Raw genomic sequence first — 144,179 nt, forward strand, 5'->3', positions numbered from 1 at the left:
ACTTTGCAATACGTTAAATCTCTTGAAAACGCAAACAACATCAACTCTTTGGTTTATATATTACTTATATGCTTAGATTTGCTAAATTTAGAAATAATTATTTAAAAAGGAAAGAAAACTCCACATCTAATAATCAAAAACTACAAAATTTAAAAAAATGCTTAGGCGAGTTTGACCAAGAAGATTCTAATAGCCTCTATTTGGGGACACTTATTACATGCCAGTATTATACTAAGTGTTGTATAGAATTTAACTCACATAAACTTGATAAATTTGATGAATTTATGAGTAACATATGTTCTATTAAAAGTAGTTTAAATGATAAAACTTACCAGCTCCCATAGTTTGGTGATGTCATTGACTTGATGATGTCAACAAGGGCCCTTTCACTTACCAACTTTCTGATGCTATCCTCTCCGCGTCCATGACCTCGTCTTTTTAGGTTGCAAGTTGGCCAGTTCTGGGTTTCACATGACCATATATAATGAAAGCAGACTTCCAGCATCTCTTTTGATTAGAAAGGAAATGTTTCTGTCTCTGATTTCTTCCCTCGGGCCCCATTGGCCAGGATGAGGTCACGGTTTCAGGCCCTAACTGTGCACGCAGCTGAGATCACCAGGAGCTGTAATTTTCAGCTGCAGTGATTGGGGGTGGGCTATGGGCAAGGAAGGAGGAGGGAAGAAAGGGTAACTCTCAGGTAGGAAGCAGATGGCAGCATTCACAGGTGTAATCATTATCCTCATTTTACAAAGGAGAAAACTGAAGCTGGTAGAGGTTAACTAATTTGCCAGCAATTACTCATGTAGGGCACATGGCACTGGAATGCAGACCCAACCTTGTAGAAATCCAAACACTTTATTTTTTTTTTCTTTGAGACAGAGTCTCAAGCTGTCACTCTGTGTAGAGTACTGTAATGTCATAGCTTACAGCAACCTCCATCTCTTGGGCTTAAACGATTTTCTTGCCTCAGCCTCCCAAGTAGGTGGGACTACAAGTGCCTGCCACAACTCCTGGCTATTTTTGTTGTTATTGTTGTTGTTGCAGTTGTCATTGTTGTTTTATCTGGCCTGAGCTGGGTTCGAACCTGTCAGCCTTGATGTATGTGGCCAGCACCCTAACCACTGTGCTATGGGTACCGCTAGAATTCCAAACACTTCAAAAAGGCTTAGACTTCCAAGTCAAATGGACTCAGGTTTATGCTGAGACATAACTTGGTCTCAGCTCTGCCTCTTTTCATTGGTTACTTTGTTTCCTCCTTTGAAAAAGAAATTACTTCACTACCTATTTCACTGGAATATGATATAGGTTAAATGGGTAATGTGTTTGCACAGATATAAAGTGCTAAGCACAGCTCCTGGCTGGGGATGCACATATGGGTACTAAAGGGCAGAGTCATATCTTGATATGTTTGCATTGCTAGTAATAATGATTTAAAAGCTTAAAACCTGCATTTCTCTAACAATTAGGGATGATGAGCATTTTTTCATATGTTTGTTAGCCATTCATCTGTCTTCTTTAGAGAAGGTTCTGTTCATCTGTCTTCCCCACTGATGTGTGGGATTGTTGGCTTTTTTCATGTGGGTTAATTTAAGTTCTCTATAGATCCTTGTTATTAAGCTTTTGTCTGATTCAAAATATGCAAATATTCTTTCCCATTGGGTAGGTTGTCTATTTGCTTTGGTTGTTGTCTTCTTAGCTGTATAGAAGCTTTTCAGTTTAATTAAAGCTCATTTGTTTATTTTAGTTGTTGTTGGAATTGCCATGGCAGTCTTCTTTATGAAGTCTTTCTCCAGGCTGATATCTTCCAGTGTTTTTCCTATGCTTTCTTTGAGGATTTTTATCATTTCATGCCTTCAATTTAAGTCCTTTATCCATCTTGAACCAATTTTTTGTGAGTGGAGAAAGGTGCACATCCGTTTTCAGTCTTTTACATGTGGATATCCAGTTTTCCCAGCACCATTTATTGAATAGGGAGTCTTTCCCCCAGAGTACATTCTTGTTTGGTTTATCGAAGATTAGGTGGTTGTAAGTTGTTGGTTTCATTTCCTGGTTTTCTATTTGATTCCAAATGTCTATGTCTCTATTTTTGTGCCAGTACCATGCTGTCTTGACCACTATGGACTTGTAGTATAGCCTAAAATCTGGTATGGTGATGCCCCCGGCTTTGCTTTTTATTACTAAGAACCGCCTTAAGCTATACGGGGTTTTTTCTGGTTCCATACAAAACACAGAACCATTTTTTTTCCAAGTCTTGAAAATAGGATGTTGGTATTTTAATAGGGATGGCATTGAATCTGTAGATTGCTCTGGGAAGTATAGACATTTTAACAATGTTGATCCTTCCCAGCCATGAGCATGGTATGTTCTTCCATTTGTTAAAGTCCTCTGCTATTTCATTTCTTAGGGTTTATAATTTTCTTTATAGAGGTCCTTCACCTCTTTTGTTAGATATATTCCTAGGTATTTCATTTTCTTTGGGGCTATGGTGAAGGCTGTTGCCTTCACCTCTTGGATGAGTTAGCTTCTCATCTTGGCTGTTGTTGGCATATACAAAGGCAGCTGACATGTGGACATTGATTTTATATTCTGAGACATTACTGTATTTTTTCATGACTTCCATGAATCTTGTGGTTGAGTCTTTGGGGTTCTCTAAGTATAAGATCATGTCATCAGCAAAAAGGGAGAGTTTAACCTCCTCTGCTCCCATTTAGATGCCCTTTATTTTCTTGTCTTGCCTAGTCGTATTGGCTAGAACTTCCAGCACTATGCTGAATAGTAATAGCAACAGAGGACAACCTTATCTGATTCCAGTTCTAAGTGGAAAAGCTTTCAGTTTAACTCCATTCAGTAAACTATTAGCTGTGGGTTTCTCATAGATAGCTTCAATCAATTTAAGAAATGTGCCACCTATGCCTAAACTCTTCAGTATTCTAATTAAAAAGGATGCTTGATTTTATCAAATGCTTTTTCTGCATCTATTGAGAGGTTCATATGGGCTTTGTTTTTGCTTCTGTTGATATGGTGAATAACATTTATGGATTTACTTTACGTATATTAAACCAGCCTTGCATCACTGGGATGAAACCTACTTGATCATGATGTATGACTTTTTTGATGATAAGCTGTAATCTATTGACTCAGATTTTGTTGAGAATTTTTGCATCTATATTCATTAGTGAAATTGGTCTGAATTTCTCCTTTTTAGTTGGGTCTTTTCCTGGTTTTGATATCAGAGTGATGTTTGCTTCATAAAAGATATTGGGGGATGATTCCTCAATTTTGGGGAATAATTTCTGTAATGTAGGAATAAGCTCTTCTTTGAAGGTTTGATAGAATTCTGGTGTGAAGCCATCTGGACCAGGGCATTTTGGGGGGGGAGATTTTTTATTGTTTCTTTGATCTCAGTGCTTGAAATTGGTCTGTTCAGGAGATATACTTCATATAGGCTAAGTCTAGGGAGAGGGTGTGATTCCGAATATTGATCCATTTTGGCGGCGCCTGTGGCTCAACGGAGTATGAGCACCATATGCCAGAGGTGGTGGGTTCAAACCCAGCCCCAGCCAAAAAAAAAAGAGAAAAACTCCAAATATTGATCCATTTCCTTCACAGTGTCAAATTTCTGGGCATAAAGTTTCTGGTAGTGTTCAGAGATGATCTCTTGTATCTCTGTGGCATCCGTTGTTATTTCCCCTTTATCATTTCTGATTGAGGTTACTAGAGATTTTGCTTTTTTATTTCTAGTTAGTCTGGCCAAAGGTTTATCTGTTTTATTTATTTGTTAAAAAAAAACTCCTTGTTTCATTAATTTTCTGAATTATTCTTTTGTTTTCAATTTCATTAATATCTGATTTAATTTTGGATATTTATTTTCTTCTCCTGAGTTTAGACTTAGATTGTTCTTCTTTTTCCAATTCCATAAGATGGCTTGTGAGTTTGTTGATGTGTTCTCTTTCTGTTTTTCGAATGTAGGCTTTTAAAGCTTCTAAATTTTCCTCTCAGGACTGCTTTTGCTGTATCCTACGTTTTGGTAGCTTGTGTTTTCATTGTTGTTATACTCAAGGAAGTTAATGATTTCCTTTTTTATTTCTTCCTACATCCAACTGTCATTCAGCATAAGGTTGTTTAACTTCCATGCCTTTGTGTGAGGTTGAATGTTTTTGTTGGAGTTGAGTTCCACTTTCCGTGCCTTATGGTCTGAGAAGATGGCAAGGTAAAATTTCAATTCTTTTGATTCTGTTGAGGTTTGCTTTGTATCCTAGGATATGATCAATTTTGGAGAATGTTCCATGGGATGATGAGAAGAATGTATATTCTTTATCTTTGGGATGGAGTGTTCTATATAAATTTATCAAACACAGATGTTCTAGGATCTCATTTAAATCTCTTATATCTTTGTTTAATTTGTGTTTAGAGGATCTGTCCAGCTCTGAGAGAGGGGTGTTAAAGTTTCCTGTTATCATCGGTTATAGGATATCATATTGCTCAGATAAAGTAACGTCTGTTTTAAGAATCTGGAAGCATTTAAATTGGTTGCATAAACATTTAGAATTGAAATATCTTCTTGTTGTATTTTTCCCTTGACCAATATGAAGTGACCATCATTGTCTTTTTTTACTTTAGTTGCTTTAAATCCACATGTATCTGAAAATAAGATTGTAACCCCTCTTTTCTTCTGAATTCCATTTACATGAAAACTTGACTTCCAACCCTTAACTCTGAGTTTTAATTTGTCTTTTGATGTGAGGTATGTTTCCTACAGACAGGAAATAGATGACTTGTGTTTTTTAATCCATTCAGCCAATCTATGCCTCTTCAGTGTGGAGTTCAAGCCATTGAATCTCATAAAAGTCAAGCCATTTACTTTTATTGAGATACTTGATAAGTGTGGTACCGTTCTATTTATCTTATTTTGTGAAAGTCCATTGCTTAGTTTTGTCTTTTGTATCATTGTGGACACTAGGTCATGTCCTTTAATTTCTGGGTGTTTACTTTGCTGAAGTAATGCTCATCATTCCTAATTATTAGAGAAATGCAAAATAAAACCACCCTGAGATATCATCTAACCCCAGCGAGAATGGCACATATCACAAAAATCTCGAAACTGCAGATGCTGGCGCGGAGGTGGAGACAAAGGAACACTTTTACACTGCTGGTGGGTTTGCCAACTAATACAATCTTTTTAGAAAGAAGTATGGAGAAACCTCAAAGAACTCAACCTAGACCTACCGTTTGATCCTGCAATCCCATACTGGGCCTCCATCCAAAGGGGAAAAAAAAACCTTTTGTTATAAAGACACTTGTACTAGACTATTTATCACAGTTCAATTTACAATCACCAAAATGTGAAAACAGCCTAAATGCCCCTCAACCCAGGAATGGATTGGCAAGCTGTGGTATATGTATGCCATGGAATACTATTCAGCCATTTAAAAAAATGGAGATTTTGCAGCATTTGTATTAACCTAGATGGAGGTGGAACACATTATTCTTAGTGAAGCATCACAGGAATGGAGAAGCATGAATCCTATGTATTCAACTTTGATATGAGGACAATTAATGACAATTAATGACACAGTGAGGGAGTGGGGGAAGAGGAGAGCAGACAGAGAGAGAAGGAAGGAGGAGGTGGGGAAAAGGAAAAGAAAAAAAAAGAAAGAAAAGAAAATAGAAACTAATTCTCACATAAGTTGGATTTAATTTTGATCAAAGTACATTATTTGAATAATAATTTTTAATTCAACTTGTTAATATGTTGTTTAGGATATTGCATTCTCATGTATAAGTGAAATATGTTTGTAATTTCCCTTCACAATATATTTTTTTCCAATTTTAATATCAGGTATATCCAGATGAAGTAGAATGAATTTGAAGTATTTCTTCTTTTTCTATTGTCCGTAAGATTTGGCATGATCTGTTTTTTGAAATTATCTTCTATTTTTATTTATTAATATTAGTTGTCTATTTTTTGAGACTTTGGAATAATAAAAAAAAATAAAACGTTAAAACCAATATTCAATTGTTAGTTGTAAGTAGGTTAGGAATTGAATAAAGAAAATGATTGCAGATGATGGGCAAAAAGGAACAGAGACAGGAGAGAAGTGGATCAGAGAAACCCAAAGCCTGGTGCAAAATGCACTGCTGAAGGTCTCGCCCATTTAAGAATCTATCGTGCTGAAACTTCACCCCTGCCCCAGCACGACTCCACTGCCAGGTCACTGAGCAGGCAAGGCTGGTCCCCCAGGAGGGGCTGCCCTCTCAGGGAGAGTGAGTTAGGGAATGCAGAATGTTCAAACCTCATTAAAGAGAGCAAGAGTTGCTCCAGACTAGATAAGGAGAAAAATATCTCCTTTTTTCTGTCATCTTGGTATGGTCAGAAGTGTCAGTCTGGGCTTCATTTGTAGCTCAGTGGGTAGGGCACTGGCCACATACACTGAAGCTGGCCCCATACCAGCTAAACAACAATGACAACTGCAACAAAAAAAATAGCCAGGTGTTAAGATGGGCACCTGTAGTCTCAGCTACTTGGGAGGCAGAGGCAAGAGAATCGCCTAAGCCCAAGAGCTGGAGGTTGTTCTGAGCGGTGCTGCCACCGCATTCTACAGAGGGCAACTTAGTGAGACTGTCTCAAAAAAAAAAAAAAAAGAAGCATCAGTCCATCTGAGGCTTCTTGAGTGTTAATTGTCACTCCTGTTATTTGTGTGTGTGGCCTAATTTGGGTTGTCTTTGACATCCTGCTTCTGGAATGTGTTCCCTGTCCCATGTTCTCTTGGTGTTAGAATCATAAATAACTTAGAATGAGAGAAATAAGAAGTGAATTAGTCGGATTAAAGTACCTAGTTCAAGATATAGTTTAGCTAGGGAATGCAAGCCCAGAAAGAATCATGACATCAAGATGTTGGCTTTCCCTATAGATGTATGAAATAAATATACAGCTAGCCCAGGATCTTGGTCTTTGCTGAAGCCTCATAATAAGGAGCAAAGATCCCCTGGCCCATGCTGTTCTTAAAACTTTGAATCTGTGTCTGTTTTTTCATTTTCCTTCATTCTTCCATCTCTGCCAAGCACTGGGAAAGAACCACTGTGAAGTTTGGGGCTGGTTCCCCAACACCTGGCCCTGTTGTCACCATCATCAATCAGCAGCACCATGGTCATTACCCGACTTCACTGAGCATGCCACCCCCTGGGCGAAACTTCCAGGTATTTGTTCAGAGTCCAAGTGCTCCTCTCCCATCTCTGCTAACACCTGGTACATGGGGGTTACTCTGTTACTATAACCACATTCTCACCTGGCTTTTGTCTTTCCCTCACCTGAGTGTTCTTGGAGGGCAGGGATCACGTCCTATCTTTACATCTTCTGCCTCTTGCACAATGTATGGCGCATAAACAGTATGTGCTCAATAAAAGATTTTGAATGAAGGTATAGGTGAGGGTCGGGTTAGCTCTATACTCCTGAAATTGGGAGAAATTAATTCTACTTCTCAAGCTTAGAAAAATTATCCTTTTCTAGGAAAATATTTAATTAAAAATATAAAGATATAGGCTAGGAGCAGGGGCTCATGTCTGTAATAAATCTTAGCATTCAGGGAGGCCGAGGAAGGAGGATACCTTGAGTTCAGGAGTTTGAGGCCAGCCTGAGCAAGAGCAAGACCACCTCTCTACTAAAAATAGGAAAATTAGCTGAGCATTGTGGCAGGTGCTGTAGTCCCAGATATGCGGGAGGCTGAGGAAGAAGGATTGCCTGAACCCAGGAGTTTGAGGTTGTAGTAAGCTAGGTTGATGCCAAGGCACTCTAGCCTAGACAATGGAGTAAGACTCTGTCTCAAAAAAAAAAAAATGTATATATATATATATATATACACACACAGAAATATATAAAAGACAGGCTTAGCATAAAATAGCCCAAGGTAGCCCATCTCTCCAAAAAAGTTCATGTGTACTATAAACTGAAGGTCTTATGAAATTCAGAAATGACATTTTAAAAACTCATCAATAAAACACTTTTTGGAATAAATAGAAAATGCATCCTAGAAATATTTCAAATAAAACCAAATTTAAGAGAAATATTCATTTCTTAAAAGCGATTTCAAGTTCTCAAATTTCCCTGTGTCTGAGGGAAGTAAACATAAAGGTTGGCACAGGATCAGCAGCTGACAGTTGATAACACTCACCCTGAGAGCGTGTAAACACACCACGGGACGCAGATGCCGCTCTGCGTGAAGCCAGTATTTCCGCAGCAGTAAAACTGGGGCAGACACAGCGGCATCATCATCTGCTCATCATCCACGTCACCGCCATAGAATTAGCCTCTTTGTCTTCTTGTTGAATTATAGATGGTTAAAACTTTCTCTGATAGTAGAATTATAACAATAGTGATTTCTTTTTGTTGTTGTTGCTTTGCTTTATGTTTAAAGAAGTGCACAGTCAAGTTACTGGCAAATGTAATAATAAAATTGTCTAGTGATCACTTTCATTTCTAAATATACACATTTAATTTGACTACTGTGATTCTTTTAAATAATTTCTACTAGCCACCATTTTTAAAGCTATTATTTTTATATATCAGCTGTTCATTACTAAAAGCATGATTTCAATAAGAATTCCATTACGAAGGGCAGCTATGTCATAAATAAAATGATGAAAACATTCAGCATTTGTGGGCTGGTCTGATTTTCAATAACACCTTATTTGTTAATTACTAATGCACTGCCTATGTCTGTTATTCGATCACAACTATGTTGTGCAAGCTTATTTTTAAGAATTTCATCATTTAGATTATAAAATAATACTGCTGCTCATGGAAAAGTTAGAAAATAGAAAACACCAAGAAAAAATATAATTGTATAATACAACCCTTGTAGATGGCTAATACTAAAATTTTAGTTTACTGCCTTCTTTTTAAAAAATATTCATAATACATGCACATTCAACTTTTAAAAACAAATACAAACTATATTCAATATATTTTTTACTTAAAATTATAACTGGAATTTTTACGTCAATAAATATGTATGGAAAGAAAAATTTTGAAGCACTGAAAAGGCACTTCAAGATAAGGCTTGCCATAATTTAATCGAGCATCCACAGATGTGTATTTACATCATTTCTAATTTTTATTATAAAAAACACTATAATAAAAGCTTATATACAGAAGGAAAAACAAAATCTCAACAAAAAGTTAATAAAGTGGGATGGGGGAGGCTGGGTGGAGGGAGGGTGATTGGTGGGATTACACCTACGGTGCATTTTATGAGAGTACATGTGAAACTTAGTAAATGTAGAATATAAATGTCTTAACACAATAAGAAAATGCCAGGAAGGCTATGTTAACCAGTGTGATGAAAATATGTCAAATTGTATATAAAACCAGCACATTGTACCCTATGACTGTATTAATGTACACAGCTATGATTTAATTAAAAAAAAAAGTTAATAAAGTAACCAGGATCTGTCTTTCCCAAAAGTCCCCAGTTGTGAGGTAGTCTGTCTTACCCGCTCTCTATGCCAGCCCTGTAGCAGAGCATTAACCAACGCCAGGATTTCCCCGGCGGCTGAAATCAGGGAAGAGCTGCCCCAGCTCCCCGTCCTTGCTTGCCAGCAATGGAGAAGCTTCCACAGCGCACACTTACACTGACCAGTCAATGAATGGCTGGGACGCCTCCAGTTCTTCAGCAGATATAAAACGCAGTGAAACAAAAGACAGTATTGGAGTTGCTGGGTCAGTGATTATAGATCCTTCTGTCCCCTCCCCTTGGGAGCCCCAGCCCCCTGCATTCTCTTCCAGCTGTGTTCCAGTGCCTGGATGCCTCACTCACTAGCCGCCCAGCCACGAGTAGGAGGCCCCATAAGGAAGAGCCCACCTTTACAGAGGTCTTGTCTTCCTTCCTTCCTTTCTTTAAGGTAAAGCGATAGATTTATTCTTACGTGGCAGATGGATTGTTCCTTGGCTTTAAGGCAAACTTATTAGAGGAAAGTAACCCATATGGCCGGAAGCGGAAAAAGTAGGGCAACTGTCAAGATCCGGATCTAACTGCTTAGCTAGCGGCCCAGCAGTCAGCCAAGAAGAACGGGCAAGGTCAGAATGAGACTGACTTCCGAGAATGCCTTACTCCCTGTATCAGGTCCTTTACCTCTATTAATTCACTCACTCTTCAGAAAAACTCTAAAGAAGTTCTGGTGATTTCCATTTTACAAGTCTGCAGCATAGAAAAATTAGATAATTTGTCCAAAGTCACCCAACAAATAAACAATACAACTAAAATTGAACCCAGAACGTGTGGCTTTACAGGCTGCACCCTTGTGAAAACAAGGCGTTCGATGTCGTAGACGCAGTAGTTTTGCCTATAGGATAATCTAATCACACAAAAAAAGAATTTTTGGTAGATCTGTCCCATCCTGGAACTCAGAGATCACGGTGTATGTAGATGTCTATGCTTGTTTCCTTGAGTTAATGTGCCCTACATCACTGCTCTGGGACACAGAACAGCATACAGGTGCATGCTTCCAGGAGCTATTCTTGCAATAAACACCATTCTGACTTACCTTGTGCCCTTCGTTTTTCTTTGTCCCTCTAAAAGCAGTGTTTATTTTAACATAGGTGTTACCTAGTGTGGGCAAGGAAGCAAACAAAGCAAAACCAAGCTGAGCAACCCTCTAAGTGGCCGGGCCACGCACAGTAAACTTGCTCAGAGCCAAATGTTGCAGCCATGCTATTCTCTCCCTAGACATAAACAGGGTGTGCTGGGACAGCATCATTTCCATTTCCAGAGATCAGAGTCTGTGACAGAGAAGTGCTGAGGGATGCTTGTTCAAAAGCCGAAGTGAAGAAGGCAAAATGAAGGAAAGAGTAGATTTTAGAACTGACAGGCCTTAGTTCTATTGATAATAATACAGAATTGTATAACCAGAAAAATGTTAGACATTAGCTATGTTAACACTTTTAAGTCTTCTGGAGAAAAAGAATAAAGACCAGAAAAGTTAGCTGGATGGCAGCAGACACCGTTAGGAGCTCCCCGAGTGGAATTTAGACATAGCTCCCTACTCCCAGTCGCGAGTGATTCAGCATAGGCAAAAAAGACTAAAAAGAGGGCAACCTCACAGGGCTGTTTCTCCTTTTCACTTACAAACAGGTATGGTTTTCTCTCTGTGCTACTGAGCTCTCCTAAGACTCTCCACTACAGGAGAAAGCAGACAGATCCACAGGCAGCAGCGTTTCGGAGCCTAAGCCCCCCTGACTTTGGAGTCAAACCGCTAGACATCTCAGTGATTCTATCAGCACCAGCCTCTGGTCTTGGCTATACTACTCATGGGCAGCTTGAGTCTCCAGCTTCAGTTTCATGAGACTAATATTGGACATAGTAAGGGTAACTTTGTAGGAATCAAGGGAACACTGGAGTTAATGTCAGTTAAGTGTCTGGCACAGTGATAAAAAATGAGATCTGGGCCAGTCACAGTGGCTCACACCACTATGGGGTACTGTGCCCACACTCCCAGCACTGGGGAGGCCGAGGTGGGTGGTTTGCCTGAGCTCATAAGTTCAGGACCAGCCTGAACCAGAGCAAGACATCACCTCTAAAAATAGCCAGGCATTGTGGTGGGTGCCTGTAGTTCCAGCTACTGGGGAGGCTGAGGCAAGAGCCCAGGAATCTGAGGTTGCTGTGAGCTGTGACTGCAGGGCACTCTACCCGGGGCGACAAAGTGAGACTCTGCCTCAAAAAAAAAAAAAAAAAAAAAAAAAAGAGAGAGACCTGTTATTACCAACATATATTTCTCTAATTTATTTATTTATTTTTATTGTTTTATTTTTTTGAGACAGAATCTCACTATGTTGACCTCGGTAGAGTGCTGTGGCATCACAGCTCATAGTAACCTCAAACTTTTTGGGCTTAAGTGATTCTCTTGCCTCAGCCTCCCAAGTAGCTGGAACTATAGGCGCCCACCACAACACCTGGCTATTTTTTTGTTGTAGTTGTCACTGTTGTGTGGCAGGCCCCGGCTGGATTCGAACCTGCCAGCTCAGGTGTATGTGGCTGGCGCCCTAGCTGCTGAGCTACAGCCTCTCTAATTTATTTATCAGTTGACAGTCTTCTTTTTTCTTTCCTCCCTCAAATGATAGCATGTGTAAGAAACTTCTGCAGCACGTAACATGACTACAGGTATGTGACAGTTTAAAAATGAGTATAACCTATTTCAAACATGCAGAAGAGCATGGAAAATAATGTATCACCATGAGTGTATGTATCCATTAACAACAGAGGGCTGTCACGCATGTTCTAAACCTTTACACGAGTGTTATCAGAGTGTCCATGTTCTTCTATAACTTACTGCCCCAGCTTTATGTTTTTGAGACTTACCCATATTCATATATGTAGCTTTAATTCTCAAAATAACCTTTTCAGTTAGGTATTATGATATTTATTTTTAGACTAAGACATGGAGACCCCCAAAGCTGAGCTGTCTTGCTTATGAGTATAATTTATAGAGGACAGAGGTGAGATTCAAGTCCAGGTAGTGTGACTCATAGTAGTGGTGTTGGAGGATATGGGTGGCGGAGGAGGCGCGGGAGGAATCCACCCAGGAAAGAGGTGGAGAGAAATTTATAATAATCTAACCAACTGGAAGTCAGCGGGCTCTGCATTATGACCATGTTAGCAACAATTTTCAGTAATGCAGTGATGAAATTCTTTTCCACTGGGGTGAACCACTCCTTCTGTAATCAGTCTGGACGCTGTCACATCCATAAGTGATGTCTGAGAGCGGCTGTGGTGCAACTCGGGAGGGAGCTGAACTGAACCACAGAGAATGACAGAGCAAAAAGATGGAAAGAACTGCGTCTGTAGGTGGGCGCAGTGGCTCACACCTGTAATCCCAGCACTCTGGGAGGCCGAGGCAGGCGGATTGCCTGAGCTTACAAGTTAGAGACCAGCCTGAGCTACAGCGAGACCTCTTCTCTAAAAACAGCCCAGGTATTGTGGCCGGCGCCTGTAATCCCAGCTACTTGGGAGTCTGAGGCAAGAGAATTGCTTGAGCCCAGGAGTTTGAGGTTATTGTGAGCTATGACACCAGGGCATTCTACCTGGGGCAACACAGTGAGACTGTCTCAAATAAATAAATAAATAATAGAAGAACTGCATTTGTTTTTAATCCTGTTGTTGTTGTAAATACAGGTTGAGCATCCCTAATCTAAAAATCTGAAATCTGAAACACTTCTGCTCCCAGGAATTTGGGATAAGGGATACTCAACCTGTATTGTGGTAAAATATACATAATTGATCAATTTAACCACATTTAAGTTACAACTCAGTAGCATTTAGTATATTCACAATGTGGTGCACCATCACCACTGACCCATGCCCAGAACTCTCTCATCACCCCATAAGGTCTGTTCCATTAAACATTAACTCCCTATCCATCCCTCCTGCCAGCCCCTGGTGGCCTCTGCCCTTTGTCTCTGTGAATTTGCTTCATATTGGTAGAATCACACAATACTCTTCCTAGTGTGTCTGGATTATTTTACTCAGCATAATGGTTATGAGGTTCATCCATGTTGTAACATGTAGCAGAATTTTATTCCTTTTTAAGACTGAATATATTCCCATATGTATAAGAACCTACATTTTCCATGATGACTTTGAACCACCATACTTTGGGGAGATCTCTTATTAATAACTTTATCTCACGGTATAGGCCACATGGCGTGGGAGTACTTAAAATGGAAGCGCCCAGCCTGTGGCAAAATACGCCAGAATTTCCGAGTATGTGTGTGTGTATCTCTATATGTACATATATGTCCACATACAAACACATGACTAGGGCCACACATTACCTTTTTTCATGCTCAGTTTAGCTATTCTGACAACCTCTTGTTTTGTGTTTTTTTTTTGAGACCGAGTCTCACTTTTTTGCCCCCAGTGGAGTGCTGTGGAGTTAAGCCCCCAGCTACCTCAAATACTTGGGATCAAACGATCCTCTGCCTCAGCTTCCCAAGTAGCTGGGACTACAGGTGCCCAACACAATGCCCAGCTATTTTTTAGAGACAGGGTCTGGCTCTTGCTGAGGCTGGTCTTGACGTTGTGAGCTCAAGCAATCCACCCAATTCCCAGAGTGCTAGGAATACAGGCGTGAGCCACCGTGCCTGACTTACAATCCCTTGTTACAACTGTTAATTTCAACATGTACAGTTATTCAGTATCTAACATTTTTCTTTACCATAAAAACAACATTGAACTCCAAATTGGGTGAGACATTGTTCCTGGTGATCTATGGAGGAGAACAAATTGATGCTTCTTTTCAAAACACTTTTCCACAGTCTTCTGGAGTTAGAAATAATCAAGTTTAGTCAAGGATAAAGAATAAAAACATTTATTTAAAAAATACCATCTAGCATCAATTGTCCCAAGTTTGGCAGGCATGAAGGGGGGTGGGCAGTTAATGTTTTATTAGTGTGTAAAGTTTGAGATACAGGGAGCATTATGGCAAAAAAATAAAAAAATGAATACTTATTATTAAAACTAAAAAAGAAAAGTGAGTAGTAAGCTACTGTAGGGACGTTAAGGTTCAGAAAAAATCAAGATGCAATGAAAATAACCTTCTCCTCCAATAAGAACTAGCAGAATAGGAGGGTCGACTGACTTCCACAGTCTTCACAGGAATTTTGGTTCATGACTATGAAGACGTGAATTACAAAAAGATGTGAGTAGACCTCAGTACCAAAGGGTAGAAAGGGAAGAAGGGATAAGAAGAAAAAGAAATTAGCAGAGTATTGTCACCCAAGTGTCCCTATTAAAAAAAGTATTTTTAAAAAACGTCAGTGATTATTTTCTGAGACTTTAAAAGTGTAGTGACAGCATTAGAAATTGATGATACTGTCAATATGCAAATATATCTTTTCATGGTGGGCATGTATCAAAGCCCCCTGCAACCATTATATATCACATTATAAAATTCTAACTGTTTTCTTGTTCCCTTTTCTGGTTCCTAGTTTTTCCATCCTGGGAGAGGACAAAGGCCTTTACAGATCCATCCATCCAACTTTCATTTCACAGATAGAGGAGGGTAAATGGCTTGACCATGGGCATTCTCAGTAGAGAGGCTGGACTCCAACCAGGTCTTGTGATCCCCAAAAGTGTTTTCTCGTTACAATGTGATGTGCCGCACCCCATCTCCAATCTGGCCTTGGTGATGCCCCCTCAGTCTCAGAAAGGCTGGGAGGGGAAGGGGCCTCTCTAGCTTGCTATGAGCATGGGGCCCTAGAAGAGGAGGTGACAAGATACATCTCCTTCTTCTAGCTCAGGTCCTTAAAAACCATCCACAACTCACACAGGCACACACAGAGCCAGGCCATAGGAACACCTAGATGAAAAATATTTCCTGAGTAGAGCATGGTGTGTGAGTAGAACGTTTTAAAGGACATCAGAAGAGAGGTAATTGATTTTAAAGGAGAACATCTGGCCAATTACATGCAATCATACACCTCCTAAACTCTGCAAATCAAGCCCTGATTGCAAATAATGACTAATTCAGAGAGCCTCAGGCCCCAGAGGGCATCTCAACACCACTCCAGGGAGTCCCCAACTCCCACATTATCAAATGAGCTGTGAATCAATGGTGGGAAATGACTCCTAATATGCAAATTTCAGCAGAAAGGGAAACACATTTGACTGGATTCTTTGAAAAGGTCCACCACTCTCACCTCTGTTTCTGACTTTGTGCAGAGGCACTCAACATTCTAAATGTTCTATTCTGGCAGTTCATATTTCTGGGGCATGTTACCCAGAATGCTTTACGGCAACATTCAGGAGAGGAGCCTCACCAGAGCGTGGAGTCAGATCTCCCAGGCCCAATTCTGGGAGAAATTTGTGGGCCGTTTGAGAAAAAATTCAGAGAATGAAAGTGTCACATTTTAAAAATGTCTGCCATACAAGTTTTCGTTCAAGTTCAATACAAGGAATATGAATTGAGAATTCCTTTGCCATATCCATGAACTAAGAAGATCACGACAGAAAAGTTCTTGAAACTCTGATAGTCTCACATGTATTGAAACATCCAAAAGTACCATGATTTTCCTGCAGAGATTTATTTTTCTTGTGCTCTGCAGCTCTCTGTAAGGATAAGGCTCTCTTCCATTTAAACACTTCCTAGGAATTTCTTTCAAGTGAAGATCAACCATTTGGTTTATGAAACAGGATCTAGTCATGAATTATAGGTTTCTTTTCAGGCAATAAATTGTCTCTGTACCGTATTTCTCGACTCTTTCCAAATGGTTTGTTGTGTCTTATACACAGACTCCTGAAAAATTCTCTCTACTTGTGTAGGAAAGCCACGACTTTCTTCCTCTAAGGCATTGATGGTCTGGAGAACGAAGGGGGTCCTGTCCCGGGGAAGGGGGTTGTTCAGGGGCCGCATGGGGATGACAGAGTTATATTTGTGCTGCCTGTTAACGGAGTTCATTAGCGACGTGTAGAACTGAAAGTTACACCAGGTATCTCTTAAAAAGTTTTCCGTCAGCAGTAAGATGGTCCATGCAGACCCATTGACAGCGTCGTCTAAGTTCTGTAAATGCTGTCTGCCACAGGGCATCTCAGCAAAGATTATTCCCGGCTTGATACCAAAGTCATTTTGTAGCAGGTTCTGGACTCTGAGGGCTTCACCTGTGTCGTCTTCGGCATGCAGTATCACAAATTTGAGGAACACCTCTTCTTCAGCTTCGTCTACAGGCGTCCCTTCCACTCTCAAAGCTCCCTCCTGCCTCCCTGTGGGCTGCTCTGTTGCACTGCCACACTCAGCCACATCACACAGGGAGACATCGTCAGGTTTCTTGGCAGCTGACGCAGGGGGTCCATGACTGGTATCCACACTGTGGCTTTTGCTCCAAGAGAGAAAAAGAGGGCAGGAATGTATTTTAGACTTCCCGATACCCATTCTAAATATCCAAGGGAAAGCTTTATTTATTTCTCAGCATTTCTTTTCAATCTAAAAAAAGAAACAATACAGCAGAAGAATATTGTAAATTTAATCAAAACATTAAAAATGCAAACTTTCATTCAACCTAGAAAGCTTAGAAAGATTTTCATATACAGGGCCTAAGAGGTAAATGATAAACAGATCACTGGGAAACTAAACTCCTAATCTTTTTGAGCTGTGAAAAGGAGTTTAGCTGGGAAACTAAACTCCTTAATCTTTTGCAAGGGCTACCACGGGCAGTCAAGAGTCACTTAAACAAGGTCTGGTTCTGTATAACAGGAGACATTTAGAAATTTTAAGTGGTATCATATTAGCACTATAAACTTCCAGGTTAATATTAATTATTTTGGTATTTTACTGAAAAGGTAACATACTATTCTATCCTTATGGAGTTTAAATCCAATTTCTCCATTATCGAATTGTAAAGTAAACTAGAAACAAGACGATCTAAAAAAAAAAATCCCAAATATTTAAACATTAAACATAATTTTTTTTCTATATCAAACACAAATACAAAATAGAACACAGATGCCCAAAAGATGTCTGGCGGTGTCACCTACTGACTCAGCATGAAGAGATTTGATTCTGTTTTTGGATTTCCTTTTGGTTATTTTCCACTTTATTAGCAGTTTCCTTCATTGTTTCCATCATTTCTTTCATTGTTTTCAACATGTGTATTCTAAATTCCCTTTCTGTCATTCCTAACATTTCTTTATAGGTGGAGTCATCTGCAGTAGCTACCTCATGGTCCCTTGGCGGGGTTGTTCTGGACTGGTTCTTCATGTTGCCTGGAGTTTTCTGCTGATTCTTCCTCATGAGTGGTTTCTTTTATCTGTTTCCTTTCCTTTCACTTCCTCTTGCTCTTTAAGTTCTCGTGCCTGTGGACTAAGGGTTACAGGACCAGAAGGGTGAGAAGGATGAAGAGCAAAAAAGGGATGAAAGAAAGGAGGACCGAGTGATAAGAAAAAAAAAGAAAAATAGAGAAAGGAGAGGGGTGGGTAAAAGGAATATTGACACAAAGAAGGGAGGCACAGAAAGAGGGAGACAGAGCAATATAGGTGCACAGTAGGGTACTTTGACACAACCTTAAAAAAAACCCCACCTTCTGGGGATGCCCAGTTGGGTGGTTCCCTTGAGGTCAGCAGCTCTTTGCTAACCTGATCAGACACAGTACCCCACCTCCACCAAGTAGGGAGGAAAGACAAATATGCTATAAATCAAACCAAAACAAGCAAACAGAAAACTTTACAGGATAAAATTGGGTGAAAAACCAAATAATAGCGGTAGAAACACTAGCAAAAATGAAGTTCTAGTTATTGAAAAAGGCAGCAATGGGAAATTATAATTAAACTAGAAAAATTGAGAAAGAAAAAGGATCTGTATGGAAAAGGTTGAAATTAAAAAACAAAACAACCTGCTCGGGAGGCTGAGGCAAGAGAATTGCGTAAGCCCAAGAGTTAGAGGTTGCTGTGAGCCATGTGATGCCACGGCACTCTACCCGAGGGCGGTACAGTGAGACTCTGTCTCTACAAAAAAAAAAAACAAAAAAAAAAACATCAACAACATCAAAATAAACAAAAAAAACCAACCAAACCAAAAACAAACAAACAAACCAAAAAACAAAAAAAACACAACCAAAAACAAAGCAGTATGTATATGTTATTGAATATTGTCTGGGCAACACCTGGTCTTCTGGGGTATGAGATGTTAATCACAGTTCTGATACGACTGGAGGCTGCTGATTTCTCAAACCCCAGCAGGTCGACACCCTAAATCTCTCTTCAGCCCACTTAAAAGGCACTTTGAACTTATAAACTTGCTGAGCAGAAGCTTTCCCAGGAAAGTGCTTGTCGCTGAAATCACTGCTGAAGTGGCTATCCACTTACCCAGTGTGCCAAAACCGGTCTCACTCTGCCCCTGAGGGTTAGGGCTGCAAGGCGGCTCAGACCCCACCCTTAGGCTACTTGGTCGCTGGGTTACCAGCTCCCACCCTATTCTAGCTCTGCGACCCTGAGGGCGGAGCTTGCCGGGGCAGATCGCTCACAATGGCTCCCTGTGACCCACAGCCAAACACTATTAGCTCCGTCTGGTTCAGCAGCTCAGACTGGGGCCCTAGACAATGGCCAAAGTTCTCCGCACTCCCGCTCAGGCTCTCCCTAAGGCAGTTCAACTGAGTGCCAAGTCCAAAGACACCAAAACAGTTCACAGGTAAGGCCTTTCTGGTTTGCAGTCTTGCTGCTGCTGAACTTACAGTTGCGGGCGGGTTTAGATGGATTGAACACACACGACCACTTGCTGTTTTTCCACTGTTTTAGTCCTCCTTTTGGGGTCCAGAAGTCTCTCGCTGACTCCCTGTATCCTCACTGGGGTGATGATAGGCAGATCCCACCAGCCAGAGATGCCTGGAGTCCTATCTCCCCAGATTCATGGTGCCCAAATGCAAGGAACCTGTTACTCGGCCACCATCTTGCTCCACCTCCCCATCAGCATGAAGAGATTTGAAAAGTCAAATGAAATGATGTCTAGGATTCACTGATACAGAGGTTCTTTTGTTTGTCTGGGGTCAGGCACTGCTGTGATAGTGAAGCTGATGGAGAAAAAATAATAAGGATGTGTGAAAAGGGATACCTTTTTCTAACTAATCCTGAAATACTGAAGAAAATACATTTATTTACCTAAGGAAAAGTTAAAATCTTGGTTTGTAAGTGATGTCTAGAAACAGTGACTTGAGATTTTCTCCAATGAAATCAACCATGAATAATACAGGGTAGACTCATTCTTTTCTTTTAAAAAATTCTACATTCAGAGTGGAAGAATTAGATCAAGTATGAAAGAACAGTATGTGAATCTAATTTAAATAATCCTTCAGAAAATGTTTGTACTGTTGATAATAGTAATATCCCCCTAAATAAGAAATTTCAAGGGGGATTCTTTTATGAAAAGACAGAAAACTTACAACAGATAAATATAGGTTCCATGTTGTTAAATATGGTCCACAGGCTATAATCTAGAGCATTTTTTTTTTAAGGTTCTTAGCAGCTTTACTTATTTTATTTATTTATTTATTTTGCAGTTTTTGGCCGGGCCTGGGTTTGAACCCGCCACCTCTGGCATATGGGGCCAGCGCCCTACTCCTTTGAGCCACAGGCACAGCCCATCTAGAGCATTTTTATTTATTGCTTATGTACAAAGACCAGAGTTCAACAAGAAATTATAATTGCACTCATAATAATGTCAGTTGCTTGGTTATATGTGCCTAAATCCAGTTTAGAAGAAATCATTCAACAAACGTGGTAAAAACTGTAATGGGGAGAGGAGAGGGAGAGAGGAGGGGAATGGAGGAGAGGGAAGGGGAACGGAGGGGGGAAAGGAAGAGGAGAGAAGAGGAAAAAACACACAGATTTTCATTTTAATGTATATAAGGAGTGAAAAAGTTTGCAGCTGCCTCTGCCTAGTGAAGAAATTGCTGACCACTGGGTCCCCTTCTTATGTCTACACTTTAGGTTCTGGCTCCATGGTATATTGTGCTAGTTACCAAAAGGTATTGTAGTCCTAAAATACAACATAACATACACCAGAAATAATAAAACCAAATTAACTTGTACTCTCTTCATTGGGTAAGATTCACTACTGACTTTTTTTACTGCATTATACAAAAAGGTTTTGCTCACCAAAGTTGCAGAAAGAAGCTATATTGAACGTGGATATTGAAAAGTCTCACTCTCACCTCCATCGCCATCTATCCTGTTACTTACCCCACAGCCTTTGACTTTAAAAAATGCAAGCAAGGCCATAAAAAAGGTAGCTTATTTTTCTTAGGGGTGAAAGAAAACCATCTAGTTGACAATTAGTACCAAAAAGGTACCATTTAAATTCATTCATTCAACAAATATAGTATCTATTGATCATCTATAAAGTTCTAGGTGTTGAAGTTTTTCTGAATACAAGAGAAAAATATACTTGCCACAATGAAGCTTAAATTCTAGTGGGGGTAGATGGAAAATTAAAAAGGAAGTATGTATATTATGTAGCATATAATAATTATCTATCTATACATACTTATATAGTATACAAGAAGGTATTAAGCGCTATGGAAAAAACAAAGCAGAACAGTTAATACAAACTACTAGATGAAAATTTTGTTTGTTTAAGTTAGCTTATTAGGGAATAAGAAATGACATTTGAATAAAGAGATCAGGGAGGGAGGAAGCAGCCAGTGCACTTGTCTGGAAGAAGCACAATCCGGGCAGAGGATCCCAAGCACACGGCCCGAGACTGGAGACATCTACAGCAGGTGTCGGGGGCGCAATGGGCTCCTGTGAGCACAGGAGAAAAATGAGAAGCCGGAGAAAGGTTTTGATCTGACTAGTTTGCACAGGATGACCCTGGCTGTTCCCCTGAGAAGAGAAGAGAAGCCAGGATGGGAACGGGAGCACCAGTTAGGAGTCTGTTGCAGAAACCCAGTAGAAGCTGGGAGTGCTTAATTAACTTCAAATGCTCATCACTAGTCAGTAGGATGAAGGATGAGAAAGGACCAATGAATGTAGCAATGTTAAAGATTTAACACATTTAAAATTATAGCATTTAATCCTTAATCCTTCCGCCTTAGGGAGCCGCCTTCTTTCTTATCTGAACAGCACCACCTTGTGGCAGATGTGGGTAAAATCATAATTTCTTTTTTTTTGACAGTTTCATTCTGTCCTCATGGCCACCCTCGGTAGAGTGCTATGGAGGCACATCTCACAGCAACCTCCAAATCTTGGGCTTAAGGGAATCTCTTGCCTCAGCCTCCCGAGTAGCTGGGACTACAGGCACTCGCCACAATGCCCGGCTATTCTTTGTTGCAGTTTGGCCGGGGCCAGGTTCAAACCGGCCACCCTCTGTATATGGGGCCAGTGCCCTACCCACTGAGCCACAGGCCCTGCCCTTAATTTTTTCACTTTTCAATTAATAAAAATGTTTACTGTTGATAAGTTTTGTTGGAAACTTACTCTGCACCAAGACAAAAATATGTGTAGATTCTTCTTAGAATTAAGCTCTTATCCTTCTGGTCCTTGGGCAAACTCTCTGTCACTGTCCCTTTCTCCAGGAAAAGAAGAGGCCACTTAACTGTTGAGTACCCCAGATCACAGGATAGTATTTGTGATGAAGACTATGATCCAGTGACATGAGGTACTTTGGGTTTCACTCTTTGGAGAGAAGGTGAGTGCGGTTTTGTTTATATAAGGAATAGTCATGCTATATTGAGTTATAACTATTGTTGTCATCTGAAAGTTTAGGTTTAAAAAGAAAACTTATTACAGTCTTCTTTTAATGTATCTCCTTGTATTTCCTATACCATGAGTACTAAGAACTGTATTTCCCTGATTTCCTTGAAGCTGGGGTTTTAGATGTAATTTAAATCCCACTAATCAGATGTACTTACACGTTTGAGTTAAATATGAAACTATGAAGGAAGGCAGAACATGAGGCACCCATTTTGCTGGTTAAGATCCTAGGAGAGCTGGTGTGATTCAGGAGCTGGCAGCTTCCCAGTTTGGTAGGAGGCTTCCAAGTGTGGCAAAAGGCCCAGATCCAGTAGATAAGTCTGCTATCTGACTTTGAGAGGTGTATGTAGGAATTCAACCCAGAGTGCAGCTCTTTAACTTTTCCTGTAATACTATAAATCTTACAGCACCCTGTAATACCTACCTTTTTGCTTAAACTAGCTAGGGTAGATTCTGTTATCTACAGCTAAACTGTGATTAATACAACATCCAAATACAGGCCAAGGATTACAGCAAGGGTTAGCCATAAAACAAAGCCCATCACTTGTTTCTTTAAATAAAGTTTTATTGGAAGACTGACATGCCCATTTATTAATATTTTATCTGTGGCTAATTTCATACTATAAGGGCAGAGATGAGTAGTAGCAGAAGCCATATGACCCACAAAGCTACAATATTTACTATCTAGCTCTTTACAGAAAAAGTTTGCTGGTCCCTGAACTACGGCATGGGAGTGCCGAGCTGTGCCAAGCTGCCAGGACACAGCTGGACAGATCTGTGCCAGCCAGAAAAGGATCATGCAGACTATTCTTAGACTTTGTAGATGCCAAAAATATTTAAAATCTCAATTAGGGCAACAAATATTTTCAGAAATAGATGTGTAGATTTTTGAATCCATCTTGATCTTAGTTTGAAATAACATCCTTGAGAATCAGCTGGCATTTATTTATTTTCTTCCTTGGGGGGATTGCAGAGAATCCGTAAGGACAGCAAAGGCTATATACAAAGATTAATTATCAAATATTGCCTCTTGATACTTATTTATAGTCAAAGTAAACCACCACCTGCACTTTTCATTCTTAAATATCTGAGCTTGTGCTAGAAAGATTAGAGCTATGGGATCTCTCAAAGTCTAGGACATTGTGGGTTTCCTTGAAGGCACAAATCACAGCTATAATTTGTTAATTACAGGTATGGTTATCTGCTTAGTTTCTCATCTTTCCTGGGTAAATTCTGCTGGAAAAAGGACCAAATCTGTCTTCTTCACTCTGTATCCTCAGAATCCAGCACTGCCAGCATTCGTGACATGTCTTTTGAATGAAACAATTCCAATTGTAAGACGAACACAGTTCTTTAGGGTTAGTGAGGTAGCCAAACAGATAGCTCTTTATCATTCCTATTACATAAATTATTGACTCAGTCAGCATAGGGGTTAGCCAGTTCAAATATAAGCTGTTGGATTTTTAAAATGAACAATTATGTACATTTTTAAAAAAATTATATGAATATAAATACAACACATTCATTATAGATAATTTTTCAAAAAGAAGGGATTACAAAATAGAGAAAAGACTTCACAGAAAATTATAAAATATTAATAAGTTTTTGACAATGCTAAATACATATACCCTGTTTCCCCGAAAATAAGACAGTGTCTTATTTTAAGGTGTGCTCCCAAAGATGCGCTAGGTCTTATTTTCAGGGGACGTCTTATCTTTCCTGTAAGTAGGTCTTATTTTCGGGGATGTCTTATTTTCGGGGAAACAGGGTATTTGTAGATATACACATTGTGCTCGCCGTTTGAAAGATTCAATATAGTAAAACTGTCAGTTCTTTCTAAATTGATCTATAGATTCAATGCAATTCCAATCAAAATCTCAGTAAGACTTTTTAGTTGGGTTTTATAAGTTCAATTCCAAAATTTCTATATAAAGGAAATATAAAGGACAAGGACAATCAATATTCTTGTGAAGAGTAAGATGAGAGGCCTTGCTCTTTTGGAATCAACACTTACTGTAAAGCTGCAGCTTAATAAGGGAGGGTAATACTGGCACAGTGTTAAACCAATAGCTAAAGAAATGTGGTAAAGAGCCCTGAGACCAACCTGAACGTATACAGAAACTTGATTTACAACAAAAGGGGTGCTACAGAGCAGTGGGGAAAAGGCACTCTGTGTAATGTGTTAAGTTGGGACACACAATGGTTGACCAGAGAATGGTCAAACGGGTGTTTGTATTTTGATTTACTCAACTATATATTCTGCTCTGTGCACTTTTGTGTTATATACTTTATTCCTATATAAAAAGACTTTTTCAAGGGGAAGCGATCGTTGCAAGAGCAGTGGCTGTGTGGCCCTCGCCTCCAGCCCAGCAGGCTGAGGGGACAGCCCTGGAGTTGAGATGAAAGAACAATCCCAGCACAAGCTCCCTGGATGCGGCTCTCCACCTGCTGCTGTCCCCAGTGACAGAACTGCTCTTCAAGTTAACAATTCCGACAAACATTTGCTCAAACATTTACTCCCAACACTGCCCAGCCTACATAACCAACCCTGTAGCTGGGGCTTTCTTAACGTGGCCAGGATCTGCCTGCCTGCCTCCAACTTTCATCCTTCACATTCTGAAATGTTCGGCATGTATATCCTATACCTGTTTTGGGACTGTGAAGGGAGAAGCAGAGGAAGCACTTTGAGGCATCTGCCTTTGTCTGGATTAATGTCCTGAAGCCCTTTAGACAAGACCTTTTTATCACCCATCTCAGAAACATAAAAGCGGGACAGGATTTTCAGCAGGTCATTGTAGATACAAAGACAACCAGAAGCCTGGGTTATGATTGCTCCCTGCTTTACCGTCTCCATTCTTGGCTTTCCAGCAATAGCACCCCACTAGAGGAAGACCCTAGCACCGTGTTTGACTAGTAGTAGGAGCTCAGTAAATATAAATTCCCTGATCCAAAATATCTCTGTTTATTTCATCCTTAAGTTATGACACTGTTCACACAGCTACTGTTTGCTTTACTTGTGGGTCCAATGCCTAGTAAGCAATTAGGTCTTGGGAGTCCTAGCCTGGATATACAAAATTTAAAAGCTGTCTTTCAAGTAGTTTTTGGATCATTCATTTTATTGCACCTAATCTCAAAAGTGCATCAAACCTAGCTAAACTGCAGAGCAAAGACTGCCAAATGCACAAACCTTTCCTTTGGAAACATATTTTTGAAGACTCAATTTAAAGATTGCTGATGGCCCTCTTTATATATATCTACATTCTTGTATGCCATAAGGTTTTGCTAGTTGTGTGCTATAAAGATGGGCTCAACTTTAAGAAAACCTAATAAAGAAAAAAATCTAAACCTACAAAAAGAAAAAAAACTTTTTAAAAAATTTGAGTATTGGGTGGCGCCTGTGGCTCAGTGAGTGGGGCGCCGGCCCCATATGCCAAGGGTGGCGGGTTCAAACCCAGCCCCGGCCAAACTGCAACAAAAAAATAGCCGGGCATTGTGGTGGGTGCCTGTAGTCCCAGCTGCTCGGGAGGCTGAGGCAAAAGAATCGCGGAAGCCCAAGAGTTAGAGGTTGCTGTGAGCCGTGTGACGCCACAGCACTCTACCAAGGGCGGTACAGTGAGACTCTGTCTCTACAAAAAGAAAAAAAAAAAAAAATTTTGAGTATCACACTTGGTCCTTTTCTGACACCCAGTCTTTTCAGTCCTGTAACTTCACACATCCCTGAAATATATTCCCTGTACATGATCTTCATAACATTATCTGCTTATCTTCTAAAACCATGCTCAAATTAAAATACATAAGAATATTACATTATGATCCCATTCTGTGTTAAATTACACTGAATATATGTGTGTCTTTACACATGCTTGCTTGCATGCTTGCTTGCACATGCTTGCTGGACCTGTTAGAAAAAAAATATGATAGTGGTTTTTGGCTAAAAGTGCCTTTAGGAAATGATGAAAGAACGAGAGATACAAAGATCAGCAGACAATTAGGAAGTGGTGAAAATCCCGGGTATTAAGGAAGCATCATAAATAACCCTGCAGCCCGGGAGGACTGAGTAACGATTGCACAAACTGGTATAATGGCTGCAGGCATATCATGACTTCAGGAATTTTGCAAAGATAGACAAATTTTATCTCCATCTGACTGTGCCATGAGATCAAAATTCACCCAGTTCAGTCAGTGTTCCTATTTCCAAAAGGTATTCCCTTCTCTAAGTCTGTAGCATCTCTGGCTTTTCACGCTACACTGACATGATCCCAGTGGAGTCTAGGCCACAAGAATGAATACAAGTGACAACAAAACTGGGCTTGGACTAGTTTCTCCCTTTGATGACCTAAACTTGCTTATTAGGTCACGCTCCTAGTGTCTGCCTCATAATAGGTATGAGGACAGATGGACAGATAAATGGACAGATATACCAATCAATCAATCTTTCCTCCTCAGATGTTCCAAGTATCAGTCAATGACAGTAATATTCTATCTACCTACCAAGACAGAAACCTAGAAATTATTCTCATGTTCTTTCCACCATCTCCTATTCAAACTAACCCTTCTAAGCTGGCAAGGTGGCTCACATCTGTAATCCTAGCACTCTGGGAGGCCGAGGTGGGTGGATCACCTGAGCTCACCAGTTCGAGACCTCATCTCTAAAACTAGTCAGGCATTGTGGCAGGCTCCTGTCATCCCAGCTACTTGGGAAGCTGAAGCAAGAGAATCTCTTGAGCCCAGGAGTTTGAGGTTGCTGTGAGCTGTGCCTTTTTCAAACAAAGTTGAAAAAGTGAGACTCTGTGGCAAATAAATAAATAAACACATAAACCCTTCTGACAATACCACCTGACTAAACTTTAAGTCCTGCTAATATTTCTGTCTCTTTTTTTCTAAAATCTTTCCCATTCTCTCCATGTCTCTGCCCACCCTTTAGTTTAAGATCTATATTATTTAAAAAAAAAACTATATTATTCTTCCTTAGATTATTTAAATTCACATAACATCCAACTGGTCTCACTGCCTCCAGTCCAGTCTCTTCCTCTTTATGTGACCTCTAGAAGGATCTTTTTGCATGGAAAACTGATTCTGTTTTTCTCTTACTTAAAGATGTCTTTGGTAATACACCACTTTCCAAAAAAAACATTTTATTAGAGTAACATTCCAGGCCTTCTATGATCCTATCTCTGCTTTTATCTGTAATATCTATTCCTACAACATTACTCTCCATAGCTCCAATGTCCACTAATCCCCCCAAATGTCATATCTTGCTTCCATGTTCCACCTGCTTAAAATACACGTGGATCCTTCCCCACCCATCTATGTGAATAGCTCCTTTTGTTTCCTTTTATCTCTGAGTTGGATTTTTCACTCCTCTACACCCATAATATCCTGTTGAAATCTCTTGCAATGCGTGTCAATCACACAGCACTCTTAACTTGTCTTCCTTGCGAGCCTGGGAGGTAGCTTCTTCCTCCTCCTTCTCCCAGACTTCTTCATCACAATAATGGCACTATCATTTGTCTAGTTATGACCAAAAACCTGCGGTATCCTTGATACCTCCCTCTTCCTCCCCATGGGTCTTCACAGCCCGTAGAAACTGTCAGAATCCAAATGGAGTCACTTGTATAAAAACATGAAGCACAGAGCCCGAGAAGGCCATGAAGGTAGGGCTCTCACACACAAATGCCGGACAATAAGAGCTATCACAAGAGAGTCTGCAAAACCATAACCTTGCACAAAGGCCATCACACAAAAAAGACATCTGCCAGGACATCTGTCCAGCAACTTCCTGTCCAACCTCAAACTGGCACCACCCATGTTATTGATTCTTATAGCCAAGGATAATTATCTCAAAACAATTATGTAATCCTTCTCACTTTTCCTTGATAAACCTGTGTCTTCCTCTATTTCCGAGTGCTCACATAGTTTACTCTGGCACATGTATTGGCAATGCAGTGCCTATTCCCAAAACAAAAGTAACTTTTTAAGGGAGACTGTTATTTAGATTGATGGGGGTTCTTTTCTTTCTTTTCAATTTTTCAAACTGGTGCAGCTTTCTCCTGTCATGGGGATCTATAGAAACATTTTATTGCAAACTTGAAGTATGAGTTATCTGACTATATTTTCTTTCTTTTCTTTTTTTTTTTTGAGATAGAGTCTTACTTTGTCACCATTGGTAGAGTGGCATGGCGTCATAGCTTACAACGATCTCAAACTGTCAGGCTCAAGAGAGTCTCTTGTCTCAACCTCCCAAGTAGCTGGAACTAAAGGCACCCACCATAATACCCAGCTATTTTTAGAGACGAGGTCTCGCTCTTACTGAGCCTGGTCTCAAACCTGTGAGCTCAGGCAATACACATACCTCAGCCTCACAGAGTGCTAGGATTATAGGTGTGAGCCACTGTGCCTGGCCCTGACTACGTTTTCTTATCATAAGAGATCTTGCACATGGTATCACAGGCTTGCCAAAACTCCATTTGAAGTAAACAATCAAAAAGTTCAAAATCTAGGGGATGACAGTATAAACTACGTTGTATTATTCATATGATTGGATCTTCGAAAACCATTAAAATGTTTATGTTATTACTAATTTTAATAACATGAGAAATGTCAAAAATGAAATCTAATAAAATTGAAAAGCAGAGACTATAAAATAGCATATATAGTAAGATCTCAGCTTTATAAAACATAATACAGAGAAAATAGATTAGAAAGAAGCACCATCGTCCCCCATATTGGGGGATTGGTTCTAGGACCCCTGGCATACCAAAATCCATGCATGCTCATGCCCCACAGTAGGCTCGTGGGACTGTCTACACAAAAAGTTGGCCCTCTCTATGCACAAATTTCCAAATCCCATGAATACCATATTTTCAATCTGAATCTGGTTGGAAAACCACATAAGATTAGACTCACACAGTTCAAACCTGTGTTTTTTAAGGGTCAATATATACCAAAAAGGTAACGCTGTTTTCTGTGGATAGCAAATTTATGAGAAAAAATATGTTATATATACATATATACGTACCATACATATATAGTTTTGGTTCACATATACACATACACACAAACGTATATATATATGCACATACACCTTTTTCTACGATAATTATACAATCTGAAAAAATGGTTTCTTAGTAAGTAAAAAGTTATTTTCTAGGTTTCAGATTTTTATTTTTTATTTTTTTGTAGAGACAGAGTCTCACTTTATGGCCCTCGGTAGAGTGCCGTGGCCTCACACAGCTCACAGCAACCTCCAACTCCTGGGCTTAAGCGATTCTCTTGCCTCAGCCTCCCGAGTAGCTGGGACTACAGGCGCCCACCACAACGCCCAGCTATTTTTTGGTTGCAGTTTGGCCGGGGCCGGGTTTGAAACCGTCACCCTCGGTATATGGGGCCGGTGCCTTACTGACTGAGCCACAGGCGCCGCCCGGTTTCAGATTTTTAAAGCCCAAGTTATGTTAACTTGATGTCCAAGCAGTATCTTCCTAATATACAATATGGACACATTCCAAATGAGTTTAGCTCATCTTCAAGATTAACTGTATTTTATCTGTTTTTTATTTAAATACATATTTTCCAAGAGGAAAACCTAAACCTAAACAAACAGGGCTTATCCAATATCCTACATAATTATAATAAACAATTGAGGGTAGACCATTCATCTTCAGAGTACCTAAAGCACATTCTTGAGCAAGCAAATGTTTTCTTTTTTAAAAAATACTTCCATCAGTAGAAAAACAAAAATATATATATACTGATCCTCTCTAGGGCATCTGCTTTTTCATCCTATGGACCCCGTCTCTTTACTCAGTTGCTAGGAAGCCTCAGGTGAATGAATGCTCATTGCCAATAGACAGAGGTTTATGGCAGGAGTTTTGATACCAACTTCACTCCTGGCTTCCCTTTAGCCCTTCCACTCTTCTCTTCTCTGTTCTGTATTCCAAATTTACTTATTTCTGATTTTATTTAATCTTATACCATACATATTTATTAAAGCATCTTAAATCTCAATTCTGAAATGATAATGAGCTTTCTCCTTTTAAAAGAGGGGAGGGTAGCACACATGTTACTGATAACAGACCCAATTCCTTGGGGTTAAAATGGGAAATAAAGATTATAAATTAAACACTCTTTTAGACTGTAACAGCTTTTCATGAGGATGAAACATTATTTTTCATTTCCCTTCCCACATATTTTAAAAAGAGGACTGAATTTATATAAAATCTTACAAAATCTTGACAATTCTGATATAGACTCAGTCACTGCAGAACTTAAAAACTTGCACATTTTCTGAGCAGGCTCCTTCATTTTTCTTCCTCCCACGAAAACTATGTGCTACGGGTACCATTCAAAGTCTCCCAATCAGAGACTGTTGCTACCTATTGAAGCAAAGTATTGCTCCCCACCCATTATTACTATATATCCTTTCCAGTAAACTGGACATTTTTCTTTCATTTTCTGTATTTAAAAACAAAAACTATTATTAAAGGGCTTCTCCAAACCAGGAAGAGATTTTATGGAAACACAGAACTTAAAGGCAAGTTGTCTATCTTATCAAAATGGGGGTAAAGAGAAAGATGGTTGTGCATTTTTAATATTAGAGATCACCAGCAACCCACAATGTTTTAAAGGTGCCTCAAGCTTCATGGAATACTACAGATAGCATTTTGAATCTAACGGCAACCCATCCCACAAGGGGCCAGGAGCAAAAAGGATCTTGTCACAGAGGACAGTAACTCCTGAGACAGCACAAGAGCTGGGAAAGGAGGGAGCACAGTCTGCCAGGGTCCAGCAGAGACCCACTGCAGGCAAAGGGAACAGCAGCAAGCTCAGTGTCATTACCGTGCAGTGGGCTAGAGGGAAGTTAGGACACAGAGCAGAGAAGTAGTCAGGAGCTAGTAATAGATCACAGGGCATTAAAGCCATTGTAAGAGTTTGGTTTTTATGATTCTGATGAGAAACCACCCAGAGGTTTTAAAGGGAAGTGAAAATTCTGATTATATCTAAAAAAATCAGTGCTATCTGGAAAAAGACTAGAAAGGAGGGAGGGCAGAAGCAGGGACTTCACAATCACCTAGGGGAGAGAGGATTGTGGCTTACCTTAGAGAGGTAGGGAAATTTAAGTAGATCTGAGGTATCTTTCTGAGGGAGAGTCAAGGTAATCTGCTGGATGCTCCGATGCAGGATCTGATCTATAAAACAGGAGTCAAGAATGATTTCTTGAAGTTGCAGCCGTGTTGAATGGAGTAAAGTTTACTGAGACAAGGACGGTAAAGCTGATGGGGGGAGTAGAAGGGAGGACTAGATGGGTGTAGTATCAGTAACTCTGTACCTTTGAAATTTAAATGCCTGTCAGACTTACCCGTGGAGATGTTGAGTAAATAGCTGGATATGTGCATCTGGAGCCCAGAAGAGAAGTGAAGCTGGAGAGAAAAAACTGGAAGTCATCAGATTATAGATGTTATTTATAGCCATGGAATGTGGCTTAGGGTAGAAATTGTCTTGGGAGAAAGTATGGCCAGAAAACGAATATGGCAGAGAACTGAGCCCTGTGGCACTGAGAAGCTGGAGACGGCAGGGCCACCTGGAAACCAGGCCGAGGAGAAGGCACGTGAGTGAAGGAGAATTCAGTGAGTCTCAGTGAAGCAGCAGGGCGCCGAGAGGGAGTGCGCCACTGTGCCCGCCGACCTGGACTGTGCAGACGCTGGGTGCACACGATGGTGACAGCGGGGACAAGATGAGAGAGGCAGGAGGAAATAGGACTCAAAGTACAGATTCACAAGCAAATCTTTCAAAGAGGTTTTGTTTTGTTTTATTTTTAATAAAAGAGTAAAGAGTGCCGTGGGACCTAGACGGGGACGTGTGGTCTAGCAGGGATTAAAGACAAGAGATTTAACAGCAGATATTTGTTAAATGAATCAATGTTTAAAATGACATGAGCAAATGACTCAGCAGATGAGGCGCGGAGGACTGAAGGGAATAAACGTGGCTTAGACTTCAAGTCCCCGGAGTAACACTTACTTTGCTTCAGATGTAGGTGAGTCATTATTCTAGACCTGATCATCTATTCTTTGACGTGAATGAGATATAAAATGGAGATGCTTAATTCCTCTTACAACCACACACTAAAGTATTTAAATGTAGAAATCACATTTAAAAGTCTGATTCTTTTTAAGCTTAGTTCTGCGGAAAACTGGAGAGGCCCTAACTAATCAAATACTGAAAACCAGCTCACAGACGCAGTCCAAATGATTTTTGTCCGAATCAGCTTAGCACAAGAAGCCACATTAGAAAACTCAACCCGACCCTTCAGCGGCTCTGCGCCCAGTGAGGCTCCGCAGCGCCCCCCGGTCACTCAGACGCTGGGCTGTTGCTGACGGTTCTGAGGCTTCTTTCAAATGTGGGTTTTCCAAAGGGAAACATTAAAAAGGGGCAGTTGCACGGATTTTCCCATCAGAGGACGGCACAGGAGGCGGTGGCCTCCGCGGCCCTGGAGCCGCCGGCCAGGTGGGCTGGCAGAGCGCACAGTGCTGGGGACCCCCCAGCCGCCCCGCGCCCGCCCCGCGCCCGGTACTCGCCTGAGGGCGGCCGGCCGCGGTCAGCAGGTGCCGTCTGCACTGTCCTCGTCCAAAGAACCAGCCCAGCTCGTGGGCGACTCGGCCGAGGGGCCGAGAGGGGTTGTCGGGTGCGCGGCTGGTCGCGCCCCGGCCCCGCGGCCCTGCCGCCCGCTATCCGACCGCCAGAGTCCGGCCGGGGAGGCGCCGAGCCCGGGGAGCCCGCGGAGATCGCCCAGCGCCGCTGCTCCCGGGGGTCCGCCCCGGGGTGGGGGTCGGGGTCGAGCTCGCGCGGACTCGGTGCGCAGAGCTGGGACACAAGGGCCGCTCTGAGTCAGGACTAACGCCGTGGATCCTTCTCGGTGGAAGGAGGAAGCCGGCCAGGGAGGGCGGAGGAGGGGAAATCGCGAAGGGGAACTGTCACCCAGGCAAGTGCGGCCTCTTCCTGGACTTTTGGTTTTGTTTTCATGTCCCCCTAAAGCCTGACTTGGAGGTTCAGAGAAATCGTAAGAAGAATTTCACGATGTCTGTTCCTGACAGTATAAACAAACACTAGAGGTGCAGCGACTTTCTGGGTCCCCCAGATGGTCTCTTGACTTTTCCTGTCCCTTTGGAGGTCTGAGTACTGCAGCCACCCACACCCCTGGCCAGGGGCGCACAGCTCATCGGCTCCTACCCACCAAAAGCCACCCTGAGATTCTTGTTAGGGTTCATTTTCCACAGTCAAAAGAGACTGGAACTCCATTTTAGGGAGAACCAAAAAGTGAAAGCATCATAGAAGGCTGTAGAGAGCCACAACCATCACACCATTGCTACCTCAGGCTCCAAGCCTAGTCACAGCCTCAGAGCCCAGTTCAGAAACCTTCCCTCTTAATTCTTGGGCAATCCCTACTCCTTGCCAAAGGAAAGGAATCCAAGTTCCCAAACCTCAGAGGGAAGCATGGACAGTGGATTGAGGCTGAAGGACCATACCTGGGTCTCAGAACTTCATTCCCTCAGGTGCCCATCATATAACAGGATGAGTCACTGAAGATGGGCACTGGCAGAGGGTTAACTACTAACTTTCTTTTTCTACTTCAGTGGCATATTAGTATACAGATTTATAATTGTTATAACAAAAGTTTACAGACCCACATAGACACATCTAAAATCAGGCTAGTGATTTTCTTTCTTTTTTTTTTTTTTTGAGACAAGAGTCTCACTATGTCGCCCTGGATAGAGTGCAGCGGCATCAGCTCACAGCAACTTATAACTTAGACTTAAGTGATTCTCCTGCCTCAGCTTCTCAAGTAGCTGGGACTACAGGCACCCACCACAACGCCCAGCTATTTTGTTGTTTTTGTTGTTGCAGTTATCATTGTTGTTTAGCAGGCCCAGGCTGGGTTGGAACCCACCAGCTACAGTGTATGTGGCTGGCACCCTAACCACTGAGCAACAAGCGCTGAGCCATCAGGCTAGATTTTAACACAACCCTCTTTGTTATGGAGATGTATACCCCAAAACCCCACAGACACTTGAAAATGGTTGACATGAACATCATTAAAATGATTAATAGATATATATGTGGTTCATTAAGAAAGTTTTGAGATACATGAAAACTGAAACATAAAATCCAAGCAGACGGAAACAAATGCAGCCCTCCCAGCAACACCAATAAGCTGAGTAGGCTGAAACTTGCATGGGTGAATCAGAAAGGACACTGCCAACTGTGTTTCCTGAAGTGATGGGCCATAACACAGTCTGCCACAGAACTTCCATAGCGCTCCACCTATAGAACACTGTGCCCAATCGCTGCAGAAAAAACTTTCATTTCAACCTCACTGAAATTTACAAAAATAGGTCACTTCAACTATATAAAGCAATTATCAGCACATTTCAAAACCAAATGGAGAATATATTCTCTGATCACAATGCAATTATGTTAGATATCAATAATTAAAAAAAAAAAACTTAAGTATCCATGTCTGGAAATTTAAAATTGTATTTACAAACATTATATATGCATTGAAAAAATAATAATGAAATAAGAAAATCCTTTGAAATTAATGAATAACTAAAATGCCAGATATGGAAATTTGTAGAATGGAGTTGGGAATGGGCAGAATTCTAAGACAATCCCCCAAATCCCTTATTAGCTCCATATCCATACCTTTGTGTGGACAAAACTTATAACATGTTTTTTACTAAGAAAATATGGCAAAAGTAAAGGGATTTTGCAGAGGCTATTAAGGTCTCTATTCAGCTGAATCAAAAGTAAGATTAACCCAGATGACTCTGACCTCATCAGCTGAACTCTTTTAGGGCTTCCCTCCAAGAGACTAATCAGAAGTTCTGCTGCTATAAGAAGACAGTTGAGCACCCTCAAGTAGCTGACAGCCTCCACTCCACAGCTTCAAGGAACCAAATCTTGCCAACAACCTGATGAGTTTAGAGGACACTGCACCCCAGATGAGAATGCAACTCAGCTGACTCTACTGCAGCTTTGTGAGCCCCTCAGGAGAGGACTCAGTTAAGCCATGCCCAGACTCTAGACCCTTAGAAACTTGTGGGAGAATAAAATTGTGCTGTTACAAATGAGTAAATTTGTGATAATTTATCACACAGCATAGAACTAACTCAGAGATACAGTAGCATTTGGATGAAACCTAAAGCTTTAATATCTAAATCAAAATAGGTGAAAATTTGAGCTAACCATCCCCTATAATATGGCAAAATGACAAACTAAACCTAGAAAAGAAAATCATAAAAAGCCAAAATCAAAACAAAAATACAATAAAGAAAAACAACGAAAATATTGGTTCTTTATGAAAAACAACAAATGTGATATACTTCTGGAAAGACTAGTCAAGTATAAAAGAAAGATACAAATAATGTCAGGAATGAAAAGGGCAACATTATTACAGATATGGCATATGTTAAAAGAAAACAGGAATAACATTGTGCTAATAAATTTGAACATGCAAGTGAAATGGAAAGACTTGCAAGAATAGTCAATTTACCTATATTACAAAGAAACAGAATTTGGGTATCTCATTAAGAAGACACCAGGCCTCAAATGCACTTCACCTATGATTTACAATAATCATTTAAGGAGGAAGTAATGTTAATCATATACACAAGCTCTTAACACAGAAAGTCACTTTCCAACTCATTTTATAAGGCTAATACAGCCTTGGCATTAAGCAAAAATTTTAGGACAAAACAAACCTAGCCATTAAAAACAAAGCACATCATAACTAGGTGACTTTACCCCAGGAACAAGAAGGTTGGTTTCAAACAACACGAATCCAATTCATGTAAGTGACCACATTAAGAGCAAAAAGGCAAAAAAAATTATGTTTTTCTCAATAAACACAGAAAGAGCTTCTGACAAAATTCAACATCATTTATGATTATAAAAAAAACTCTTAGCAAACTAAGAGAAGGGAAATGTTATAATAAAAAATACTACAAAACCTTTATAGGATAGCTTGAAAACATTCCCAGAGTGAGCGCAAAACAAGAAAGCCTACATATGACCCCTTCTAGTCAAGACTGCACTAGAGGTCCTCGCAAATGCAAGCAGACAAGGAAAAGAAAGGGTGTGAGGAAGAGAAAGACACACCAGTCACTACTTGTGGGTGACATACTTGTATATACAGAAAGTCCAAACATGTCCACTGGTATTAATAAGAGAATTTAGCAAGATGCTGAACAGAAAAAATTTAAAAATTGTATTTCCACACACCAGCAACAAACAAAAACTAGAATACTTAAAACCATCAAAAATATGAAGAAATGAGAAAACAAGATTCCTTAACAAAATACATGTATGAGTACTTCTATGAAAAAAATAATAAAACTTTATCAAATGATTTAAGGAAGACATTACAATAGAAAGGTAACACATTAGGTAGGTGCCTGTAGCTCAGTGGCTAGGGCGCCAGCCACATATGCCAGAGCTGGTGGGTTCGGATCCAGCCTGGGCCTGCCAACCAACAACAACTACAACCAAAAACTAGCCAGGCGTTATGGCGGGAACCTGTAGTCCCAGCTACTTGGGAATCTGAGGCAAGAGACTTGCTTAAGCCCAAGAGTTTGAGGTTGCTGTGAGCTACGACACCATGGTATAGCTACCAAGGGCAACACAGTGAGACTCTGTCTCAAAAAAAAAAAAAGGTAACACATTAATTCACAAGAAAATGCACTATTATAAAGAGAAACTTGTTTACAGATCAAATATAATCCCAATTAAAACCCTGACAGATTTATTAATATTTTGCTGAAACTGGCTATACTAATTCTAAAATTCGTACAAAAATTTAGAGTACTGACGACAGCCAAAATCGTGAAGAACAAGGTATAAAAACACCTTTTTATCAAATATTTAAGATTTTAAAAGCTGTAGTAATTAAGACAGTATTAGTGTAAGGACAAACTAATCCATGGAATAAGAATAAAACAGCTCGGAAAGCAACTCAAGTAAACATAAGCATTTAATAGATGACAGAAGTGCCATGTTCAATCCACAGAGAAAGATGATTTTTCAAGAAATGGGGAGGAAAAAAGGTTACGTACCTCACCCCTATATAAAATTCAACTTAAGTGGAAGATAAAATTGTATCTATTTTAGAACACAGTGCAGATATTCATGACCTCAGGACAAGGAAGTATTTTTTAAACAAGACACAAAGATAATAACAATAGAGGTGACACTGAATGAAAAGATTGATCTTTTACATTTTCTGGAACGCAGCAGCCAAAGACAGATGGTGGAACATTTTGGTGTCAGCAACATCCAAACACGTACAAGTGCATACCTGCAGAGGCCTTGTAAGCAAAGTGGAGACCTCCAACAGCAAGGAGGAAAACTTCCCTGAGGAAGTCAGTGAAGCCCTATTAAGCTGGTTCAAACAAATGAGGGCAGTTAACGCCAGAATCTCTGGCCATGAACCAAGACATTGCTAAAAAATTCACACAGGAATTCAGGATGGCAGATTTCTAAGTATAACGTGGTTGGCTCGAGGAATTTGAATTGCAACACATGATCTCCCATAAAGTCTTGTGTGGTGAATCCAATGAAGTTCTGGACAAAGTTGTAAAAGAGTTTATTAAAAAGTTCCTAGACTTCGCTGGAGTCTTCGAAGATGACAGTGTTAATGTAGATAGATGAGTGCAGACTCATTTCCAAGGTGATGTTCTGTGCTAGCTCAACTGGAGAGAAACTAAAGCTGTTGGTGTTTGGTAAATCAGCAAAACCAGATATATTCAAGAACCTGAAGTCCAAGACCTCCCCATCACTCAAAGATCAAACAAACATGTATGGATGACTGGTGCCCTATTTTAGGAGTGGGTAAGGTGTATTGACTGAGAAATGAAGAAACAATCTATTTTACTGATAGTAGACAACTGTCCTGGTCATTCTCAAATGTGGTACTCAAATTTCTGCTTCCAAACATGACCTCAAAATCCAACCTCCTGACCAAGTCATCACCAAAACACTTAAAATGCACTACTGAGCCCAGCTTCTGCAGTGGGCCATTATGAAAACACAAACCTGTGGTCTGCCCGTGGAAGAAGCTTCATCTGCTGCATCAGTTAGTGCTTTGGGTGCTGTCCTCTGGGTCAGTCCTGCTTGGAATAAAGTTCGGCCAGAAATGATACTGACATGTTTCAAGAAAGTTGGATGTCACAATCCCAAAGCACAAGGTTTTGGCCCCATCTGACAGTTCATCTCCCATGGCAGAATTTTAAGGAGTAGATTGTGAATGTTTTGTTGTAATGATGAGGTGGCAACCTGTAATGAACTTGACCCAGAAGCAATTTTGTGATACTGACTGAGGTACAGACCAGCATAAAAATGCATGAAGCAACTGAAGAAGTTGAAGCAGCATGTGAGGCTGCATAGAAACTGTAGACTGCAAAGGAAAAGACGGTCAGGAATCCAATAATGCAGTTGAAGTTGTTGCTGTGGAAAAATGTCGAGTGCATAGCCAGTGCTGAGAATGCTTTCTCCACGTACATTGGTAATAAGAAACAAACCAAGACTGACTATTCAGAAGGATGATTAAACCATGAAAAAAACAGAAAATGTACTGATTTTGTATGATATTTTATGCTTTTACTGCTTTGATTATATATGATTTCATGATATTCTCTAATAAAAGCTATAAAAGAAAGTACATGTATATATTAGTGCAGTAGGCCCAGTTCCTTATGTTGACCATCTCTGTACGTTAACTACAGACATTCTACTATAATTACTTTGGGAAAGTTCAGTTACCTAGTAATCTTGAGGATACACATATGTCGTGACCCACCAAGTCCATATTCTCAAGAGAATCTATACATGTGCAAAAGAACACACACACACACACAAGGATGTTCACGGTGGCTTTGTTCATAACAGCAAAGCACTCAGAACAAACCAAATGCCTTCACAAAAGAGACGCATAACTGATATTATCAATATGGTGGAATACCACACAATAATGAAAACATACTAGTCATGTGCATTATCATGGACGACACCGCTGTTGAGCAAAAGTCACAAAAGAAACCCGCAAAAGTCACAAAAGAAACCCGCAATAGTCTAGTGAATAGGATTTAATAAGTTATTAAATTTTATTAATGAATGTTCACTTCTGCCTGATATTTTTTATACTATTTTTAAGAAACACAGACATCAGTACTACCCAAAATGTGGTTCCATACTGATCAGTGAACTGTTTGTTACTGGCCGAGGAAGAGATAAGCACATGAGGAAAGAGCAAGCGTGCAGACAGACGAAGCACTTAGAGATACTGGTAGCAACTGGACACAGCCAACACATTCAAACGTGCGACTGTGTACTCACAGAACTATCAGTTTATGATGGGTTTGGAAATGTAAAAAAAAAAAAATTATGAGAATTAGTATACCTAACTAGTAAAGATACAAACAAAGAAAATTATTTACAAGCAGAACATTGGTTATCTCTAGTGGGATAATTTAGGAGTATGAATAGAAAAGGATACACATGAGCTTTCTAAATATTAGCAATGTTGCATTTCTTAACCTAAGCATTGAATGAGTATTTTATAATTTTATTTCTCATTAAACTGTACATGTTAAATACCCTCTTCTGTATTATAATTTAAAAAAAAAAATTTTTTTTTTTTTTTTTGAGACAGTCTCACTATGTTGCCCACGGTAGAGTGCCGTGGCATCATTGCTCTCAAACTTTTGGGCTTACGCAATTCTCTTGCCTCAGCCTCCTGAGTAGCTGGGACTACAGGTGCCCGCCTCAATATCCAGCTATTTTTTGGTTACAGTTGTCAATGCTGTTTAGCAGGCCCAGGCCAGGCTTCAACCCACCAGCCCTGGTGTGTGTGGCCTGGCACCCTACTCATTGAACTATGGCTACCAAGCCTAATTTAAATTTTTTTAAAAATCTGTTACAGGTAGTATAATACCAATGTATTTTAAAAATACATAAACAGCTATAAAAATAACTGCAATACACCAAAATAAATGATGGGATTATGAGATTTTTCTTCTTTAAACTTACCTTTTCTTTTTAAAGTAGTAGTGATCATTAGTAATTACCAGCACTAAAAACAGATTATGTAAACCCAATGTTACTTCTAATAAATCCGGATTTTAGTAAGGAATGTAATTACTAATGGTGATAAAAACAGGCTAACATCCTTGTATTTTCCTCTAGAACAGTGGTTCTCAGCCGCAATGTATTTTCATTGTTAAAAAGGGGTCGTGACCCACAGGTTGAGAACCGCTGCTCTAGAATGTGGAGAACTTCTCTGAGATGGAGAAGTTACTCAGGAGATCAAGCAGCACCTTTATTGTTAAACTTAAAGAACACGTTTTCAATCTGCAGCAATAGGGACTGGCTAATACCCCATTATCTTAAAAGAGAGGAAAGGAGGGAGGGGGGTGAGGCTTTGGTGTGTGCCACACCTTCTTGGGGCAAGACATGATTGCAAGAGGGACTTTACCTAACAAATGCAATCAGTGTAACCTGGCTTATTGTACCCTCACTGAATCCCCAACAAAAAAAAAAAAAAAAAAGATTCATTTGGAAGGAAAAACAATATATAATTAGACCAAACAGAAAAAAAAAGATTAACTAACTCAATACTGGCACAGCCACATAACCAGGGCCACCCCTGGTAGAGGCTGAGTTAACCTCAAGGAATGTCTTTTGACCTATATACAGTATTCTTTTCTTCCTCTAGCACTCTACAAGTATCTTAGACCAGTCTTCTTCATTACTTCATGTAGCTACTGTATCTCCGCCAAGTGTGTGTATATATGTGTGTACACACACACATTCCTGAAGGTCAGACGTTCTTATTCATTTTTGTGGCTACTAGCAGACGATTATAGTCATGATAGACAGGCAAAGACTTTCATATTTGTGTTAAATGATGTTTAAGAACCACATGAAAAACTTGAAGCCACAGAAAGGACTTTAGGAACTAAACAAAGATAAAGAGACTAGAATTAGACCAATGAAAAAATGTAGCTACTAAGTGCTTACCTATGCTAGGTACTGATCCTAAGTGTTTTATGAATTATCTCATTTCATTCTTATTATTCTATATGGTATTACCTTAGTAGCAGATGAAAAACAGAAATACAAGTTAATAAAACCCAAGGTCATGCAACCATTATTTGAACTTGGCTATGCTCCAAAGTCAAAGCATGGAAATGCTATCAATCTATAGTGAAATCAAGATAGCTAAGCCTTTAGAATCTATTCTTAAATGGTGTTTGTAAGGCAATAGTGGTTGAGAGCTCTGGAGACAGGCCGCTATAGCTCATATTTAGATTCTGCTAATTAATGTAATATAAGCAGATTTCTTAACCCCTCTGTGGCTCTGTTTCCTCATCTGTAAAATGGAAATAATATCCCCAGTTCCTTAGATTATTGCAAAGATGCAATGTGTCAATACAAGTGAAATACTCGGCAAAGGACCTACCTAGCACAGGGTAAGCATTCAATAAATGTTAACCTATATTTACTGTTATTTCCATTACTTTTGGAGAATTGTGCTCAGGATCCATAATGTTCCCTCTGACTACATCATGAAGAAAAAAATAGTTGACATAACTGGGTATTATACAATCTAAAGTTAACTTAAAAATTAAGACCTCCTTAGAGCAACCAATTGCTTACCTGCCTTTAACCCACACAAACTTTCAATAAGGAATACAAAGAGAAGGTTAAAAATGAGGCAGTGGAGAGGTGGTACTTCTCTTCTTTAACTCTCACTCTTGGCTAGTCCTTCAGATGTTTTACTAAAATACAAAAACAATCGCTCTCCTTACAAAACTGTACTCCAAGTTGTACGTCTACAAGGATCTTCAGGAAGACTTAAACCCTGACAGAAACAAGTCAGTCAGTTTGTTGAAAGATTATTTTTTTATTCTACAAGAAATTGGTGCAATCCTGTTAGAGAAACGTTTTTCTTTTCAAAAGTAAATGAAAAACCCATTTGAATTATTTATATATTAATTTAATTTTTGAAAACAATACTCATAGGGCCTGCTTTGTCCTATTGAACTATAAATGTTACACATTTACAAACTGAAACAAAAATGGACAGTACAGAGTACAAATGAAATCTTTCGAAGAATAAAACTGCTTTTCAGTCTACTATATTTTCAGATTTGATTATCATCAAGCCTGGATGAAAAGTTGTGAACCACAAACCATTTATTTCTTCAATAGAAAAAAGAATGTTTAGATTATTAGCAAAGTAATATCTTAAAATGTATCTTCACACAGTTGAAATTTTAGTATAAACTTGTATATCAAGTCTCTTTCCATTATTTATTCTACTGTAAAAATATATACAACTATGATGTTCAAATATGTATTCTGAGCCATTATGTCCAAACATAAATATTTGGGAAATTCAAACTGCTGCGATAAGCATGAAAGAATTAAGGAAAAATGATGAGCTACAAATTATGTAGGAGGAAGAAGAAAAGGTTACTTAACATTTGTTTGGAGAGATACGTATTTTCTAATTTATATATACATATCCAGTTGTGTTTACTCATCAAAATTTAAACAGTTACTAGACTAAGCCAACACTATTTTCTATAACAGGTAAATGCGGTGATTTAAAAAAATTTAATGTATCAATACTTTTCTCAAATTATATGGGGTAATATCATGAAGTTTGAGGGCCCAAATTAAATGAGTGCACTATCTATGCCAAACAGCAAGATCCATACCCAACTATTTAATTATACATTACCTGACCACAATAACGTAGACGGTCAACCAGAAAAGGACATTTTACATACGTCTATGTTTATCAATCCCATTAACACTAGTGCTTAAAACTTTCAAATCCAAATATAAATTATAAAGCTGTAGGACAACTCCAATACAAGAACCCAAATAGACAAATTTGCAAAATCTTTTACTTCTTAATCCAGTGACAAATATTGTAGCTATTTGATCTCCAAAAATCTTAAAATTGAAGGGTTGAAAACACGTTCACCCCTTGCTACACTGCGGCATCTGAAATCACTACAGCAAGCAGGACAATGTGAATTTGTTTTGCTCTTATGTGCAGGTAGTGTATATATGCATTTTAAGACAGCATAAAGTTAAGAGTTAGCTTCTAGTCAGCAACAGGAAGTGACTAGAAATGCCATCCAACAGCACTCTGTGGCATCGCATGTCACAGTCTCTGTAATGTGACAGTCTTGTTCAGTAATCACTTTTAGGTAGGGAAGAGAGGCATGGTAGAAAAGCAGCTGGATTAAAAACAAAACCAGAAAAACTTTAAACATCTATACAATTTTGCAACTTCTTGTATTCTACTTTAGAATAGTTAGAACAAAATCCTATTTCAATCAGCTCAATCTGTACAAGATACAAACACAGTCTAAACACTAATAGTATAGGATATGCACTATTTAATACTCATTAAAGTACAATCAATGAAGATTACCAAATGGGAAGCACATAGCATTCTGAACTGTTAAATTATTTTAGGGCTGCTAACCAGAGATTGTAGAAATAAAATGTGCAAGAAAGAAACAAAATGAAGAAGCTCACCTCTCAGTGCACCACGTCCACGAGGGTAAAATGTGATACCAGGACAACAACTGTCAACTTACACTGGGAATGATGGGGCAAGAACCAGCCAATTAAAATTGTTACAATTAAACAGGTAACTTTTTTCTTTGTAAAAGCACTGAAAATGTAATAAGGGTGGCGCCTGTGGCTCAAGGAGTAGGACGCCAGTCCCATATGCCGGAGGTGGTGGGTTCAAACCCAGCTCCGGCCAAAAAAAAATAAAAAATAAAAAATAAGAAAATGTAACAAGCACACATAACTCAATGAAAGTTTGTCCATTTCACTTGCCCCCATTAGAGTGTCTTAAATGATTCTATAATTAGTCTGTTATAACAGTCTGATTTTTAAGGCCTGTATAAACTCTATAAACTCTATTATGCTTACATACTATTTTCTGTGTAGTAAGAATGCCCTTTTGAAAAAATAATATAGCTGATTACAAATCATAAAATAAACCCCCAAAAAAACAAAAATCTTGACATGTTCCAAGCTAGCGAGAAATAAATTATACCACAATGTATCAAATGCAAATTATATCAATATTAACTAACAATCCTGTAGTACATATTTCTCTGTAAAATTAAATTATGCAGAATAGGGGCTGGGCCATAGTTAATCCCATTTGGTTTTCTTAAAAGCAAAAATTTTATTTACTATAAACAATCAAAAGGCAATTTTCTTCCTCCATAACACATGTAGACGTTAAATCTAAGGTTTTTAAAATATTGACTACCTATAAGAAAAGTACTTTTAAATGGTTAAAAGGAATCAAAATACCAAAGTTTAGTGTGTGAAGAATAGATACAAACAGCCAAGAAAAGAGTAGATCATTGGTGTTGAATATTTAACATGAGTAGCCCAAAATAAGTCCTGAAGTTTTTCTGCCTTTACAAATAAAAAAAGGTGTCCTTTCCATAGTTTAGGGATATGCACTGTACATCCCTCCTACAAGCCTATGCCAAAGGTTTCAAAATTGTTGCCAATATTAAGTTCTTCGGTACCTAAAATTAATCAGAGGACAGCAATATTACAGTGGCAATGGTGTATCAATTCTCAAAACATAGTTATGATCCAACACGAGTTGTGGTGGTTCTTTTATCTGAGAAAAAGCTTTTTAAAAGAAATACCTGCCCTATGCTAACCACCAGAAGAATGAGAGCTTCGCCTACTGACCAATAGGCCACTCTTGTATTTAGATCCTCCGCTCGGCTTCGCCCTTGAGCTTCTCTCAAACGGAAATGAGTCTGATAGTCGATGACAGACTTTAGAGCTTCATGAATTGAAACACAGGCAGATTCCATCTAAAGAAAAATATTTCAGTTAGTATGCTTAACACTTTCTGGACATGCTGCCTAGCATACTCATCTTTTCTTTCAATTTGATCTCAAGTCCTCATTTGATTAACTGGCACTCATTCATTCATCTACTGACTGTCCTAGCAAAGCAACCCTTCTAACTCATTCCCACCAGGACAACTGGTAACAGTAGAGATCCCATGAAATCGCTGTTTTCAAACTAGGATGTTTGAGCAAGGTGGAATATGGATACTATGTTAACAACAGCAGTAATACTTATCAGCTAAAGTTAGTGGCTACAGAATTTCTAGCCCAGAATTCTTCAAAGAAAAATTCGGAGGAAGAGAATAGCAGTTCACCAATAATAAGAGCATAAGACAAAATATTCCCATGATGTTCCTCTATCCTCTGTATTTTTTCTTTCTTGAGACAGAGTTTCTCTGTTGCCCCAAATAGAGTAGTGATATTGTCATAGCTCGTTGCAACTTCAAACTCCTGGGCTCAAGTGATCCTCCTGCCTCTGCCTTCCACACTCCCTGTGTGTGGGACTATAGGCAAACACTATGATGCCTGGTTAATTTTTCTATTTTAGGTAAATATGGGTCTTGCTCTTGTTCTTGCTCAGGCTGGTCTCTAACTCTTGACCTCAAGCGAAGCTCCCACCTCAGCCTCCCAGAGTGCTTGGATTATAGGCACAAGCCACCTCACCCATCCTTCTATTTCTTGCAAATTGACACTTGGAGCTAGACTTAATGGGATTTAGGTATAATGTTCTGGGTAGGAACATCTTGTAGTCAGTGTTGTGTACTTCTTATTGCGCATTACTGCAAGGCACATAATGTCTAGTTATCTCTCCATAACTAGAGAAATAACTCTAGAATGACCATTAGGTTTAGGTGATTATGAGTCTGATTCATCATTATAAAGTTCCCCACCAAACTTTCACCTAGAAGTTTTAGCAGTGATTGGTGATCACTGCCTACTCTAGTTCCATCATTTTAATGGATAAAAAATGGTGACAATAAAAAATAAATGATAATTTATCCCGCATTTACTGTTAATTTTACTCTGAATTTACTAGCTGGTAATTTTTTTCAATTTTAAAGTATGAACAACTGCTTTATGAGTATCTGTACTGTGTGCAAGAATAGCTTTTTGAGGTGGCGCCTGTGGCTCAGTGAGCAGGGCGCCAGCCCCATATGCCGAGGGTGGCGGGTTCAAACCCAGCCCCGGCAAAACTGCAACCAAAAAATAGCCGGGCATTGTGGCGGGCGCCTGTAGTCCCAGCTGCTCGGGAGGCTGAGGCAAGAGAATCGCGGAAGCCCAAGAGTTAGAGGTTGCTGTGAGCCGTGTGACGCCACGGCACTCTACCCGAGGGCGGTACAGTGAGACTCTGTCTCTACGAAAAAAAATAGCTTTTTGAAAGTAGAGAAATAAGACTAAGAAAAAATGATAAAAAAAAATATGAATAAAGGAGGCTGAGTGGTATTGCCTTATTACTACTCATTTCCTTTATTTATCTACCTTTTAGAGCAAATTGCCTTCTTGAGTTAAAATTCATGAAAGAATGGATACAGAATGAAAGTTGCTGGCTCTAAAGAAAAACCATTTTACACATGATTTGAAGAAGAACATTTCTAAAATTAAGTGCATTTGAATACATCTTGCTAGTGGTTAAAATAGGCATATATATGAATTAAGGCTCTTAAACATTCTTAAAACTGCCTATAACATAACTTTGGCCAACAAACCAAATGTAATCTGGGAACATGAAATACCAATTTAAGGTGTTAATAAGTAGGTGGTAAATAATTTCTTTGGATACCTAATTGAGTATTTTTTAGACAAAATCTAAGCTCTTACAGATTGAGCTTCTCTTACCCAAAATGCTTGGGACCAGACGTGTTTTGAATTTCAAATGCTTTTGGATTTTGGAGTATTTCTATACACATAATGAGATATCTTGGGACTGGACTCAAGTCTAAACATGAAATTTACTTATGTGGCTTATACATTTTATATACACCCTGCAGGTAACTATATACCATATTTTTAATAATTCTGTGCATGAAACAAAGATTTTGTACACAAGGTCAGGTGTGGAATTTTCTGTATGTGGTCAGGCTGGCACTCATAAAGTTTTGGGTTTTGGAGCATTTCAGATTAGGGAGGCTAAACTGGTACCATATTTAAACTTTTGTAACTATGTTAGGTAACTTACCGTTAATCGTCAACATTTTACCTAAAAAGTTACAGCAGAAGTTACTGTACCAGCAGCTTGAGTAACACTCAGCACAAGTATAAAGACTACTGTGTATCCATATCCACACCTTAATCACGGTGTCATTTTACTTCCAGTTACATTAGTCTACTAATGTATGGTAGCAACAGTTCTTCACTAATCACAGAAAATGCTTCAGAATGTTTGAGTACAGCTCAGCCTACCTAAATTTTTTACTACTAACATTTCTACCCTAGTGATCTTCCTTTCTTAATGCTTCTTACTTCCTTTACACTTACAAGTTCATAAAATCTTTTAACACTGGTTTTCACTATGAGTCTGAAGTTTTCTGTGAAATGCCTCATCTATGAGAATTAAGATAGATTTTAAAGATTGTATTAGTCTCAAAATTCTATGTTCATCAATGAATTAGTACGTGATATTAAATTATGCTCTTTTAAATATACCAACATTATATTGCTAATTTTTTATTTACCTGGGTAAGAGCACTGACTCGGTTCTCACTAGGAAACAAAGGTGGGTCTTCTCCAACTTGAAAATCAAAATATACGGTTTTATGTGTGAAAGTAGAAAACTCATTGCTGAAGCAAAATTTGTATGTCCCATTTTTGGAGGCTGTGAAGGTAAAACTATCATACTGTTTCTTCATTTCTTTGTATAACACTTTACCATCAGGATCTTCTAATCGACAATCTACATCATAGTGACCACCAGTAATCACCTATAAGAGATTTAAAAAGAGAAAAGATCACGGCAACTAATAAATTTGAAAAATTAACAGGTTTCCTACTAAAATGGCAATAAGGTTATGGGCAAAAGACTTTTATTTTCATCAGCGGATGGAACTTGGGGAGGCAGACTTCAGTTTAACTAAACGTCACAGAAACTGAACAAGTTTCGTCCTGATCAGTAGGAAAGGATCTTTTATTCACTTCGAACTAGCCAGACAACTGTGCTAATTAACATGGGTCTACTATATCACTTAATTCTCCCAATAACCCTACAAGAGTTTATTTTTTCTTCCATTTGACAGACTAAGAAACTGATGTTAAAGTCACCTACTCAACATTACTCATTTATTAAGTAGCAGAGGTAGAATTTGAATTCCAAAGTCATATTCTTAACCCCTAAGTTTACTGTAGTCATATAAAATTCACCTTTCAAAAATTCTCACCCTGTTTCCTATTAGCATCAAGCAACCACACACAGTATAGTCACTTGCAAAGCTTCAAGAACCTGTGACGAACTGGCCCCACAGATCATTCATTAAGGAAATTTCTCGCTAAATTACCACAATCAAGGAAATGGAAACTGTACCTATGTACAGCACCTAAAACTAAAGCCTATGGGATTCCACACTAATAAGGAATTACGAGTTTGTCTTATAGGTAAAAGAACTGGAGACAAGACATCAGACGCTCTTCACCTACCCAGGGACATCTATACAACTGATGCTTCCTTTACCCCCCTTATTTTATGTAACATGTGAATTTCTAGGCCCTCCTAAGAATGTAGCCGCCATCTCTTGTCCCCTGCTGTCTTTCTTCTCCGTACCCTTTCCCAATGCTGAAGTTTCCAACTTCCCTTTCAGAATCAGCCACAGCTTGTCTGCAATTTGTGTTTGTCCCAGAGTGCATCCCAAACTCTTGGCCTAATAAATCTACATTGACTGAGAGTTTTGCCTCAGTCATTTATTTGGGTTCACAGTAGTTGAGGTAGATGACAGGTCAATCCTTAGCATAACAGCCTGTGCATACTTCTATCACAGAATTTTTTTTTTTTTTTTTTGAGACAGAATCTCACTATGCCACCCTCAGTAGAGTGCTATAGAGTCACAGCTCACAGCAACCTCAAACTCTTGGGGTCCAGTGATCCCTTTGCCTCAGCCTCCCAAATAGATGGGACTACAGGCACCCGCCACAATGCCTGGCTATGTTTCTAGAGATGGGGTCTTGCTCTGCCTCAGGCTGGTCTGGAACTCATGAGCTCAAGCGATCCACCCGCCTCAGCATCCCAGAGTGCTAGGATTACAAGTGTGAGCCACCACGCCCCGCCCTTCTATCATAGAATTTAAACTCGTTTTACCGCCAAATGACAAATAAGTTGTGTTCTTAAGTTTGTCTATAGTCAGTTATATGGAATTTGACACAGATTTTGTTTTGAAATACCTTACGAAGTGAGAATGGATTAGGCTATTCTATACTACTACTTATAACCTTGTTTCTAAAAGAAATGTAATGGATTAAACAAAATATTGTATGAACACTTGTGATTAAAGCAAAAACAAAATACAGCAACATAAAGGGAAACAAGTCTGCTTATGTGGAATGACTGTACTTAAGGCAAATATATGGAAACTTGGGGGTAAGAGAAGTTAGTCTTGAGAGAACGGTAGGGATATTTTCAAGAACTTATGCTTATCAGTTACAATGTGGGCCATCTGAGTTGTTCCAGGAGGCATGAGCTATTCTTCCTGAATAACTGGACAAACAATATAAGAGACAAAGAGGGAAGGATTAAAGTAGAAGATCTCTTACCTGAGAAAGACCTGAGTAGGAAGAAAGGGAGAGGAGACAGGAGAAACAGAGTGATGGTATCCACTTGAGAAAGACGATGAGAAAGAGTCATAGGCTTGCAGGTCTCAACCACTACAACATCCGGTGGCACAAGCTTGTTATTTTCAAGCTTACACCCTCTTGGTTAGCATACTGACTGACATTCTACATCAGTAGAACAGAAGTCATCTTTGAACCTCAAAGAAGAACCTGTGACTTACGTAACCTTTTGTCCCTTAAGAGTGACGATGACTAAATGAACTGTTACAAGATCATTTTGATAATTAAATGAAATATAATTATGCACTTAGAAAACTGTAAAAATATGTAAATATTAATATCCAGATAAAATGTCTTGACATGAAAGTGTCTTATCAATTGGGCATTTCCCACCAACCACCACTCCACTCTGGCTGAAAAGTCAATAACCTTTCTCTAGGTGAAACTTGCTTCAATTTTATATATCCAATTATTCATACTTGACTATTGTACTTTGAATAATCAAATGTATACACACAAACTGAACAGGACCACAGCTGATCATCAACTCACTTCTCCGATCAAATTCTAAAACATGTGATCTCACTTCAGTTCATAGCACCCCTTTCAATCTGCCTGATCACCTGTGATCGAAACTGTGGCTCATTCCAAACTACATGTCACAGAAATTTCTCAATCTCATTGCCTCTATCAAATCCACCCTACTCCTAATCCACAATCCAAGCAAGACTACTGACACAACTTCCTAAACGGTGTTCTCACAACCCAACCTCTTCTCCCTCTAACCCAGGGTTTTCAGCCTCAGCATTCTCCCCATTCCAAGCTGGAGAATTCTCTGTAGCAGGGCCTGTGCTGTCCGTGCCCTGTAACGTTAGTTTAGCAGCTTCCCTGGTCCCTGTCCACTGGATGTGAGTACCTACCAGGCGTGCTCCCGAAATGATGCCAAGTGTCTTCCAGGGTGGGAACAACATCCCCATCTTTCCTTATCCTCTCATTGAGCTTTCGTTTAAAACCTTTTGCTTATTACCTGTGGCCTATAGAAAAATCCAAATCTGTTAATCCAATGCCATACTAATCCCCAGTACTTCCTTCAGGTAGTCACAACACCTCTTTCATTGATAGCCTTCTTCATTCTATGCTCCTAAAATAGCAGACTATTCAGAAGTTCTCTAAACAAGTCTTTGCTTTACTACACTAACAGTGGCATTTCAACAGAATTTGTTTGCTAAAGAAAAATCATGGGAGCCAAAATGACAAAGTTCACAAATCTATAGTTTATTATAGGAAAAGAATATAATAAAAAATAATACAGCCAAAGGCTATCTCACAGCAAGTGGTCTACAACAGTCATACGTGACCATCTTTGTTCTCCCACAACTCAATCTATGGCCAGGCCCTAAGGCCAGACACATACTCTCATTCAGGCCTGAAACCACCTAAGTGTGCAAAGAAAACACCTTGGAACCAGGGAACCCAAAATGGAGTCTTGACTGGGTTCTTTAATATTTTGCTGGTCACATAAGCGTATTCCTGCTACGTAACAAGTCTCAACAACAGGGGCCTCGTGTGTGTGTGTGTGTGTGTGCTGGGGGAAGATGGATGTCTCACGGAAACCAGGCACAAATCATCAATCTTGCTGTTACCAATAAATGAAGCTGGCTTGGCACCCGTAGCTCAGGGAGTAGGGCACCAGCCACAGACACCACAGTTGGCGGATTCGATCCCAGCCCGGGCCTGCTAAACAACAGTGACAACTGCAACCAAAAAATAGCTGGGCATTGTGGTAGTTGCCTGTAGTCCCAGCTACTTGAGAAGCTGAAGCAAGAGAATCGCTTAAGCCCAAGAGTTTGAGGTTGCTGTGAGCTATGACACCACAGCACTCTATCAAGGGTGACATAGTAAGACTCTGTCTCAAAAAAAAAAAAAAAAAAAAATGATGTTGACAAACTGGTACAAACCACCTCCAAAGCTTTTGGTCCTGCAGTCACAAAGCAAAACTATTTCTATCCAGTGTACTTTGGTGCCATAAACAAACTCTTACAAAAGAGCTCAAGCTAATTGTAGGCCTCCGGGAACTCAGTAACAAATGTTATCTGCCTGGGGTACCCTTTCCTCCCTCCTCTGCTACCTGTAGAGCATTTCCTACTTATCTTTCTAGCCTCAGCTAATGATCCTTTTGTCCTTTGCCAGCACTATACACAATGTGTACTTCTGTTGTAGCATTTAACATTATATGACTATATATGTGTAAGTTCTCTGAGGTCAAAGTCAGTCTTATTTATCTTTGGGAGATAGTATAATAAAGTAGTTAAGAGTTTAACTTGGGACTGCATACTGACTGTGCTGCTTCTGAGTTTTGTAATCCAAGCCTCAGTTCCATCAGTAAAACAGACTTAAGAACTACTATCAATTTCACACAGAGCTTTCCTGAGATTATATTGTCTACATACATAATTTAGATGGTAATGTTGTAGCCATTGTGGTAGTGTCCTTAGCACCAATCGCAACGTTTGCACATAGTAAAAACCAAGAAATGTTTATTTAATTCAAGCAAAGAAAAATGTGGCTTATATTTCGTATTATAATTCCTGCTCTCTTCTTTTCTGTCCCTTGGCCCTAATCCATGAAGTTAAGCAAGGCTATCATCCTTAGCCTCCCCTCCCTCACTCATTACAGTCAATTCATCACCAAGTCTTACCGATTTCACCCACATTCTCTCCAATCTTTTCGATTTTCTCCTTCCCCAGGGCTGCCATCGTAGTCTAAGCTACGATTATTTCTTGCTTAGGCCACCTCAACAACTGCCTAATCAGCCTTCCACATCCACTTTGTAACACCTTAACACAGCTTCTCTCCATGTACAAGTTATTATCCGCGCAGCTACCAAGAATATTCTGGTCATATCACTAAACTACTTATAACCATCTAATGGCTTCCCGTATTCTCAGGAAAAACTAAAATTCTTAAAATGGTCAGCAAGGCACTATATGACCTAGTCCCTGCTAGTATCCTGCCCTCCTTATTCCCAGCCATAGTAGACCTCCCTATGGCCTTCAAATTCTCAGCGTTCACTCCTACCAGACTCCCCTACTTCCCCAAAGTATTTACAACTAACCCTGTAAAATTCACCTTAAAATCATTTCCTAAATGAAGCCTTCATGGATCCCAAAGACCAGGTCGTATTTGGTATTTGGCCTAATTACCATTCCTAATAATGGCCTAATTACCATTCCTAAAGCAGTTTTGATAAAGGAGCAGATACCAATTAAGAAGACTAGGATGAGAGGGGAATTAAGAATGATGGCAGCAACCCTGTTGTGATCATGTCTGTACCACCAGCACCTACCACAAAGGTTGAATGTGCCTACTAACAAAAACTGAAACAGAGTAAAGATTGTTCTAACCAACTAAAGAAACTAACGTTCTGATAAAGTTTCTTTTTCACCTATTCCCAAAGATCAGAAGGAGCAGCTCACTTAATCACAACTCTTTCAATAACACCTTTGGCAAATGGTCGTTCAGCTTGTATGGGAGCTCTGCCAATGACATCGCATTGACTGATAAGCCTAGCCTTGGAAGAACTTAAAAGTACTCAAGTTAGACACCGGCAGCACTTCAAATCCAATCAAACTGGAGGAGTGGATTAGAAAGAGGAGGGTACGGCAGAACAAGAATATTTTCATTAAGGGACTATTTTTAAAAAGAAAGTTCAATAAGGTCTTACAAATGAATTACATTAGAGAATAGAAAAAAGTCACAAGTAGAGTAAACACTTCTGGGATTCACAGATTCTCGTCCAAAGTTCAGAAAAGGAAAGCCAAATGTCGGACATCAGTTATCTACAAGCAATTCTCAATCAGTCAAAGAACGGAGAAGCACGGGCCGAAGGGAGGCACCCCGCTCAGGTTACAGCCCCACCCCCGGAGCCCCGCGCCGAGGCCCAGGGACTGGCAGGGAGGCCCACGATACCTGGAACTCGAGGGTGCACTTGGTGCCCTGAGCGATGTCCTCGTAGAAGCACTGCTTGGCGTTGTCCGGAAGCTCGAAGGTGATCTCAGAGGTGCCACCCGGCCCGGGCACCAGCAGCAGCAGCGCGAGCAGCTTGCAGCCCCAACGGCCCGCGGCGGCCGCCCAGCGCTGCGCCGACCCCGGCCGCGGCATCCCTAGACGGCGGCAGCGGCCTCGGCCTCAACCCAGCTACAAGGAACGCTGGGTCCGATCTGCGCAGACTCGGCGCGCGCGGCAGGCCTGACCCCGAGCGGCCTCGCGAAGACTCACGGCAGAGCGGCTCCAAGGCTGGGAGACAGTCGGGCGGGGGCGAGCCGCCGGGGACAGGAGACGGCCGCCGAGAACCGGGGCTGGGGACCGGGAGCACTCGGGGAGCAGAGACACCGTAGCCAGAAAAGCGGAAAAGGCCCAGACAGTCGGAAGTGGGGATGAGCGCTAGAGGGGAAGGGGCGGGGCCTGAAGCACCTGTTCCAGCGACCCGGATGTGTTCTCCTCTGGGGCGAGGCGTTGGGTGCGTACGTGGAAGCCCGCGAGGCGTCTTCTCAGCAGGCGGCGCAGCTGGGTCGAGGGGCGGGGCCGGGGAGGGGGCGGGGCCGGGGCGGGAGCAGCCCTCCGGGAGCGGGAGGTTTCGCTGCGCCGGCTTTTGTCTTTGCCAAAGCTGAGCTCTGCGGAATGTTTGAGGGGGAGTCGAAGGGCTTGTTTTGCCCCAAAGGGTGGGTGATAGAGCACTTAGCAATTTGCAGAGAGTTTTCTCGTAAATAACATTAAATATTTGGGGGAAGCAGCTGGGCAAAGAGCGCCAATTCTGAGAGCTTGAGAGTAGGCTGCAGGCCTTCTAATCCCTGCTCTGTCGTTTACCGACAGTGAGACGTTAGGCCAGTTACTTAAACACTCTACCTCAGTCTTTGCATCTGTGAAATGAAGATGATAATATGAATCTGCCGCAGACGCTTATTACAAGGTGTAGGTATTTGGAAAAAGCACCTAAAACAGTGCTTGGCACACAGTACGCACTAGATAAGCTTTTTCTTTTCTTTTTTTCTTTTGCAGTTTTTGGCCGGGGCTGGGTTTGAACACGCCACCTCCGGTATATGGGGCCAGCGCCCTACTCCCTTGAGCCACAGGCGCCGCCCTTTCTCTCTTTTTTTTTTTTAAGAGACGTCTCACTCTGTCTCCAGGCTGAACTGCAGTGGCACAGTTGCAGCTCTCTGCAGCCATCAACTCAAGCGATCCTACTGTCTCAGCTTCCGTAGAGGCGTATGCAAGTTACTGGCGATCTAGATGAGTTTTTGTTAAAAATAAAATATCTATGGAGCACTCCTTATCATCAAGCACTGTGTTAAACAGATGACATATATTATGTCATCCTGTTGTTCAGTCAGGTGTTATTATGTTAAGGTGAAAGAGAGGCAAGCCTAATTCCATTTTGATATTACACTTTTTCCTGAGAATCAGTGGGAAGACAAAGCAGGCCTGATTCCATTCTGTTGTTTTGCATTTTAAAAAAACCGGTTCCTAAGAAGAATATGTTCCAGGGTGTACATATACTACAATTTATTAATCCATTCGTGGATCCATGGGCACTTGGGCTTCTTCGATGACTTAGCAATTATGAATTGGGCTGCAGTAAACATTCTGGTACAAATATCTTTTTTTATAATGTGATTTTTGGTGTTCTGGGAGGGGAGGGGAGAGGATGAGCGGAGGCAGAGTAATTGGTGGGACCACACCTACGGTGCATCTTGCAAGGGTACATGTGAAACTTACTAAATGTAGAATATAAATGTCTTAACCCAGTAACTAAGAAAATGCCAGGAAGGCTATGTTAACCAGTGTGATGAAAATATGTCAAATGGTATTTAAAACCAATGTATGGTGCCCCATGATTGCATTAATGTACACAGCTATGATTTAATCATAAATAAATTTAAAAAATTAAAAAAAAAAAACGGTTCCACTTGCCTCCCCACCCACATGGTACTTTAAGTGTACCTGGTTAGAATTATTAGTATTGTGTAGAAAGTCACTAACTACTCTCCTGACAACATTCGTGATTATGTTAAGGTGGTCTTCCTGCTGTCTGTATATGATATGGAAATGTTAAAAGAACCAGTTTGACTCCATTTTACTGTTCACTCCCTTTCCATCACATTCCATTACTTTTGAAACTGGTTCCTCTTATTTGCCCTCCTATCCTATAACTGTGAATGTATTCAAATACAATTGTTAGTGATGTAAGTTACTTACTTGCACTTGTGATTATATCCTCAGTGATTATTGCTTTTTGTGAGATGCTGTTTATGACCTCCACCTGCAAGTCCCCCTCCCTACACTACCTCAGGATATTGTAGATTATACTTGTTTTGTAAAAAAGAATTACTAAGTGCTCTGATGATCTTGCTGTTTTCACTTTTGTAACTATGCTTGCTTGCCCCCTGGAAACATTTTGCCTTATAAAAGTCAGAGTCTAAGACAACTCGGGGCTGCTCTCAGAAACCCTCTGTTAGGGACACCGAGGCAGTCGCTGGCCAGCTCTTCAATAAAAAGGACTCCTCTTTAAATTTGACTTGTCTGGCGGTGTGGTCTTTGAGAGACTCCTGGGCATAACAATTATACCTACTTTATTAGTTAGAAAATTGAGGATCAAAAAAATTGAGTAATTTGCTTATGATCACATCAATGGTTTGTGTTGGGGTACTTAAAATATAATAGTAGGTGATATTATTAATAGAGGCCAGCAGATGGTGTTTCATATAGTTCAGTATATATTTTCTTTTTGCATATAAACACAAATTAGATATTATCCTTTTCTTTTTCTTTTTGAGACAGAATTTCATTCTATTGCCCTGGGTAGAGTGCTCACAGCAACCTCAAACTCTTGAGCTCAAGCTATCCTCTTGCCTCAGCCTCCCAAGTAGCTGGGACTACAGGTGCCAGCCAAACGACCTGCTAGTTTTTCTATTTTTAGTAGAGACAGGGTCTGGCTCTTGCTCAGGCTGGTCTCAAGCAATCCATCCACCTCGGCCTCCCAGAGTGCTAGGATTACAGGTGTGAGTCATGGAGCTGAGCGTCTTCCCTTTTTAAAAATAAATGTTCCCAGTGAGGCTACAGTCAGCAGAGAGTGGGTTTTATGGGAAGAAAGGAAATAGAGGCAGATAGAAAGGAGCAAAAGGCATTGTCAAGAGGATGAGGGTTGGGGTGCATAGTTGAAGGAGGAGGCTATGAAGTGATGGAGATATGGGCTGCTGTGCAGTGTTCAGTGTTCTGGAGCACACAAAACCTCCTCAGTGGGGAAAAGATCTGAATTCAAGGTCTTTAGATGCTGGGAGGAGATTTGGGAGAGATTGGTACTTCCTAAGAACTGGGCTATTTGTGTTAGTAGGTGGATGATAGAAGACTGAATTTGAAAGCAGAAAACATGGGTTCTATTTATTAACTCTGTTAACTGGGATGAGTAACATTGCTCTTTTAAACAAACCTCAGTTTCTTCATACATAAAATGACCTACAAACAGACAAAAGAAAGATGAACGAATAAAATTAAAATCACAAGGCAATATATAATACAACACCAGGTAGGCAACAAATTGATGAGCATATAGAACAACAAAATATCTTATGCCCGGGGCGGGGCCAGGAGCGCGGCCTGGGCCGCCGAGGTGGCAGCGGCTAAGTGGGGCTGCAGATCTGGCTGCAAATCCTAGGAGAGCAAAACTTTAAAGAAGATGATTTTGGCCTATTTCAGTTAGCTGGCCAAAGATGCACAGAGGAAGGGTATATAGAGCAATTATTAGAAATTATGCAAAATGAGAAGAATAAATTATGTAATCCAAAGGAATTATCGTTGGGTTTGCTTGAACTGATTGAAGAACCCTGTGGAAAATAGATATCCCAAATTATCCTTCTTTTACTTCCGCCATTACAAACAGTGATTCAGAAACTTCATAACAACAAGGCATATTCGGTTGGACTAGCACTGTCCACCCTCTGGAGTCAGCGGTCTCTTCTTCCTGTTCCATATTTAAAGGAACATGCACAAACAGATGACTATGGGCTTTGTCAGGGTTGCACCGCCTTAATGGAGTTCACAAAGCCTTTTGTGGAAGAAGTTGTCCATGACAAAACTCACCAGAGAATGAAAAGCTAAAGGATGAATTACTGAAATTCTGTTTCAAGAGTTTGAACTGCCCTTTGCTGAAAGCACAATTCCTTGAACAATCTGAAGCTGGAAATGATCCTTTCAGATGTTTTGCATCTGAAATAATATGCTTTTTATCAGCAATTGGATATCCCTTCTCCAAAATGATTTTTAATCATGGAAGGAAAAAGAGGACTCGGGATTACCTTGAATTTGAGGAACAAGAAGACAAATAATTAGCAGACTCTATGGCTTCTCTGGCGTATCTAGTATTTGTACAGGGCATCAGTATCGATCAGCTTCCAATGGTCTTAAGCCCATTGTACCTTTTGCAGTTTAATATGGGGCATATTGAAGTCTTCCTGCAGAGAACAGAAGAGCCTGTTTTCTCCAAAGGATAGGATCTGCTAGAGAACTGTTTATTGAGAATAGAAGACAACAGTCTACTTTACCACTACTTAGAAATCAAGAGTTTTCTTGCTGTACCTCAGGGCTTGGTTAAAGTAATGACAATTTGCCCCATTGAGACATTGAGGAAAAGGAGTTTAGCTATGTTGCAGCTGTACATTAACAAGATGGATTCATAAGGCAAATATATGTTATTTAGGTGCTTATTGAATACAAGTAATCACTAAGGTGTCGAGGCTTTTATTATTCAAAATATCAAAAGTCAAATTGACATATCATTAAAGAGAATATATAACAACAAATGGTTTCCAGGACCACAGCTGATTCCCTTTCTAGATATGGTACTCTTTCTCCCCCAGGGTGCCGAAACAGATTTATTGCAAAACTCAGATAGGATTATAGCTTCATTAAATTTATTGAGGTACTTGGTTATCAGAGATAATGAAAATGACAATCAAACTGGATTATGGACAGAACTCGGGGAGATTGAGAATAATTTCCTAAAGCCTCTCCATACAGGACTTAATGTGTCAAAAGCACATTATGAAGCAGAAATTAAAAACAGCCAAGAAAAGAGCCAAGAAGTCCAGAAGTCTAAAGATCTTTGTTCTATAACCATAGGTGGAGAGGATCTCCCTAAGATGCCTCCTGAAATGCAACTTAAGGTCCTATATTCAACTCTTTTCACATTTGATTTGATCGAAAGCGTTCTGGCACGAGTAGAAGAACTCATTGAAGTAAAAACAAAGGCTACCTCTGAAGAAAACATTGGGATAAAGTGAAAGTTTTGCTTCCTAAGTAAAAACTAATAAAATGCTACACCTTCCATTATGATTTTAAAATGCTGCACCTTCTATTATGATTTATTTAATACCTTTATAAAAAATTTTCTGTAAAAATTTACTGCTAGAAAAATAAATGACTTTTTTTATTTATCAAAAAAATATCTTATGTAGTGCTAGTGGAAATGTAAATTGGTACAACTATTTTGGAAAACAATGTGCCATCATCTAGTAAAGAGTATATATATATATATATTGTAGCACATGCATGCACGCACACACACATATTTTACAAAATTCAAATTCATATTTTACAAAATTTTACACGTCAGGTAAATACTTTAGAGCAATGGTTGTCAGAATGTTGCTCTAAATACCCACAGGGGTCTCTGCAACCCTTTCTGAGGGTCTGTAGTTCTCGGGGTGAGGCTGGATTTTCATCAAATATTTCAACCCAAACAATATATCGTGACAGATTGAATGTAAAAGGAAATGAGCACCCAGCTTCTATGAATCTAGATATGAAAGAGATTTCTAAAACAATGTCACTCTTCTTGCTAAATTTTTATTCAGAAAATATAGTTTTTTTATTAAAAAATGTGCTAGTTATATAAGCATGTGCAGAGGGTTGGATTGTGTTTCTTCCTGCCCCAAAGCATGTCCAAGTCCTAACCCCTGTCCCCGTGAAGAGACCTTATTTGGAAATAGCGTTTTCTTGCAGATGTAATTAAGTTAAAGATTTCAAGATGAGATCATCTTGGATTTAGGCTGGGCCCTAAATCCAATGACTGGTGTCCTTGTAAGAGAAAGGAGAGGAAGATTTAAAACACACAGACCCAGAGACACACAGGGAGAATGCCACGTGAAGACACAGGCAGAGATGGAAGTGATATGTGTGCAGACCGAGGAACCCTGAGGATTGCCCACAGCTGTAGGAATTAGGAGAGAAGCTTGGAACCTCTTCAGAGTCTCCAGAAGGAACTAACCCTGGCAACACCTTAATTTCAGACTTCTAGACTCTACAACTATAAGAAAATAAATTTCTGTTGTTTTAAGCTACTGTTGTTTGTAGTCATTTGTTATGGGACATTCAAGAAATGAATGCAACATGACATTTATTGTTCTTTTGAATAAATTATCAAGAAATACTTTTAAACGTCCCATCTCAATTTTTTTATTTGCAATTTTTAAATTTTAAAACTTCACTTTCTAAGGACCCCAAATGTGAGAGCCACTGTCTTACAGAAATGCATACACAGCTATACCAGATACACAAGAATACTCAATGTCAAAGCCTAGTACTAGCCACAATGGGAAATACCCTGGATATCCACAAATGTGGATATGTCCATTAAATGGGACATATCACATCATAGCAATGAAAATGAATAGACTACAGCTACACGGGACAACATAGGAGCATCATAACATACATTATGCAAAATAAGCTAGGCAAAAAAGTTATACAGGGTGGTGCCTGTTGCTCAAAGGAGTAGGGCACCGGCCCCATATACTGGAGGTGGCAGGTTCAAACCCAGCCCTGGCCAAAACTGCAAAAAAAAAAAAAAAAAGTTATACAAAATATAAAGGCTGACAACAAGGAAAATTAACCAATCCCAGTTTCCCTAATATGTGGTGAGGCTATACAAAAAAGGCATAAGGTGATAATGTCAGTAGTCAGGAAAATGAGTGAGGATGGGGTAATCAAGTGAGAAGCAACACAGAGTCTAGAGGGCAGAGGCCGCCTTTGGCGCTGGTGATTCTTTTTCTTGACGTAGGTGGTGGTTACATGCACCCTCACTTTGTAACTATTTATTACACTTATATATAGTTTATGTAATTTTCTGCATGTAATATTTCACAACAAAAGAAAAATTAATATACTGGCTGAGAAAGCAATCATTATGGGAAAAAATCAAAACTTATGGTTTAAGACCATCTGCCCTGTAGACGGTTACTACACAGTGGACTCTGGGTCAGCTAAGTGTGTCTGGTCTCATCTGGGATCACTCATTCTTGGTTATCTGCTGGGGAGTTGTGCATACAGCTTTGCTGATTTGGACTGGGTTTATTCATATTTTGGCTGGAAAACTGGTGATAGGCTGGTCTAGGATGACCGTGGCTGGGATAACTGCACTCTTCCTCACATTAGAGTTTCTCATCCTCCAACAGGCTAGCCCAAGATGTTCACACGGGATCCCAGGGTTGCAGGAAAAAGAATGTTCAAGGCATATTGAGAACCAGGCTCCGAACTGACCCTGTCCCTTCTGCCTCATTCTGTTAATGAAAAGTTACAAGGCACATCGCTTCTCGGCCTTTTGGCTAAGATCAAGTGTGAAAAGTTACAAGGCAGCCCAGACAAGGGAGGAGGAGGCACTGGAAAAACACTGTGTCAGTTGGGGCTCCCGTGGAGAAGCAGAATCACTAGAAGGCTAAATCAATAAGCAAGCACATGTAGTATATTTATATACACGGTGAGTAAGAAACAGTTGCTTATCAATTGCCCAAGTGAAATTTGGTGGTAGGAGCAGGGAAAGGGGGCTGTGATCTTGGTATAGGTTAGATGACAGGTGAAGTTTGAAGGAGAATGAACAAGTTAAGAAGGTAAGTGACACAGTCATTCCAGAAGTTTGTACAGGTCTAAATTCAAGGAATAGGTAGACAGTCTTCTCACCTTGGCACTCAAGACTTAGTAGCTGATAATCATTGCCTGAAGCAATAGAAAAAAACCCAAATCCACAAATAGGACAATCTCTCAAAATAGACATTCTCTATGCTTATTATATAGCTCCTAGTAGTAAGAATATACTTAAAAACGTATTTTTGAATGTGATATTTCTGCTCATGTAATAATCACAGCCCTTTATGACATCAATCATTTCCTGTGCACACTTAAAAATATTTTAAAAACATTTTGGCATTAAATATTCAGGGTTGCTCTTCCTCTTCCTCTTCTGTGGACCAGCAGTCAGTGAGTATTAAGTTGAACAAGCTTCAACATTTTCTCTATTTAACTGTAGTCTCTCTCTCTCTCTCTCTCTCTCTCTCTCTCACACACACGCTATAGACAACATCGGTGCTGAGTAACATCAGTGATTTTTTTTGTTTTGAGATTATCACTTCATCAAAAGCATAGGTAGTCAACAAGCAATTATAGCATCCATTTTTTAGGGGATATTTTTATTTAATCATATGGAGAAAACAATATTTACCATGCACAATTGAAGCAAGAAGGGCCTGGAGCCATCCATCTGGAAAAGATCAGAACTAGATCCTCAGTGTACTCTGAATCTTCTCCTCCAGATATCTAAGCTAATGTAAATGTTTTGGCTAGCAGATGCATGCAGATTCAATACAGCAGGCTTTGATTCGGAGTGATTTGCAGAGAAATTGTTTTAAATCTCCTGATGATAAGAATTCAGAAGTGGGGGCCAAGCACAGTGGCTCACGCCTGTAATCCCAGCAGTCTGGGAGGCTGAGGCGGGTGGATCCTTGAGCTCAGGAGTTGGAGGACAGCCTGAGAAAGAGCAAGACCCCATCACCAAAAATTAGCTGGTCGTTGTGGTGGGCGCATGTAGTCCCAGCTACTCCAGAGGCTGAAGCAAGAGAATGGCTTAAGCCCTAGAGTTTGAGGTTGCTGTGAACTATGACGCCACAGCACTCTACTAGGGGCAAGAAAGTGAGACTCTATTTCAAAAAAAAAGGAATTCAGAAAGGAAGGAAGGATACCTTCATTTTTCCCAGTCTGATAGCTCTGATATTTAAGAGAAAGTAGAATGGACATATTACTCCATTATTATTCACAGTATCTTAATCTGTTCGAAGGTATGGACACAAAGATATATATAAAGGACATATATCCAGACTTTCATGAATTCCCAAATCTATAAGGACTTCTACAGCATATAATTTTTCTACAATAGATAATAATTTGAAATTTAAAAATTGATGTGACTTCTTCACATTCCTATTGTGAGTGACTGCTTACTTGAAACTATATTGAATAAAGAACAAACCCACAAGGGCACCCCGAGGTTGACCTGTCACACAAATTACATTTGTGTCTCAAGAACAGATTGTCAAAAGACACTGGTCTTCAGAAGCCACTTACCAATGGCTAAAACAGAAAACACAAAATCTCTGGAAGCCAGGAACCCAGGCTCCTGGATTATCAGCTCTTCAGAAATCTGTGTAGTCAGATGGTATTTTTCACCTCCCCACAGAAATTCCTCAACATTGCAAAGATTTCAGGGAATGGGTATAATCTTATGGGGCAATATTTTAAATCCACGTTTGAAAAATGTTTGTGTTTTACAAAATGGAAATTGAAGACAGTAACAAGTACACCACCTTCATAATGAAAATCAATTTTGTATTCTCCAAAAGGTGGGGAGCAGGGGAGGGAGAAGTTTCACTTGGAAATGGCAGATGGGCCTGAAACCAGGCTGTGGGCTTTCAGACTCGCCTTTCCCTTTCAAATTTCTCCTTCATCATGTCCATCAGCACCATGACGACCGCTAGAGGGTGCTGCTCCCTTTGTAATATTTCTGCCCAGGCCTAAACCCTGGGTTGTTTCTTTTTCATCTGAAAGTTACAGTAGCTCAGTTGAAATACTTGAGTAACACTTTGCTAAAGGCACCAGGATAATAGAAAGGAGAGGAGAATGAAAAGCGATCAGTAGATGGATCACGAAATTACACTGACAACTGATTCTGGAAAGTCGCGTTAAAGGATTTGGACATTTTCCCAGGGCAGTGCAGAATCATTGAAGGGTTTTAATTGGATTTCTATTGTCAAAGGAGGTGTTGGTGTCCACATGAAGACGGACAAGAAATAACATCACTTCTCCAACTCTCTGACACCAGCGGGGGGGCCCAACAATTCCATTCAGTTCTGTTATTGTCTAACCTTTTCCGCAGGTTAAAGGGCTCAGTCCGACAAGACTGCCCCCTGCCACTTCAGAGGCCCATCGCAAGTCCCAGCCCACCTGCATTTCTGACTGACCACCTATAAATTGGAGGTTCCTATGAGTCCCTGGTCAGGTCCGATAATTCGCTAGAAAAGCTCACTCAAGAAGTTACTTTGTTTACTAAGGTCATTACTGGTTTGTTATAAAGGATACAACTAAGAGATGGGCGTGGCAAGGAAGGAGGAATACAGAGTTTCTATTCCCTCTCTGGGCCCGCCAGCCTCCCAGCACCTCGATATATTCACCAAGACAAAAACTCCCTAAATCCTGTCATTTAAGGGTTTTTATGGAAGTTTTATTGTATAGGCATGATTGGTTAAATCTTTTGCCATTAATTAACTCAATCTTTAGGCTCTGTCCCTCCAGGAGATTTGGGGATTGAGATGAAAATTCTAAGCTTCTAATCAATGCTTGATCTTTCTGGTGACCCTCATTCATCTTAAAGTTATCTAGGGCCCCCCCAAGAGTCACCTCATTAGAACAAAAGACAGTCCCTTCACCATTATCGATTAGGAAATTCTGAGGATTTTCAGAGCTCTGTGCCAGGAATCAGGGCCAAAGACCAAATATCTTTCTGAGGGACCAAAACCCCTATGAGATTTCTCTGATTGATAAACCATAATGATGTTTGGGGTCCCCAAGGATCAGTGTTAGCTAGCCAGTATTTAATAATCCTTGGAATTCAACTTATTTCTCCAGTGGATCATTTCTAATGTAAAGGGCCAACATCCCTTGGAGGAAGGTTAGCAGTATGATCACAGAAAGGGCCTTTCCCAAGGACATCCAGTGTTTTTTATCCACAATATTCTAGGTCTGGGAACTGACTCAGATCTGGAACTGGATGTACGAATTTGACTCTCCAATGTAGTAGTTCAGATCAGATTGAAACTGCCTATGTTATTATAAAATAATGTAAGGTCAGAGGCAGGAAGAGCGATAAAAGTCTGATTCCTATAAAGTATAGACGTAGCTAAAAGTTGACCAGCTATTATCCCCTAACTTCCCTACCACTGCAACTGCTTACTGCTTATGTGCCATGAATCCTTGACAAAGCCAAGATTTGTGACTTCTCTAACTGCTTCTCTAGATAATGTCACTGTTGTAAAACCAAAACTGGTTTTTGAGATATCTTCCAGACTCTGCCTTTGGATAGACCAACTGATGTCAGCCAGGCCACTGGCCACGCGTGGGAGCTGCTAATCCTGACAAAACAATGACAGGCTATTCCTTGTGAGAATTCAGCTCATCTGATGGTGTGAGAACAACGCCCACAATTTCAGCTGACACCGCCTCATCTTCAATTCATTTTAGAATATGATACACATAAGTGAACCAAAAAAGTCAAAACCTAATAATTAATTACTCACACCTTTGTTACTTTTAGTTTTACTTTGACAACAGCTTATTAAGTTTCTGTGACTTTTGTGGTACAGAATCTGGTCCCTGTCAGAAAAGACACGGAAGGTCATATGTGTGTTTAATGTATGTTAACAACCGTCAGAATGTGTATGGTTGGACAACTGCAAACTGACCTTTTGAAGAGATAAAAAGAAAACCTTCTTTTTATCTTGAAGTTATCTAGGGGCCCCATTATCACTAACTGCTGATGCATGAATTTCTCCCCATACAGATGATTAAGCAAAAGGAAAAACAGTATCTACTAGTGATTCAACAAATGTTATATTCAGAATTAAGTATTGATGCTTCCCATTTTATATGTTTACTTAATTCCAATGGAGAATAGAGTAAGCTTTTATGTTTGATGTTATTAATATTTATGATGAAAGGGAACTCATTCCTTCTTCCTCATTCACTGGTTTCATGTGAACTACTTTACTTTCACTAAAAGTAGTTAATATTGAGAGTGGGTAGTGAATTTGTTGAGCTTTCCTCATACTAAACCATAATCAGTTTATGACAGGGATACAGTTTCTGAATTAGGCTCTATCATACATGTGTCTGTATCGGGTTTGAAAATTTATTTCAGAAATTAAACACAGGACAAAAAAAGAAATAGGACAAAATCGTGTGTTAAAGGTGAAGATGGTAGAGGAAAGTCTAGGGTCTGAAGAGGAATCTCACGTGAGTTTCCTTAATACAGGGAAATAAAAGGTAACATTGTGTTGTTTTTATATAACTCTGGTCTAGATAATGGGACGTTGTCATATGGTACTGTATAATACTGTGTTTTCCCTAGGCCTACTTATTTATAAAAAGAAATCATGTTTCCAAAGACTATCATGCAAGAATAAATACTGCAGCAGGTAGATAAGCTTAAGAGGCAGAAATCAAACAAGGAAGGTGTTTTTGAGGAATTGTGGTCATACTGTGAGATCCTGCCATAAAATATGACCAGAGCTGCAAGCAGCAGAGAGAACTGTGGGTCCTTTGGGAGGTGTTATGAGCATGAAGCTTGGGTACAGGAGGCAATGCACGAGATACGTTCATCTTGTACGCTAAACGTAAGTGGGGTCCTCCTGTCTCAAAGTTGTACCCTAAGGAACGAGTGCTCTAGGGCACAAAAGATTCTCTTGACCTCCCCCTTTGCATTACTCATAGTATAGGGGTGGCAAAGGTTTTTAATTTAAAGGGACTGATGATTTTAAGAAACAGCCAAATCGGGAGGGGGGTCGTAAGGTGGGATTGATTAATGGCTGAAAAAACATAGTTAGCTAGAATAAACAGTATCTGATGGCACAACAAAGTGACTGCAAACAACAATAAGTTAAAGTATACTTTAAAATAAGTGAAAAAGTGGCATTGGTGGCTCGGCACCTGTGGTTTAGCAGCTAGGGCTGCAGCCATATACACTGGAGCTGGTAGGTTTGAATCCAGGCTGGGCCTGCCAAACAGCAATGACAACTGCAACCAACAAATAACCAGGTGTTGTGGCGAATGCCTGTAGTCACAGCTCCTTGGGAGGCTGAGGCAAGAGTATCGCTTAAGCCCAAGAATTTGAGGTATGCTGTGAGTGACACCATGGCACTTTACCCAGGGCCACGTGGTGAGACTCTGTCTCAAAAAAAACAAAGAGTGGTATTGGAATGTTCCTAATAAAAAAAGTAATCAACACCTGAGGTGATGGATACCCCAATTGCCCTGATCTGATTAATTTACATTGTATGCCTGTATCAAAACATCACATGTACCCTGTAAAGATATATAACTATATATAATAATAATTCAAAATTAATAATAAAGAAATAGTCAAATGTCATTGGACGGTGCGGAATTTAGCTGGGTATTACTTTTTTAAGAGGAAGAAGGGGAAAGAGAAAGGAGGTTATAAAACAATGAGGCTTATTTTTTGCATGTCTTTGGTAAATGCATTTAAAAAAATTATCATACAGCTCATATGTGTATGCTCCTATATGTAAAACATGTCTACTCAAAAATTTATGTTAACCGAACATAACCAAGTTGTTCTCAAAACAAACGAGAAATGTAGCTAATATCTACCTGGACTGTAGGTTTTATGTGATTGGTTCATACAGAATATGTTTGTAGTACCCATGTCAACTCTGGATATGGATGAAAATCGTAGGGAAATAAGAAATAGGGATGAAGCATAAACCTTGGTGCGAAACTAATAACTAATGGTAGCTTTAATTGCATCAAGAAATGAATATATGGCTCAGTGCCCATAGCTCAGTGGTTACAGCACTGGCCACATACACCGAGGCAGGCAGGTTTGAACCCAGCCCGGGCCAGCTAAACGACGACGACAACTACAACCAAAAAAATAGCCGGGAATTGTGGTGGGTGCCTGTAGTCCCAGCTACTAGGGAGGCTGAGGCAAGAGAATCACTTAAGCCCAAGAGTTGGGGGTTGCTGCGAGCTGTGATGCCACAGCACTCTACCCAGGGCGAAGTAGTGAGACCCTGTCTCAAAAAAAAAAAAGAACAAAAGGCAATGAATATAGTATAGATGTAAGGAGCTGGACTCAACACATAAGATGTGTCAGAGGACAGCGCTGCCACCAAAGCTGCCATTCTGAGCTCTGCGCAGCACACGCTGCCAATTGCTGGACCCACATCCCCCGGTTTCTTTCTCTGGACAATCCTATCATGTGAGAGTTACTAGTATCCAAGTGAGTTAAATCAGTTAAGGTCACACAGCTAACTGTGGCAAAGCCAGATTTTGAAACCACGTCTCTCCAACGCCAGTTCTGCACTCTTAATCCCTAACATTTTTTATGTTTTCTGAAAAGTAAACAAGGAGTTGAAATAGATCTGCTCTGCTTACACCGAAACCATTACACTGAAAGTCTGTTCCTTGGCACGGGTGTGCACTCACACACACACACACACAGCATGGCCCTTACTGATTGTACACTCACTGCCTCACCCAGCTGAAGGAGGCCCTTCTCTCCTGCCTTTCGAGCTTTCTCTTCCTTTCCACGTTGTTTCTTGAAAGTTGTCCTTCCCACCTGACTTCCCCTTAGCCCTACTGTTCCCACTCCTTTCACCGGAATCCTACCGGACGCGAACCCCTGCCCTAGCTGCCTCCCTCCTCAGCCACAGCGGGGGCTCCACCCGGCCATGTCTGTAGCTTCCTCCCTATCGCTGCTCGCCTTAGTCCCAGAGCCCCCCGTCGGCTCCCGGCAGAGATGCCCGAGGTCAGCTCACTTGAGTGTTCTTTCATTGTAGCTTACCTTCTTCCTTTAGGTTCTCCATGACACACCTTCCTAGTCTGTTTTCTTTCCTTAATGAGGTTAGGAGGAAGGAGAACTAGAAAAGAGTTGCAGAAAGCTTTGCTACGTTTAGATGGTACTTGGAGTGTGTCACACTCCCAGATGGAAATTACAAGAGAATTTGGCCAGTTGGGCTGCTCGCCTGATATTGCCCGTTCTGGGTACCAGAGTAACAACTCCATCAGGCAGATGAGGTCCGTGACATGTCCATATTCCACAGTGAGGGCAGGAGGGAGGAGGGTTCAGATTTCATGCAAACATCGACAGGCTTTGTGAGTAACGACTGACTTCACACTATGAAATAAGAACTATTTTAACCATGATTATATCTAATAAATAAACAAATGCTATGCAAGCCTCATGATACAAATGTCCAGCTGGTCCTTTTATCACTAAAGAATAGCTTAACAATGCTGTTGGCTAAGAATGGCTAGAATAGTCTCCATTCTGCTTGAGTCTAAATGTCTCTTTAACACTTTATTCAAATTCTGCTAATCTTTTTTTTTTTTTTTGTAATTGATTCTCAGGCTGCTGCTGTTTCATACTGGGATGTCACTTTTCTGTGTCAGAGCCCCTGTTGCTAGTCAGTAAACTATCTCTATCTGCAACTGCTCCAAGTTCAGATTTTAAACAACAGTCATGATCATGGAATTGCCAACATTTGTTTTCAACATGCTCACCAAGATGCCTGGCACAAAGTACTTATTGCTCCAGGAATAGTGTCAGGCAGATAACAGAAGCCTAGTAAAACGGGGTTTTAAAAAAAGGCAATTTATTAGAAAGATGGGCGGGGTGGTGGAGCGGGGTGAGTTGTGAGCCTCAAGGGTAGGAAATGCAACTGGACTCCAGTTAACTTCATCCACATTCGTATGCTCTCTTGTTTCTGATTCTCTCTGGGAAAATGCTTTATTCTCTTCCAGGCTGGGTCTTTGAGGGGTCTTGTCCCAGCACATAGGAGAATACACCCCCAGTGTTGATCCTCTCCAGTTCATGCAGTCAGTAAGAGTCTCTGTATCTCAAATCCACATTTGCAGGAAAATGAATAGACTGATTAGCAGGGATTAGGGTTCCACCCTGGGCTCAATGCCCCCAACGGATTGGGTCAACATAGATTTCTGAGAAGGAAGTAGGGAAGGGTTCTCTAAGGAAGAGCCTGAGATAGAGAGAACAGCAGCTTCTCTCTCTGGGACAAATGGCTTCTCTCTCACAGTACGATGGCGATAGGGTTCCTGCTATCACTTCTTGATTGCTCGGTCTTGCCTGCTTCTGTACCCTTGAGAAGTACAAATAATTGTTGGACCAGAGTCCAAGCTCCAAACGGTTTACCGACTAGACTTAATAATGGAGGCCAGGTCACAGCCCAGGTACCTGCTACCATCAAACGTGCCTTTGATGGAGCTGCTCAAGGGAATAGCTGTTTAACCAGGGTCTCCTCTTGGTTGAAAGATAGAATAGTAGAAGCAAAAGAGAGAGACCCAAATCTCTTTCTTCATGAGCTGAGAATGAAAGGAACAGCAATTAGAAGAAGATAATTGTGTCTTATCCCCCCACTGTAGGTTATAATCTGTCAGGATTTAAATCACATCCAAGGGAAGTTCTCTCCCCAACCCAGTGAAAGCTAGAAGCTTTTCAATTAATAAAGACAAAAAATCAGTTAAATGTGAAATTATAAAAAATAAATACACTCCTTAAACATTTTAACTTAAAATATATAGATTCATATTAATTTGCAGATCTTTTGATGTAGGCCCAAGGCCTTTTTCTTTGAATATAAAAATCATTGCTTGGTGATTTGTTCCATATTTCTTGCCTAAACTGCATCCATTTTCTGTGATCTCCAGATCTGGTTTATTTAAAGCAGAATGAATATTGAATAAGCTCTTTTAAAACGTACTGAGTACAAAACATTAGCCATTCACCAAATTTTCTTCGTCTTGAAGAACATTTTCTTAGTGACTTGTCTTTATTGACTCTTTCCAAAAGATTCAATATCGTTGTCATAGGCACAATAATTCTTCCCCCCCCTTATATTTAATCGGTAAACATAATGATTAATTAAAATATGTAAATAGAGTGACAAGTACAATTGGCAGGGATAAGAATGAAAACAAACCAGCAGTCTCTTGGTAAGGATACCACTCAGCTGGTGGGAGTGAAGTTGTGCTTGGGGGGAGGGGGGCAGGGCCTTCTCCAACCTTAGTGTGTATCAGGATCACCTGGAGGGTTTGTGAAAGCACAGGCTGCGGTGCCTTAGCTTATCTAGGAGGCCCCAGTTAATTCTCAGGAGACAACCTGAGAATCTGCATTTCTAACAAGTTATTCAGAATGCTGACGCTTCTGGTCTGGGAATCCTATTTTGAGAACCACTGTGCTAGTGAGTGACTTAGCAGACATGAGCTTTGAGTAGACCAGAGGCAATCGTTTGGATGTTTTGCAGAATGATTATTGAGGGCTGGCAACCCAGCAGACTGCTTAAATGAAGTGTGTTATGAGAGCTTTTCCTGGGATTCTTGTCTATCAGTCTGTTGTATCTCTTATCCAGATACTCCAAGTTTAGCTGTCAGGGCTGAGTAACCCTGGTCTCTAGTTCTGTTCGCAAGCAAAAAAACCATGTGATGGGGCGGCACCTGCGGCTCAAAGGAGTAGGATGCTGGCCCCATAGGCCAGAGGTGGCGGGTTCAAACCTGCCAAAAACTGCAAAAAAATAAAAACAAAAATAAAACCATGTGATGAACCCCAGTTTACTTACCTGTAGAAATCAGGAAAATCAGAAATGATTTTTTTTTTTCAGGGACAAAGGATCATTGCTTATTAAACAGCAGATAGCATGTGCTTCGTGTTTGTGTTGGTGTCTGTTGCCACCAAGTCACAGAGGGGTGACACAATATGGGCCAGATGGACGCTGTGCACAGACTGAGTTTGTGTTGCATCATAAGGAACACTGAAGTTAGGGCATCCGCTGCCTTTATAGCAAGCATTAAATAAGCCTGCTCTTGATTTAGAGGAAGATTGTACACACACCTTATCTCTCAAGTTTACCAGCACATAAAATAACCCTGAAAAGCGGCCGCAGAAAAAGAGCAGTTGGATCTTGCAGTCTTGGTATCCCAGGAAGAGGAATACCAGGGGCCCAAGGAGGACTGTCTCTACCAACACTGTGCTCTTGTACAAAGTGCAGAGTTGCTGTATCCAAGCGTGTTCACATTTTACAACTCAATACTCATTCCCAAATTGTTCTTTGAAAACTTAGACCAAGTTACATTCCCAGCAAGGGCCTAGTTCCCTCTTTGATCAACAGTAAGCATGGATATCTTTTCATACTTATTGGCCATTTGTATTTTTTCTGCTGTGAACGGTATGTGTTTGTTTTCTCAAAATTATTAGGCTTGGCTTTTTCTCTTGAACCCAGCAAGAATGCAGCCTGAACCATCGGTCATATGCATTGAGCATTTACTATGAGCAAGGTCCTGGTCTCTGCTCTTGAGCTCCTCCACAGTACTTGGGGACATGAACCACACTCAAGTAAGTGTAACTTACAGCGCCAGCCTCTGAACACTAAGGATCAAAGCTATAACACAATTATTTATTCATTCATCGATCACAGAGCTCTCAGTGTCAGCATTTCTCCAGGCACTGGGAAGTTAAAAAACAAATGAGCATATTTCTGTCCCCAAGGCACTCCCAGCCTGGTAAAGAACAACCTTGGGGAATCCAGTGTGAGGAGAGATAGGATAATATGGACGCATATAAGGTACCATGACAACAAATTAGGGCCCTTAATGGCATGCTAGAAAACAAGAAAGGTGAAAAGTCAAGGAGCTAGTCAATTAAAAAATCCCTAGAAAAAGGACCACAGAGAAATTCCCACGAGTAGGGAAAAGGAAATCAAGCAGAAATTGATAAAATAGAAACAAAAACAGTAGCACAGAAGAGGAGAACTGCTAGAGAGACAGCAATAAACAGAAGCTACGGGGTGTTAAAATGAAGAGCAGAAAGGAGTCAGAACGGACAAAAGCAGAAGAAACAGAAGCACCGGCATGGTCAAGTGCTACAGGAGAATCGTGCCAGACTCCACGTTTGTGACAGGGCGATTGTCAGAGTGGCTGTCTTGTCCCAGCATTGTGGTCAGGCTACTGGAACTACAGCTTACAGGAACTGTGCCCCATTTCTCCATGAAAATGTTAAGACTGTTTTCTGAACTTTATTTCCACATGAATTCTTGCAATAAAATCTTATCACTAGAGGCAACTTGAACTTGTCTCTAATTCTTGCAACCTGTGGTCTTTACCTGACATCCTTTCCCTCTTCTTTTGCTAACAGCTCACCATTTAGCCTTCTGGGAGACAACCAGCTGTGATGACGCCACTGCACTCTAGCCCAGATGATAGAAGTTTTTTTTTTTTTTTTTTTTAATTTTAAAAAGCACAGCCTTACAGAGGGGTTGGTGCAGGGATGGGCACTGCTCAGCCAGGCCAATCAATGTCATTCCCGTGGCTTTTCTTGAAACTATTGTGAAGAAGGCAATCTCTTTCCTGGAGGTTACTAGCTTGGTTGAATGAAGCCTGGAGTTGCTAAAGACTATCTTTCCAAGACAAGGGTGGTGGTGGGGGGTGGGGGGGAGGGAAATGCCTTGCCTGAGAATGAAGTCTATAGGGAGGAAAGAAGAAGAGCAGAGAAGGAAAACTAGGAATGGTGTAAGAGAGATTACTATAATATTACTGAGATCCTAAATACAGCCATGGCTGGACACACAATCAATTGTTCGTTTGTTTGTTTGTTTGCCTAAACTAATTTGTTCCAGATTTTTGCACTTGCAACCTGAATTGCCTTAGTAGCAAGAATTGACCAAGATAAAAAAATCCAACTCACCTTTTTTTTCAATCTCACTGCTCAGAGAATCTTCATACCGGTTTCCCTTGGTGTTATACTTATGTTTTCTTTCCTATTCGTGCACATAGACAGTTTCTTTGTTGTGAATCAACATATACAAAATTTTTGCTACATTGCATGGATTTATATCAGGACACTCAGAAGACTCACCCAATGGTTTAAATTTAAATTTGGGAGATGAATAAAATAATCTGGCAGAGCCCATGCATAGACTACAGTTGTAACACAAATAGAGCTTTGCTGAAGGACCGTTCCCTTCTGTGAAGCCTCTGAACTGAACACAGGCTGTGAAGAGGAGATTTACGGTTTCCTGCACAACCAAAACTCTCAGAAAGATCAGGACCCTTAGAAATTGTGTTTGAACACTCATGTTTTTTCATATACTTGGAATTCAATTTCCCCCACAGAATCCACGTATAAAGAAAATAAAACCTCATCAATGCAACAGGGCAGCAGCAGAAGTGCTGAGCTAATCTCCATTTCACCCTGTGATCTGCTTGGAAACTGAGCCAGCCCTTGGCCCACACTCGGCTGCATGGGCCCTGGCCCATGAATGTGCTTTTCTCCAGAGCAAAGCCTGGCATTCTTACTCCCTAGAGGCTGAGCAGACTCTGGTGCTTTCCAAGAACACGACATGGCACTAAGCAAGCTTGCAGTTTTTATTGTTATAGTTTCCAATTCCAGTTTTAATGGAGTAAATTTTGACAGCAAATCTTTCGGTTATCTGTGACTAATCAGACATAGCTTTAAAGACTGTAGATGCTGGGTTACTCTTCTCTCTACAGCAGAGAACCTTAGCTCATGAAATGTACAGCTATTCAAAGAACAACCCTCAGTCTCTAGGCAAACAAGTTCTCTCACAATGGCCAGCGTGGGTTTTGTGTGTAGAATTTCTCCCTCCCCCCAAAGACTGAGCAAACTGCACTCCATTCTTTAAGAGATGCCAAAAAACTAACCACTTTTCAGCAAACAACCGATAGCAGTATTTCTTTTGGCTTGCTTCTAAAAGTCTAAGGCTATATACCATATCTGATTTACAAATAATTAATTATTGGAGCAAATCTAGATAAGGCCACCTCTAAAATTCTCCCAAGAACCAAGAAACATAAAAATCTTCTATGAGGAGTATCTGCGATGTAATACTTGCAAGTAACTTATGTGAAAAACATTTTTTTTCCTTTTTACCAATGCTTATCAGTGTATCTCTGGCATCTGACCTAAATATTTCTTGAAAAAAGTGAGTGAATGGATGGATGAATTATAGATCATCATAATTCTATTTTTGTAGATTATACTCTGGCATGTAAGATAAATTTATTATTATTGATAGAATTCTAACAACTGTGGTGTCAAATAGTTTGCAGTTCAACCTTTGTTGCCTGAGGTTATGAGTAGAACTCTTTGGTTTATTAGTTTCAGGATGTCCTCTTTTTAAGGAATGGTTCCTTTCTTATGTTTTGTCCAAGAAACCTAAAGAGTCGTGACTGAAAAGCAAAATACAAGGTTTGTCTTCATTCTCAGGATTGGCCAGAAATGGTGGTATAGCCTGAGAAAACCCCCCTCTTCATTAATTGGCAGAAGTCTTGTGAATGGGTAAACTGCTCTTTGCAAGATGCTGATCTATAAAATCTAGTCTGATACAAAGTGTCAACTTAGAGGCACTTCCCCAGAAGGATGTGCTGTACAGAAACAGAGCAAGGGTGGTGCCTGTGGCTCAGTGAGTAGGGTGCTGGCCCCATATACTGAGGGTGGTGAGTTCAAAGCCCAACCCTGGCCAAACTGCAACAATAAAAAAAAAAAAAAAATTTTCCAGAGTTTTTGTGCTGCTCTCCACACCACGGTCAAGGAGGCTTTTCTCTATAATCATCCCATGAATACCACCATCAATTTTTAACATAGGAAGAAAACTTTCTTCAAGCACTTTCACGTGATTTGTCTGACCTTGATTGCGTGTTATGTGTGCATCTATGTCTGGGTACTTGTTTATTCAGTATAACAGCGCATTTTTTGCTTCTACCCCCAACATCCACCACTACAAACCAATAGCTTCAGAGTTCCTCAACTTCCTCAATGCCACTGATTTTCATCTACAATCTGCAAAAACGGTTCACTGGGGCTGGCGTGTAGGATCATGCAAGAGCAGGGCAGGGGATGTTTCCTGGATATTTCTGAACCATGTCATCATTTAAAATATTTTCCCAACTGATATGTTAAACATGAATAGCATGCCCCCTGCCAGAAAACTTTCTTCAAGCTTACTTTTCAGTTTGCAATATATCTACTCTTACCTATGAACCCTTTGAACCCTTCAATTTTCTTCCATCTTACTCTTTCCTTAAATGACCCTTTTGGTCCATCACTGTGTTTGCTCACTTGTCTTCACGTCCTTCTATTTTACGGGACTCACAAAACCACAGCCCAAGATTCCTGTCATCATTTTTCACATCTCATTCCACCCACCGTTGGGTAAAAATGGTGGAAAAGATTATACAATATTATAAATTAGATATACTAGTAACTAATGATCTCAAACCACGAAACTGAGCCCTCTCCTAACTGTGGCCTCAGTCAGCAGGTGACTTTATTCCTGACTTCCCAAGTTTGCCTGAGCAAACCCTTAACTTAGCTAGCCATGAATAAATGCATCTCATCTACAACCTTTCATGCTATCTCAGTAAAAGAGCTATTCTTCCTTCTGACAAAGGGTAATCTCTCTACTTTAGTTTTCTTGGGTTTTTCTTTTTTTTTTTTTTGTTTTGTTTTGTTTTGCTTTGTTTTGAGACAGCTTCTTATTCTGTCACCTAGGCTAGAGTACAGTGATATGATCATAGCTCCCTGCAGCCTTGAATACCTGGCTCAAGCTATCCTCCTGCCTCTCAGCCTCCTGAGTAGCTCCGACTACAGTTGCATACCACCATGTGTGGCTAATTTTTGTATTTTTTTTGTATAATGGGTGTCTCTCTATGTTGCTCAGGCAAGTCTTGAACTCCTGGCAACAAGTAATCTTCCTACCTCGGCCTCCTCCAGTGCTATGATTGAGGGTGTGAGCCTCCACACCCAGCTTTCCTGTCCTTCCTGATCCTTCCTGTCCCTTCACCCCACCTGTATCAGGAACCTGTATCTGTCATTCTTTCTCTTTCTCTTGCCTGTTCCACTAACTCATTCTTCCTCAGGAAATACCTAGGAAACATTCACTTTTTCCTTGGCACCACATTTCTTCCACCTGCTTCAGGGAAAATCATGTCCTTTCTTGGGGAATGCCTGTGCCTCCATCTGACCAGGTGGCTCGACAGCCCCACTTAATTTTCAATTTTAAATCCCTAGATCACACTGGGAATAAGTTGAATGTGAAAGAAACCACGAGGACCAGAGTACGCATTCACAAGTGCCATTCTGAGAAGTATCAAAGCTCTTCCTCTGAGAGGGTGGGTTGAGTTGGTTTGTTGTTCTAAACAGAGGCGAGTAAAAGAAAAGCAGAGACTAGGAGAATCAAGCAGAGCAAACACAATGGAGACCGGCTGGGCCTGGTACAGAGCGTCAGTGAAACTCCAAGGTTGGGGGGACGGGATATTTTCAGAACGGGACACCTATTCCCTTATCAGCAAGGGTTTGTTTCCTGTCTTGTTACTTCTCCTACCCATTCCCCACAAATCTTGACAAAACATTTTTCTGAGAGTATTTTGTTGTTGATGTTGGGATTGCAAAAGGGGCACAGTCCCACATCTGCACTGCTGTGGCACAGCACGGAGACCTCTCCCGTGGCAGAGAGAATCAGAAGAGGTCAGGAGACTGTGAAGGGTGCCCACCTGCATCCTGCCCCGCGACAGTCGCAGAAATTATGGGAAGAGATTTGGACTTCCAGACGGCATGTGATTGGGAGTCAAGTGAATTTTGCCATTTTCACGGAAAGGGCAGAAAGGCCCGGCTGACACTATCCTACTCCCGAGGAGCTAAATGGCAATTCACAGACAGTTCTAAAGTAGTGATCTTGAAATAAGATTTGCCAACCCGGATGGAATGGAGGCTTCTCTTTGTGCAAGTCTTTGCTTTACTCTTATGGGTGCCTAATGTGTAATTATACAGATTTATTTCACTAAGTAAATACTACAGATTCCTAAACTGGGTGGTCATAATCCAAAATTAGCAGTTGTAGAGTTTACTAAAGGCTCTAATACAAGCCCTCTGGCTGCCACAGGTTCTAATACAAGCCCTCTGGCTGCCTCTGTCAAACCCCTTTTGTGACTGATACACAGAGAGATCAGAATTTCCATAATTCTCAGACTGGGCTACAGTATCTGCATCATCAGCGCTGGTGTGCGTGGGTCAGGTTTCAATTACTGCTCTTCCTGAAAGAATAAATATGAATGAAGAATGTGGCTTATTGATGTGGGTCATTTTGTTTTTGTGTAATCGCTGCAATGTTACCATTTTGATTGTAATTTTGGCCCTCTCCAAGTCTTTATTATCACCAAGTCCTTTTTCCCAGTGGGAGAAGGGAACAGCTTGGGTAGGTAGGCTGCAGGACCTTTTGTCCTAAGTTGGCAGAGAATCAAGCAATTTTAAGACTACTGAGCTTAGGGAGTTTCAGTGATGCCTTTCTAAGCAGTTTTTCACTCTGTTCCAAATCGACTGATGTTGGAAGACAGGAAAGTTGTGCTCACCTTCATTTCGGAAGATCTCCCCACACCATTTTGATGCACCCTGTCCTTCGTTTCTCTGGGGTTCACTGTGGTGTTCCCTCTTTTATCCCTGAGTTTGGTAATCTGAGTCTACCCTTTTTGTTAATCAGCTAAAGATTTGGCAATTTTTGTTAATCTCAGAGAACCAACTTTCAGCTTTGTTGATTTTCTGTATTTTTTTCTATGCTGTGTTTTGTTAATTTTCACTCTAATCGTTATTGTTTCTTTTCTTCTGCTTGTTTTAGGGTTAGTTTACTCTTAAGTGCCTTAAGGTACAAGGTTAGGCCATTGGTGTGAGGTCTTATTTCTTTTTTAGTATAGTATAAATTTACTTTTAAGCACTACTTTAGGAGCATCCCGTAAGTTCTGGTATCTTGTGTCTTCATTTTCATTAATCTCAGAATATTTTTAAAGTTCCCTTTTGGTTTCTTCTTTAATCCAATGGCTACTTAGGACTATGTTAATTTCTACATGTTTGTAAGTTTTCCCAATTTTTCTATTATTCATTTCTAACTTCGTTTCATTATAATCGGAGAACATAATTTGTATTATTTCAATCCTTTTAAGTTTATTGAACCTTGTTTTATGGCCTAACACATGATTTATACTAGAGGATGTTTTAGGGGCATTTAAAAAAACATATATTCTACTGCTGTTGGGTAGAGTATCCAGCAGATATCTGTAAGGTTTGGTTGGTTTATGTTCAAATCTTCTGTTTCCTGTTTATTTTCTGCTCAGTTATCCTATCCACTGTTTTGTTCACAGACAAATGAATTTATCAACAAGCATCAACTTGTTTACTTTGGTCCCTAGAGTCTCAATGCCTACAGGACAATGTGAAGAGGGTCAAGTGATACCTGAAGAGGTAATAGTGTCCATTACAGGAGGAGAACTCCAGGCTTGGGGCACCTGGATCTCTATCACGGGAAGTAAGCCTGCCTGAACTTTGCCCCAGAAGGAAACATTGTCTACTAGAGAGTAAATAAATCTGTCTTTTGATCCAAGGAAAATCACAGATTGGGTGGCTTAAACAACATAAATTTATTCCTCACAGGTTTGGAGATCGAAGCGTCTCTGATGGAAGCCTTCTTGTCGGCAGAAAGAGGAACCATTCTCTCATGTTCCTTCTAATAAGGGCACTAATCCCATTCCTGAGGGCTCCAAGCTCATGACCTAATTACCTTCCCCAAACCCCACCTCTAGATAACATCACAGTGGGGATTATGGTTTCAAAATATGAAATACGAATTTTTGGGAGACACAAACATTCAGTCCATAGCACTATCCTTTCTTCCACAATAAAATATCTCAGTGTTCCCATTGTCATCACCCATTTACTGTTCAAGCCATAGTCTTTTGAATTTCACTGCCAATTCTAAATCAAAGAGACCCTTTACCATTCTTATCTAACTTGCACTCTCAAAAACTGTCACACTTAGGACAACTTTCTCCTTCTTAAGACGCTCTCTTCCTCCTAGCTTTCCTAAAATGAAATCTTTACACCTTTCTTCTTTCTCCTTCTCCTCCTGACCTTTCTTCTCACACAGCCAGATGAAGAAGAAGGAAGAATATGAGTTTTAGGATGTATTGCTGAGAATAGACAGCAGCTTCATTATAGCCACAGTTAGGGGTGGCCTTGAAATATAGTGGAGACAAACGTCTTCCCAATAGGTAGGGCTGTGAACAGTGCATCTGGTCATTGACCTTATCAGGGAGAAAAAGTAGCCCCTGGTGAGAACATGTGTAGACTCCTGGACAGTGGCCAATGGCCCTGTCAGATGGAATAGGGGCCAGGAAGAAAAAGAAATGGCAGACCAGAGACAGAGAGGAGTGGGCACAAAGTATGAAGATCTGGGGATTATACAAGAATGTCCATCAGCAATCAACCACAGTAGAGATGCTCAATAACCAAGTGAGCACAATGATTCGGCCACGTGACATGAGCCAGCTTCATCACTGACCCTCCCAGAGCTGGCACATTATACACATGAGCAGAGTGGTCACAATGGTGGAGACAGAGGCTACATATGGGCTCAACAGTGTAAATGCCCATCTTCAGAGCTGACTCAGCTACTGCCATCTTTAAATGTCCAATTTGCCAGCAACAGAGACCCAAGCTAAGTTCCCCAAATGACACTATCCCTTCAGGAGACCAACATATCACTTGTTGGCAAGTAAACTATGCCGACCCCATCCCATACTAGAAGGACCAGAAGTTAATTTTCACAAGAAAAAGATACCTATTTTGGATATGAGATTGCTTTTTTTAATTTACAGAGCCTCAGCCAATATCCCTTTCGAGGAACTTGTAGAATGCCTTTACAGGTGTGAGATCCCACACAACCTAGCATCCAGCCAGGGAACATATTTCACATTAAAGTAGGTGTGGCAATAGGCCTGGGAGCGTGGGACCCACTCCTTATATCATATACAGCACCATCCAAAAGCAACTGTTCTTACGATGATTGCAATGGCCTTCTGAGGATGCAACTGAGGTTCCATTTTGGAGACAGCACTCTGCAAAGATAGGGTGCCATCCTTTAGGATGTAATATAGACACTAAATCAGAGACCTCTACGTGGTGCTCTACCCCCTAGAAGAAGCATACAAGTTTCTGATGCTTTAGGGGCAGAAACAGGAGAGGCCCCATTTGTCATCACTCCAAGGGACTCTCTGAGGGACTTTATGTTTTCCGGGAAACTCTGGAGTTAGAGGTCCTATACTCCTAGGGGCATACTCTTACGAGAGAGCACTGTAAGGATTCCATTGAACTACCTGCGATGGGCACTGCCAGACGACTCTGGACTCCTCGCATTCATGCACTAGCAAGAAGAGTCCAGGGTTAATTGACCCTGAACAACAGGGTGAGGAAGGATTGCTCATCACATGCTTGTACAATACATGAGAGCAAGGCAGAATACATGCGTAACCCAGGTAATCCACTTAGCTTCTTCTTGGGAACAACTGCATGGACATGTGCAGCCCCCAGGCCTGAACTGGGTACAATTACCAAAGGCTCAGACCCTGCAGGAATGAAGATTCGGGTCACAGCATCAGGCAGAGGAGCCTACAGTTCCCTGAAATATGAAGCAGAGGACCTGTGCAGCGCCAGAGGTGACCTGGGGCAGTTGTGAGAGTGTACTGCTCATTATTTCCCTCCGAGAGAGAACTTGCTGTGGTCAGTGTAGTTAACTGTCCATGCCAGGGCCATGCCCTCTTCCAGCTAGGCTCAGGCCAGTGACTGAGCAAGGTGGAGACTAGAGACAGCTGGTCTGATCAGGACTCATCTGATGGGCACCCTTTCCAGGTTAACTCACTCTCTCAGAGCTGACTGTAAAGCTCTTCCTCTCGCATCTTCTTTCCTTCTCTCCTTTCCCAGGTGTCAGGCCTGCGCTGTAGTCTGAAGGCTTCTCCCGCCTACTCTAAGTCCCTCCTTTTTATCCTTCACAAGCATTTCCCCCAATCAGTGTCCTGAGCTTCCGATTCCATCTTCACATCTGCTTCCTACAGAACCTAACTTAAATATTGACATACAAGGTTGCACATTATCAGCCCAGTGGACTATTTTCTTTGAGTAATATTATGTATTTATTTGGTACCACTCTGTGGCTACTGAATTAATGCACATATCTGAGAGATTTGCAGTTCCACAAATCAGAATAGGCCACATAAAACCACCCTAATTTCAGGAACATTTGCCTTACCTCTCTCCCCAGCTCCATATAGTCAACATTTCAAGGTAGATATTTTCACACTAATTTGTGGGCCTCTACAATCACTATCTCTGAATTGTTGGGCTAGGGTCTATATCTAACATGATAAATTTCTACAAAGTTGATCTTCCCTTGTTTTTGTCTTTGTGTTTTGTAATTGCTTATTACATAAGATTTCTTGTATGATCCTATGTGAAATATAAGTGCTAAAATTCCTCTATAATACAAAAACAAGTACTTAAACATATAAAAACGTTTTGAATTAAAAAATTAAAAACAGGCTCGGCGCTTGTAGCTACGGCACCAGCCACATACACCAGAGCTGGTGGGTTTGAACCCAGCCCAGGCCTGCCAAACAACAATGACAATTACAACATTAAAAAAAAAAAAGTAAATAGCCAGGTGTTGTGGTGGGCGCCTGTAGTCCCAGCTACTTGGGAGGCTGAGGCAAGAGAATCACTTAAGCTCAAGAGTTGGAGGTTGCTGTGAGCTGTGACACGACGGCACTCTACCAAGGGCTACATATAAGACTGTCTCAAAAAAAAAAAAAAAAAATTAAAAACAAAGATTTTTTTCCTGAAAGTTTGGGTCAAAAACATGGGTTCAAGAGGGACTTTGCCTGACAATTGCAATCAGTGTAACCTGGCTTATTGTACCCTCAATGAATCCCCAACAATAAAAAAACAAAACAAAACATGGGTTCACATTATATACAGGAATGCCATATACATGGCAAAATACAGAATGTGAAACAAAGAGCAACGACATGTTGAGATTTATGTAACTACGGTTTATACCAGTGCACCCCTACCCCCACCCCCACCCCGACAGCTGATTAGACAACGGATTAATGGCAGTAAAAATTGACAGTAACAATAATGACTACATGTGTTAAGCACTTAGAGTCTTATTTAATTCTTACAACAATATGTGAACTAAATATTATTGCCTCTATGTTATAGAAGAGATAATGTAAAGCCTAGAGATTAAATGGCCTGCCCAAAGCCTCCATAATTGGTAGACACGGCAATTGAAGCCAGACCTGACTCCAAAGCATGGAGCAGTAACTTCTATAGCTACGCTGTCTAAAACTTTCTCACCTAGAACTCTTTTAAACAGAAAGCAGGCAGCTATTATCATCATTTCTTTATAAATTGTTTCATGAAGTGCTTTCAAATATATTTCTTTCAGTTGTATTATCCTTTGAATTATTCCTTACATGAGGGCTAGCAGGGCAGATATAATTATGTTCCCATTATCCAGATGGTATAACTGAAGACCAGAAACATCACCTGACTTTTCATTAATCATGAAAAATGAAAAATTAGGGAAGTTCATAAGAACACCCTCACCTTCTGACTCCATTGCAAGTTGAAAGGTCTGAAGACCACTCTCAGGTTTAGTAATTCCCTAGAAGGACTCAAAACTTCACAGGAAGCTGTACACTCATGACCACGGTTTCTTACAGTGCTGGGATACTATATCAGTCAGCTAAAGGAGATGTGTAGGAGAGATCTTTCTGTTGTCTTATCCCAGTGGACAGTGATGACTTGTCCTGGCAACAATGTGTGACAATGTGCCAACCAAGGAAGCTCATTGAACTTTGAGGTCCAGAGTTTTTACTGGGACTTATCCCCCGGGATATGCTGGCATGACTTACCCTAGTTTCTTACCCCCTTCTGGAGGTTGAGTTGATTATGCATGGCCTAAAGCCCCCATATTGTTAAACTATGTGGTGTGGCCAAGACCTGTGGGTAAGACCTTCTCAGACAGAATATTCCAAGGGCTTAGGGACCAGTTCCTGGGAGTTGAGGGTAAAGTTCAGACCCCTCTTTGGGTAAAGTTAATTCCTTACTATACATCTAACATCCCATAATGAAGAAACCTGGTCCTAGTTCTGTGGTTTCTAGCCCAGGTCCTTCCTGTTGTAATCCACTGCCCTGCAGGCTCTCATTAGACCCTGCTCTGATCTACTGAGCTAAACAGTGCCTAGTTGACAATGATATTTGTTTTACAAGCCCCTTCCTTGTATTTCAGAATCACCATCATCCTGTGCTATCCCTGTCACAGAGTTTGTCACTCTGTATTTCATTTTTGGGGGCAAGGGTAGAGGGCAGAGTCTCACTCTATTGTCCTGAGTAGAGTGCTATGGCATCATAGCTCCCAACAACCCCAAACTCTTGGGCTCGAGTGATAGGCTCCCATCACCATGCAGGGCTGGTTTTTTTATTTTTAGTAGAGATGGGGTCTTGCTCTTGCTCAGGCTGGTCTCAAAATCTTGAGCTCAAGCAGTCCATCCACCTTGGCCTCCCAGAGTGCTAGGATTACAGGCATGAGACACCGCACCCAGCCAACACGCTGTATTGCAATCATATGCTTAGTTCCCATCATTATCCTCCTATCTGTAACGCTCAAGAAAACAGAGACCGTGTCTACTGTGTTTCCTGCCATAGCTACAGAGCTACAACACTCAATAAAATGGAGGCAGTAATGCACAGTGGCTAAAAGTGCCACCCTGGAGTCCAACAGAGCTGGATTTGCAGAGCGCCTCTGCTACCTACAAGGATTGCCACATGGGGCTATGTTACGTAACTTCTCTGGGCCTCATTTCCCTCACCCATGATAATTCTAATGCTGTCATTCTTACCACTTGCCTGGCACATAGTGTTCAGATCTGTTCCATTTTTATCAGTTGGAGAAGTAACTGAGACTTCAGGACAATCTGGCCCATTATTTTACTTTTATACAAAGTATGTTTGGAGTCTTTACCATTTTTCCTTAAAATGTAGCATCCTTTTACATTAAGAACAAAAGCAAACAGACTTAAAATGTCAGAGGGAGATAGAATTCATGGTGAGATGAGCTTTCAGCTCTTTAGTGGTCATTTGGTCCCAGCCAGAAATGCCTGTGCTCAGAGCGCATCTGGGTCACTGACAGAGCCCATCTCAGGCGGCATGGCCTCCCTCAGGGCTGATGTCCCACCACGTAGGGTACGGCCTCTTCACTCCCCCAACAGCAAGCTGCTTTGTTCCTTAGTGTGGTGTTAGGAAAGGGGTCCAGAACTGATGAGATTCAAGGTATTTTTGAAGGCACTTAATTAGACAAGAAATGTGTTGTGTAAAATGCTGACATGAGGAGATTGCCCAACGAGAGAGGTCATGGATGGAGCAGCTCAAAGGTACCACAGAAATGTTCCAAAATGAAAAAGTCCTGTTACAGTCTTCCTGCACCATAACCAAAACCAGCACAGTGTGGTAAGTACCAATGGGAATTTTGTCAGATTGGTGTGCGTTTCCCCAATTAGTGAGGAGATTGGGGAATCTCATTTATATTATCTCATTTATATTATCATTATATTATCATTCAATATATTAAATATATTTAATATATTTATATTTTCTCCCCTTCCAACTATTTACATTCCTTGATTCTTATGCATTTTTCGTTCAGTTTGTTTCTATTGCATTTGTTTGATTACTAGTTGTAAATATTTATGAATATTCCTTTTCCTGATCTATAACATAGAAATATGTTATAGGAACTGTGGGGTCCCAGGTGTGCTGCTGGCTTACTTAGGTTTAAGCAACAGAGGAAATATTTTTATATATTAAGTTTAACTTTTTCTTGTTTTTAAATTTTCTTTTTTTTCCAAAACTCAATTTCTTCTTCTTATTATTATTTGTTGTTGTTGTTGTTGGGGATTCATTGAAGGTACAAAGAACCAGGTTACATTAAACTCAATTTTTTATTTTTATTGTTGGGGATTCATTGAGGGTACAATAAATTTTCTTGAGGGTATTATTAATAATAATTCTAATCTCACTTAATTAACTTTGTTAATTGCATTTACACTGTAGAGCAATTCTGACTTTAGAATTTGCCTTTGGGTTTTTCAGATGTTTGATGACCTTCCTTTAAGTATCTTTTTATGTAAGATTCCCTTTAGTCTGTCTGTTTCTATATTTGTGGTTCCCAGCCTTCGTCCCTGACTGTGGGGAGGAGTGAGCCTCCTTGTTGGGTGGAGTGGACTATTTATTTGCTGCCTTCCAGGTGTGGGTGCTTTCCTGGATGTCACCAGCTTCCTGGTACTATCCAGACTCTGCAGCCGAAAGTTCTCATGGTCTGGCTTGGCGCCGGTAGCACAGTGGTTACAGCGCTGGCCATGTGCCCCAAGGCTGGCAGGTACAAACCAAACCCAGGCCAGCTAAACAATGACAACAACAACAACAACAACAAAAACAAACAGCCAGGCATTGTGGCAGATGCCTGTAGTCCCAGCTACTTAGAAGGCTGAGGCAACAAAATTGCTTAGGAGTTTGAGGTTGCTGTGAGCTGTGACACCACAGCACTCTACCTAGGGCAATATAGTGAGAGTCTGTCTCAAAAAAAAAAATAAGAGCTTAACAAAAGTTCCCCCTGTCTTCTCTTACCTGGTAACAGATGTATATCTCTGTGGTTTGCTTCTGGTCCAGGGGAATGGGAAAGAATGGAGGGAAGGAGCGGACCAGTTTGACTCCTCTCGCCATGCCTGGGCAATCCCCTGCCCGTAGCCTCAGAGGCCTTCTGCTCTGCCACCTGCCACTCCTGGGCCTGGAGCTTGTCAGGCGCCTCTGTACCTTTTCCTTTACATAAGCTCAGGGCCTGGCTCCTCCTATCTTCCAGCCTGCAGAACACTTTTGATCTCTGGTACACTGCAGCTACTCCTTCTTTTATTCCAACACAGGTATAGAGCTTTAAAAACTTTTTTCTTCTCCTGTCATGTCTAAGAATTGGGGCACAAGGCAGAGACTTCTTTGCTTTACATATTTACTTATTTCCTTCTCTTGATCACCTAATATTTTTTAATCTAATCCATTGGTACCATCCCTTGTTTGCCTTAGGTAGCCTCAATGGTCTGGGCTCCCAGAAATTATAAAGCAAAATCTGATATGTCTATAAACACATGCATTTCATTTTCCCAGGGCACAGGTCAGTAATTCTTGTCCCCAAAGAGTTCCATGAACCAAAAAAATGTTTAATGATTGCACAAAAATAAAAGGTAGTAAGATAATGATTTCAGAATTTTAAATCTGACCTGGAAGTTTAGATTTCCTTCTAAATTTTGTATTAAGAGCTGAGTGCCTTTGCTCCAATGAGGAAGTATAATAGGAATGTGCTACCATCTCAGCTGGTTTTTCACATGGGTTGGTCTGGAGGTGCTTTATGGGCAGCTCCCACTATTTGTGTCATCACTTTTGATCAAGAGGAGAGAGGAAAGGTAAGAATCCAAGTGTAAACCTAAGCCACCAGCACACCTGGGATCCCACAGCACAAGCCCAGCTGGGGCAGGGACAAGCAAGCTGAGTGCTGGTGCTAGTTGCTTTGCCTTTTCATTCTTTCTTTTTCTTTTTTTGGTTGTAGTTTGGCTGGGGCCAGGTTTGAACCTGCCCCCCTTGGTACATGGGGCCAGCGCCCTACCCATTGAGCCACAGGCGCCGCCCCAATGCTTTGCCTTTTCAATCCTGTTTCTCTTGGCAATGACTTCTTAGAGATGCCTTCCTACAGGAGTGATTATAATTGCAAATAGCAAAAATAGATGAAAGAAAATAATTATTTCCTTCCCTTCTCCAAATAAAGCACAGAGGTTAAGCATATGAAGGAACAAAATCAAACAATCTCTGCATATAAATGAACAGCATCGGTTTTAATAACTGCACTTGGGATTCTGTAAACGCAATGAATATGGGGTCAAGTAGCACTTGGCTTTTTGGAAGCCACTTAATGGATCCTTATCAGCAGCCTACAGACCAGATCTGAATGTCAACAACTTTGGATAATGGGGGGACAGTTCAGATTGAGGAAGAAACTACTTTGCAAATCTCTAGAACAATCAAGAAAATGTTTGGAATTTATAAATAACAAGTGAGGGAAAGCATGAACTGCCAGAAAGCTTTTGTTCCTCTGGTTGGCTGATAGCAGAGGCTGAGGAATTTGCTTTGGTTGTTTGGGAAATTCTTGTGGCACTTATGATATAATCAGGCAGAGGGTTGTTTTTCTTTTTTTTTTTCTTTATAGCTATGCTTGCCTTCCAGATGCTGATGATTGCTGGATGCCAACTGTCCACTGGAGTTGTTGAATGATGTTTTCTTCACATATTCTCTGGGGGTGTTTGGAAGGATGAGGGATGTAGTAAGAAGTATGCTGCAGAGAGCTCAGGGCTCTGGAGACTCTGAGAATGGAGGGGAGGTTGGGGATCCCCAGGCTGACCCTAAGCCTTACAGAGGTTCCAGAGTCTGTGCTCTGAGCTGAGTTGGGGTCAGGGGAGCTTCCTCAGCCCAAGAACTTATACCTCCCCCAGCTCCCTCCCTCTGCTCCCCATCCATAACCCCTGGCAACCACTAATCTGGTCTCCATCTCTAAAACCTGACCTCATCAAAAACATAAAAATAGAATCACAGCTCCAGTGCCCGTAGCTTAGCAGTTTATGGCCCTGGCCACATACACCGGGGGCTGGTGGGGTTGAAGCCAGTCCAGGCCTGCCAAACAACAATGACAACATTAACAAAAAAATAGCCAGGCATTGTGGTGGGTGCCTGTAGTCCCAGTTACTTGGGAGGCTCAGGCAAGAGTATCACTTGAGCCCAAGAGTTTGAGATTACTGTGAGCTGTGACACCACTGTACTCTACTGAGGGCAATATAGTGAGACTCTGACTCAAAAAAAAAAAAAAAAAAAATAGAATCACATAGTAAGCAAGCTTTTAGGTTGACTTTTTTCACTCAGCATAGTTATCTAGAGAGTCATCCAAGTTGTTTCATGTATCAATACTATTCCCCTCTCTGCGTGTACCACAGTTCAACTATTCACCCACCCGGTTTGGAGCCGTTATGAATAAAGCTGCTATAAATATGTATCTTTATTGGAAAATACATTTCCATTTCTTTGGACTAAATGCCCAAGAGTGCAATTGCTGGGTCATAAGGTTTAGTTTTATTGGAAATTGGCAAAATATTTTCCAGTGCAGTGGTACCATTTTATATTTCCACCAATGGATGGAATCAGTCTTTCCACATCCGTGTCCGTGTTTTCACTGTTCCTTATTTTAGTTGTTCTCACATGTGTGTAGTTACATTTAACTATGGTTTTAATTTGTATTTTTCTAAGGCTAATGATATTGAACACCTTTTCATATGTTATTTGTCATTTGGATATCCTCCTCAGTGACATGTCTGTTTATGCCTTTTGCCCATTTTGTAATCAAATTGGTTATTGTTTTTAATGTTGAGTTTTAAAAGTTCTTTATGCATTCTGCATCCTAGTCCTTTGTCAAATTCATGTAACTTTTAACATGTTACTCTTGAAATTCACAATTACATTTTCACTGTGAAATTAATACCATAGGATACTATTTAACATTAAAATAAATCCTCTCTCACATGCCACTATCTAATCTCACTCATGCTCCTAAGGGTCACCTTCTTTCTCCCAATTTTTAAAACAGTGTTAAAATATACATGACATATTTCTTATAAGGTTTCGGGATAAAAAAAATATATATACATAACATAAAATTTACTATCTTAATCTTTTTTTAGCATATAATTCAGTGGTATTAAATACATTCTTAATGTTGTACAACCATCACTACCATCCAGCTCTGGACGTCTTTTTATCTTACAAAGCTAGAATTCTTTTAAACGATTAACTCCCCATTTCCCTTTTCTCCCAGTCCCTGGCAACCACGATTCTACTGTCTGTCTCTCTGATTCTAAGTACTCTCAAATAAGTGCAATCATATAATATTAGTCTTTTTGTGAATTATTTCACTACGCATAATGTCCTCAGAGGTCAACACGATTGTAGCATATGTCATAATTTCTTCTCTTTTTAAGGAAAAACAATATTCATTTGTATTTCCTGTGCCTTTGTTGTTGTATCAAAGAAATCATTGCCAAACCCAGTATTGTGACGCTTCTGCCTCACATTTTCTTCTAAGAGTCTTATAGTTTAGCTTTTAAACTTAGGTCTTTAATTGGCCCACATGATTATGGAGGCCAAGAAGTGCCATTATCTGCCATTTCCAAGCTGCAGAACCAAGAAAATAGGTGATTGTAATTCAGTCTGAGCTAAAGGCCTGAGAACCAGAGGAACTTCTGGGTAACCCCAGTCTACATCTAAAGGCCCAAGAACCAGGAGTGCCAATGCCTGTGGGCAGGAGAAGAGGGATGTTCCAGTTCAGGCAGAGACAGAGAATTTAGGCCCTCAACAGAATTAGTTATGTTTACCTGCTTTGGGGAGGTAATTTTCTTTGCTCAGTCTATTAATAAAAATGTTAACTTTTTTTCCAGAAATGCCCTCACAGACACACCTAGAAATAATGGTTCACTAGCTATCTGGGAATCTCTTAGCCAAGTCAAATTGATATAAAATTAACCATCATAGTATCTATACTCTATGCTAGACCCTACTCCGCAGCCCCGTGGAGAATTGAGAGATAATATATTGAAGGTGGACTTTCACTGAGAAAGCTTTTTGTCCAATTGTGTAGTTTTCCAGGATGAAATGGGAGTTACGATAGACAAAAACTTACATAATTATCCATGGAAGCACCAAAAGAGATAAGTGAGTCTCTTGACTTGGTCTCTATACGTGGTGCAATGCTCTTGATTTTGTGGTTTATTAAGGCCTACTGGAAACTTCCACCAAGGAAGAAAATCCACAGACACAGTATGACAAGGTAGATTTATCAGAGAAAGGGAGGCCACTTACAGGAGATGATAGTAGCAATAGGGCCCAGAGTTCCAAAGACCTTGCCATCCCAGGCTTATCAAATGCTTAGTTACAGAACACTATGGGAGGAAGGGAGATAAGCTGGTGTTATGGAGAGAAAAATATCAAGTAGCTGAGGACGAAGAGCTGCACGCTCTGGGACCTCATCCAAGTTCTGCTCCTTTCCAGCTAACATTTTGTCCTTTGGTGATTTGAAAATTGTCACTTCCTTTATTGGGTTGATCTGACCTTGACTGAGTAATTAGAGCAACCCAAGAATGTCTGTCACTTTCACAAATAACTTAAAGACATGGTAAGGCAAGAGCTGCTAATGCCCCATGAAAATATTAAAAGGTCTCATTTTTTCAATGTCGTTTGGTTACTAACAAGTTCTTAAGTATTAGATACAAGTGTTGGACTAGTCTGATAAAATGAATCTACATTGTGTTGAGACAGCTTGGTATTTCCTTCTTCTATGTGAATTTTGTCACCATAATCTCTCAGGGAAATTTACTGGCGACCATTGTATCTATTTTTAACCAAAGGCAAGCTGCTGCAGAATTAAAGCCAGACCCTGAGCAGCAGCACACTGATGTCCCTGCTCCACACACTTACTACCCCAAAGCTGGCTAACGCCCTCAACATTCACTTGTACCTTCTGTCTTCTTACTTTGTTTGCCTGTGTTGTATTTGTTTTTCCCCTCAGATAATTCTTATTCCAAACTTGTAAATAGTCAGTTATTCAGTATCCAGCTATTCTGCGAAGGTGACAGAGCAAAGGTGTCACTCAGGGCAACATTAAGACTTTTGGGGGGAAGCCATTAGGTCAGGACAATATTTGTTCGAGGTGATTGTGGATATGAGTAAGTATATACAAGTTCTTTAGAAGAAAGGGGAGAAAAAAAGACTTTTACAGTATCTAAACATTTTTTAATTGGGATATTAGCTCATTTGGAAAATCCACAGAAAACGTACTCACAGTAATACCACTATCATTTCCAGAGTGGGAGATAATTTTGCACTTTTAATGTCATAAAATGCTTGAATGTTTTTTCTTGTTATTTTCTAGGGATCACCAATTCCAAATTCTCCTATTCTATTTGCTAGCTACAAATCCAGAACTTGCAACAAGGCATTTTATTTATTTATTTAAATTTTTTTTGAAGGGAAATAGGTCTTTATTGTGTCAGTTTAAGCCCCATGCCACTGCACCCTCATGTTACATCAGTGCAGCGGACTGGCTCCCCCGCACACCCTGAGGCTGGAGGGGCCAGGGAAGGCCTGGCTAGCCTCCCCCGACCCCCACTCTAACCCTCAGCCCAACAGTTAAGTCAACAATGCTTGGTGCAGCAACTGTTTCTTTGGGGTGTGAGGCGGTTGGGGAACTGGATGTCAAAGAAGATGAAGAGTTCTCCTTTCTTGGTGGAATCCTCAGGCAACGGCATCCCCTTACTTGGCACCTTCTTGAAGTACTTGGGAATGACACAGGAAGATAAGAGGAGGAAGCTTAGAAGGCACCCAGAGTGGTACCTTAACAGGTCCCTGTGTGCGCCCTTGCTCACATAACACCAGCAAGGGAACAGTCACTACAGCCCCCACCTAGAAAGGCTCTTATCATCCAGAACTGGGTGGGAGGAAGAGTGGGCTGGCTTGTTCCAAACAGCCTGATCCCTGAAAAGCCTGTTTATACTGAATCTCTGATGGAAGATTCTGGAAATCTTGTTTTAGATATGGGAAACAGGGTGAAGAAGGAAGGTAACCAGACCCTAGGATGGGGCAGAGGGCTTTTCTTGGAAAAGAACTTAGGGGGTGATGCAACTCAAAGCTCTAATGAGCAGTTTGGGGGATGGAGGCAACAGGGATTTACCTAACCCTAGGGGCCTCTAGCCCTTGCAGCAGCTTGTGAAAATTAGATGGCATCCCTTTTGCCAGATGAATGTAACCCACAGCCAGGCCAGAGTGCGAACTGAGTTTCAGTCCTCTCTCACCACCTCAGCAGGGCTCCCATGTGCTAGGTGCAGGGTGTACAACTCTACTGGGCAGACCTGTCTAACACCACACACGATGTCCCAGGCCAGCTCTATTATTGGCTTGTAGGACCCAATGAAGATGGACTCACTACATAATGTCATTGATGGGGATGTTGATCAGACTGTCATCTAGGGTCTTCACCTCCATGGTGCAGCAGGTGAGAGCCTGGGAAAAGTTCCTACTTGCCCAGAGGGATGGGGTACACAAAGAAGAGGTCGTCCTCCCTGCAGAAGCGAGGGTGTAGCTTCTCCTTTACAATGGAGACGATGTCAGCTGGGATGATGTTGGGGCCCTGGTCCCCTTCCTTCTCAAAGGTGACACGCGTGCCCTGCCTCCAACCAGACCTCACATTGGTAGTCAGAATCTTGTCCTTGATGGTGAAGCAGTGGCTGTCCTTACTCAGCATTCTTAATGAGATCTTGATTTTTTTGTGTACAGCCAAAAAATAAGTCCTCCAGGTAAAGGTCCTGTTCAACTAGGGGCGGGGTCCTTCTTTTTCTTCTTCTTTTTTTTTTTTTTTTTTGAGAAATAGTCTAACTGTGCCGCCCTTGCTAGAGTGCTAGGGGATCACAGCTCACAGCAACCTCCATCTCTTGGGCTTAAGCGATTCTCTTGCCTCAACTTCCCAAGTATCTGGGACTATAGGTGCCCACCATAACACCTGGCTATTTCTTTTTTCTTTCTTTCTTTTTTTTTTTTTTTGGCTATAGCTGTCATTGTTGTTTGGCAGGCTCAGGCTGGGTTCAAACCCACCAGCTCCAGTGTATGTGGCTGGCGCTGAGCTACAGGCCTGAGCCAGGGTCCTGCTTCTTGACCCCTCAGCCCTGGAGCCCCTGGAAGTTCAAATCCATCTCACTTCCTTCTTCATCAAAAAACTCATTGAAGGGGTTGTCTCCCCCAAAGAACTCATGGAAAACCTTTTCGGAGTTGCTGTGAAAGACTTATGTCCATGGGGTCTGAGGTCCAAACTGCACAGGAATCCCACCCTTCAGGCCTTCATCTCTGAATTTGTCACAGATGCTTCTCTTCACAGGGTCACTCATCATGTCATAGGCCTCTGCTATTTGCCTGAATGCCTCTGCTGAAGATCAATCATGTGACCTCAATGGGTGGTTTTTTTTTTTTTTTTTTTTAGAGACAGAGTCTCACTCAATAACCCTCGGTAGAGGGCCATGGCATCACAGCTCCCAGCAACCTCCAAATCCTGGGCTTAAGCGATTCTCCTGCCTCAGCCTCCTGAGTAGCTGGGACCACAGGCGCCCGCCACAACGCCCGGCTATTTTTTTGTTGCAGTTCGGCCGGGGCCAGGTTTGAACCCGCCACCCTCGGTATATGTGGCCAGTGCCCTGCCCACTGAGCCACAGGTGCCACCCTCAATAGGTGGTTTTTAAGGGCAAGTTTCTGGTGTGCCTTTTTTTATCTGGGCATCTTCTGAGTTGCAAGTGATCTGGAGCACAGAGTAATAATCCTAGTAATGAGTCTCTGCAACAAGGCATTTTACATGAGAAATTCTGTTGATGGCCCTTTAAAAGACAAAATACTTGTAGAATTCATAAAGAAGTCAAGAAGATAAGGGGGCAGCTAACTCAGAAATGAAAGGGAAAATTATACTGAATGATTATTCCTAAGAATCAATTACAAAAAAGAGATTTTTGTTGTTGTTGTTGTCGCTGTTGCTTCTTAGAAAGTAATTTAATAGCACTTACTAAGTCTCCAGTTTGTACTTCAAACCGGTTCTTCAAGGCCTGGCTCAAATGCCACCTTCTTTCCTGATTAGTTTCCTCTTCCATGGCCCAAAGCTGGTTTTGTTTTCTGTACATTTTGTTTCTAATGTATATTAAAAAAAATTCTCCCTGTTGGGAAGCAAGTTTTGTGGGACCTCATCTGATTTTTTTCCCCTACGATAGGCTTAGGGCCTAGAACAGGTACTTAGAAAATAATTGTTTTTTTCCATTCACCTACCTGTTCCATTAAATTCATACAGGTACACCTTGTTTAGAGTTGCCCTACAGACTGATGAACCATTAAGGCCCTGCTTAGGCAGCTTAGAAAAATCTCCACATGCAGTGGCTGTAACCCAGGGCATTCCAGGATGGTCCCCTGGAGTAAAGAAAGTAAAGGTTAATTCATGTGGCAGCTTGGCTAGTCTATGGTGCTCAGATGTCTGGTCAGACACCAGTCTAGATATTGCTGGAAGATGGGAAGATATTTTTTTAGATGGAATTAACTTAAATCAACAGACTTGGAGTAAAGCAAATTACCCTCCATAATGTGGTTTGGCCTCATCCACCAAGCTGAAGGCCTTGAGAGAAACAAACAAAAGTCCTCCAAAAAGAAAATAAAAGGAATTTTGCCTCTACGCTGACTGCATTTGAACTCAGGACCTCAACACCAACTTTTCTCTGGGTCTCCAGCCTGCTGGCCTGTACTACAAAATTTGGACTTATCAGCCCCCATAATCTTGTGACCCAATTCCTTAAAATAAATCTCTCTTTCCGTATAGATACAGGTTGTCCTTAAAGTTCAGGTGTAATTTCAAATAGCCAACTATTCTACATATACACCCATATACCATATTATTTCTGTTTCTCTAGAAGGCCCTGACTAATATGAAAATGAAAGCAGAAGGGGAGATTGTCAGTGATATTTTTGTTTGTTCACTTCTTTTCCATGTATTGCAACCTAGAGCATTTTATATGTACCAAATTGAGTGAATTATGTTGAAATGACAGGGAATAACCACAAAAATCTTCTGTGCTACACAAAGGTTCACCTCATGGCAAAAACAGGTTTATTAAAGTAGTTGCCACACAAAGATAAGATCAAAAAACGAAAGTCACCAATCTTCTGACCTCTACGTGAGGACAAATTAGCAAGCAGTGTTTTATCATCTAGAAAATATTTTCAAGAAGATAGGACACACAGTCTGTTGCTTCAAGGTAAAGGTAGAGACATGAATAAATCATATATATTAATAGAAGATTCCATTTTTCTTCATCATAATAATTCTGTCTAAAATAACATAATAACCAGAGCCATCCTGTTTATCATCAATAGAAGGTTTCTGCTTTTCCTTTACACTTGCCTAAAGGAATTTGCTATTAACTACAGATCAGAAGTTCTGAAAAAAATTTCAAAATATCCTTAGCAAGGAATTATAAACTACTTGACTCTACAGGAAAGTAGACTCATGGCTCCAGACTTGCCAGACAAAGGTGACATTATTATTACAAAGAGATCGGACACCTGTCAGACTTGGTGAAAACTGAGTTAGAACTCCCACAATTCTCTCCTTCTGAAGTAGCCAATCTCATGGAAGTAGACTCTTAAGTTAATTTAACAGAACAAAAATTAATCACCTAGGATTAACAGAACTGACGGTTATGATTAATGTTTTATTTATTGTGGGCATATTAAAATTTGGTTTCTTCTTCTTAATAATACTTAACTAATATCCTCAGAGACTATTTTCTACAGATCCTTCTGGAATACTGATTGCTAAAACCTCTTCCAAAGCTAACATTCTTTTTTTTTTTTTTGTAGAGACAGAGTCTCACTTTATAGCCCTCGGTAGAGTGCCGTGGCATCACACAGCTCACAGCAACCTCCAACCCCTGGGCTTAAGCGATTCTCTTGCCTCAGCCTCCCGAGTAACTGGGACTACAGGCGCCCGCCACAACGCCCAGCTATTTTTTGGTTGCAGTTCAGCCGGGGCCGGGTTTGAACCCGCCACCCTCGGTATATGGGGCTGGCGCCTTACCAACTGAGCCACAGGCGCCGCCCCCAAAGCTAACATTCTTTAAACTAATCTGAATAGTAACCCACTCATTTATTGTCTCCCCAAATGTGGTATTATGCATATAATTAGATCACCAGAAATGTGACTGTGCCTCCTATTATCTACACTCAACTACATTAACAATTTGTTGATACCAGTGATATTTTTATCATTAACAACATGTTAATTGAATTTCTAAATTGCATCTAAAAATATTGATCAGGCTCAGTGCCTGTAGCTCATTGGCTAGAGTGCCAGCCACATACACTGGAGCTGGCGGGTTTGAATCCAGCCTGGGCCTACCAAACAACAATGAAAAATACAACCAAAAAATAGCTGGGTGTTGTGGTGGGTACCTGTAGTTCCAGCTACTGGGGAGGCTGAAGCAAGAGAATCGCTTTAGCCCAAGAGTTTGAGGTTGCTGTGAGCTGTGATGCCATAGCACTCTACATACCTAGGGCAACACTATGAGACTCTGTCTCAAAAAAAAAAAGACCCAAAATAAAATAAATAATATAAAAATATCAATCACTGTTGTTAGGAATGTGTATTACTTTTTCCAACAGGGAGGAAGTCAGTACGCTATTTTAGAATTTATCAATATGCCCTATTTAGTTTTGTACTGCTTTTATTTTAGCAAGGGAGGTGATAGTTAATTTTATGTATCAACTTGTCTTAGCTGCAGATACTAGTTATTTAATTAAACAGTAATGTAGGTGTTGTTGTGAAGTTATTATTGTATAGATGTGGTTAACACTCATTTGACACTGAGTAAAGGAGCTTAGCTGTTTCCTACAAGTAACAACAACTGATGGGGAGAACAACTGTAAAGCCTGTTACAGCATCTACTAAATCAATCAAACAGGGCATGACCAATTCTCACTCACAAGCAAAAAAACAGAGGTTAAAAATCTTCCGACCCCTTTGAATTATATTAATTCAATGTAATTCACACTCCTGGGAAGAGGAAAAGAGCAGAATAGAAGCAGCGTGAAGGGTCACAAGTTTTTAGAAGAGGAATAAAAGTAGCAGGCAAGTTGAGCTGTACAGGGTTTCACTCCTCCACTGCAGACATCTCTGCTGATCCAGGAGCTGCTTAGAGTTTGTACAGAGACCTTGCAGTAGAGAACAGGTGTAGCAGAGATCTTGTGGTTGCCAATCTTTCTGCAGCCGACACCATCCTGTTTGCCCTGCTGCTAGGTCTGCTCAGGACCCAGCCTTTCAGTAGTAACCTTAGCATTGTATCTACTGAGTTGGGAAGGGAACAGTAAGAACAGCTGTTCACTTATGTTGTGCTCTGTGACTGGGGGCTGATCATACCTCCACCCTTGCATGGGATCTGAGCAGAGGAAGAGATTCAGATGCTCCAAGGACCACCTTGGAAGCCTTGGGTGTCTACCTCAGGAGGTCCTAAGTGGCCAGCCTTGGCTGCCAGAACTCCAGGCTGCCTATATGGTCCCAGGGTTGCTGAGACAAACTCTGCATGACTAGCCATCAGTAGTCTTCCACTGGTGGAATAGCCCTCCATCTATGTGGCTTTGTCCTGTAATCCCCAGAGCTGGCTCTGAAGTTATTGCTCTACCTGAGCCTGAGGTTCAGTCCCTGTAGCTCCAGGGCCCCCGCGTGGCCTGTGACACAATTTCTAAGATTGCAGAGTTGTGACTGGGCCCCAAGACCCCACCTCTGAGTCTCCACAACTACTGCGGGGCTGGCAGAGCCTCCCAATGTTCAACACTTCACTCAAGACCCCCTACCGGACAGGTCTTACTCTTGGACCTGGTTTATGCAAATGCCCAGTCAAGTCATCCATGACCACTGTCTAAATAGACTCACTTAGCTGCCACTATCACCTCCACTGGGTTACCCTGGTCAGGGCAGTTACCCTATAAAAGCAGTCACCATGGAGAGGGTCACATACAGCCCCCAACTCAAACTTTCAACATTGAGCTGAGGAACATCCCTCCACCTCATATAAAGATCATCCAGTATTGGCTCGAACTGTGGCAATCTCAGGGGAACAGGTTAAAACAGAACAGATGTCCTATAGGTCAACATTCCAGAGTAGGACACAAAAGTTCCAGATATGGTCCTTCCTTTCCTCTAACTAAACAGGAGAATTTCTAGCAAAGGAGAACAGGTTTCCTGCAATCCTCTGAACACAGAATGCCAAGAAAAGAGGAACCAGGTGAGAAGATACCTGCAAAAGAACCCTGGCAACATGACAAAACAAAATAGTTTGACACCCTAGCGAATCACAGTGGAGCTACAGCAGTAGATTCCACACACCAGGAAATTGCCAAAATGACAAAAATGGAATTCATAATATGGCTGGCAAATAAGACAAATAAAATTAAAGTTGAAAACTAACCCAAAAAATTCAAAAAGATATTTCAGAAAATCAATGAAAAAGCTGCTGAAGAGGTAGACAGCACAAGAAAGGATGTAACAGAACCTAAAGAACTGGAAGAATCATTTAGAGAATTTCAAAACATAGCAGAATGCTTCCGTAACAGACGAAACCAAGGAGAAGAAAGAATCTCAGAATTTGAAGAGAAGGCACTTGAGATGACCCAGTCATTCAAAGAGACAGAGAAAACAGTAAAAATGTCTGAGCAACCACTGAGAGAGACATGGGACTATGAAAAGTGAATGAACCTTCAAATCATAGGTATCCCTAAGGGAAAAGAAGAAAGAATTAAAAGCATGGAAAACATATTTGATGAAATTATTGAGGAAAATTTCCCTGCTATTTCCAAAGATTGAGATATAGAGATATAAGACAGTCATTGAGCACTGGGAAGATTGATACCATATTTCTCCGAAAATAAAACATCCTCCGAAAATAAGACCTACTTACAGGTTTCCTTCTGGGTGAAATACAAGGCATCCCCCGGAAAATAAGGCCTCCCCAGGCTCTGTCTTGGAATGAAAATTAATTTACCATAAACTGGTTGCTAGGGCCGCCCCGACTGGCATCTAGCAACCAGTGACGTTAAGTGGAGTCCTGACATCACTGCTGTGTGGAGGCGGAATGGAGGTCGGAGTGAGGGTGAGCGTGGGGCGGGAGAGGAGAGGAGACTTTTGCAGATGTGTGTAGAAGAACAGGAGGATCAGAGCGGACGGGGCGCAGGGAAGGTGGTGCGTGCTGGTTTGTCTCTGGTGAAACTGCCTGATGCTCGCGGCCGCCCTCATGATGACTGAAGGTAGGATTCACAGTTTGTCTGGTTTGTGTTGACAACTACTGTACTACCGTACCGTATACAGGTAATAAATTTCCTTTATTTTCATTTAACAATAAATGTGTACCATATTCTTCTTCATGGAAAAATAAGACATCCCCTGAAAACAAGACCTAGTTTTGGGAGCAAAAATTAATATAAGATACTGTCTTATTTTTGGGGAAACACGGTAGCAAACAGAACATCTTCAAGACACATAGTAATCAACCTGACTAAAGGGAAAATTGAAGGAGAAAATTCTGCCAGCAGCTTTGTAGGTTATTTGTTAAAGTAATGAAAAGCCCACCAAACTAACTTCAGGCTTCTCAGTGGAAACCTTATAAGATAGAAGGGATTGGGGCCCCATCTTCAACTTTGTTAAACACAAAAACTTCTAGCTTTGAATTTTGTACCTGTAAAATTAAGTTTCACAATTGATGAAGAAATTAAATCTTTTCTAGACAATAACACACTGATGGAATTTGCTGTGACTAGATCTTCCCTGTAGAAAATACTAAGAACTGCATTATACATGAATCAGCACAACAGACACCCACCAATGTAAAATCATCCCCCAAATAACTCTAAAACCCACAATTCATATAAAACAATAGCACAACAGGGAAAATAAAGCAGTAAGATACTACCCAACATGGTGAACAGAAACATCCCATGTATCAATTCTATCACTTAATGTTAATGGTCTGAATGATTCTCTCAAAAGACATAGGTAGCCTGAATGGATGAAAAATCATAACATAAGTATCTGCTGTCTCCAGAAAACACATATAAACCACAAGGATAGACACAGACTCAATGTGAAAAGATAGAAAAAAAATATTACACACAAATGGAAATAAAAAGAGTACAACTGTAGCCCTTTTCACATGAGATAAGATTGACTTTAAGCCAACAAACGTAAAGAAAGATAAAAGGGCTTGGTGCCTGTAGCACAGTGGTTATGGTTCCAGCCACATACACCGAAGTTGGCGGGTACAAACCCAGCCTGGGCCAGCTAAACAATGACAACTGCAATAAAAAATAGCCAGTTGTTGTGTCGGGCACCTGTAGTCCCAGCTACTTGGGAGGCTGAGGCAAGAGAATTGCTTAAGCCCAAGAGTTTGAGGTTGCTGTGAGCTGTGACACCATGGCACTCTACCAAGGGCAACATAGTGAAACTCTGTCTCAAAAAAAAAAAGAAAAGAAAAAGAAAAAGAAAAAAGAAAGACAAAGAGTATCAATATATAATGGCAAAGGGAGCAATTCAATAAGACATAATAATCCTAAAGATATATGCACCTAACACAGGAGTGTCCAGATAAATGAGGCCAGTTTTACTGGAGCTAAGCAAAGAAATAAATAGCATTATTATAATTGCCAAGGACCTCAACATCACTGTCAGAGCTGGACAAATCATCAAAACAGAAAATAAATAATGAACTTAAACCAGACTCCAGATCAAATGGACCTAACAGACATTTCTGGAACACTGTATTCAAAAACTACTGAATATACATTCTTCTTAGCAGCACGTGGGACATTCTCTAAGACTGATCATATCTTAGGCCACAAATCATGAATGGAGAAATAAATTAAAAAAAATCAAAATCATACCATCACCAAAATAAAATTAGAAATCAATCACAAGAGAAATACTCAAACATACACAAAGTCATAAAAATTAAACAACCTGCTGCTGAACAATTACTGGATCAAGAATGGGACTAAGATGGAAATCAGAAGACTCTCTGAACTGAATGACAAAGGGGGTGTAAGCTATCAAAATCTATGAGTTTAGCAAAATTGCCCTAAAAGAAAAGTTCACAGTCTTAAATGCCTACATCAAAAACCCAGAAAGATCACAAATTAACAACCTAATGTCACATTTCATGGAACTAGAAAAGGAAGAGCAGGCTTGGTGCCCGTAGCACAGAGGTTAGGGTGCCAGCCACATGCACCAAGAGTGGCGGGTTTGAACCCAGCCTGGGCCAGCTAAACAATTGCAACAAAAAAATAGCCGGGCATGGTGGTGGGTGCCCGTAGTCCCAGCTACTTGGGAGACTGAGGCAAGAGAATTGCTTAAGCCCAGGAGTTCGAGGTTGCTGTGAGCTGTGACACCATGGCACTCTACCAACGGGGACATAATAACTCTTTTTAAAAAAATAAAGATAAAATGAAAAGGGAGAGCAAAGCAAACTCAAAGCCAGCAGAAGGAAAGAAATAACTATTGTCAGAGCAGAACTAAATGAAATGGAATACAAAAAAATTCATATGAAGGAGCAACAAAACAAAAAGGTTTGGTAGGAGACAGAACTCAGATAAACTCAATCAGAAATAAAATAGAGACACAACAACTGATGCCCCAGGAATTCAAAACATCATCCATGAATACTACAAAAATCTCTATCCACATAGCTAGAAAATGTAGAGGAAATGGACAAGTTCTGGAAATACACAACCTCTTGAGACTCAATCAGGAACAACAGAATCTTGAACAGACCAAATGATGAGGAGAGATATCAAAGCAGTAATAAAAAATCTTCCATCAAAAATAACCCTGGATCAGATGGATTGTAAGCTAAATTCTACCAGACCTACAAAAAAGATCCACAATAGAGAAATTATTCTATAATATGAAGGAGGGGGGAATTCCCCTGCAACTCATTCCATAAAGCCAGTATCACTTTGACACTAAAACCAGGAAAGCACACACAAAAAAGGAAGCCGCAGACCAATATCCCTTTGAATATAGATGTGAAACTTCTCAACAAAATACAGCAAACTGAATTCAATAGCACATAAAGAAGAAAAACAAAACAAACAAACAAAAAAACAAAACAAAACAAAACAAAACACCATCATGGCTAAGTAGTGAGCTTCATCCCAGGGATACAAAAATGGTTGAACATGTGTAAATCAATAAATGTGATTTACCATATAAACAGAAGCACAAAGACCATATGATTGTCTCAATAGATGCAGAAAAAGCATTCAACAAATTCCAGCATCTATCATTATAAAAACTCTCAACAATCTAGGCATAGAAAGAACATATCTCAAACTAATAAAAGCCACTTATGACAAACTCAGAGCCAACAAAATGCTGAAATAGTGGTGACAAGTTGAAAACATTCTCCCTAAGAACAGGTACATGACAAGAGTCCCCACTCTCATCACTTCTATTCAACACAGTACTAGAAGTCCTCACTAAAGCAATCAGTCAGGAGGAAGAACAACAAACAAAAAAAGTTTCCAAAGTAGCAAAAAGAAGGTCAAACTATCATTTTTCACTAAGGATATCATCTTGTAGCTAGAAAACCCCAAAGACTCTACCAAGAGACTCAGGAATTGATAAGTAAATTCAGCAAAGTCTCAGGATAATAAAAAAAGTCAATATATATAGGTTGGTAGCAGTTCTATATACCAATAACAGCCAAACGTAGAGTCAAATCAAAGACTCAATACTATTCACAATAGCTACAAAGAAAATAAAATATCTTGGACCATATATAACCAAAGAGATAAAAGATCTCAACAAAGAGAATTATGAAACTCCAAGGAAAGAAACTGCAGAGGATACAAACAAATGGAAAAATATATCATGCTCATGGATAGGCAAAATCAACCTTGTTAAAATGTCCATACTACACAAAGTGATTTAGGAATTCAACACAATCCCCATTTAAATACTAATGTCACAGTTCACAGATGTAGAAAAAAAAAATTCTGTGCTTTGTTTGGAACCAGAAAAGAGCCCAAATAATTGCAGAAATCTCAAGCAAAAAGAAAAAAAATCTATAGGCATTAGAATATCTGTTCAAAATACCAGACTTTAAACTACACTACAAGGGTATAGTAACCAAAATAGCATGGTATTTGTACAAAAATAAAGACATAGACCAATGGAATAGAATAGAGAACCAAGATATAAAACCATTTCCCTACAGCCAACTGATCTTTGACAAAGCAAACAACAATGCACACCACAGAAAATAAGCCCTGTTCAATAATGATGCTGGGAAAAGTGGTATCTACATATAGAAGAATGAAACAAGACCCCCATCTTTCACTGCTCACAAAAATTAATCAAGATGGGTAAAAGACTTAACTGTAAGTCACGAAGCCATCAGAAATTCTAGAAGAAAATGTAAAAAAATACTTCTGGATATCAGCCCAGGCCAAAAAAAAAAAAAAAAAAAAAAAACAAGAAAGAAGGAAAGAAAGAAAGAAAGAAAGAAAGAAATTATGACTTAGACCCCTAAAGGTGACTATAGCAACAACAAAAATAAATTAGATTTATTTCTGCACAGCTAAGTAAATCATCAATAGAACAAATAGACAATCTACAGAATGGGAGAAAATAATCAGAAGCTATGCATCAGACAAAGAGTTATCATCCAGAATTTACAAAGACTTCAAGCAAATCAGCAAGAAAAAAGCAAACAACTCAATTAAAAAGTGAGCAAAAGGCATTAACAGAAGGTTTTCTTTACTTGAACAGAAGTTTTTCAAAAGAAGACAGGCAAATGGTCAATAAATATATGCAAAAATGTTCAATTTTAGTAATCATCAGGGAAATGCAAATTGAAACCACAATGAGATACAACCTCACCTCAGTGAGAATGGCTTTTATTAAGAAGTCTTAACATGGAGTTGAGTTCTTCAGTTCTTTCCCCCTCCCAGAAGCTCTGGTGCTTTTCACTTCTTCTGTATTCCTTTCTAACTTCTATTAAAAGTCCTATCTTACCCCTGATCTGTGGTTTGTGGGTTCATTCTTCAAATCCCCGAGACCAAGGACCTACTGAAGAGCAAAATTCCAGTCTCATATTTGGGGGCTTATCCGGGATTGAAGACCTGTGATGGGTAACATGTTCTCTTGCCAAGAGAACACCCCACTGGGCTATATTCTGAAGCACCAGGACATCATGTTTGATCCCCAGACACTGAAAAAAGAATGTATGATTTTCTTCTGCACCCAGACCTGGCCTCAGTATCAACTCTCCACTGCTATTAAGTTATGGGAATAGATTCCTAGGTATATCATTAACAAGTAAAATCCTGAAACCCACCACCTCCTACAGAAGCAGACCATGAAGAGAATCAACTACAGTCCACCCATGCTTGTGAGCCCAAAGAAGACAGCAAGAAAAGCATTAATACAGTTTTCTCTCAAAATCAACTCTCTCCTCTCACTGTTCTAACCTTGCCTTTTAATGTACCAATCAGATTTATGTATTTCAAAGATAATATCATCAAACTACAAATAGTTAAAAGGATTTCAGCCCAGACCTGAATCTATTGCGGACCCCTAGACTGCCACTCATCTGAAGAGACCCTAGCTGTCCCCTTCTATTGATACAGGGTTTCCTCATTCCAGCCTGGACAAGAAACCCCAGTTTCTGGGCCTGGGCAATTTCATGAAGAGAATATACTAACATTTTACCCCATGCTAGAAGAATCAACCTAAATTTCCATTTACTATGCCCTGGATCAACCTCCTCTGAGGAACCTCTAACTGCTTCCCCATACCACTGTCAATCTTCAGCAGGAAGCAGTTTGGAGTAGTCAGCACCCCATTTCCCTTAAAGCAGTTAGAACTTCTATTCAGAGAAGGAGGATTGATACAGGATTCCACCACTCAGGGCTAGACAGGGAGCCCCCCATTCTCTAGGCCCAGGTGAGCTCAGAGGTCAGACTCCCATTTCCAGGCACAAGCAGACTGCCTTTTTCAGGACACACCCTCTGGGCTCTGTTAAGATCATGAACAAAGCAGCCTGAGATGGTTTTTTGGGTGGTTCCACCTTGGGTAGGAGCACACACCTTAATCCCTTCTCAGACACAGAGACTGTAAAGGACCTGATCATCTCGCCCTAGTGGAGGAGGAACTGCATTCATTCATTTGTTAATACACTCACTAACTTTGAAAAGATGTTTTTCCATCTACCAACTGCCAGCCATGTGTAATTCTCTAGACCTAATACCCCTAGATAAAAGAGCCCACGTGGAGACTCCTGAGTGAGTTCTTCAGTTCTTTCCCCCTTCCAGAAGGTCTGGTGCTTTTTACTTCTTCTGTATTCCTTTTTAACTTCTAATAAAAGTCCTATCTTACCACTGAGGGGTAATCCAGTAATCCCACTATTGGGCATCTACCCAAAGGAAAAGAAGTTTTTTAAACAATATACCTGCACTAGAATATGTTTATTGCAGCACAATTCACAATTACAAAGATGTGGAATCAACCCGAATGTCCATCAATTCGTGAATGGATTAATACAATGTGGTATATGTACGTGTACCATCGAGTACTATTCAGCCATAAAAAGGATGAGTGAATGTCTTTTGAAACAGTTTGCATGGAACTGGAGACCATTCTCCTAAGTGAAATATCTGAAGAATGGAAAAACAAACACCACATGTACTGCCTATTAAATTGGAAATATCTGTGAGCATGCATGTGCCCAGAGGTTAGCAGAACTTAGTGTGGTGGAGGGTGGAAAGGAGGGGCAGAAACTGACCTAACAGGTACAATGAACACTATTTGGGTGTTAAAACTGTGACTCAGCATTATAAAATTGATCTACATAGCAAAAATATTTGTCTCTCCTTAATACTGTGAAATTAAAAACAAACAAAATAAATACATAAAGTAAAGGAGCTTACCCTTTAGCCTGTGAGTGGGCCACTTGAATCTGTGGAATAAATTAAGAGCGAAACCTGAGTTTTCCCAAGATAAAGAAATTCTGCCTCAAGATTGCAACATCAAGTCCTGAACTCCTGCCTGAGTTTCCAGCTTGCTGGTCTGCCCTCCAGATTTTGAACTCAAGCCTGCGTGATTCAATTCCTGTCTGTTTCCTGCCTACTTGCTTGTGCTACAAATTTCACACTTGCCAGGCCCCACAATCATGTGAGTCTTTTTTTTTTTTAATAAATCACTTTATGTTTTCATTTATACCCATGTCATAGCTACATCTATCTATCTATTCTATTGGGTTATATTTCACTGGAGAACCCTGGCTGATACAGGAAAGGATTTGCATAGAAATTGGCTGAAGTTAAGAGTGGAGTCTGTGCCAGGAGGAAATAAATTTTTCTTATGAAAATATAACTAAAGTTATTTAAGGAACAAATCCATTAATCCATTGATTTCATAGGACCACCATGTTGTATCTTAAGGATCCAAAGTAACAGGCCCAGACCAAGACTTACAATTTTTGAAATAAAATATTTTATTCTTTAATTGAATTGTATATATTTGTTTCAAGGTCAGAATACTAAACCCAGATGGCTATGAGTTACCACGCTGGAGTCCTCTTTGCCCTAGTTGTTTAGCTTATAATGTCTGACCAGTTAAATATTCCAGTGACAGATGAGGCTCTTTGATGTATTATCTCCTAGGATTGGCGCTTATTTTCCACACCAGACTTTTTCCCCAAAATTAAATACTCCAGAGAAATAAGCATTCCAAAATCATCAAGGTAGAACAGGAAAAATGCATTTCTTTTGAAACTGAAAAACATGATCTCAAGAGTGTTGTTTTTTGGAGACCACATCTGTTCCTGTTCTATCCATCAACATGAGTTAAAACATTTTCTTTGCACTCAGTGGAAGAAGCATTTTCCAATTCATATTCATGTATGTACAAAAATATTCATGTAAAGAAGATTTACTAAGAAAACTTTTCTCATAACACTGTTGTAAAATCAGTTAATTCCAATGCAGAAATGGGGGAAGTAAGACTTTGAATGGCTTTCCCAGGAACGGTTTCAAAGACTAACAATTTCTATCTCTCAAAGAGTTCCTCCCTACACCCAGTAGATCAAGACTTCATTTGTAGCCTGTTGTTTTGTTTCTGTTGTTATTCACATTTAAAATTTTTAAGTGCAAACAATAAAGAGGTTATAAGACAATTCATGATGTACTTGCTCTGTGTGTTTCATCTATTTATTTCCCAGGTCTACATAAATCATAAAAATGTGTTCCCTACATTACCATCTCTTAGGATTTGGGTTCTGCTGCCTTGAATGTCAGCTATTACAGAAGACTGTCTATATAGAGTACGCTTTATCCTTTCCAGGGTATAAGAAAGCTAAAAGAAACATTCTACATGCTATTATAAAGGATCACCAAATCAAATTGTTACACGGATAAAAGCAAGTTGTCCAACAATGTTTATATTATCATATGGCATATGTAATGCTATGTGTTGTTGGCTGAAACATGACCACATTCATAAATTTGGAAAGAAGAGCTTTCTTTTTCATCAAGGGTTACCAGCCTGTGGGTGGCCATTCCAACAGCCTGGAAATCAGAGGCCTAGCCAGAAACTAGGAACACGTGGGTCAAGGTAGGGACAACAGGAACAGGAATTTATACTGACTGGGATGACCAAAGACTTTTTTTTTTTTTGGCCGGTGTCAGTTTTGAACTTGCCACCTCCAGTATATGGGGCCGGTGCCCTACCCTTTTGAGCCGCAGGTGCTGCCCAACCAAAGACTTTTTTTTTTTTTTTTTTTTTTTGAGACAGAGCCTTAAGCTGTCGCCCCAGGTAGAGTGCGCTGTGACATCACAGCTCACAGCAACCTCCAACTCCTGGGCTCAAGCAATTCTCCTGCCTCCGCCTCCCAAGTAGCAGGGACTACAGGCGCCAGCCACAATGCCCAGCTATTTTTTGGTTGCAGCCGTCATTGTTGTTTGGTGGGTCCAAGCTGGATGTGAACCCACTAGCTCAGGTGTATGTGGCTGGCGCTTTAGCCACTTGAGCCACAGGCGCCAAGCCAAACCAAAGACATTTTTAACAAACTATAGGAAGAGTCATGAGTATTTTTGAAAGGGGAAACATGCCCTTGTTGATGCCCTTTTATGGGGTCCATGCTCAGCAATGGCCACCCTCATCTTTCGAAAAGTTGAAGTAAAGACACAACAACCTTCTCTGCACATGCTCCATGGTTGGGGGTCTCTTACCATGAATAAATGCTGGTCTAGATCACAACATTGGTTTCTGTTTGGCCTTTAAGGAAAAAGCCTAATGGCCATTAGTAAGGGAGGGGCTACAATGAGACATGTCTGACCTCCCATCTTGTGATGGCAGAGAAGTCAGTTTTAAGGATTCTCTAGAGTCCCCTTGGTCAAGAGGGGGGTCTATTCAGTCAGTGAGGGGGTTAGGATTTTATTTTCCTTTGCAGTGTAGACATTTTATTTTTTTTTTAATTGTTGGGGATTCATTGAGGGTAAAAAGAAACCAGGTTACACTGATTGCATTTGTTAGGTAAAGTCCCTCTTACATTTTTTTATTTTCAGACAGAATTTCAAGCTGTTGTCCTGGGTAGAGTACTATGGCATCATAGCTCACAGCAACTTAAACTCTTGGGCTTAAGCAATCCTCTTGCCTCAGCCTCCCAAGTAGCTTGGACTACAGGCGCCCGCCATGACACCCAGCTATTTTTTTTGTTGTTGTTGCAGTTGTCATGGTTTTAGCTGGCCAGGGCTAGGTTCCAGCCCACCAGCCTTGGTGTACGTGGTTGTAGCCCTACCCATTAAGCTATGGGTGCCACCTGGCAGTGTAGATATTTTAAACAGAAAAATATATTGAAAATATATAAATATGTAGCAAAATACATAAATATATAACAAAAGAGTTATCAGTGTCTATCTCAAGGACAGGTAACTAAGATGTGGGACTAAAAGATTTCTTTGTGAATACCCTTTCAAAAACCACTGGGTGATAACTAAGTAATACTCTTCAAAAGTGTCAAGGTCAGAAAAGATAAGGGAAGACCAAGGAAAAATGAGAACTAAATGCAATGTGGTATCCTGCAGTAGATTCTAAAACAGAAAAAGGACCTTAGTTTAAAAAACGTGAAATCCGGGCGGCGCCTGTGGCTCAGTTGGTAAGGCGCCGGCCCCATATACCAAGGGTGGCGGGTTCAAGCCCGGCCCCGGCCAAACTGCAACAAAAAATAGCCGGGCGTTGTGGCGGGCGCCTGTAGTCCCAGCTACTCGGGAGGCTGAGGCAAGAGAATCGCTTAAGCCCCAGGAGTTGGAGGTTGCTGTGAGCCGTGTGACGCCACGGCACTCTACCCGAGGGCCATAAAGAGAGACTCTGTCTCTACAAAAAAAAAAAACGTGAAATCCAAATAGTCTGTAGTTTAATTAGTAGAACTGTATTAACGTTAAGGTCTTAGTTTTGATTAGTGTACCTTATGGTTCACTATCTTAGGGTTACATAAGATGTCTGAAGCCATAAGAAGGGGTGAGGGAATTCTCTGCCACATTTTCATAAAGATAAACTTATCCCAAAATATAAACTTCTATAAAAAAGGAAAAAATGGGTACTTAAAAAAAATACACATTCTTAGATCTTAACCTCACATTAATGAATTAGGTACAGCGGAACTCTGCATGTTGGGTAAGCTGTTCGGGGCCTAAAGTGGCCCCACACCAACCCTTCTGCCCCCCCCCCCCAAACAAAGAACACGAAGGACCTAGTTAGCCCCACCCTCAAAACAATTTGAGACCGAGGACCCTAAACCACCACAGCCCTCCAGGCAAGCTTTGGATTTTGCCCGCCCCCTACTGCCTCTTATAAAAGGGGTTTCTAACTGCCCCCTCCCCTCAGCACAGAACCATCTTTGCACTGCCTAGGTGTGTCGCCCTCTGCTTTCAATCAATAAATCCGGCCTGAGTAGCTCTGCTCTGCTCTGCTCTGCTCTGGTCTCTTCTCTGGGCGCCACCACTTTACACCCTTCAGTAAGCTCCTAGGTGATTCTGCTGCATATTCAAGTTCAAGAACCTCTATTCCAAGTACTTTGAAAAGGTGTTAAAAATGAATAACTCTGGGAAAAATGAACAAGAACTTAGTTATGTATTAGTTGTGTAATTAAAAAGAATATGAGAACAGCCTAAGTCAGTGCTTCTCAACTCTGAGTGGATGTTATAATCACATGGGGAGTTTTTAAAAACCAATGACCAGGGCGCACTCAAGACCAGTTGCATGGGTGGCGCCTGTGGCTCAAGGAGTAGGGCGCTGGTCCCATATGCCGGAGGTGGTGGGTTCAAACCCAGCCCCGGCCAAAAAAAAAAAAAAAAAAAAAAAAAAAAAAAGACCAGTTGCATCAGAATCTCCAGGGGTGGAACCCTGGTGTTAGTAGTTTTAAAAGTTCCTCAGGCGTTTCCCTAGGAAGCAGAGACAGAGAATAAAAAGTTCCCCAGGTGATTTTCATATGCAGTCCTGGCTGATTACCACTTCTTATTTGCACAAAGCCTCAAGGTTAGCCAGAGGAGAGAGCTCAGGGCCTTCTGAGGTCTTTTCTGGCACATTCAGGTGGCTTGCGGGCACATGGGCAGCTCTTCACATGCATGTGGCCACCTAGGTTCCCAGGAATGTGACAGAGCTTTCAAACCCGGCTATGGATGTTTTACTCCCCCAGCTTTTCTCCTTACGTTTTTGGTCAGCTTCCTCATTGCCCCCCCAGTATCATCACCTCAGGCAGCAGGGATGTTAAACAATTACCACTGTCCTTAGGGAAAGGGGATTCCCACTGAGAGAACTCTCATTCCTATCAATTAAAGTCAAGCCCTCAGTGGCAGTTTGCAGAGAACTGCCAGACAGACTAAATAATGACAATTCTCTGGGAGGGCTTTATAGAGCTCCAAACCTCACCTGCTGTCAAGTTGCTACTAGAAGGCTGATTTTCACTCTGATGCACAAGTGTTGATTTTCAAGGTTAATGCAGAGCTGATGAAGTTGAGTGGAAGAAGGCACGTTAAAAACAAACAAACTCATTGTTCTTACTAAGATTCAGTTGCTTTTCTTAAATATTGGTTGGATTGTTGTAAGCCACTGGTTAATTTTCAGAGTTCTGAAAAAGTTGATTTTGACAATTTTTTTGATGGCATTTTTGTCAATTTTTATGGAGGAGCAGATTTTCAGAGGTTCTCACTCTTGTTTCCACTGACATGACCTTTAAGCAGCAGTCTTACAAAGCCTAAATTCTCCAAATTTCGGTGTACTTTTCAAAAAGAAACTAAGTACTTTCTTTTTTCTTGCTATTTCTTTCTTTTTTGCTGCTAAGTGCAGTAACACATATGATAGAGAACTGTAAAGTCAACATACATCTGTAAATGCATTGTCAACAGTGACACCCTTCTGGGCAGGAGAGAGGGATTTGGAAGGAGAAAAACTGTGTTCTGCCCCTTCATTTAGTATACAGTATATTCTTCAATGTTGTTTAGAAAATTGTCAAAGTTCAAGGATCACTGGGTTACTTGAATGACGAAACCTCATGAGACTTAGAGGATTTGACCACTACAGTTTGTGGAATTCCATAGAAAGCCTAGAAGTATTCCCCACAAAAGGGTGATAGCCTTAATTTTTTAAAGGCGGTTGATTCACAGCAATTTTTTTCTTGAATGCATTACAATTTAGAGTTCATGAAAAGATGCTCAGAGAGAGAGAGAAGACGTTGAAGTTAGAAGTGCCCCAGTTTCTCAACCTGTCATCCACAAACGACCCCCCCCACCCCTTCCACAGAAGATATATGGATAGAATCCAGCAAGTTTATAGGAGAACCTGGAGAGAAAGAATTGTGGTTTTATTTTCACTAATCAATATCTAAAATTCAGGATTTCTTTCAATTAAAAATGTAGACAGCAAACCACAGTAATAGATAACCATGTTTTTTTTTTTTTTTAATCTCTAATGGAAATGACAGATCTATTCACACTTTTTACAGTTATAAATATCTTAAAGTACTTCTCTGCTCATTAGTGCTTTGAAGTTATAATAAATAGTAGGTTTGCTGATAGATCTAAATTAATGCATTAATAGAAGCACATGAGAGCCGCCTGAGTTGCTAGAACAACCAGTTTAGAAAAATGACTCCACATTCTGCAAACACTGCTGAAAAAGCGGAGACCGATAGGGGTCAGAGGCCATGGGGGGCCAAGGTCTCGCCAGGGCACAGCAAGAGAACAACCGGCAGGATCTGGCCTATAACACGCCCAGCTCAACACCTTGAAGATGCTTTGAGAAAGCTTTTCCAATGCCACAGCCCAAGGGCACTGCTTGGTTAGTAACCTTGTCAAACACACCAGCTGTGCTGTTAGCACAATTTGGGAAGCGATTAGAGAGAAAGGCAACAGAACATTGGTTCTAGCTGGGCACGGTGGCTCACGCCTGTAATCCTAGCACTCTGGGAGGCTGAGGCAGGTGGATTGCCTGAGCTCACGAGTTCAAGACCAGCCTGAAAAAGAGCAAGACCCTGTCTCTAAAAATAGCCAGGTGTAGTGGCAGTATCTGTAGTCCCAGCTCCTGGAGAGGGTCAGGCAAGAGAATCATCTGAACCCAAGCAAGTGTTTGAGGTTGCTGTGAGCTATGATGCCACAACACTCTGCCAAGGGCAACAAAGTGAGACTCTGTTTCAAACAAACAAACAAACAAAAAAAACACATTGGTTTTTTTCTCTTTTTCTAAGAATTTTGGCTGAGGAAAAGTCTCTATGAGACTTTTATCTCTAACATTGTACTTACTCTTCGTAAATTCTTATAAATTAAAAAAAAAAAAAGCAGCAGCAGCAGCACATGGGCATTTGCAGCTCAATTTACAATCACCAAACTGTGTAAACAATCTAAATGCCCATCAACCCAGAAATGGATTAACAAGCTGTGGTATATGTACATCACAGAATACTATTCAGCCATAAAAAAGGATGGAGACTTTACATCTTTCATATTAACCTGGATGGAGTTGAAACCCATTCTTCTTAGTAAAGCATCACAAGAGTGGAAAAGCAAATATCCAATATACTCAATACTGATAGGCAGCCAGTTGATGACGCAATACACACCCACTTAAGAGAAAAACTCAATCCAAATCAATTTAAGTTGGGGGTGGGGGAAGAGGGAAGGAGGGAGAGGCATTGGTGTGCTCCCACTTAATGGGCACAATGTAATGGTATATAACACACTTCTTGGGTGTGGGACACAACTACAAGGGGGACGCTACATAACAAATGCAAATATTGTGACTTGTTTGTACCCTCACATTAATCCAAAATAAAGAAAATAAAGAAGCATATGGATTACTATATCACTGAATTTATTTAATATTTAGGTAACTGTACGTGTAGATAATTGCTTTCCTTTGTAGTCCTATATTTGGTGTTTTAAAAATACATTTAAAGATTATTCTTAGAAGAGATCTAGAGGCATCACCAGACTTCCAAAAAGGTTCATGGCATAAAGTTAATGTTAAGAATCTCTGCTTCAGGGAAAGCAGAGAAAACTTGGTTTTTAGAAATGGGGCCTTTCTCTGTTGCCCAGGTTGGAGGGCAGTGGCATGGTCTTCATCCACTGGCCCCTAGAACTCCTGGGCTCAAGTGATTCTCCCACTCTGGCCTCTCAGTGCTGGGATTACTAGCCCCCAAACTAAATAATCTTTAACAAAAGCAATCGTGGTCTTCTATTCTTGTTAAAAGAAAGGAGGTTTCCAGGTGTGTAGATGTCCACAGGCCATGCAAGTCTTTTTCTTTTTGCAGTGACTGAGCACAAAGGAAATGCCATCCGCACAGTCACCTGGAGATAGTGATCTTCCCACAGCTCCACCAAGAGCTTTCCATGTAGGAAGAGCACCTAAGCATAAACTGACTGGCATACAAAAGATGATGTTTTTCCTTTCAATAAAGCAGGCTCTCCTTGACAAAGCCATAGTTGATAATATACAGCTCTTTCAAATGACTCCAATGTTTTGGAAATCAACTGGATTTTTATAAACAGTAGATGTATATCCCATTGAACCTTTCTGAATATTAAAAAGAGGAACCAGAAACCACACAGTTAACAGAAGTGATGTGACAGGGACAAGGACTCAATTGAGGAATTCTAGCTTATTACCTGGAATCACTGTATTGAGTGATTATGAGTTTATGGCATTCATGGTTCCAATTCGAAACCTCTGGAAACAGGGCCAAGGACAGAATGAATGCTGTCCGTGTTAGTACATTCCAGGTGCCCTTTGATCTTAAAATGTTCAGGAAAGAGGAGGAGAGAGGGAAATAAAGGACAACAGGATTCAGTGAGGGGAGGCTGGGGTTAGGGAGAGGCTGCAGCGTCATATCGGGCCCTCTGTGTCCACAGGGCACGTTGTGTAACCACTCTGCATGCCCCTCAGTAGGACACGTGCTCCATCCTCATGCCAAGTTGCATAAGTAGAGATTTCAGTGTTTTCTTGTGAATTTACCTTATCAATGAGGATGCTGTTTGTGATGACAAGGACATCAGGCCCCTTTGTTTAGTGCTAGGGCAACGCCACCCACTCTCCCCTCCTCTCCCTTACTTCCCAGCAGTCTGAGTTTGCAGAAAGATGCAGGGCATTTCAGATGATCACAGGAGGCCAGGGAAGTCTCATCTGAGAACAGAAATGGAAAGGACCAGGTGGGGGACTAGGAGGGCTCAGGCATTCACAAGCAGGGCTCCACCTGCAGGTACACTAGGTGTGTTCTGAGCTTTGTCTCCTGCTAGCCAGCCTAACTGCATGAGCCATATTCATCAATAAATAAGGAGCAAGCTTCCAAAGTGTGGCCCACAGACAGGAGGCATCCCCTGAGAGCTTGTGAGCAATGCAGTCTCAGACCCCACCCAGACCTGTTCAATCAGAATCTCTGGAGGTAGAGCCTTCCAGATGATCCTGAGGCACACCTAGGCAATGTTCTGCAGCCCAAAATGAAGGGCAGCAAACTCATGATCTCACTTCACGTAGACCGAGGGGGAAAAAACACCAGTTTTTCTTTCATTTGCTCATGGTAGACCCATGCCAATGCATTTGCAAAACATTACACACCTCCACTGTGACTAATTGTTTTGAAGTTATACTCAATAGGAGAGGTCAGGTAGTTCAGAGAATTAAGAGAGAACAAGTTGTTTAGAAAGTCTGAGAACTTTTTCTGGTTTTTCCACTGACTTTCTATAAATAAGTTGAGAGCTGGGGCTAGTTCATTTTTTAATTTTTTTTTTTTACCTGACTCAGGGCCTGCTTCATTATAGCTGTTTAGTGAATGCTTGAAAAATGAATAAATGCAGAATGAATGAATGAATTGAAATAAAAGTTTTGTCATGACTTCTGTGTGTTAGTGTTATATTGCTGCCAAAACAAATTACCACTAACATAGTAGTTCAAACAACAAAAATTTATTACTTTCTACTTCTCTATGTCAGAAGTCCAACATGGGTCTCACTGGGCTAAACTCAATGTGTTAACAGAGTTAGATTTCTTTCCAGAGGCTCTAAAGCACAATCCATTTCCTTGCTCATATGAGTTGTGGGCAGAATTTAGCTCCTTGTGGTTGTGGGGCTGAGATCCTCATTTCCTGGCAACCTGTCCATTGAGGGCCTTGCCCAGGTTATATAGACGTTACCTGGTTCCTTGGCTCACAGCTACCTTTCTCCGTCCATCTGTAAAGCTAACAGTAGGGTTTGAGGGCCTCCCAAGCATTGACTCTCTCCTCTGTCTTATTCTTCTATAATAGCTCTCTAACTTTTTGATCTTCCTCTTCCACTTTTAAGGGCTTATATGGTCTTCCCAGAGGAAGGATATTTGCAGGGTATTTCAGAATATCATAGAAGGGCAGGAAAGCTTACCTGTCCAATCCAGGATAATCCCCAATTTTCGTTACATCTGCAAAGCTCCTTTCGCCACATATGATTCATAGATTCTGGAATGTAGAATCAACATTTTTGATGGACCTTTATTCTGCCTACCACACTCTATTGCACAAAGTATATTAAGCACATTGGAACCTTAGAAATGTGATGGGAACAGCTATATTGTTCTTGTGGGATGCATTAATATCCCACAAGATATTTCAGGTATCAACTCTGAAATTAGTCCTTTCAGAAATGATGAGTTTAGAGAAATTTGTTTGTAGCTTTCTAATATGATGACTTTTAAATTTTCTTTCCTGTGTCCTCCCCCCTTCTGTGCAGTGCTGGACAGCACCAAGCTCTAAGGCTTCCTTCAAGAAGCATTGCCTGCCTCCCAATCAAAGTATAACAGGAATAATTAATAATTAACTTTACTGTATGCTGAGCATTTTCACACATACTATCTCATTAAATTATAAAAAGCTGGGAACAGTGGCTCCCACCCATAATCCCAGCTACACTGGAGGCTGGACTGGGAGGATCACTTGAGCTCTGGGGCTCAAGATCAGCCTGGGCAACGTAGCAAGACCCCATCACTAAAAAAGAAAAGAAAAGAAAAATTATATTATCTAAAGTATGTACATTGTCTGTCATTTTATAGAAAGAGGAGGCTTATAGAGTTTAAATAATCTATTAAAGATAGTAACTAATAGAGTTCCTATTTTTTCACAAGCTTTTCTTGTTCACCATTATACAGCCTGCCACTTTCTAATATTCCATTTTCATGTTTCCTCCACCCCACGAAATAAACATCAAACCAAACTCAAGCTTATATGTTCACTGACATGCAAAGGAGTCTTTGTAACAAGATCTCAACTCTTAAAGAAAATCATAGCATCTTTTGGAAGGCCAGGAGAGGAAATCAAAATATATGATTTCACTCAGTACGCAAACACTTGCAGAGTAGGAGTTTAGAACACTAGAGAATTTTTTTTTTTCTTTCATTTTTTTCTACACCAGAAAAGCAATGTATTTGTAGTCAGGAAGAAGGTCAAATCATTGCCATAGACACAGACAAAGTCCCTTGCTTTGAAATTCTATTTCTAAATTAGTAAAAATGTTCTTTCAATGTGGGAACCCACAAATAGGAACAAGAACTATTAGCTCATGAGTTATTTTACCTTCTTTTTACTATTTAACCAGTCTTTGTCTAGTTTTATTAATCAGCATTCAGAGACTTATTATTTAGTAAATGCATATTGAATATTTTGTTATTTGCTGACACTATGCTGGGTACAGAGGTGAAAAGAAGGAATACAAAGTTTAACCAAAGATTGAGATAGTCTCCCTAGCAGCAAATTACGATGTGTAATCTATGCCCCAGTGTCATTTCTACCCTTATCCGGGATAACACCTTAATCAAGAAATGCCAAGGAAACATGGATTTAATTCAGAATGGCTTGTTTGGAGGCCAAGGCTTGTCCCTAAGAGATTTATTTTAAACATTCAGGGCGGAACAGCCCACACTCCTTTTTGCTCCATCATGTTCCATTCACAATAAAGGAGCCACTTTCCAGGAGAACAGGAACCAGACTATAGTCTCGGCACTCCGCTCCTCTGCCCCACAGAAGACTGTTCCACCCTTACGGTTCCCATTAACTTTCCAGAAAGAAGAGTCATCAAATCTGGCTGAATAATAATCCCACGGCTATGATGAGTGTGCATAGTTTAATTTCCTTGCATCAGCAGGACAGACGTCATAAAAATTATGATGTAGGTGGAATTTGTCTTTAGCCTTCTCTTCTCTTCAGTATTGATTAACTCCTGAGAACCAGGAGGACAGGGCTGTCACTGGATCCATCTTTTATGTCTCCCACCTCCAGACTTCGCCCACCTAGAGTGGGTTTTTCCAGAACACACTCTGTGGCTTTGAAATCCACATTGCTGATTTCAAACCCCCACTGCATAGAACTGCCTATATCTTTGAGCTTTTTATTCAGAACTTAGCTCTTGGACAAATAGATAAAGAACCCGCTACATGGCAGGGTCTATGTCTTATACATATCTGTATTTTCAATGTCTGGGTCACTGTCTGTGCTATAATAATAATAACAATACCACAGACCGTATTAATAGCAATAGCATTACTTACATAGTATTTACAACATGCCCAAGCGATTATTCAGATGACATATGTATTAATTCATTTTCTATCATGACAACTGTGTCAGATTAAGTACTACTATTACACTCATTTTATATATGAGGAAATTAAATAACTGTTGACTAATTAATGAAAAACCAGAAAGTTACTTCATGCAATAAGAACAGTCTAGGGACAATTCCTCATTTCAAAAGAGTGACCCCAACAGTGGGAATTTTTGGCCATGGGCCATCTAGGAGGAAGGGTACTGGAGTACGAGAGGCCAAGTCTTGGAAATTCCTTCAATTCAAAACCGCTCTGAGATATCACCTAACCCTAGTGAGAACAGCCCACATCACAAAGTCCCAAAGCTATAGATGCTGGTATAGATGTGGAGAGAAGGGAACGCCTTTACAGTTGGTGGGATTGCAAACTAATACAGCCTCTTTGGAAAGAAATATGGAGAATTCTCTGTGAATTCAAAATAGACCTCCCATTTGATCCCACAATCCCATTACTAGGCATCTACCCAGGAAAAAATAATCATTTTGTCAGAAGAACATTTGCACTACATTGTTTATTGCAGCTCAATTTACAATTTCCAAGATGTGGAATAAACCCAAGTGTACATCAACCATGAATGAATTAATAAGCTGTACTATTTGTATAGCAGAGGCTAAATACTATTCAGCCATAAAAGGATGGAGACTTTATATCTTTTGTATTAAGGTGGATGGAGTTAAAACATATTCTTCTTAGTAAAGTATCACAAGAATTGAAAAGCAAGTATCCAATGTACTTAATACTCATGCATCCAGTAGACCACCTAATACACACCCACATAAGAGAAAAACTCAATGCAAGTTGTGGGGGAGGAGAGAGGAGGGAGAAGGGAACAGGGACGGGGAATCAGTGGGCTCCCACCTGGTAGGGATAATGTAAGGGAAGTGGCACAGTTCTTGGGAGCAGGCCACACCTACAGCAGGCAACTTACCTAACAATGCAAACATTGTATGCTAAGTGTTTGTACCCTCATATTAATCTGAAAAAAAAAAAACAAAAAAAAACTCCCTTCAGTAACACAGTGCCCAAGTTGTAAAGTATTTCAGGGATCCTCATCCCTGTCTATGGTCTTGCTTCAGACAACTCTGCTTCATCATTTTTCTGATGTTAAGGAGTTAGAAAGGTTGTAAACATGCTTGTCCAGGTCATGGGAGTTCTGGGGAGGAGTTAGAACGGTGCAGTCCAAGATCCTGAGGGACATACTAGAGAGGAATAGAAGAGGCTGATCTGACCAGCTACAGGAACTCGTGGGACAGTGCCTGGGCCAGGTCACCCTTCTTTTCCATGGGGGTCTCTATATTCATTCTCTATGCTACATAACAAACAGGCATACACTTAGCAGCCTAAAATAATGCCCATTCATTATCTCATAGTTTCTGTGGGCCAGGAGTCTGGGGATAGCTTGTTTAGCTACCGTGAGACTACAATCAAAGTGTCTGCTAGCCTTCCATTTGCAGTCTGGAGTGGCAAAGACCCCATCTCCACGCCCACTCAGGTTGTTGGAGACTTCATTTCCTGGCAGCCAGCTTCTTGACACATGGGCCTCCCAGTTTGGCCACTTATCTTACACTAAGAAGTCTGCCACAGAGTTTCTAGAATGAGTCTGCTAGCAGATGAAACCTTATGCATCATACTGTAATCACAGAAGTGACATTTCATCACCCGTGCCACCTTCCATTGCTAGAAGTCAGTCACAGGTCTCATCCACACTCCAGGGGAGGCCATGAGTACAGAAGATGGGGTTGCCGGGGCCATGGTGGGGTTTGGCTGTCACACCTCTCAGGATCCTCTTGGAGGAAGGTCCCTGAGGTTAGGCAGAACTGTTAAGTGCACTGCATTCACCCAGCATGTGAATGAGTGACATCTGGGACAGAGACATCCCATGTCTAGAGCAGCACCTCCTCCTCCAAAAAAGTCTGTCCCTGAATGAATGAGTGCACGTCTCCTATTATTACGTCTGTTGTAAAGAAAGGACATAAACATGATGGGCAAGAATGAGATTAGAAAATAGACTCACCATTAATTAGATTTTGTAAAAGATGGCTCTTTGCCTACTATTTATTCCCAGGTAACTAGTCCATTTTCTACTGCAGAAGTCACAAAGAAGTTGTTTAGAAAGTTGGTCCAGGAAATCAGGGAGGAAGAGAAGACTGTCTATAAGGGCACCTCTTCTGTGGACAGAAACCCAGTCTGCTCCCAGGAAGGCTTGGTCCCCAACTCTGGTTGCCTCTGCTCTTCGCAGAGAAGCTCTGGAAGGGCTACAAAAAGGTTAAGAAGGGTGCTAGTGCCTTTGTCTCCTTTTTAAAGAGTACTCTATAGTTGGTAGATTGCCCTCCATTATCATTTTGAGTCTTAATCTCCAGGTAACAATGCTGGATACAAAAAGGAAGCAAATGGAGAGACCAAGGAATTGAAATAAGGGAAAAATTTAGTGTTAAAGTAGAGGTTCCAAGAGCCAACCAAAGAGCTAAGCCAGATGGTGCCTGGAGCCGCCGAGTACTTGACTGTCCTTCCTGGAGCATTTCCTGACCTGGCCTTTCACATTGTACTGAATTTGATCCAGGTGGTGAGGCTGTAGGCATGGAAACGTATGGTGCAGGACCCAAGGATGGGAACAGGGGACACTCTTGAATACTAATCTGAAACAAGTAGAAAGAGACAGAGCATGGCTGGCAAATAACCACACACGAGGCAAGTTTGATGTTGGAACACTAGTTGTTCCCTTATTTCCCTATTTTCACGTCCACGGGGGTGCAAATGTGCATGTAAACCGATACACAAGTCTGTGCACAGCAATTCGGGAGGACATCCCAAACCTCGCTTTCTATAAATTCTGCAATCTCCACGAAGGAGGAGCATGGGAGCTCTTCCAGAAGAAGAGAAAACCCTGGGGTTTCCTCGCACAGAATTTCAAAAAGTAAGAGAAGTGCGCGGATCAGAACTCGGAGATTGCCTTTGGCCTCCTCTTCAGTAGATTTTCTAAACTCCAACCACACAAATTTTCCAATGGAATAAAGGATCTATTCACAGTCTGAGCCTTCACAAAGATGTATGAATCAGAACATACTGTATAATTAAGAGGTAGGCCCTAGAATTCAGCCAGGAAAATGCTAAGAGGGAGTGATTTTACTCCCAAGAAGGAACTGTGGCCACAAAAAGCAAAAATATGAAAAACTAGTTAGGAACCCCTGTTGCCTTTCCACCCATGACTCTGAGCTGCTGTTCGTACTAGGAGTTTCTAATGTGCAGTTCTCATCTTCTGTATCCCAGGCAGATCACACAGGCAGCTCCAGGGATGGAGGGGCCTTCCATATACTTGGAAGTCTGAGGGCTTTCTTTGCCCTGTTCCTTTCCTCTTGGATCTGCTTCATGGCTGATGACAAGACATGTTATTTTTTTCTAACACTTATCCATGCTCCTGAATGCATGGGTTGGATGGACATTCCCCAGACACTTGTTCTCCATTCCTAAAATCTTCAAATCATCTTCTTGTCCCAACTAGTCAAGTAGAAAGCCAAGAGGCACCTAGACCCTCCTCAAATGCTGGATTAGCTGGCCCATGTTTGTGATTATAAATGTGGTTTTAAAAAAGACATATTTGAACTTTGGACTCACAGGGCTAGGAGAGCTTTCCTATGAAACAGAACATACAATGGCAAATATTTTGCAAACTAACCAGGGACAGTCCGAATTCCTAGAGTTAGCTACAAAGATATGTAGTCACAAGGAGTCCCCTTAGCCCTAGGTAGCATTGAAATTTTGGCTGTGCTGCATTTTGGGTACATCATGAACAGAAAGAATATAATGAACTCAATGGACTTAAACATTAACTACTACTTTAGTAGAGGGCCAGGCATGCAAACACGATGCTCAGAAATGCATCAGAGATGTAGGGAAGAGAATGTCAAAGTATTCTCTCTTTTTGATGAAGAGAGCAGAGCTTAGACCAGAGCCTTCCATTGACATGAAGATAAAAAGGAGAAGAAAAAGTGAAAAGGAGAAATTTCATGACGATTATAAATGGAAAAGTGTCATCTCAGAATTCATGGTCAAAACATAGCATTCAACCAAGTTGAAATGCTATTTTGTGCTTAAAGGATAAAATTCAGAAAAAGGTCAAAAAGGAAAATACATTTATCTGGGACTTGGGCATGTTGTGAATTAGAATTCTGTTTTGATATTTGAGACAATACAACTCATCAAGATTATATTAAACTTCACTAAAAGTTGTCCTTGAAGTTGACAAAATAAGAAGTCTTTTTTAGGTTTTTCTAGGCCTAGACTTTAAGAGGCTAGATTAAGATGATGGTAAATGAGAAAACAGATGTATAAAAATCAGATAATCCTGGCTCTCTCATTCATATGATGGTAAATGAGAAAGCATATGAAATCAGATAATCCTGGGCTTTCATTAAGATGTTGGTAAATGAATATTTGTACCAGAATGTTTATTGCAGCCCAATTCATAATTGCTAAATCATGGAAGAAGCCCAAGTGCCCATTGACCCATGAATGGATTAATAAATTGTGGTATATGTACACCATGGAATATTATGCAGCCTTAAAGAAAGATGGAGACTTTACCTCTTTCATGTTTATATGGATGGAGCTGGAGCATATTCTTCTTAGCAAAGTATCTCCAAGAATGGAAGAAAAAGTATCCAATGTAACTCAGCCCTACTATGAAAATAATTTATAGATTTCATATGAAAATTATAACCCAATTATAACCTAAGAATATGGGGAAAAGGGAAAAGGAGGGGAGTTGAGGGGGGAGGATGGATGGAGGGAGGGTAATTGGTGGGACCACACCTACGGTGCATCTTACAAGGGTACATGTGAATCTTACTAAATGTAGAATATAAATGTCTTAACACAATAACTAAGAAAAAGCTGGAAAGGCTATGTTAACCAATGTGATGAAAATATTTCAAATTGTATATAAAATCAGTGCATGGTACCCCATGATTGCATTAATGTACACAGCTATGATTTAATAATAATAAAAAAAAGATGTTGGTAAATGAGAAAATGTATGTATGAAATCAGATAATCCCAGCTCTCTCTCTCTCTTTTTTTTTTTTTTGCCAGGGCTGGGTTTGAACCTGCCACCTCCAACAGATGGGGCTGGCACCCTACTCCTTTGAGCCACAGGCGCCACCCAACCCCAGCTCTCTCAAACACACCAATCTGCGACTGACCTTTGCCATCATTGTGCACAGATTACTTTATCACCAATAAAAATCACAGATTAGTTCATTGCATGTTCCAGGTGTTGCAGATATCTTAAACTAGCATTTATGTTCATCACTACTTTGAAATTATGATAAGAGAATACCACTTATTCAGCAGGCCCACAGTAGGTTTTTTTTTTTTTTTTTTTTTGTAGAGGCAGAGTTTCACTCGGTAGAGGGCCATGGCATCACAAGGCTCACAGCAACCTCCAAGTCCTGGGCTTAAGCGATTCTCTTGCCTCAGCCTCCCGAGTAGCTGGGACTACAGGCTCCCGCCACAATGCCCGGCTACACAGTAGGTTTTTGAGTAAAAGAAGATAAGCCCCGTAGAGGGAACACCAGAAGGATGGGAATGTGCCTAAGGAGAGCACACACAGGTTGGCGTGTGACTGCTCTGTGAATAGCCATTTTTTTAGACAGTCAGTAAATGTGACCTGAGTGTCTGATATCTGCCAGCCAATAAGTTTTGCCTGATGCTGAATTTTGTGGGGAGTAACCAAAGACAGCAGTTGCCAGATACGAGAAACAAAAACCAAAACATAACACGGGCAAGTTCTTTTTCATGGAGACCACCAGAAGATCACTGAGACCTGCCTGCAGCAGAGAGGACTGACTTTCCACTTTGGACCCGAAAGCAAATATTGATCTCCCTATAAAGGAACATTGTACCGTAACACTTTTAAGGCACGCAACTTTTAAGAAAAAGGTAGGATTTTCTCACATCTGATCTCTGCTGGTACAATTTTTTTAGTGTTGGCAATAGTTCCCAGTGATTTTCCAGAAAAGTCATTGCAATCTTCTAAAGACTTTGCCTAGGACAGCTGCCAAGACAAAATTTCCAGTGACACTGGCCACAATTCAACTCGCTCATGCTTTCCCCTACTTCCTGGCGTCTATTGTTAGAAGAGTTTCAGGGGTGTCCAACCTGTGGCCATAGGCTGTGTGCTGATTTTGTGAGGACTTTTGTCTATTTGTGATGTTGGATATCACAAAAAGTATGCACAGATCTTTTTATTTTTGTTAATCAGCTTTCATTAGTGTTTGTCTATTTAATGTGTGGCCCAAGACAATTCTTATTCTTCCAATGTGTGCCATGAAAAAAAAATGGCTGGGCATTCTTGATTAGATGATTCAAGAACTTATTCCTAATGGCTGGCAACTAACCATGTAAGTGTGAACAATTCCATAATTTTTATAGTATCAGAACAGCAGCAGGCAGAAGGGAATCAAATGCTTCTCTACAACCTGTCTTTTGAGACAGTCCTGCCCTTGTTGCCTGGCTAGCGGACAGTGGTGTTATCACAGCTTGCTGGAACCCCAAACCCAGGGGCTCAAGTGATCCTCCTGCCTCAGCACATCTTTTTTCTTTTTGCAGACCTCCATAAGCACTTAAACACACAAGGGATCCGCAGAAGTCTAGATTGCATTAGCAGCCACAGGCTGCCCCCTCTGACCTTGGACTTTCGGCAACCAACCTCCTCCCACTTCAGCTGGATCACTTTCTGTTAGGCCAATATGGCCGTTTCCATCTACTTCTCCCTTCGTTGTGAAGGGTTCCAAGCCTTTGGGGGAAGTACCTGGAAACTCTTTGATCAACTATTCCTTGAGAGTCGGTCTCTATCCTGCAGTATCTTGGGACTGAGTCCTACTCTTCAGGGGCAGAATTTCCTCCATGCCTGAGCAGAAACAATTATTTGGGTTTCTGTCAGATGCTATTAAGCACTCAACTAGTAGATCCAGCCAATTTGACCATAAGAAGTTGTTTTGAATATCTTCCCAAAAATGTTGGGAGTTACCATGTGATCATATTCAGACTTGGAATATTGATTGGGACAAGTAATGGTTAAAAAATATATGAACTAAGATGTCCTCTTAAGTGATTTTGACATTTATTACTTCTAAAATAACTACATATATTTTTAAAATAAAGCCTATTTATGGAGATTATTTATTAAGTTCAATGAAGAAATAAAGCACATGTATTTATTCTATCTAACAAATAAATAGATTCTCAGAAAATATCTTCCCAAAGAATTTCTGGTCCATAGATTAGAAAACATTATGTTATGAGCTCCTTGAGGAAGAGGCTATATTTTGTTTAGCCTTATGTCCCTAAAGCCTAAACCAGTGGTTGGCACAAAGCAGGTGCTTAAAAGAAACAGATATTTGGGAGGTATTTCATTTTAACTAAGACTTTCAAGATTCATGGATCACTTGTGTGCCAGACACTGTTCCAAGGGCTATACATCTATTAACTCATGTAACCATCAAACAACTATAGGAAATGAATGATATCATCCCAGGTTCTCTGGGTGACAAAACTGAGACTCAGAGATCTTCAGCAATTTACTCAAGGTCACATCGCAAAAAAATTTAAAAGCCAGGGTACAGACTAAGATTTTGTTGCTTTTAATGTTTCTAAATGTAACTTCCTGGCAGATAGGGAGTCCATAGCCACTGGTACTCAGTGGGGCCTTGGGTACAGCTGACTGGCTGTGTTAACAGAAAGTTACTTGGGCAGCTCCACAACATAACAAGGGGAATGAGTGATCTTGGGAAAGAAGCATTAATTTGCTTGTCTCTAGGCCACTGAGAGATAGATTCACAGGCGTGAATCACAGCTTGTAAATACCTTCCGTTCTCATCTAATGTATTTCATACAGTAAGCTTTCTTTCACCTGGTTTTTGAGAGAAGGTGAGAGAAGGAAGCTTTCTGTGGCAGAATGTTTAAATGAATGAATGTCTATTCCTGGAGGAAGACTTTATACTATACGACATCAATTTACTTTTCTGGGTGGGATGTTTGTGCTATAGTATGAGCCCTTCAATGGAAGAAAAATCAGGTCAGAGCCTTATTTCTAGTAGTAGCAAAATTAAAACCCATCAATGAAAGAAAAACACAAGGCGGAGAAAAGAAGAAGGCAGAGGCTGGCCCAAGTCTGACTCTGCTGGGCCCACAGCACTGTGCATACCAGATCACCAGTCCTATCTGAGATGAAAGAAAACTGTGGTAGGTGACCTGCCCTCACGGAGCTCGTGATTGAGACAGTGAAACGTGTGCATCAATAAACACAACACAAAGCAAAAATGTGACCTGTGCTCAAAAACTAAAGCAAAAAAAGGTTTGAATCAAGTTCCTCTGGAGCACAGACAGGGGCCAGATGGCTTCTAGGTAATGGAAGCAGGAACTGCCAACCTCTGAACTGGCTGTATTTTGATTAAGAGAGATTAGGGAAAGGACTTTCTATACAAAGGAAGCTCTATGGAGATGCAAGGGTGGGAGAGTGGGGGAGAACTGGCAGTTCATTCTGCTTGATTAAACAGTGGTTACACACTGGCCAACTCCTGGCTAATCTTTATTTGGCTGGTACATTATTGTGTTTTTCAAAAAAACCTGAATGTTATATTTGAATGCCCCGAGGGAGGACCTGGGCTCTGTATCACTCATCATTCTCCGCTGTCTGGTTACCAGCCCACCCACATGTTCCTGTTACTTGCTGTCTCTGCAGGTTTTAGGATAGGTGACCTTTGCACTCAAGCAGAGTGTGTTGGAGCTAACTGGGGCTTAAGCTAGGAAAAGGATTGCTCACTGAGTGGTTCTCCACCTTCCTAATGCCGCAACCCTTTAATATGGTTCCTCATGTCGTGGTGACCCCCAACCATAAAATTACTTTCGTTGCTACTAGCAATGAAAGGGAGGGAGTGGGAAGAGGGCGGTTGAATTTGGATGAAGGAAAAAGTGCACCTTCATAGTCACTAAACTCTAAAATTTAACATTTCCTTCCATTTTGAATGTGGAAAAGAAAATTTCATTAGTAGCAGTATTTGTGACTTTGTCACCAAAAAAATTACATTTTATTGCCTGCTACTTTTGTTGCAGATATCACAAACTACTGTTTATGCTCATGACTACTTTGAAATTATGAGTTGTTAGATTTATGCTACATCTTGTTATTTAATGAGTTAATAAAGCAGCACAGATATTCCTATATCACAAGTTTTGAAATGTTGTAATTCCCATGTAATCGGTTTCCTTTGTACTCCTATGTGTTTTATTATATGCGTTTAAAGATATTACTGTGGGATGGTGCCCTTAGCGCAGTGGACCTCCTGCAAGCACTTGGTTTGTTTAGATGGTATAAATAGCAACACAACTATTAGATGGAATAATTGTATAGCTGGCCGATCTTTTGTCCTCTGTAGTGCAGTAACAGATTTTAATGTGTTACTATTGTTGTTTTGATTTGTTACTATTTGTTACTATTGTTCTTAAAAATGTCCTCTCTTTGGCTCGGTGCCTGTAGCTCAGTGGGTAGGGCGCCAGCCATATACACTAGAGCTGGCGGGTTCGAATCCAGCCCGGGCCTGCCAAACAACAGTGATGACTGCAACAAAAAAATAGCTGGGTGTTGTGGCAGGCACCTGTAGTCCCAGCTACTTGGGAGGCTGAGGCAAGAGGATCGCTTAAGCCCAAGACTTTGAGGTTGCTGTGAGCTGTGATGCCACGGCACTCTACCCAGGGTGACATAGTGAGAGAGTCTCAAAAAAAAAAAGAAAAAAAAAGATAGTACTCTGAAAATGGATCCAGTGTTCACTGGACCACCAAAAGGATCCATGACATAAAATAGGTCAGGGGTTAAAACCCTGCAGAATGGGTGGTGCCTGTGGCTCAAGGAGTAGGGCACTGGCCCCATATGCTGGAGGTGGTGGGTTCAAACCCAGCCCTGGCCAAAAACCGCAAAAAAAAAAAAAAAAAAAAAAACCTGCAGAATGCAGCTTGGGATCACATAGTAGACAGCTTTAAATATCTTCTTCAACAATTAATTTAATTTTATAGGCAAATGGGAACAACTGGGGTTTTTTTAATGTCAATTGTTACTTTTTATTAATCTATTTAAGGAAAAATATTTTCCAATCAACTTTATTGAAGTCTAATTATACACAAAAGTGTATACCCATTTGAAGTATATAGATCAATCAGCGTTGACAAATGTATATACACACATGTGTGTAACCACCACAACCATAATCAAGATATAGTTTGGGTAGCAGAAAGTAAAATTCTGCACTTACACAGCCTACTATCCCAACCTCAAAATGTTCCAACTCCAGGCTCACAAAAGAACCAGCCCTTCGTGAGAGAACTAGACCCTGAACTCTAGCAAGGGAGAATAGTCCTTACAGCAGTTCAGGTGTACAAAGGGTTGTTGTGCTGCAAATCAAGGACTTAAGTATAGATATGATATATATATGACCCCTATAGTCAAATGGTCTTTAAACATCTATGTATGTAGTAATATATGTAACTACCATCGAAATCACAACATCTCCTCCCCATTTTTTTTAGACAGAATCTCACTCTGTTACCCGCAGTAGAGTGCTGTGGCATCAGACTAGTTCACAGCAGCCTCCTGAAACTCCTGGGTTCAAGCAATCCTCCTGCCTCAGCCTCCCAAGTAGCTGGGGCTATAGGTACCCTCCACAGCAGCCAGCTAATTTTTCTATTTTTAATAGAGATGGCGTCTTGCTCTTGGTGAGGCTTGTCTTGAACTCCTCCTGAGTTCCAGTGATCCTCTGGCTTCTGCTTCCCAGTGTGCCAGGATCACAGGTGTGAGCCACGGCACCAGGCCACGGCCATGGCTTCTTATTAGCTGATGGTACATGATGCTGCCAACCCTACTGACAATGTGCACTGATAATTCCTATTTTATATTGCCACAACTTGAGCTATATCTTGTTGAAATTCCTGAAAACTATAGATTTTCATTTTTAAAAAAGTCTCTAATCATCCTCTGGGACTCTGGGAAATCAGCCCAATAGCACTGATTACTGAATATCTCTGAGTCTCAGTTTTGTCACCTGTACAAGACGCACGATTGCATCATCTACCTCCTATCGTTTGATGGTTAAAGGAATGAATCCATGCACAGCCCTTGGAACAGTGTCTGGCACAGGATGAGTGCTCCACAAATGTCAAAAACATTAGCTAAAACAAAACATGTCCCAATTATCTATTTCTTTTAAACACTTGTTTTGTGCCCGACCTGGCAGGATGGTGCCACATTCCCGTATGACAACAACTGGATGGGACTGAGAAGAGCTGGCTACTTAAATCCAAGCCAAGGCCTTTATGTTGGGCAAGGGTTCTCCAGTTCCCAAGTGTCACGCACCACAAATATTTACCAAGATGGCATAAGGCAAAAGAAAGTTGCATAACGATTTGCACTGGGAATTGTTACTTTATCTACATTAGGCTGAGTCTCTATCACCCTAAAATAAACTAACTAACCTTTTCCCTGTTAAAGACAGAAAAACTAGAAAAAAAAATCATTCCCTTTATAACAACTCTTGTTTTCTTCTTCAGGCATTTTGAAGTTATTATTGAAATCCTCCAAACATATTTTTAGAGTGTAAAATAAAATTGAATAGTGGTAATATGTACTCTAGAAGGGTATGTGTGGGGTTTTCCCTTGACTAGTAGGTACGTCTTCTGTCTAGCGCTTCCTTGTATTAGACAACCAAATTACATCACGTAAGTACATTTGTTCCAATACATTTTCTGCAAAAATGTTCATAAGACTATCATTGTGCAATAATGATGACAACAAAGATAAGTGAAAGTACACAAGTGATTTTCCCCCAATATAGATGATGAGGCTTCTAGCACTTACTTTAATAAAAATACCTCTCACTTATTGAATGCCAGCTGTGGTACAAGTTGTATAAGATACTTTATTAACATATGCAAGCTCCTTTAACACTCTCAACAATCCTAAAAGCTATATTAATACCACATTGTTAATGAATGGGGCAACTGGGCGGCGTCTATGGCTCAGTGAGTAGGGCACTGGCACCATATACTGAGAGTGGCGGGTTTGAACCCAGCCCTGGCCAAACTGCAACAAAAAATAGCCGGGCGTTGTGGTGGGCACCTGTAGTCCCAGCTACTTGGGAGGCTGAGGCAAAAGAATCACCTAAGCCCAAGAGCTGGAGGTTGCTGTGAGCTGTGACACCACAGCACTCTATCAAGTGCGACAAAGTGAGACTCTTTTCTAAAAAATAAATAAATAAATGGGGCGACTGAGATGCCTAGATCCGTGGATGACACACGTGACATCTGTCTCCCAAGACTGCATACTCCCGCTTCCTTGCCTCATTCGACAATGTATTAGTAATCATCTGAATCATTAGAGTTTGTTAATTGTGCTTGAGTATCTCATTTTACAACACCTGTATTGAAAGGTATAAATTAAGAGGGACGAATTCTTTTGCGAGGAAGAATCTCATCTTTTGTAATGGCTGTGGTTGAACCTCAAGGAGGAAGGACGCCACACTCAGCTCTCAGGACTGGCTGCCTCCAATCTTCTCTCCAAGACCTTTGCTTAGAGCGCCTTCGGTTCTTTAACTCCTAGTTACTACTCAGCCATACGAATATACATATGACTATCCCTGATCATCTTTTCTTTTCAGTCTTATTAAGCAAATAGTTATTCCCCACAAGAGCAAGTTTTCTAGAAATGTGAACAGTAATTGCACAAGCGAGCCACGGGATCACTGCAGGGTCAGCTTAGCCCTGGTAGTCAGGGCTTGAACAAGCACACTCATGAGATTTGATTAAAAGGAAACTCCAGCTTTGTTTCCCATTGTCTCTTTAAAAATTGCTTCCTCTGAAGGAGAGCCAGCATGGTCCATGATACTCCTGCTCACTTTTACTCACTCTTAGGAACTAGTCCTAGGTCACTTTCTGTGACCCAATAATGAGAATGCCTTGTCCTACATAATATGCAACATTCTTTGATTTATTGTTAAGTCTGTTTCTTTCTCCTAACAAGGACAGGCTTCAAGGAAAGGCAGTAGTGTTCTTGCCTGCTCACTTTTTTTCTCTCCTCCCCAAGGTACTAAGCAAGACTCAAGTCCCCTGGGGTTGGAAGGAGGAGCCCAGGAGGAGGACAGAAAGTTCTTCCTTCACTGGTGTCATTTGAAAGGGCTTTGCACTATCATGCATGAAAGTCTCCCACGAGCACGATCATTGATCCTTTAGACAAGGTTTCCTTAATAGGTTCCTTCTCCTGCAACTCTGCTTGAGAAACCAGTTCTCCAACAGTTTCTTTAGCAAGTTACATTCTTATCTGCCTTATTACTCCTTTGGGTAATATCTGGTAGCTATCATATCTCAGAGCCTCTGTCAAAATTTCATATTTAACAACCTATATAACACTTGCCATCACATAAATCCTATATGTCATGGACCATTGTCTCTTTAGTGGGTATGAGTGTAGAATAATACTTCTTTTCAGCCAGTAAAAGCATATGTGAAAAAGCATATGGCTGGACTTGGTTATAGTACCTGAAAACTTTTCTTATAATTATTACTTTTCCTTCAAAGTTTTGTCTTGACTTCAATATGAGAATGGGCTATAATACTTCTTCCGCATGAATTGCTCTTTAATTTGTTCTACATTTTGATGGTTTTCAATCAATAGGCACTCTCAACTCTGATAACCCCATGCCTAGAATTAAAATAAATTTTGTCTCTTTATGCTGATACATAATGTTGTTCATGTGAGTTCCTTATGTTTTATGTTTTTCTATGTAAAAATGGAAAAGAGAGCATGAAGTAAAATTTCCAATCCCCAGAGAGTTTACATTCTAACCGAAGATTGCTAAATTCTTTTTTGGTCAATATCATGCTGTTACTGGGCATTTCAGAGACTCATTAGACTTGTAAATATATATATATATATTTTTTTTGTTGTTGTTGTTGTTGTAGAGACAGAGTCTCACTTTATTGCCTTCAGTAGAGTGCCATGATGTCGCAGGACTCACAGCAACCTCCAGCTCTTGGGCTTCAGCGATTCTCCTGCCTCAGCCTCCCCAGCAACTGGGACTACAGGCACCCGCCACAACGCCCAGCTATTTTTTGGTTACAGTTCAGCCGGGGCTGGGTTTGAACCCGCCACCCTCAGTATATGGGGCCGGCGCCCTACTCACTGAGCCACAGGCGCCACCCTAGACTTGTAAATTTTTAAATAACAGTATCATGCTAATTTTCAAGCCATTTCCTCTCTCTTACCCAGCCTAAGGATGAGATCAGAGATCATTACAGCAACTACATCAGCATAGCAATGACCAGGGTGAAAGAGAGAAGCATCTGGTACACAAACATAAGGAGGCACTCCCTGCCATGATCAGATAAGCTAAGTGCCTTTTCAAATTTTGCATCCTAGGTGCCTCATTCATTTCACCCTAGTCCTGCCCCTCGGCATCAGACCTGCATTCCTTGGGTCATTCAGTTCATAATGCTCATGGGAACCTTCCGTGGTCCAGACCCTGTTCTGATATGAGACATGCAGAGGGCAACCAGGTCACAGTTCCCACCCTCAGTAATGGGTTCTGGGAAGTGCTATAGAGAGAGAAATAAAGCAGAGAAAGAGAATAAGAAAGTGGTAGGGTGAGATTGGTTGATTAAAATTGAGTGTTCAGGCTCAGTACCCCTAGCACAGTGGTTACAGCGTCAGCCACATACACCTAGGGTGGCGGGTTCCAACCTGGCCCAGGCCAGCTAAACGACAATGACAACTGCAACAAAAAATAGCTGGGCATTGTGGCAGGTGCCTGTAGTCCCAGCTACTTGGGAGGCTGAGGCAAGAGAATCGCTTAAGCCCAAGAGTTTGAGGTTGCTGTGAGCTGTGATGCCACAGCACTCCATCAAGGGCAACATAGTGAGACTCTGTCTCAGAAAAAAATAAATAAATAAAAATAAATAAAATTGAGTGTTCAATTCTTCTTAGCAAAGCATTACAAGAATGGAGAAGCAAGAATCCAACATATTCAACTCTAATATGAAGGCAGTAGATGAGCTAATACAAGGGTGGGGTAGGGGAATGAGGGAGCAGGCGGGGCACAGTGTATGGCACACATTCTTTGTACCCTCAAGGAATCCCAAACAATAAAAAAAATTAAAAAAAAAAAAGGAAATTGGGTGTTCAGAATAATCCTAACCCAGAAGAGGACATGTGAGCAAATAATTGAAGGAGGTGAAAGGTTTCTGAATATTTCACCAAGTGTTCACAGTATTTTATGATTTTGTTACCAACAGTTTATAATAAATAGAGTTTGTGTAAATATCTGACTTCTCTCGACAGTTTCAAAGATCTGGAAGATGGAACCAGGTTCCCACATGACAGTAACTAGATGGAGTGGAAGGGGCCTGGCTGCTCTGAACCCAGGCCGGGCCTTTGTGCTGGGCAAGAGTTCCCCAGTCTCCCAGATCTCCATCTGCCTGTTTTACTCAATTATATGTCACACTTCCTACCAGCAGTTGCTCACAGGCATGGTGCTGTTGCAGTGAGGTCGTCACCACAGCACAGTGACATCGCTTCTCTAGGGAGGCAAGGAAGGAAGGCCTTGATGCTGGATTCCAGAGTCATAACTGCTCAAAGCTGAGGGGAGGCAGACGCCAGTACACTGTTAAAACCCCACTGTCCGTGTCCACACACCATCTAACTTTCAACCAGACTAGCAAAACAAAAAATAGAACTCCATTCTGGGATGCACAAGGTATAATTTTCTATCTCAGAAGAATTTCAGTATAGCAAGCCATCAGAGACATCTGAAACCCCACCTGCCTGCTGGCACACGTAGATGACAGAAACTTTCCATTTGGGTGAGAGGCCCACACTGTTCACTGAAACTCCCCTGAGGAAGAATCTAGGGAGGCAGAGCACCCAGGCAAAGAGGCTTCCACTATATACAGTGAAGACAGAAGCACCAGTCCCAACAAGGCAGTTGCCATAGCAACTATCCCTTAGCCTTTCCACGGTGATTTTGTTTGTTTGTTTCTGCAACTATTTGCCTGGATTATAAGAACTTTTTCAACTGAAGCCAAGTAGATGAGAACAAGTGCGATTTCTCAATTTTGACTCATGTAAAAATCTCAACTGAAATTGCATCAAACAAGTTTCTTTCTAAAGCAAAAATAGTCAGGAGCACTACGATTTTGAAGCCGACGTGGAGTGAGTGTGTGTTGGACGGTGGGAGATTCCGAATACATTTCAGTCCACTCTTTACATTTGCTCCAGATTTTAAAAATCTCAAACTCTGCTCTACAGAGTACATTACGTCTCAGCTTTATTTCACAATCAGTTATAAAGAAAAGAAAGACATTTTCGATCTTCCCTCCAAGGCAGTATTGGAAAATGGAAATTTTATGGTAGTAAAACTGAAAACCATGAATAAAAAGTTAGAAGGGCGGCGCCTGTGGCTCAGCGGGTAGGGCGCCGGTCCCACATGCCGGAGGTGGCGGGTTCAAACCCAGCCCCGGCCAAAAAAAAAAAATAAATAAAAAGTTAGAAAACATTTAAAAACAAGTTTGCAAATAACAACTGGACCACCATATGACTTGAATACCAAATTGACATTAATTGTGAAGGGACATGTATTTTAGGATGACTCTAAGAACACGCGTGATACAGAAGAAATTCTCTTTGGTGTATAAAAATCCCACCTTTAACAGTTCCTTCTGTATACTCCTCAAAACACACAACCCCAGTAACCCTACTCTCTTCCAAATATATTAAAATGGGCCAAGAAGAAAACACAAGAAAAACCTTTTTATATCTTTAAAACAGCTTTGGTTCAAAGGTACTTTCTGATTTTAAGAGCATAAAGGAAAAAAAGGGAAGAAGGACTGCGTCCCCTTTACCAATCCTTACGATGTTTTTCCTCTGAAGCAAATTTTTCAAAGGATGCCAGTTATTTTTGTAATGAAAGGTTTTTGTGGTTTTCCCTGCAAATCAAAGCAGTGGCATCTGGCCTGCGGATTGTTCTATGAACAGTCTTGCCACATTTTATGCATCAGTAAAAGTGCTCCATAATTCTCTTTTCCTGTCATGTCCTGAATATATGCATGTCTAATTATGTAGGGAACCTGGACTTAGAAAAAGGAAAAACAAATGATGTTTTCATTTTGCATAAAACAATTCCCTGGAGTTCTTTTTACTCTGTACCTCGTTCATTCTTTTTTGTTTATCTGTAAAACAGGGTTTCCAGTGACGACTGCAAATTACTATAGTAAATTGAATATTTGATACTAAATGCTGGCTCAGCATTGGTAGCTCAGCAGCTAAGGAGCTGGCCACATACACCAGGACTGGTGGCTTTGAACCTGGCCCAGGCCTGCCAAACAACAACTACAAAACAAACAAACAAACAAACCAAAAACAGCTGGGAGTTGTGGCACCTGTAACCCCAGCTATTTGGGAGGCTGAGGCAAGAGAATCGCTTAAGCCCAAGAATTTGAGGTTGCTGTGAGCTGTGACACCACAGCTCTCTACCACGGGCAACATAGACTCTGTCTCCAAAAAAAGAAAATACTAAATGCATATTACAAGAAAACTTAATTTAGCAAGGATTTCCACTCTAAGGAAGCCACATGAGACAGAGAGATTATTTATAAACATTACTTCAGATGCAAGAAAGCCATTTAACATGAAAATCTTATTAAGCAATTGAGGCTATAATCTGAGGTAACTCTCTTTCTAGAGCCCCAGAAATCATAGCAATAGGCAATAAATTATGCTGCATTTCCCAAGGCTGATGTTACTCACCTGTTTTCCTTTGATGAATTATTACTAAGATGTAGCAATGTTTTGGGGTGGCCTCAAAATAGAAGATACAGGCCAGCCCCTACCCTTAAAACTATGCATTCAGGGTGGTGCCTGTGGCTCAGTGAGTAGGGCGCTGGCTCCATATGCCAAGGGTGGTTGGTTCTAAACCTGGCCCCGGCCAAACTGCAACAACAAAAAAAATAGCTGGGCGTTGTGGTGGGCACCTGTAGTCCCAGCTACTCAGAAGGCTGAGGCAAGAGAATCGCCTAAGCCCAGGAGCTGGAGGTTGCCATGAGCTGTGATGCCACAGCACTCTACTGAGGGCAGCAGAGTGAGACTCTGTCTCTAAAAACCAGACAAACAAACAAAAAAACTATGCATTAAAACAAACTCCCCCTTTCTTCCACTTTCTGTGTCCATACCTCTCTGCCTTCAGCCTCCCTCCTTCCCGGGGAGGGAGAAGCTTCTCTCTTCCTTGTCTGAGTAATCCTTAGCCCCCTGGACTGCCTTTCTTAAAAGGCTCTCTTCTCTTTCTGAGTAGCTTCTCCTCCTCCTGTCCTTTCCTTTCTGACCCAAATCCCCACTCTGAAAAACCCCTCTCTACGGCGCTTGCTGCCTCAGGTTACTGCTCTGTCCACTGTCATTCCCGGCCATCACCCTGCACAAAAGATTCTCCACAGCAAGACGAGCTGCTCAAACCTTGCTGCGCCTGTGAACCACGCGGGGAGCAGCGTTAGAACCCGGGTTTGCTTCAGGAAGAGTCTGAGCACTGCACCCCCAGCGAGGCCCTGGGTGACACGCACCCACTCACCGTGTCGTGCCCACTCCGGAGGACACTGCTGTCACACCTTCTCTCTTCACTGGCCACTCAGCCTGCACCAGCTGAGATCCACTCCTCCCCACTGGCTGACATGGCTCCTAAATGTCACCATCTTATCTTCAAACCCAAGGGCTCTATCCCTTGTCCTCATCTTCTTTAGCCTGTCCACAGTATCATTCATCGCCACCACGGGTCACCTATCGCCCTTCTCTTGAAATTTTCTCCTCTCAGGCTCACTGCCTCCAAACTTCTAATCTTCTTGCACCTGCTGCTCCAGTTGTCCTCACTGACTACACTTCTTGCTCTTATCACTTGAAGGAATTTAATTACCACCCAGGTGATGACCCTTGTAGGGGTGAAAACATAATTACTTTCTTTCTTTCTCTTATTAGGTTTCTAGTTGAGATGCTCTCCTGAGAACACAAGTCTGATTAACCAAAGAAAAACAAGCACAAGTTTATTAACATTTGCTGCTACATTACAGGGGACAGGCCTCAGTTCCAAAGTATTTCTCTCTTTTTTTTTTCTTTTTTTTTTGGTTTTTGGCCAGGGCTAGGTTTGAACCCAACACCTCTGGCATATGGGACCAGCACCCTACTCCTTGAGCCACAGGCGCTGCCCTAAAGTATTTCTCTCTTAAGGCTGTGAGTTAGGAGCTGGGCTTAAATAGTATTTTAACAGAGAGCCGTAAATCCTATCTAGTGACAGCACAAAGGAGAGAGCAGCTCCAGTCTTTAAAAAGGCAGAAACATGTGGAAAGGTAGCAAAATTATTCCTAAATTTCCCTGGGGCCTGCTGGTCCCTTCTCTGGGCTAAAAAGCTGGTGTTGCCCCCAGTCAGAAAGGCTTCCCGTCCTGCCTTCAGGCAGGTAGAGGCTGGGTCCTGTGTTTGCTGCATCTTTACCTTCACCATTCTCAATATTCAGGGGGGAAATGCTTTGGTTTCTTTCGCCCTCAGGACTCAGTACTACTCTTGGGGTCATCTTTGTCCTTTCTCTTGGGGATTCTCAGGTTCGTGGCTTCAGTGTGCGTGCTCCAAGGTGTTTTTACAAAAGCATCAGGCTCAGGCCCCCAGTTTGCATTCCAACCTCCAACTGGCCATTAGTTCAGTGTTTTTCAACCTTTTTTTTTAATCTCACAGCACACTTGAACCTATAGTTACACTTCCATGCACAGTTAAATTATGTTGATTAAAAAAACAAGAGAGAGATGGCTCAGTGAGTAGGGCACTGGTCCCACATACCGAGGGTGGCGAGTTCGAACCTGGCCCTGGCCAAACTACAATGACAACAACAACAACAAAATAGCTGGATGTTGTGGCTGGTGTCTGTAGTCCCAGCTACTCGGGACGCTGAGGCAAGAGAATCGCCTAAGCCCAAGAGCTGGAGGTTGCTGTAAGCTGTGATGCCACGGCACTCTACCGAGGGTGACAAAGTGAGACTCTGTCTTTAAAAAAAGAAAAAGAGAGAGAGTTAAAAATATATACTTACTGTGTTTTGAACTTCTTTTGAAAATAAATAATAATCTTCACAAATTTGCACAGCACACCTAAGATCCTCTCTTGGGCACCTGGTTAAAAATCACTGCATTAGTTGGTCAAGTTGTTCACACCTGACACTTCACAAATTTTAAACCAAACTTGGAACTAATTTCTGTGCCTACCTTTCCTATTTCTATGAATGGTGGTGTTATTTCCAGCCACACAAATTCACAGCTTCTGAGTTATTCTGGGTTTCTCCTGTCCCTTTACATTCAACTACTAACCTATATAGGAAAGGTGGCTCATGGAATCGGGCAATGAGTGACTTAAGGGTACTATGAGATGTGCTAACCAAGGTATTTTTGACTCCAATTTAGAGACATTTTTATTTCCTAATGACATATAGACATGCATCAGTTAACCTACTGACTTAAACACCTGTCCATTCTTCCACTCCCCTTGTTTCTCTTTCTCTTTTAATTTTCTTTTGCATCCACATCTCCTGTTTTCTTTCAGTTTTTTCTCAGCACTTTCTTTGCTTTTCTCTTTCATTGGTAATCAATCATATATTTTTAAAAGAATTTTATTTGCTAGCCGGGCGTTGTGCCGGGCACCTGTAGTCCCAGCTGCTCGGGAGGCTGAGGCAAGAGAATCGCTTAAGCCCAAGAGTTGGAGGTTGCTGTGAGCCATGTGACGCCACGGCACTCTACCGAGGGCAGTAAAGTGAGACTCTGTCTCTACAAAAAAAAAAAAAAAAGAATTTTATTTGCTTTGCCTCTCCCTATCAGCATTCATCTATTGAAAATACCTACCCAGTTCTATTCAACTTTCTATCTAACTCACATTATAATTTATCACTATGCTCATTTTTGTTATCTCTCTTAATCTTAAGACAGTGCCAGGAGAATGAAGGCTATTCCTGTGTTACTCATTATTTTATCTTATCTGCCATGTATCTGGCATTTAGTAGGTGCTCAGGAAGTATTTGTTAAAGGAATAAAGAAGGGGTTGAAGGGAAGAGGGAGAGAGGGTTTATACTGCCCATTTTTCAGATAAACAACTAAGACAATAATCATATTGCCAATTGGTGATCAAATCAGATTTTACTTCAAATCTGGCTAAAGTCTAAGTCTATAACAAGAATGTTACCACCTGCCAGGTTCTATTCTCCACTGCACAGAAGGAATCCAATACCTGGAGACTTGCTGTCTTGCTGACATGCGGGAGAGAAAGAGTTTAATGTCATAGGGTGCCAAGTGAGGAGATAGGAGGAATTTTTTTTTGCAGTTTTTTTGGCCGGGGCTGGGTTTGAACCTGCCACCTCCGGCATATGAGGCCGTTGCCCTACCCCTTTGAGCCACAGACACCACCCAGGAGGAATTTCTTAAATCTGACTCTCTGAGAGTTTAGAGATTAGGGTTTTAAAGGATGGTTTAGCTGGAGAAGGCTGGGGAATCAGTATTGTTGACTGGCTGGGATAAACTCACAGGGTTAAGAAGCAGAAATTGTTTTCTTGCGCTGCAACATTTCCTGGGTAGAAGATCCCAGGACCCGTTGAGTCAGTCACCAAATACAGCCACTGGTGTGGGTGGCATCATTTGGTCCACCCAAATGCAGACTCTGGAAAGTATTGTAAAGACCAATGTTATGTTTTATGATAGTAATGTCATCTGGAGAAATGATTGGGGAAGTTACAAATCCTGTGACAGCTGGGGATGCATGATTCCTAAGGAGTCAGCAATTATGGGATGGCAAGCTGTGAAACAGTGAAAAGTTAGCTTGCAGCTGAGCCTGCACTTCTGTAGGCGTCAGTCTTCTGTCCACAGTTCTTGCCTTATGACCCCCTAAAAAGAGATGGTTTCAGTGCCCCCGACTTGATTAGGCCTCATTCATGAGTTATAGGCTGATAAAGTAGAGAAGGGATGATTACCCGCCTGGCCTTTTCCACCTGTCAAGGGGCATAGTTGGGGAAGGACCCAGGGTAAGAGGAATGAAACCATTTTGTTGTTGTCTGTAGGTTGAGGAGCTGGGACTGGCATGACAAAGATATCAGTGCTCTTACCCACTGTTTTACTGCAGTATTTAAGGGAGCAGCATGCAATAAGGTAAATAATGAGCCCCATCAGGAGTGAGAGTCTCAATCTCCAAAGGCCTCGTAGGCATGATCTGAAACCCTGGGGTGTCCAGGTGAGGAATCTAGGAATCAATTAATCATGGAGTCACTGGTAGGGACCTCTGCAGCCATGCAGCTTATTGGGAAATCTTTTCTGCAAGGGTTTCAATGTCTCCTGAGTTATTTCTACAGGTGCAGCAGGTGGTAAGTAGCACTGCACAGACTCCCCCTTGTTCGGCCAGTGGAAGGTTAGAGCTGCTCCGTAGTTGAGGACTATCTCTGTCAGCAAGGTAAAGGACTTCTGTTGAACCCAAAGGCTTTTTGCAGTTTCCTTGGCAATCAACCCCATGGTGGCAGACAAGTTTCTGATCATGTCTCTGTTAGTGTAAAATCCATAGCTAGGAACAATTATTTCTGGAAGGTTCTGCTGCCAAGTTTCCTACTATACTTCTGGTAACCCTCTTTAATCTAAGGGGGGAGGAATGGAGACTCTTGTTGATAGGAAGGATAGATAGTAAAGGGGCTATGGAGTGACCCAGCAGGCAAGAACCTTCCATGTCCAGGCTATTTATATCATGATGGGCCTACCCTGGCGACAGAAGATCAGACTCCATGTCACAGACAAACATACAACCCAAGGGCACACATGGGTTTCTCTCCAAGAGTGTATTTATTTATGGATTTACTTATATTTACGGAGAGTTTATTCAACATGGAATCAAACCAAAGGTCATGAGATTCACATGTTTTCTTTTTTTTTTGAGACAGAGTTTCACTTTATTGCCCTCGGTAGAGTGCCGTGGCGTCACACAGCTCAGAGCAACCTCCAACTCCTGGGCTTAGGCGATTCTCCTGCCTCAGCCTCCCGAGTGGCTGGGACTACAGGCGCCCGCCACAACGCCCGGCTATTTTTTTGTTGCAGTTTGGCCGGGGCTGGGTTTGAACCCGCCACCCTCGGTATATGGGGCCGGCACCCTGCTCACTGAGCCACAGGCGCCGCCCTAGATTCACATGTTTTCAAAATCCATCTGTATGATATTTCAGGTACATTACCTGTTGGCATAAACCAACACCTCCTTAATCAGATTCTCCATCTGGAGTGGGTTACATGTGTCAATCCAGTAAGCTGGGGATCAAGGTGGTCCCATGACCACCATTCTTAGCCCATCTTGAGGAGGTGAGGCAAGTCAAAACATGGGGTAGAGTATCCTGGTGAGTAACTAACCAAACTTGAGAAGTGGTGAGGACAGAAGAAGACCTAAGTCCAGGGCTTGATCCCCCTGAGCTCATCAGAGGACTCATATCATAGACATCTAACATGTCAGCAGGAGGGGTCACGGACAGCAGATGTTTGTGTTGGACAGGTTTGGAAAGAGGCTGGCCAATCCAGCAATCAGACTGGTTTCCCCTGTTACAACACTTGGGATAGTTTAACTACTGAGTTGTCGCGCCATTTTAGGCCAGGTGAAAGGTGAAATGGTGGCTGAGGTCACAGCACTAAGTGTTAACGGTGTCTAAATAAGAGGAGGGAAGGAACTGTTCTCGCAAACACAAGATTTCTAGAATGCAAATGATTCCAGCAATAACAACAATCAAAGCAATAATGAAATAAATGTAAAGATAATATATCTAGTAAGAAAAGTAGGCCAAGTCGGCCAGTCAGCCTGGCTCCCCTCCCTGGCACTGATGGGTAGGCCGACTGCCCCGAGGAGACGGGGAGGGGAGGGCTGAGCTGATGGGGGGGCTATGTGGGGGCTACGATGCCAAACTTCTGCACTGCCCCCAACTGCACTCAGAAGAGGACACAGTCCGACCTGACCTGGGCCTTCTTCAGGTTCTTGCAGGATCCGACCAGATGCCAGAAGTGGGCGAAGACTTGCAGGAGAGCAGACTTAGAAGGTAAAACACCTGATCAACTAAATAAACATTATCGATTACGTGCCAAACACTTTGAGACCTCCATGATCTGTAGAACTCGCCCTTACAGGACAGTTCTTCGGGACAATGCAATACCAATGATATTTGATCTTACCAGACATTTGAACAATCCACACAGTAGACACAGAAAACGAATAAAAGAATTGAGTGAAGATGAAATCAGGACACTGAAACGGAAAACAATTCATGAAGCTTCTGAATAGGAACAAAAACATAAAGAAACCAAGAACAGCAATGCTCAGAACCCCAGTGCAGAAGGGAGATTGGTGAGAACAGGATGAGGACATGTTATCTCTAACCCTCCAAAAGAAGGCAAACAAAGAATATCTAAAATCTCTATGTGAAATCTTGATTATTAAGGGAAAACAAAACATGCCTCATGGGCCTGAGGCTGAGGAACTCCCAGAAGGTCTCTTTACTCCTGATAACTTGTGAGCTCTGCTGGAGTGCAGAGTAAATTCTGGTGAAGGGGTCCTGAGAGAGTGCCTTGAGACGACAGCAGTTAACACATTGTTTTGTTCAAAAGCACAGCAGAAACATGCTAGAAGTCTGGGAGAGCTGCATTCAGGAAGAAGTGAGAGACTCAGGCGTCTATTCCCTCGTCACAGACGATGGAGTGGACACAGCAGGGGAAGAGCACCTAGCGGGGCTGGTGAGGTTCCTGGATGACTCTCTTAACCCCAGAGGCCGATGCAGAAATTTTGGCTGTGAAATTCCACACAATAACTGAGAAGTGAGGGCTAAATATGGGGTATTGTCGTGGCCAGGCTTACATTGTGTCCAGTGGATTTTCTTCCGAAATGAAAGTTGTTGCTTCTAGACTTTTAGAGAAATATCCCCAAGCTATCTACACGCTTTGCTCTTCCTGCGCCTTAACTATACGGTTGGCAAAATCAGTGCCTGTTATGGGAGGATCTGTTGCATTGGGAACAATTGAGGAAGTTTGTTCTTTTTTCCATCTATTGCCACAACTGCTTTTAGAACTTGACAATGTAAATTTCTGTTCTTTTTCAGAACAGTGAAGAAAGGGCTAAAGAACTGAAGGAAATTTGCCATTCTCAGTGGACGGGAAGGCACGATGCTTTTGAAGTTTTAGTGGCCCTCCTGCAAGCACTTGTTTTACGTTTAGATGGCATAAACGGTGCCAC

At 40.9% G+C, this 144,179-nt stretch overlaps 2 protein-coding genes and 2 pseudogenes across 4 annotated transcripts; 2 read left to right on the forward strand and 2 right to left on the reverse strand.

Moving 5' to 3' along the window:
* Nucleotides 1-16,100: 16,100 nt before the first annotated feature.
* Nucleotides 16,101-31,637, reverse strand: TICAM2 (TIR domain containing adaptor molecule 2). 3 transcript variants are annotated; one of them, XM_053566306.1, is made up of 5 exons: nucleotides 31,582-31,637; nucleotides 31,320-31,411; nucleotides 19,211-19,546; nucleotides 17,701-17,844; nucleotides 16,101-16,968 (listed from the first exon to the last, which is right to left on the reverse strand). In XM_053566306.1, the coding sequence occupies exon 5, from the start codon at nucleotides 16,915-16,917 to the stop codon at nucleotides 16,210-16,212; it is 708 nt and encodes a 235-aa protein (XP_053422281.1). In that variant the 5' UTR covers nucleotides 16,918-16,968; nucleotides 17,701-17,844; nucleotides 19,211-19,546; nucleotides 31,320-31,411; nucleotides 31,582-31,637; the 3' UTR covers nucleotides 16,101-16,209. The 3 variants fall into 3 exon arrangements, with proteins under 3 accessions (XP_053422281.1, XP_053422284.1, XP_053422283.1); XM_053566309.1 differs by lacking the exon at nucleotides 31,582-31,637 and having other exon boundaries at nucleotides 16,101-16,864; nucleotides 31,320-31,485; XM_053566308.1 differs by lacking the exons at nucleotides 17,701-17,844; nucleotides 19,211-19,546; nucleotides 31,320-31,411; nucleotides 31,582-31,637 and adding an exon at nucleotides 18,062-18,492.
* A 10,520-nt stretch (nucleotides 31,638-42,157) lies between these two features.
* On the reverse strand, nucleotides 42,158-54,382 carry TMED7 (transmembrane p24 trafficking protein 7). Its single transcript, XM_053566310.1, has 3 exons — nucleotides 53,915-54,382; nucleotides 47,866-48,111; nucleotides 42,158-45,154 (listed from the first exon to the last, which is right to left on the reverse strand). The coding sequence occupies exons 1-3, from the start codon at nucleotides 54,104-54,106 to the stop codon at nucleotides 44,918-44,920; spliced, it is 675 nt and encodes a 224-aa protein (XP_053422285.1). The 5' UTR covers nucleotides 54,107-54,382; the 3' UTR covers nucleotides 42,158-44,917.
* A 2,808-nt stretch (nucleotides 54,383-57,190) lies between these two features.
* Nucleotides 57,191-59,382, forward strand: LOC128568486 (glomulin-like; annotated as a pseudogene).
* Nucleotides 59,383-142,978: 83,596 nt separating this feature from the next.
* LOC128568487 (52 kDa repressor of the inhibitor of the protein kinase-like) overlaps nucleotides 142,979-144,179 on the forward strand; it is a 1,325-nt pseudogene continuing 124 nt past the window's right edge.

The sequence above is a fragment of the Nycticebus coucang genome, chromosome 17 (assembly GCF_027406575.1).
Source record: "Nycticebus coucang isolate mNycCou1 chromosome 17, mNycCou1.pri, whole genome shotgun sequence".
Classification (NCBI taxonomy): domain Eukaryota; kingdom Metazoa; phylum Chordata; class Mammalia; order Primates; family Lorisidae; genus Nycticebus; species Nycticebus coucang.

What these genes read in the sequence shown, in the direction of transcription:
- TICAM2 (XM_053566306.1), bottom strand. Translation starts at nt 16,917, where the DNA reads ATGGGTATCGGGAAGTCTAAAATACATTCCTGCCCTCTTTTTCTCTCT.
- TMED7 (XM_053566310.1), bottom strand. Translation starts at nt 54,106, where the DNA reads ATGCCGCGGCCGGGGTCGGCGCAGCGCTGGGCGGCCGCCGCGGGCCGT. An exon ending in AGTGCACCCTCGAGTTCCAG is followed by an intron (nt 48,112 to 53,914) that starts GTATCGTGGGCC and finishes AATCTCTTATAG; the next exon opens with GTGATTACTGGTGGTCACTA. An exon ending in GAGTCAGTGCTCTTACCCAG is followed by an intron (nt 45,155 to 47,865) that starts GTAAATAAAAAA and finishes ATTTTTCTTTAG; the next exon opens with ATGGAATCTGCCTGTGTTTC.